General features: G+C 40.1%; 2 protein-coding genes across 5 annotated transcripts in view; both read left to right on the top strand.

The window, feature by feature from the left end:
* The window catches only part of atp6v0e1 (ATPase H+ transporting V0 subunit e1), a 68,653-nt gene extending 17,597 nt beyond the window's left edge, over positions 1 to 51,056 (top strand). Inside the window, exons 3-4 of the mRNA XM_072263706.1 lie at positions 46,996 to 47,123; positions 50,612 to 51,056. Coding sequence (XP_072119807.1) covers positions 46,996 to 47,089 — 94 coding nt within the window. The 3' untranslated portion in view covers positions 47,090 to 47,123; positions 50,612 to 51,056. The remainder of the gene's footprint in view (positions 1 to 46,995; positions 47,124 to 50,611) is intronic.
* Positions 51,057 to 62,735: 11,679 nt separating this feature from the next.
* crebrf (creb3 regulatory factor) lies at positions 62,736 to 142,002 on the top strand. Of its 4 annotated transcripts, none has more exons than XR_011886619.1 (9): positions 62,736 to 63,501; positions 92,899 to 93,075; positions 94,022 to 94,147; positions 112,228 to 113,290; positions 114,854 to 115,051; positions 116,842 to 117,031; positions 120,451 to 120,521; positions 125,005 to 125,078; positions 130,186 to 130,198. XR_011886619.1 is itself a non-coding variant. In XM_072263705.1 (9 exons), the coding sequence occupies exons 2-9, from the start codon at positions 93,067 to 93,069 to the stop codon at positions 135,737 to 135,739; spliced, it is 1,899 nt and encodes a 632-aa protein (XP_072119806.1). In that variant the 5' UTR covers positions 62,737 to 63,501; positions 92,996 to 93,066; the 3' UTR covers positions 135,740 to 142,002. The 4 variants fall into 4 exon arrangements, 3 of the variants coding, with proteins under 3 accessions (XP_072119806.1, XP_072119804.1, XP_072119805.1); XM_072263705.1 differs by lacking the exon at positions 120,451 to 120,521 and adding an exon at positions 135,624 to 142,002 and having other exon boundaries at positions 62,737 to 63,501; positions 92,996 to 93,075; positions 130,186 to 130,308; XM_072263703.1 differs by lacking the exon at positions 120,451 to 120,521 and adding an exon at positions 135,624 to 142,002 and having other exon boundaries at positions 62,737 to 63,501; positions 130,186 to 130,308.
* Positions 142,003 to 144,179: the final 2,177 nt, after the last annotated feature.

Raw genomic sequence — 144,179 nt, 5'->3', positions numbered from 1 at the left:
TAGAGATTAACCAAAATCAATTCAATGAATGGAACAAGATGCTATCAAGATATATATGGCAGGGTAAAAGGCCTAGAGTTCGTCTCAAGACTTTGCAGTTAGCCAAGGAACAGCGGGGTATGGGGCCTACCTTCTCTTAGAGATTACTATTTTGCAGCACAGCTCAGAGCTGTGATATGCTGGTGCAACCTATCATATGACGCTCAGTGGAAAAACATTGAGGTGTGGATACTTTATATCCCCATACAGGCAATTTGGCTGATAACCTACGAAGTTACATAAATACTATTGATGACCCATGGGTGAAATGGACTCTTAAAATATGGAAAATTATTATAAAAGAATATAAACTAGAGAGAGACATTACAATTCTTATATGGTGTGCATATGACTTTGATTTTACGCTGAACAAACTGGATGCTAGATTTAAAGACTGGACAGCTAAAGGACTAACAGCTATTTGCAATATAATGAAAGAAGGAACACTGTTCAGTTTTGAAATACTCAAAGAGAAACACTTATTAGGAAACAAGACTTTTATTGATATTTACAGATGCAACAGTATGTTAATAGGACGGTTAAAAATGTAACCAAGGCAAGTACATGTTTAATAGAGCGATTTAGAAAAGCATATAATTCAGGCAATGGTAGTAGGATAATTTCAGGCATGTATAAGGGTTTGTCAAATCTTAAAACACATTCGACTTCATACATTAAAACAAAATGGGAGAAGGAAGGAGGGATAATATCTGAGGAAGAATTGACAATAATATGGAGGTATCAATGGAAGTGTACCAGTTCACAGAAGTGGGGGGAGTTCGGATGGAAAAACTTGATAATATATTTTATTACACCCTCTCAGAAATCCCATTATGATTGTAACCTCCCTGTTTGCTGGAGAAATTGTAGAAATCAAAATGCAAATCATTATCATATTTTCTGGGAATGCCCCGTTATCAAAGACTACTGGAGTGGGATACACAATGCCCTACAAGACATCTTTAAATGTGAAATACTCTTAGAAAGTAAGACCATATATTTTGGGTATATACCTCAAGAATGGCTGAAAAGAGATAAATATTTAATGAATATACTGCTGGTGGCTGGTAAAAAGACCCTTACCAGGAAATGGTTATCACAGGAGAGCCCAACTTTAAATGTATGGATGGAAATTACAATGGACATTTACAAAATGGAGAAGATAACAGCATCTGTTAATCATAAGTTGGAACAATTTGATTCATACTGGGAAAAATGATTTAACTATATAACACCTCATAGGCCTAATTTTATTCCCACAAGTCAATGAATATGTTGTAAAAAAAAGATCACTCCCTACTTTGTACATAGTTTTCTTCTTTTGATTGTTCTTTTTTTCCTTTCCTTTTCTATAAGTGTATACCTCAGGTAGATATTATGTGGAGATTTGTGACAAATATGACTATATGATATATATGTATAGTACCTGAAATACATCTTATGGAAATGTTTGTTTGATGATGAACTTCAATAAAAATAAGTTACAAAAAAATTAGAGAAATTGTAATGTTGGCAATTCTTTGTTATGTTTATATTAGGGGCATAAGTTGCGTGCTATGGATAAAGTGAACTGAATCACTCAATTTCAGTGACAATTTCAATGCAGGTCCTGGACGAGAAGTACATATGCAGTGGTAGTTAATAGTGTTATTTGCATGCCACTCAGCTACACCCATATGGGAGGAGTTCACATACTGTACTAGCTGGGTTATCAGTGAAGTTGAGTTGAATATCCTGCGTGCTGGTGTCAGTGTGTGCTCTCACTATCCCTCAATAACAAACACAACATTGCCCTTTGACTGTAGTTTTGTTAGGGTTCCTTGAGATTGGAGTTGGTCAAATGTGGCCTTGATGTCAAGGGTCCTCTATCTCACTCCACCTGGAATTTAGCTCTTTGGTCTGTTTTGATTTTCAAAGTCAAAGTATGTATATGTCACAATGTGTTACCTTGTGATTAATTTTCTTGAAGTCATTTGAAGGCAAACAAACTTACGCAAACTATGTGTAAACAACCAATGTGCAAAAAACTTGTGTAAATTTAAAAAAATGGAGAACATGAATTGTAGAATCCTTGAAAGTGAGCCTACTGTAAATCTGTTTAGAGTTGAGGTGAGTGAAGTTATCTGCAATGGTTCAGGAGCTTGATGGTTGAAGGGAATTATCTGTTCCCGAACCTGGTGATGTGGGACATAGTCTCCTATACTTTCTGCCTGATACAGTAGTGAGAAAAGAGCATGGACTGGATGGCGGGGTTTCTTGATGGGTGTTATTTTCTTGTGGCAGCACCCTTTGTAAATGTTTTCAATGGAGCGGAGGGCTTTTCCTTGTGATAAACTGGGCTGTATCCACCACTTTCTGTAGACTTTGTTCAAAAGAAGACAAATTGCAAATACAAAAATAAATAATGAATAAGTGATAAATAATACTGAAAACATGAGTTGTAGAGTTATTAAAAATGGTTGTGGAATCAGCTCAATGTTGAGGTGAGTGAAATAATTGATGCTGTTTCAGGAACCTAGTGGTGTGCATTAAGACCACCTTTGTCACCACCTTTGATTTGGCCAATGATACGGTATCAGCAAATGTAAATATGGTGTTAAAACTGTACTTAGTTACATAGTCAAAAGTATAAAGTCAGTAGAGCTGGGGCTAAACACACTTGTGGTGAACTTGTGTCGATGGTGATTGTGGAGGGGATGTTGCTAGTTCCTACCGACTGGGGTCTGCAAGTGAAGAAATGAAGTATCCAGTTGCACAGAGATATCAAGGCCCAGGTCTTTTGTGGTCTGTACTGTTACTACTGCAGTTTAGTTCTTCACAGTCCTTTTCTTTGTTTAGATACAGTAGTTATATTTTCTCAAGGTTTAGCAATTATCTGATGCTTATTGGTAAAGACTGCTTCTGAATTACATAATTTAATTTTTTTAGGAATACCTGAATTGATTACTTAACATGATAACTTGTGCCCTTGTTTCAGTGACAGTTTCTGGCTTATTCCTAGAAAGGTAACCTTACTGAAATACTGAACCTTTTTAGCCTTTTCAGGGATTTTCCTTTCAAACATGTATATATGCATTAATAGGCTGGTAACAAAATTTGGCTTGTTATAAATCAGATTTGTGTCCCTTGTTGTATAAACTCCCATTCCATAAAACTATTTTGAAGCTACTTGATTTGTTACATTATCACATTAACATTTCTTTTGTGGCCACTAAGCTGCTGCTTTTTCACTGTGTTACAGTTTGGTATAATGAATTCGCGGTTCTGATTATCTGTATTTGCTGTATTTGCTCCTGCAATGCATCCATTTGTTTATTACGTTTCATGTATTTGCATGAAGTATAAATTTATGGGTACAACTATAATCTGTGCTTCACTGTGACTAAATAAACTGGAGAATATGAAAACAACAGGAATTCTGCAGATGCTGGAAATTCAAGCAACACACATCAAAGTTGCTGGTGAACGCAGCAGGCCAAGCAGCATCTGTAGGAAGAGGTGCAGTCGACGTTTCAGGCCGAGACCCTTCGTCAGGACTAATTGAAGGAAGAGTGAGTAAGGGATTTGAAAGTTGGAGGGGGAGATCCAAAATGATAGGAGAAGACAGGAGGGGGAGGGATAGAGCCAAGAGCTGGACAGGTGATAGGCAAAAGGGGATACGAGAGGATCATGGGACAGGAGGTCCGGGAAGAAAGACGGGGGGGGGGGACCCAGAGGATGGGCAAGAGGTATATTCGGAGGGACAGAGGGAGAAAAAGGAGAGTGAGAGAAAGAATGTGTGCATAAAAATGAGTAACAGATGGGGTACGAGGGGGAGGTGGGGCCTTAGGGGAAGTTAGAGAAGTCGATGTTCATGCCATCAGGTTGGAGGCTACCCAGACGGAATATAAGGTGTTGTTCCTCCAACCTGAGTGTGGCTTCATCTTTACAGTAGAGGAGGCCGTGGATAGACATGTCAGAATGGGAATGGGATGTGGAATTAAAATGTGTGGCCACTGGGAGATCCTGCTTTCTCTGGCGGACAGAGCGTAGATGTTCAGCAAAGCGGTCTCCCAGTCTGCGTCGGGTCTCGCCAATATATAAAAGGCCACATCGGGAGTACCGGACGCAGTATATCACCCCAGTCGACTCACAGGTGAAATCAGGTGAGGCAACACTTCACCTGTGAGTCGACTGGGGTGATATACTGCGTCCGGTACTCCCGATGTGGCCTTTTATATATTGGCGAGACCCGACGCAGACTGGGAGACCGCTTTGCTGAACATCTACGCTCTGTCCGCCAGAGAAAGCAGGATCTCCCAGTGGCCACACATTTTAATTCCACATCCCATTCCCATTCTGACATGTCTATCCACGGCCTCCTCTACTGTAAAGATGAAGCCACACTCAGGTTGGAGGAACAACACCTTATATTCCGTCTGGGTAGCCTCCAACCTGATGGCATGAACATCGACTTTTCTAACTTCCGCTAAGGCCCCACCTCCCCCTCGTACCCCATCTGTTACTCATTTTTATGCACACATTCTTTCTCTCACTCTCCTTTTTCTCCCTCTGTCCCTCTGAATATACCTCTTGCCCATCCTCTGGGTCCCCCCCCCTTGTCTTTCTTCCCGGACCTCCTGTCCCATGATCCTCTCGTATCCCCTTTTGCCTATCACCTGTCCAGCTCTTGGCTCTATCCCTCCCCCTCCTGCCTTCTCCTATCATTTTGGATCTCCCCCTCCCCCTCCAACTTTCAAATCCCTTAGTCACTCTTCCTTCAATTAGTCCTGACGAAGGGTCTCGGCCTGAAACGTCGACTGCACCTCTTCCTACAGATGCTGCTTGGCCTGCTGCATTCACCAGCAACTTTGATGTGTGTTGGAGAATATGAACAGGCCTTTAGCTCCACCAAATCTATACTAACACTCTGGAGCACCTGGTCAACAAAGATACATACATCAGGATGCTCTTTATTGACTATAGTTCACCATTCAATACTATCATCCCCTCAAAACTAATTGAAACACTAATGCCTTTGAACAGAAAATCCTACAAAAAGTAGTGGATACAGCCCAGTCCATGGGTAAGACCCTCCGTGCCGGTGAGCACATACATACAAAACATTGTTGCAGGGAAGCAGCATCCACCATCAGGAACCCCACCACCGAGACATGCTCTCGTCTCGCTGATGCCATCAGAGAGAAGGTACAAGAGCCTCGGGGCTCATGCCCAAATGTTCAGGAACAGTTATTACCCTTCAACCATCAGGCTCTTAAACCAGAGGGGATAACTTCATTTGCCCCATTGCTGAACTATCCTGCAAACTGTGGACTCACTCACAAGGACTCATCTCATGTTCTTGACATTTATTGCTTGCTTTTTTTTAATTGTGTTTGTATTTGTACCCTTTGTTTTCTTTACCACATTGGTTGTCTGCCTTGTCGGTCTTCCATTGATTATTCAATGGTTATTGGATCTATTGAGTATGTCCATAAGAAAATGAATATCAGGGATGTATATGGTGACATGTATGTACCTTGATAATAAATTTACTTTGAACTTTTAACCCCAAACATTTTGCCCATTTGCAGTATTCCTTTTGCTTCATTCCTTGGCTATTTAAATGTCTATCTGAATTCCTCTTAAATAGAGTAATTGTATCAGCTTCCACCAGTACTTTTGACAGTGCATACCAGATATGGGGGGAGGGTGTGGAGGAGTAAAAAAACTGCCTTTCAGATTCCCTTTAAAACTTCCTCCTCTCATTCATGCCCTCTTGTCATTGAACAGTGAAGAATGGATTTTAGCTAGTCTATCTGTGCCTGTCACATTCTTTCTTGCATCTATCAGATTCCCCCTCCCACACTACTTTGCTCCACTGCCAACAAGCCAGTCAATTCAATCTACTTCCCTTAATTAAAGTCCTCCAATACAAGCAATATCCTAGTGGCTGTCCTCTGTACTCTCAGCACTGCATCTATCTACTTCCTGATGAGGCAGCCAGAACTCCACACAATGCTCTGTGTAGGCTATCCAGCATCTCTACTTGTATTCTGTGCCCTGACTATGAAGGCAAGCACACCATATACCACCTTCACCACCGTATCTACCCGTGTTGTGATTTTCAAGGGAGTATGGATTTGGACTGCAAAGTCATTCTGTTCATTCCATAAGACCATAGGACATAGGAGCAGAATTAGGTCATTTGGCCCATGAAATCTACACTGCCATTCAATCATGGCTGATACTTTCCCCCCCTCATCTTTCTAAATTCCAGCGAGTACAGACCCAGAGCCATCAAATGTTCCCCATATGATAACCCTTTCATTTCCGGAATCATCCTTGTGAATTGCCTTTTGAGCCTTGTCTAATGCCAGCGCATCTTTTCACGTGTTCCACCAGCATTTTGTGTGTGTTACATCTTTTCTTAGATGAGGAGGCCCAAAGCTGTTCACAATACTCAGGTGAAGCTTCACCAGTGCCTTACAAAGCCTCACCATCTCATCCCTGCTCTTGAAATGAACGCTAGCATTGCATTTGCCTTCCTCACCACAGACTCAAACTGCAAGCTAACCTTAGGGTGTTCTGCACAAGAACTTCCAAATTCCTTTGCATCTCAAATTTTTGGATTTTCTCCACATTTAGAAAATAGTCTGCACATTTATTTCTACTTCCAAGTGCATGGTCATGCATTTTCCAACATTGTATTTCATTTGCCACTTTCTTGCCCATTCCCCTAATCTGTCTAAGTCCTTCTGCATCGTACATGTTTCCTCAACACTACCTGCCCCTCCACCAATCACTTGTATCATCTGCAATCTTGGCAACAAAGCCATCTATTCCATCATTTAAATCATTGATATATAGCATAAAAAGCAGCATTGACTCCTGCAGAACACCACTAGGCCCTGGCAACCAACCAGACCAAGGATCCTTTTATTCCCACTTGCTGCCTCCTACCAGTCAGCCAATGCTCTAGCCATGTTAGAAACTTTCCTTTAATACCATAGTCTCTTAACTCGGTAAGCAATCTCATGTGTGGCACCTTGTCAATGGTCTTCTGAAGTCCAAATATACAACATTCACTGCACCTCATTTATTTATCCTATATGTAATCTCAAAGAATTCCAATAGGTTCGTCAGGCAAGATTTTCCCTTAAGGAAACCATGCTGACTTTGTCCTATCTTGTCCTGTGTCACCAAGTACTCGATAACCTCATCCTTAACAATTGACTCCAACATCTTCCCAACCACTGAGGTCAGGCTAACTGGTCTATAATTTCCTTTCTGCTGCCTTCCACCTTTCTTAAAGGGTGGGGTGACATTTGCAATTTTCCAGTCCTCTGGCACCTTGCCAGAGTCCAATGTTTTTTACTAATGCCTCCACAATCTCTACCGCTACCTCTTTCAGAACCCTAAGGTGCAGTTCAGCTGGTCCGTGTGAGTTGTGTACCCTTGCATCTTTCAGCTTTTTAAGCATCTTCTCTCTTGAAATAGTAACTGCATTTGGGATGGCTGGTGGCGCAATGACATCGGCGCCGGACCTGGGAGCGGAGGTTCCCGGGTTCGAAACTAGTCAGGTCCGGTCCCGAGTACACTTTCCGTCCGTGCCGGGTTGAGTGTTGAGATCACAACTCGACCTTGTAAAATAAAGGGAAAATACCGCGAAAATGTCTGTGTGAGGAGTGGCGCACCACACAGTCTCTCTCTTGCTCCACGCCTTGTATAAACCATGAAAAAGACATAATCACAGACGCACGCAAGGACACGCAGACGCACACGCACAGACTCGCACGCAGGCACACGCCAAAAAAAAATAGTAACTGCACTCACTTCTCTTCCTTCACACACTACAACATCTGGCACATTGCTAGTGTCTTCCACAGTGAAGACTGATGCAAAAATACTCATCTAGTTCATCTGCTATCTCCTTGTGCCCCATTATTATTTCTCTGGTCTCATTTTCGAGTGGTCCTATATCCACTGTCATTTCTCTTATTTTTTTTACATACTTGAAAAAGCTTTTACTGTCCACTCTGATATAATTTGCTAGCTTGCTTTCATATTTCATCTTTTCCCTTCTAATGATTCTTTTAGTTGCTCTCTGTAGGTTTTTTTAAAGCTCATCATTCCTCTATTTTCCTGCTAATTTTTGCTTTCTGTGCCCTCTCTGTGACTCTCCTTGTCAGTCACGGTTGCACTATTTTGCCATTTGAGTATTTTTGTTTTGAGAATACATCTGTCCTGCACCTTCCTCATTTTTCCCAGAAACTCTCACCATTGCTGCTCTGCTGTCAACACTGCCAGCAGCTCCTTCCAATTTACTTCGGCCAACTCCTCTTGTACCACTGTAATTTCCTTTACTCCACTGAAATACTGCTATGTCAGACTTTATTTTCTCCCTATCAGATTTCAAGTTGAACTCAATCATTTTGTGATCACTTGCTCCAAAGGGCTCTTTTATCGTAAGATCTCTAATTGCCTGTCGTTCATTACACAGCACCCAATCCAGGAAAGCTGATCCCCTAGTAGGCTTAACAACAAACTGCTCTAAAAAGCCATCTCGTGGGTATTCAACAAACTCACTCTCTTGAGATCCATTGCCAACCTGATTTTCACAATCAACCTGCATGTTAAAATCTCCCATGACTATCATAACATTACCCTCTTGACAAGCCTTTTCCTTTTCCTGTTGTAATGTGTGGTCCATATTCCGGCTACTGTAGGGAGGCCTCTATATTACTGCTATCAGGCTGTTTTTACCCTTGCAGTTTCTTAACTCAACCCACAAGGATTCAACATCTTCCAATCTCATGTCACATCTTGCTACTGATTTGATGCCACTTTTCACCAGCAGAGCCACGCCACCCCTCTGCCTACCTTCTTATCCCTTTGGTGCAATGTGTAACCTTGGACATTCAGCTCCCAACTACAAGCATCCTACTGCCACAACATCATACCTGACAGTGTAATAGATCATCCACTTTATTTCTTGTATTCTGTGCATTAAGATATAACACTTTGAGTGCTGCATTTGCTACCCTTTTTGATTTTGTATCCTTAATGCACTGATACTCACCCTGTTGGCTGCAATTTTGCCCTATCATTTGTCTGCCCTTCCTGACAGTCTGACTGCACGCTATCTTTGCTTTTTTACCATCCATCCTATCCTGAGTCCCTTCATTTCAGTTCCCACCCCCCCCTGCCAAATTAGTTTAAACCCTCCCCAACACCTCTAACAAACCAGCCTGTGAGAATATTGGTCCCCTTTGGGTTCAGGTGCAACTCGTCCCTTTTGTTCAGGTCATACCTCTGCCCGAAGAGATCCCAGTGATCCAAGAACCTGAAGCCCTTCCCCCTGCACCAACTTCTCAGCCATGTATTTATCAGCCAAATCATCTTGTTTCTACCCTCACCAGAACGTGGCACAGATAGAAATCCAGAAGTTACTATCCTAGAGGTCCTGATTCACAGCTTTCTGCCTAGCTTTCTAAATTCTCTCTCAGGACCTCATTGCTTTTCCTTCCTATCTCATTGGTACCAATTTGTACTCCCTCCTTGTTTTGTTAAACACGTTTTCTTAGTAATTCCATTAAGGTGCGTGCCCTTTTTGTTGAGTCAACTGTGCTACCACCTTAGCAGCTCCCTCTCCTCAACTGGTCTTACCCCTCTTCATCTTTATAATTTATCCTAACTTACCAGTGTTCCTCCAATTTTCCCACTTGAGCATGCATTTTCAATTGTTCCATTGTTGGTTATGCCTTCATTTACTAAGTCGCTAAACTTCAGAATTCTCTCCTATAACAGCCACTTTGAACTTTAGTCATCTGCTGTAATATCTCTGTAGTTTAGAAGTGCATCAAAAATTAACACTGAAGTGCTTTGGGACACTGAACTGCATTAAACATGAGCTGTTGCTTTTGGAAGGGAATCACAGCTTCTGTAAAAGGTGTAATTGCAGGTAGATTTTTCAAATAGTCCTGCAGACGTCCTGCATGCATGTCTGTTGAATGCTCTGATATATTCATCTGAGAAATCAGTACTACTAAAGAAAATACATTCAAAGTTAGAATTAAAGCTGCTTTGTAGATATTTGTCATATTGCTCCCAAAGTGACAAATTTTTGGAATATAAAAATTGGGAATAAAAATGGTGCAGGAAAGAGACTGTATCTAGTGTTCTACTATGAAATTATTCGTAGATATTTCCATCTAGCTAAAACAGTTAAGGAAAATATTTTAAGTGTGGTTTGTGATGAAATTTTGCAGAGTTGATGTTGATTGAAAAGTCTTTTTATGGTAGCCTTGAATCTGGCACATTGTATGAAATGTTAAGCTTATGAAGGTTTGCTGTCTAAACTGGATTTTTGAAACATATTTCTGTTGGTAGTCAGGTCAACATTACTGATCTTGCTGCTTTATGATACTAATAATTTCCAACAGATTGGTCTGTTAAACTGAAGGGTATAATTTGGTTCTGTCTTAATGTTGGGATAGGTTGGATTGTGAAAGCATGCTCTGCTGCACTAGCAAAAGTGTTTCATTTTATTACACCTTGAAACTGATGGCAATGCCTGTTGATATGGAGAAATTGTCAGTGATTCTCCCACAGGTTCTGTCATTTCTGCAGATTTTCTCATGTTCTCTTAAACTTAAAGAACTTGTTGTTCTCATTTTGAATTGCCTGAAAAATTGCATTGGAGGTGAGTTTTTAGTACAATTTTAATAGAATTTTGTGTAATTTCCAGTCGTGTTCTCCGGAAATATTTAAAACTTCAGTTGTTTTTATTTGCTGTTGAAAATTTGTAAACACAATAAATTGAGCTGAGTATTCTATCACTTTTGCTGGAAGCCAATGCTTCTCTGGATTTTCCTCCCAAAAACAGAGTTATGGAGAAGGAATGCTAGATCTACAAAAAAAATACTTGAAGGTCAATAGTAACAGGTTTGGTTTCACAACTTACTGAAATTCAAGATTTTATCAATCTGCTTAAACATTGCATTGATGACTCAGTACATTTAGATTTTATTTTATTTTTCCTCCATCATCCACAAAACAGCCAGAGAGGAGAAATGTTCTTTGCCACTAAGTTTCTGTTACGGTGGATTTTAATGTACATGCTATGGAATTAGATGCAACTTGGTATTCTAGTATTTGGCATATTCTTCCCAACAAATTAAATACCAGTACTTGCAAAGTAGTCTCTACACATTGAACCACAGGTAATTTCATTACTTTGAGAGCTCCAGCAGAGGGCAGTGACATGCGGCAGGTTTTCTGCACAGAAGCAGAGACCAGGAATTCTCACTGGATTCCAAGCATAGCATTGTGTGGGCTGAATAGGCGTTTCCCTTAAATTACAGCGGGTACATGCTGTGAGTATATAGGCTGGAGAACCAAAATTGGTATAATGAGATGGTAGTCTGCAGGGTAGCATAAATTGGGATTCTGTTTTGCTTAAACTTGTTCAGCATTTTGGACAAATTGGGTAACAGCATCATTTCCCTGCAATTTTAATCAAATTTACAACAGTGACCTCAACAATCCATTTGATGTCACCACAGCCGGCTGGTGGCGCAATGACATCAGTGCCAGACTCGAGCGCAGGCTCTCGAGTTCGAATCCAAGTCGGGCCACCCCGTGAGCACGTTTTCCATCCGTGCCGGGTTGAGCGTTGAGCTAGCCACTTGGCCTCGTAAAAGCGTCAAGTCAGGAACGTTCATATCGTGACCTGGTTAATCCAAAAGGAGACCAATCCTGACACCACGCGCCAGGCAAGAATGGCTGACTGGTGTGGCATTCTAAAAAAAAATCTCACCATTGTGCTATGGAAACACGAAGAAATCTGCAGATGCTAGAAATTCAAGCAACGCACAAAATGCTGGTGGAATGCAGCAGGCCAGGCAGCATCTATAGGAAGAGGTACAGTTGACGTTTCCGGCTGGGACCCTTCATCAGGACTAACTAAAAGAAGAGATAGTAAGAGATTTGAGAGAGGGAGGGGGAGATCCGAAATGATAGCAGAAGACAGGAGGGGGAGGGATGGAACTAAGAGCTCACCAATATATAGAAGGCCCGACACAGGCTGGGAGACCGTTTCGCTGAACACCTATGCTCTGGTGAGAAAGCAGGATCTCCCAGTGGCCGCACATTATAATTCCACGACCCATTCCCATTCTGATATGTCTATCCACGGCCTCCTCTACTGTAAAGATGAGGCCACACTCAGGTTGGAGGAACAACGCCTTGTGTTCCGTCTGGGTAGCCTCCAACCTGATGAGCACTGACTTCTCTAACTTCCGTTAATGCCCCACCTCCCCTTTGTACACCATCCCTTATTTATTTATTATTATTATTTTTTTTCTTTTACTTTTTTTTCTCCCTCTGTTACCCTCACTCCTTGCCCATCCTCTGGGTTTCCCCCCTCCCCCTTTCTTTCTCTCTAGGCCTCCCATCCCATGATCCTCTCCCTTCTCCAGCCTCATATCCCTTTTGCCAATCAACTTTCCAGCTCTTAGCTCCATTCCCCCCCCCCACCCCAACCGCCTTCTCCTATCATTTTGGATCTCCCCCTCCCCCTCCCACTTTCAAATCTCTTACTATCTCTTCTTTCAGTTAGTCCTGACGAAGGGTCTCGGCCCGAAACGTGGACTGTATCTCTTTCTATAGATGCTGCCTGGCCTGCTGCGTTCACCAGCATTTTGTGTGTGTTGATTGTGCTATGGAGAGTTTTTTCCATTGCTGGGAATGATCGAGCACTCAATGAATGTATTAGTTAAGAGATTGGCCACACAAATTTTTTTTTACAAAAGTGGCATGACACAAACAGAATTTATAGTCTGGACTTTAGTCTTATAAATTCTTCCGGTTTATTTAAATGGTTTGTCTTATTGGCTGCTAGTGACACATAGTTTCACTTCTTTAAAGAATGAGGATTGACTGGGTGGGGTTTCATCATTTCTCAATTTTTCTAGTTTTGCTCTTTATAATCCACTTTCCTGTTGGCATTAGTTAAATTTTATTATAATGTATCTTGGATTTTGTTCCTTTGCTAGCCAGTCAATTGTTTTTAGAAAATGTGGAGTATTTATAAGTTTGCTTTCAATTTTGAAATTTGGCTGACTTTTTTTTAATTCCATTTTGTGATGGGAAATCTTACGCATTGAAATAAAACAGCAGGTGGCACTATGAAATATAAATAGCAAGTCAAAACATTTGAGGCCTGTGCAGGCAGTGATTAAGTGTGCGCAGGGTGAATTTACTTGTTTCAAAAGCAAAATTCATTATATCATTCTTGCCTCTGCAGTCTGAATTGAATCAGGTTTATTATTGGCAAGTGTTGTGTAATCTGTTGTTTTGCAGCAGACGTACTGTGCAATACATTTTAAAAAGTTACTGTAAGTTAATAAATAAAAATTAAGTAGTGCGAAAGAGAGCAAAAATGTGTGGTGGTGTTCATGGGTTCATGATCTGTTCAGAAATCTGGTGGAGGGAAGAAAACTGTTTCTAAAACAGAGTGAGAGTCTTCAGGCTCCTGTACCACCTCGATGTAGTAGCGGGTGTGTCCTGAATAGTGAGGTCCTTAATATTGGGTGCTGCCTTCTTGGCAGCTCAGTGTTGAGGAGGCTAGTTTTCATGATAGTGCTGGCTGAGTTTACAATCCTCTGCAGCTTTTTTGGATCCTGTGCGTTGGTGCCTCCATACTCCAGGCTGTGATGCAGCCGGTCAGAGTGCTGTCCAGGGCACTTCTGTAGAAATTTGCTAAGGTTTTGGTGACATACCAAATCCCCTCAAGCTCCTTGTGAAATATCGCCACTGTCTTGCCTTCTTCGTATTTGCATCAATACGTTGAGCCCAGGATAGACCTTTAGAGATGTAGACACTGAGGACCTTCAAGCTGCTCACCCTTTCACAGCTGACCCCTTGATGACGACAGGTATGTGTTCTCCCAACTTCCTCTTCCTGAAGTCCACGATCTTAGTGAGGCTAAGTGCAAGGTTGTTTTGTGGCACTACTCTAACAGCTGATCTATCTCACTGCTGTAAGCCTCCATATCATCATCTCAGATTCTACCAACAACAGTTGTCACTGGTGAATTTATAGATGTGCTTGAGCTGTGCCTGGCCGCAGTCATGAGTACAGGGAGAGTAGAGCAGTGGGTTAAGCATGCATTCCTGAGGTGCACCTGTATTGGTTGTCAGTTAGGAGGAGATATTATTACCGATTCACACTCACTGTGGTTTCCTGATGAGGAAGTTGAGGATCAAGTTACATGGGCCCAGTTTTTGAAGTTTGTGATTGGTACTGAGGAAGTTGTAGTGCTGAGATGTAATCATTAAACAGTAGCCTTGACGTAGGTATTGCTGTTGTCCAGGTGATCCAAAGTTAAGTGGAGAGCCAGTGTGATTGCATCTGCTGCGGATCTATTGAGGGGGTAGGCAAACTGCAGCAGGTCCAGGTCTTTATGCAGGAGTTAATTCCTGCCGTGACCAACCTTTCAAACTCTTCATCACAGTAGATGTGAGTGCTATGGATGATAATTGTTAAGGCAGCTCATCCTGCTTTTCTTGAGAACCAGTATGATCGATGCCCTTTTGAAACAGTTGGAAAACTCTGGCGGCAGCAGTGAGAAATTGATTGTCTTTGAATACTCCAGTCAGTTGGCACAGGTTTTCAGTGTCCTGCTGCAGGGGTCTCCAACAGTTTTTGCACCACAGACCAGTTTAATATTGACAATATTCTTGTGGACCAGCCGATGGGATCAGAGGTGGGGGGGTGTTAATCACGACTGGAATATAGGTGCTAAGTCAACTATAAGTCACTTTTCCTCGTATGAACATATAAAATCACTGCAACACACCAATATCGCTGAGTCAGTGGCAGCCCTGGACTTGTTTCCCTGCAACAAGACAGTCCCATTGAGGGGTGGTGGGAGACAGCGATACTCGAAGGGGTTTTCTTATGTCCAGTCTATTCCGCAATTTAGTTTTCATTGCATTCATTGCAGAAAACCCCGCTTCGCAGAGATATGATGTTGGAAATGGAAGCAACATTTTCAGTGCTTTCATGGCTATCTCAGGATATTCAGCCTTGACTTTGATCCAGAATGCCGGCAGAGATGTTATGTCAAACATACTTTTCAGCCCACTGTCATTTGCAAGCTCGAGGAGTTGATCTTCTTCCCACGCTGACATGGATGATTCACCGGGGACATTCACAAATGGGTCATGGACCCATTCCTTTGCACGTCTTGTGTCATTTGCAGTAGGGAAGTAATGCTCGAATTCTGTCGACAGCGAAGATAGGTGATCGCGCACCAGCTGTGAGAAGGACGGTGCAGCTTCAATCTCTCCCAAAATCCCAGCTAATGTTGGGAGCATGTCAAATATGCCCTTGTCCACTCGCTGTCCCCGCAGTTCCAGTTTGGCTTTGAAAGCAGACACTTTATCTGCAACTTGAAGACAGTTGTCATTCTCCCCTGAAGTGACAAATTGAGTTCAGTGAGCAGGTTGAAGATGTCACACAGATAAGTGAGTTTTGCTATCCACTACTCGTCACTGAAGTGTGCTGCCAGTGGTGACTTTTTTTCTGAAAGAGATCTCTGTAGCTGCTCCCTTAACTCAAAAACCCTGGCCAGGGCTCTCCCCCTTGATAGCCACTTGACTTCGGTGTGTAAGAGAAGGCATTTGTGCTCTGCATCCATTTCCTCCCAATGCTGCTCAAACAGATGTGAGTTAAGGGCTTTTGCTTTGATGTGATTGATAACTTCAACAATGTCACTCAATATGCTGTTAAGATCAGGTGACATTTTTCGGCCAGCCAGCATTTCCCTGTGTATGACACAGTGTGTAGACTGGCATTCAGGAGCAACCTCTTTGACTCGGGTAGTGAAATCAGACAGCCGTCCAGTCATAGCTGCAGCCCCATCTGTGCATATTCCAACACAGAATCACCAGTCCAGTTTGCCTGATATGTAGTCATTCAAAGACTTGAATCGTTCTGCCCCAGTTGTGTTAGTTGGCAGTGGCAGTGCACACATTTTCTCGTGCACGTCGTCTTGAAATATATATCGCACATAAACTAGCAGTATTGCCTTACTTTCTTTCTTTTTGCCGTCTCGGCCTCCGCTGCCTCTGCGTTATCATCATTGTTAGGCCTTTTATGTCCCCTACCAACTCTTCCAAAGAAACTCTCAAGTGACGTTTATTTTTTATTCATCGAGTAGTTGTAGGTTAATGACCGACTGATGACCTTGCTTGCGTAATGACCTCGCGTGCGTTCAAGTTCAACAGTGGGCGTGACAGGGAATGAGGAAGGGTGCAGCTGACTCATATCGTTTCATATCGCCAAATCATATTGTTTCCTTGCGGCCCGGTACCAGTCCGTGGCCCAGTGGCTGGGGACCACTGTCCTGCTGGATACACAATCAGGACCCGACACTTTGAAAGATATTCTGAGGTTGGCTTCTGAGGTAAATATCACAGGGTTACCAGATCAGAATCAGAATAAGGTTTAATATCACTGGCATATGTCACGAAATTTGTTAACTTTGCGGCAGCAATACAATGTGTACATGATAATTTAGAAAACAAAGTAAATCAATTACTGTAAGTATATACTTATATTAGATATAGTGCAAAAACAAATATATTAAAAAGCATGGATTTGCACAGGTGTAGGTTTATTCTCCTTTTCAAAGTGTACATAAAAGATGTTCAGCTCATCGGGTAGAGAATACAGATTGTATGTGTCTTCTATACTTTTAAGGAAGACATTTAGGTGACCTACAGAGCTGTGTTTAGAGTTCTTTGAGAATTCCTGGTATCTCTGCTGCTGTGACAGGAAACTGCTGCAAATCTCTGTGAACTCTGTTAGTGTTCTTGCAGGAATGGATCAGTCTAAAGCCTGCAGGTGTTGATGTTGGATCGTATTCCAAATATCAGATCATCAGTTTGTATCTAATTCCATATTGTGTCCACTGAAGTCCACCTCAAAATGGGAACTTGTATTGGCAAGGAACAGTTCTCCTACTTTAAACTTGGGGCCTGAGGAGAAAAAAAGTACAAAATATCCCATTGATAAGTAGGCTAAATTATTAGAAGTCATTTCATTCCTTAGCTGGAGCTTTATTACTAATTACAATCAATGCAAATTGAAATGGGCCAGCAAAAAATGAAGAAAATGTTCAGTCTTTTTAAAATGGAGAAATATTTTATTTTTTCCACTGATAGAGCAGTCAAAATCCTCATCTGCTATTGTTCAGAACATCTAACTTTCTCCCAGATTGTTAACAGTTGTTTATATAGCTCCAAAGGAATAGCCAATTAATTGTCAACATTGAGCATTTGCCTACCATTTCACTACATTTTTCTGTTCAGTTTTAATAGGTAACATTTATTGGATGAACACATCATCAGAGGTGGAGTGGGTCAGCAACTTCAAATTTCTTGGTGTTTTAGGAACAGCTTCTTTCCCTCCAGATTTGTCTTCCTGTTGGGCTGAATATTTTTAATGCTTGGTTTGATGCATGGAATGATGTGCTGGCAAAGAAGGATCCTTTCCTTCCCCACCCCCAAATCCCCACTCCCTGTGTGGCAGAGCTGATGTGAGGAACACCGAACCAAATTGGTAAAGGTGCTGAAGAAGAGGATTTCTTGGAATGTATGCGGGATGGTTTTTTGAACCAACATGTCGAGGAACCAACTAGAGAGCAGGCTATTCTAGATTGGGTATTGAGCAATGAGGAAGGGTTAATTAGCAATCTTGTCGTGAGAGGCCCCTTGGGTAAGAGTGACCATAATATGGTGAAATTCTTCATTAAGATGGAGAGTGACATAGTTAATTCAGAAACAAAGGTTCTGAACTTAAAGCAGGGTAACTTTGAAGGTATGAGACGTAAATTAGCTAAGATAGACTGGCAAATGACACTTAAAGGATTGACGGTGGATATGCAATGGCAAGCATTTAAAGATTGCATGGATGAACTACAACAATTGTTCATCCCAATTTGGCAAAAGAATAAATCAAGGAAGGTAGTGCACCCGTGGCTGACAAGGGAGATTAGGGATAGTATCAATTCCAAAGAAGAAGCATACAAATTAGCCAGAAAAAGTGGCTTACCTGAGGACTGGGAGAAATTCAGAGTTCAGCAGAGGAGGACAAAGGGCTTAATCAGGAAGGAGAAAAAAGATTATGAGAGAAAACTGGCAGGGAACATAAAAACTGACTGTAAAAGCTTTTATAGATATGTGAAAAGAAAAAGATTGGTTAAGACAAATGTAGGTCCCCTACAGACAGAAACAGGTGAATTGATTATTGGGAGCAAGGACATGGCAGACCAATTGAATAATTACTTTGGTTCTGTCTTCACTACGGAGGACATAAATAATCTTCCAGAAATAGTAGGGGACAGAGGGTCCAGTGAGATGGAGGAACTGAGGGAAATACATGTTAGTAAGGAAGTGGTGTTAGGTAAATTGAAGGGATTAAAGGCAGATAAATCCCCAGGGCCAGATGGTCTGCATCCCAGAGTGCTTAAGGAAGTAGCCCAAGAAATAGTGGATGCATTAGTGATAATTTTTCAAAACTCTTTAGATTCTGGACTAGTTCCTGAGGATTGGAGGGTGGCTAATGTAACCCCACTTTTTAAAAAAGGAGGGAGAGAGAAGCCAGGGAATTATAGACCGGTTAGCCTAACATCGGTGGTGGGGAAACTGCTAGAGTCAGTTATCAAAGATGTGATAACAGCACATTTGGAAAGCGGTGAAATCATTGGACAAAGTCAGCATGGATTTGTGAAAGGAAAATCATGTCTGACGAATCTCATAGAATTTTTTGAGGATGTAACTAGTAGAGTGGATAGGGGAGAACCAGTGGATGTGGTAGATTTGGATTTTCAAAAGGCTTTTGACAAGGTCCCACACAGGAGATTAGTGTGCAAACTTAAAGCACACGGTATTGGGGGTAAGGTATTGATGTGGATAGAGAATTCGTTAGCAGACAGGAAGCAAAGAGTGGGAATAAACGGGACCTTTTCAGAATGGCAGGCAGTGACTAGTGGGGTACCGCGAGACTTGGTGCTGGGACCCCAGTTGTTTACAATATATATTAATGACTTGGATGAGGGAATTAAATGCATCATCTCCAAGTTTGCGGATGACACGAAGCTGGGTGGCAGTGTTAGCTGTGAGGAGGATGCTAAGAGGATGCAGGGTGACTTGGATAGGTTAGGTGAGTGGGCAAATTCATGGCAGATGCAATTTAATGTGGAAAAATGTGAGGTTATCTACTTTGGTGGCAAAAACAGGAAAACAGATTATTATCTGAATGGTGGCTGATTAGGAAAAGGGGAGGTGCAACGAGACCTGGGTGTCATTATACACCAGTCATTGAAAGTGGACATGTAGGTACAGCAGGCGGTGAAAAAGGCGATTGGTATGCTAGCATTTATAGCAAGAGGATTCGAGTACAGGAGCAGGAAGGTACTACTGCAGTTGTACAAGGCCTTGGTGAGACCACACCTGGAGTATTGTGTGCAGTTTTGGTCCCCTACTCTGAGGAAAGACATCCTTGCCATAGAGGGAATACAAAGAAGGTTCACCAGATTGATTCCTGGGATGGCAGGACTTTCATATGATGAAAGACTGGATGAACTAGGCTTATACTTGTTGGAATTTAGAAGATTGAGGAGGGATCTGATTGAAACGTATAAAATCCTAAAGGAATTGGACAGGCTAGATGCAGGAAGATTGTTCCCAATGTTGGGGAAGTCCAGAACGAGGGGTCACAGATTGAGGATAAAGGAGAAGCCTTTTAGGACCGAGATGAGGAAAAACTTCTTCACACAGAGAGTGGTGAATCTGTGGAATTCTCTGCCACAGGAAACAGTTAAGGCCAGTTCATTGGCTATATTTAAGAGGGAGTTAGATATGGCCCTTGTGGCTAAAGGGATCAGGGGGTATGGAGGGAAGGCTGGTACAGGGTTCTGAGTTGGATGATCAACCATGATCATACTGGATGGCGGTGCAGGCTCGAAGGGCTGAATGGCCTACTCCTGCACCTGTTTTCTGTGTTTCTATGTAATGCTCTGGGGCCTCATTACATACCTGGTTGACTGCTGATGGACTGCAGCCTGGTTAACTGAGGTTCTAACAGAAATCTTCTCTCTAACAGTCCACTGCCCCCTTGGTTGGCTGCTGATGGACTGTACAGCCCAGTTCACTGAGGTTCTAACAGAAATCTTCAACATTTCTCTCTAACAGTCCACTGCCCCCTTGGGCTTCAAGGTGGCTACTATACTCCCTGTGTCCAAGAAGGCAATAGTAACCTGCCTCAATGACTACCTTCAATGACACTGAACTCAACAATAATGAAGTTCTTTGAGCATCTGGTTATGGATCACATTAAATCCCAACTTCATGGGAAAGGACCCTTTCCAGTTTGCTCATTGCTCAAATCAGTCCACTGATGGTCCTGTAATCTCTGCACTCCACTCTGTCCTGTCACACCTGGAAAATAATGCCTTATGGGCCAGGATGCTGTTTATTGACTTCATCTTGGTGTTTAATAAGATCATCCTTCAGAAGCTTGTGGGACATTGTCCTCTTTGGGTCTCATCACCTTTCTCTGTTCCTGGATCCTCGACTTCTTGACAGGAAGGCCTCAGTCAGTCTTTGTTGGCAGAAACATCTTTAACTCCACCATACTGAGCACCAGTGCTCCTCAGGGCTGTGTGCTCAGCTCACTGCTGTTCACGTTGCTGACACATAACAGCACTGCTAGATCCATTGCAAACCGAATCAGCAAGTTTGCTGATGACACGCTAGTGGTTGGCTTCCTTAGCAACAACAAGACAGCATACATAGAGAAAGTAGAGTAGCTGGTAGAATGCTGTGAGCACAACAACTTGAGTCACAATGTGGACAAGATCATAGAGATGATTATGAACTTTAGGAAGGTGTAGGTTGACCACTCCTCACTGCACACACATGGCTCCTCTGTGGAGTGTTAGGAGCACCAAGTTTCTGGGAGTACACGTAACAGATGATCTCACCTGGTCTCTTAACACACCTCTTCGGTGCAGCAGCATCTCCACTCTGAGGTGAGTGAGATTTACCCCCTCCCGGCTGCTCCATCATTTTAACCAATTTTTTTAAATATAGGAACACGATCGCGAGTAGCCTGACCAACTCATCACTGTCTGGTATGGGGATTGCAAGACGTAGAGCCTCAAATCCAAACAAAGGATTGCAAGGATTGCTGAGAGCATCGTCAGGGCCTCTGTTCCACCCATGGGAGATATTTAACAGGAGCGCTGCTTATGCAGGGTCGTTAGCATTATCAGTGCTCCCCCCCCCGCCCCCCCAATCTGCCCAGCGATCTCTTTAATACCTACCAACAGGCAGGAGGTACTGTAGCATTAGGACAAGAACTGTTTGGGTGGGAAATAGATTCTTCCCCCAAGCTGTAAGACTACTGAACTCCCTGCCACCACCCAGGTCTCATCAAGTATGAAGTGTCAGTAGCTTTATATTGTTTACTTTTTAACTTGTATATGCATTTTCTTAGTTAATTTATTTGTGTTAATATTACTTGGTGTTAGGTGTGTGAGTTGTATGTACTGTGTTGTGTACCTTGGTCCGGAGAAACATAGTTTCGTTTGGCAGTATACATGTGTATGGTTGAATGACAATAAATGGAACTTGAACCTGATATTAAGATTATTCTAAATGAATCACTCAAATATTCTATTTCCTCAGTCTACAATCCTTTCATCCCCAAGCTAACACCATTGTCAATGCATTTTTTTTGTTATAGAAATTAATCATTAAAGGCAGTAGAAAGGTTTGTAATATGTGAATTCATTTCAGTTTCTAGTTTCCATTTGGTTGGTTGATTTTTTTTTTTGGTTGGGTATGCAGTAACTGAAGTTGAACATTTTTCCTGCCTGAATCTGACTGAAAAAGATGAAGGCCTCTTGGATTTAAAATCCATTTTTTATAAAAGCTCTTCTCATTTGTAAAGGAAATATTTGAGTAATCCAAGGTAGGTGAAAACATGAGTATGCATATTTAAAGAAAACTCCAATTACAGAAATTCTTGTTTGGTCATAATAAAAACAAATTCTGGATTGATGCAAAGTATTCATCAGGGTAATAAATTAACCCTTTAGTTTTCAGCTTTCTTCCAAAAACAATAACCTTTTTAATCGGTTTCTGTCATTTAATGGCTTTTAACAAAATGACTAGATCCCAAAGTCACACTCTTAAAGCATTTGTGAAAATGCAGGATAAACTAGCTTAAATTTAACGTGGTATTTATTTTAAGAAAAAAAATCTATCTTTAAAATCCAGTCAACTGACTTGCATCTTTAGGGTGCCACAGTAGTAAAGCGTTTAGCGCAACACTGTTACAGGCTAGGGTGTCGAAGTTTGGACTTAAATTCCGATATTATCTGTATGTCCTCCTGGTGGAATGCTTAAGTTTTCTCTATGTCCTCCAGTTTCCTTGCAAAGTCCAAAGACATACCGGTCAGTAGGATAATTGGTCATTGTAAATTGTCCCGTGATTAGGCTCGATGTAAGCTGGGCAGTGCGCTCAAAGGGCCGGAATGGTCTATTCTATCCGATATTTCAATTAAATAAATAAATTTAAATGTTATTCTTGTCCTAAAGCAAAATTGGCAAAGCAAAATACGAGTGACCCGTGTTAGAGGTGTTACATTAACAGGAAGCCTTTAAATGGAGATGATCTCAACAGGATTGTTTCTCCTCTCAACAATAATGGTACATACAATTGTTGCTGGTGTGCAGAAGGTTCCTCTAGAGAGGTTTGCTCTTGGAAACTGGCAAGGCTAGCAACTGTGCTTGGAGATGCAAACAATGAATAAATGCTCTGCCAAGCCTTAGTGTTAGCTGTTGCACAAGATTTTTCTTCAGAATCAGAACTTTGTAAAGTATTAAGTTTTGTAGCCAGCGAACTTAATGTGTTTAAGTATACAACTTGCACTTAAAATTGCTGGTTATGTTTTGGACATCTTGGTTAAATAATATCCAAGATACTTAAAACTGCTAGATGGCAAAATGAGCCTACCAAACTAAAAGAAAGCCATGTTATCTGCACCTCTATCAAGAAATGAGTCAATAAAAGACAAATTTATTAAATATTTTTAAAAATTTCTTTTCCCATATAAATTCTGTAAGAGCAAATTTTATTCCTTATTTTAGGTAATGATTTGTGAATTCCGTTAGGACAAATTTCTGTAAGCTGGCTGTAACAGGACTGTCAGTATTGCAAATGTTGGAAAACTGAAATAAAAGCACAATTTGGTGGTATCCAGGTCAGGCAGTATGTGCTGGCTGTTGATATTTTAGCTCTGAATTTGCTGCTTACAGTATATTTAGAAATTGATTTCTGTACAAGAGTTCATGGAAGTATTGATATGTTGTGTGGCACTTTACTCCTATTTACATCAGGACTGATGTGTGCATTCCATACCATGATTAGCTGTATTCCAGTTCTGGATGAGTTTTTAAATTTCGGAGCAAAGTGGAGTAAATTCAATGGATGCTTTGGCAATCATTTGCAAACTGAGCCTGATTTTATTCAAAATCATTGACTAGAGAAAGTGTAAGTCATTTGAATTGAAATAATTTTTCGTTCCACGAAGGATTCCAATCCAGTTTATGATCATATCCAAGCCTTGCTCCCAGTAATCTTCTGATAGGATCAAACGTATGGTTTAATTTATTTACAAACGTGTATTTTGAAAAAACTCAGTTCATTTCTTTGTTGGTTAAAAGAGCAGGATAATTTTCAAAATGTAATTTGTCATTTGCAATTGCATTTCCCAGATCATTTAGAACTCCTGAACATTCAAAAACCAAAGCTTTAAATGGAAGTAACTTTGGAAAAATGAAAATTGTTGAGGTGCTCTAGGCTTTTTAAAATTGAATTTTAGGCATTCCTTGATTGCGATATGGAAAGTTGATCTGAGGGCATAAGGTGGAATACAAAGTTTTCCCTTTTTACTTAGCATCTTTTTTGCTCTTTATTATTCAATTCTTTTCCCAACCAAAATCTTTGACAATTGTTGACAATCTTTTGCCTATTTCCACCTGACTTTTACTTTCACTTGCCTATTTATGATTCTTCTCTTTCTGGATTTTTTTTGCCTCCATCATGATAGGTTAGGAACCAAAATCCATTGCAAAAACCTGTTATGCCCAACTGGCAGCTTGTCTAGTTCCTCCATTTTTGCTCTATCTTTCTTTCTTTCTGGCCCAGGCTAGGATGGGGTTCTTGGGTTTTAGTTTCAACCCCACTAGGTTCCATATTCAATAAATTATCTTTTACAGTTTCCACTACCAGACTCATCGCCCACTTCCCATTCAACTTCCTGAAAGCACTGTTCCCTTCATTTCCTGGGTTGCTCTTCCAACTCAACCAATCAATCCCCTTGTGATGCTTTTGCATACAATGAAGGAAATGAACCACTTGTTCTTTTACCTTATCCCTTCTTACCATCCAGTGATTCCGTCTTGGGTGAACCAGCAATTTAATTCTAGTCTAGTTATGTGGTTTCCTCTACATTGAAGGATCATTATGCAGACTGGGAGACTACTTTTGTAGAATGTCCCTTCGATGTCCATTCTCCTAATCTATCTAAGTCCTTCTGTAGACTCCCTGCTTCCTCAACACTACTAGCCCCTCCACCTATCTTTGTATTCTCTACAGACTTGGCCACAAAGCCATCAATTCAGCCACAAGACATAAGAGCAGAATTAGGCCATTTAGCCCATCAAATTTGCTCTGCCATTCTATCATGGCTGATCCTGGATCCCACTCAACTCAATACCCCGCCTTTTTGCCATATCCTTTGATGCCCTGACCGATCAGCAAACGATTAATTTACACATGGACTTAGCCTCCACTGCAGTTTGTGGCAGAGCATTCCATAGATCTGCTACTCTCTGGCTAAAAGAATTGCTCCTTACCTCTCTTCTAAAGGGTTGTCCCTTAATTTTAAGGGCTGTGCTCTCTAGTTCTGGATACCCCCACCATAGGAAACATCCTTTCCACATCCACCCTATCTAGTCCTTTCAATGTTTGGTAGATTTCAATGGGATTCTTCTCTCCCCCCCCCCCCCCAAACATTCTTCTAATTTCCAGTGAGTACAGGCCCAAAGCTGCCAAAAGTTCCTCATATGTTAACCCCTTCATTCCTGGAATCATCCTTGTGAACCACCTCTGGACTCTCTCCAATGACAACACATCCTTTCTGAGATATGGGGCCTAAAACTGTTGACCATCCAAGTGCAGCTTGACTAGTGTCTTTTAAAGGCTCAGCATTATCTCCTTGCTTTTATATTCTATTCCCCTTGAAATAAATGCCAACATTGCATTTGCCACCTTTACCACAGACTCAACCTGTAAATTAACCTTCTGGGAGAATCTTGCACGAGGATGCCCAAGTCCCTTTGCACCTCTGATGTTTGAACCTTCTTCCCGTTTAGATAATAGTCTGCGCTATTGTTCCTTTTACCAAAATGCATTATCATACATTTCCCAACACTGTATTCCATCTGCTACTTTATTGCCCACTCTTCCAATTTGCCTAAGTCCTGCTGCAATTGCGTTGCTTCCTCAGCACTATCTACCCCTCCACCTAACTTCATATCATTTGCAAACTTTGCCACAAAACCATCAATTCCATTATCTAAATCATTGACAAACAATGTGAGAAGTAGTGGTCCCAATACCGATCCCTGAGGAACACCACTACACAGGCAGCCAACCAGAAAAGGCTCCCTTTCTTTCCAGTCTTTGCTTCGCCAGAGGGCAGATCTTCTATCCGTATGAGTATCTCTACTGTCATACCATGGGCTCTTGTTTAGCGGTGTCATGTGTGGCACCTTGTCAAAGGCCTTCTGAAAATCCAGGTAAACATTATCCACCCTGGTTCAGATGAAATATCTCATTTCTATATACATTATATGGGTATATACATTTTATACATGTATATAGTTAAATGATAATAAACTTGACTGTACATCTTGTCTGTTATTTTTAAAAAGAATTCCAACTAATTTGTTTGACAAGATTTCCCCTTAAGGAAACCATGCTGACTTCAGCCTATTTTATCATGTGCCTGCAAGTACCCCAAAACCTCATCCCTAATAATGGATTTTAACATCTTCCCAGCCACTGAAGTCAGACTAACTGGCCTGTAATTTCCTGTTGTTTGTCTCCCATCCTTAAAGAATGGAGTGACACTTCTGACTTTTCAATACTCTGGAACCATTTTAGAATCTAGTGATTCCTGAAAGATCACTACTAATGTTTCCATAATCTCTTCGGCTACCTCTTTCAGAACCCTGGGGTGTAGTCCATCTGGATGGCTCATCTACCTTCAGACCTTTCAGCTTCCTAATTACCATCTTTTAAGTGATAGCAATAACTCTGCATTTATAGAAGATTGTCATAGTTTTAGATGACTTCTAAGAAGGCGGAGACGCTGTTGTGCTGCCTTTGTGATGGCATTTGCATGCTGGTCCCAAGACCAAATGATAAAGCCATGGAATTTAAAGGTACTGACCCTCTCCTCATCCAATCCCATAATGCGAACTTAGCTTATGGACCACTGTTTCCCACCTTCTGTAGTCAATAATCATCTCTTCGGTTTTTATTGACATTGAGTGAGAAGTTGTTGTTGTTGTTGTGGCACCATTCAACCAGATTTTCAATTTCTTTCCTATCTACCAATTTGTCATCATTTTTGATTTGACCAACAACAGTGGTGGTGTCGGCAAATTTAAATACAGCACTGGACCAGTATTTAGCCCCATTTATAGGTATAAAGCGAGTAGAGCAGGGGCTAGGCACACAGCCTTGTGGTGCACCTCTACTGATGGTGATTGTGGAGGAGATGTTGTCGCCATTCCAAACTGGCTGGGGTCTGCAAGTGAGGAAATCGAGGATCCAGTTTGCAGAAGGAGGTATTGAGGCCTAGATCCTGAAGCTTATTAGTTTTGAGGGAATGATATTGTTGAATGCTAAGCTGTGTCAGTGAAGAGTACCCTAGAATATGCTGTCCAAATGTTCCAGGCCAATGAAGTAGAGTGTGCTCTTGAATTGTTGTGACAGTAGACATGTCCTGTATTTCATAGCTTTAATGTATTTGTTTGAGTTCTTCTACCTTTTATCATGTTTCCATTAACACAATTCCTCCATAAAGTTTAAGCCCAAGTTTATCCTTCGGAATTTCTTACATTCCCAATTCTGATGCTGGGTCTTTAATATGAAACATTAATTTTCTGTTATTCCACGGAAGTTCTTGACCTCATTACTTCCAGAATTTCTTATTTTATGTCAAAGTTGATGTTAATAGTGGTTGACATGTTCAGATTAAAAGTGTACTTCTATTTATTTTGAAAAGTAATACCTTCACTAGAATGTGCTGGTTTAGATGGTTTTGAGATTCTTGCTGCATTGTCAGAGTTCCTTTGCCAGAGTTGTTGACCAATTAAGTTTTAATCGGACTTCTGGTTCATCTTTGCTTTATAGTGGACAAAGGCTTACTTGTAAACTTGCCGAGTACTATTGTGTTTATCTTGAGAACGTAGACACAGTGGTCAAATTTAACTAAAAAGTGCACTGGGTCAACTTAAGAAATTCAAGAGCAGAATGAATAAGCATTTAGTTATTCATTGTATTGCTTTGATTCTGCTGATTGGAACAATATGAAAACCAATACCAACAGCATTAATAAATACACTGACAGTTACCTCCTATATTAGCTTTTGTGAAGATGCCTGCCTCCCCACTAAAATAATCATCAGCTTAAGCAATAGTAAACCCTTATTCAACACAGAGCTCAGACAGCTGTATCTGAAGGAGAAGCAGGCCTTCAGGAGTGGACATAAAGGGGAGTTCAGAAGAGGCCTGTTAAAGCTGAATAAGGCAATCAAAGCTGCCAAATAATATTTAATCAAACTAGGAAGCCAGTTTCCTGCAAATGACTGTTCTTCTGTCTGTAAAGGTCTTCAGTTTACTACCAACTACAAAGAGAAGGCAGCTCCTTTCGAAACCAGCTAAATGAGTTCAACTGTAAATTTGACACGCACTTCAAAGACCCCCTGTAGTGCCTATTCAACCAGACGATCACCAAAGGCCTACACTGTCCCGTGTCGAGGAGGAGGTGAGGAGAGGAAGCTGTTCAGGAAACAAAATATCACGAAGGCTGCTGGCCCTGACTCTGTCTCCCTTGCTGTGCGTCAGCACTGCAGCTTTACAGACATTTTCAATCAGTCTCTTAAACTATGGACTGTTCAGCATGTTTCAGAAAATGTTGTTATTCCAGTCTCCCCAGAAAAATCAGGAGTCCTGAATTAAATTAGTACAAGCCAGTAGTATTTGCACCAGTCATAATGAAGACCTGTGGAAGGCTGGTGATGTTATTTCTCAAATCCATAACTCAATTTTTTTAGAACCATTGCAATTGCCTACAGAGCCAACTGATCTGTAGATAATACAGTTAACCTTGGTTTTATCTTCATACTACCTTGACTCCCCTAATACATATGTCAAGATTCTTTTTGTTGATTTCAGTTCATCCTTGAGCATCTGCAAGGGAAGCTCTCCAGACTTAATGTACCAGGTCCCATTGGCAGGTGGATCACTAACTTCCTCTCTGACAGGAGGGACAATGAGACTAAATGAGATTAAGTTAGCACACCTCTACATAGCAGTCAGTCAGTGCTGGTGCACCACAGGAGTGTGTTCTCTCCCCTCTTATTTTCTCTATAAACTAATTACTGTCTCTAGGGTTTGATCAGTTCAATGGTTCCATTTAATATCAGAAAGTATATGGTATGCTACAGGGGTCCCCAACCATTTTTGCAATGCAGACTGGTTTCTTATTGACAATATTCTTGTGGACCTGCAGACCCGGTGGGCGGGGGTCGGGGGGGGGGGGAGTAGGGTTGCCGACGGACAAGAGTAGCAGTCGATTACTTTGGGTTTACCCTGAGAAAGACTACAATAACCATGAAGCCTTGTGCGGGCACCAGTGCGCATGTGCGACTTGCGTATGTGTGTATGCGCACATTTTTTTTCTACAAATCGTTTTTGGCGATTCTGTTCGGGGGGCGGGGTGTTAATCACGACTGGAATATAGGTGATAAGTGGCTAACACACTCAATTTCGTTTCTAAAAGGGTTTATCTAACGAATTTAATATTAAACACAGGGCATATTTTCCTCCCATGAATATGGTGATAAGTCAATTATCAGGGGAGCTTGAAGTAAGTGTTGAACGAACTTCCAGTACAAGTGGCAGAAGCAGGTTCGATATTATCATTTAAAGAAAAATTAGGTATATAGACAGGAAAGGAATGGAGGGTTATAGGCTGAATGCAGGTCGGTGGGTCTAGGTGAGAGCAGCGTTTGGCACAGACTAGAAGGGCTGCGATTGTCTGTTTCCGTGCTGCAATTGTTATATGTTTATATAAGTCACTTATAAGTCAATAGCATCATAATAATTTAAGTAACGTTTGGATATTAAACACACAGCACATATTTTCCCCGTATGAACATATAGAATCATTGCAACACACTAATATCGCTGAATCAGTGGGAGCCCTGGGCTTGTTTTCCTGCAACAAGATGGAGCCATCGAGGGGTGATGGGAGACAGCGATACTTGAAGGGGTTCCTTATGTCCAGTCTATTCCGCAATTTAGTTTTCATTGCATTCATCGCACAAAACTCCGCTTTGCAGCGATCTGATGTTGGAAACGGAAGCAACGTTTTCAGTGCTTTTGTGGCTGTCTCAGGATATTTAACCTTGACTTTGATCCAAAATGCCGGCAGAGATGTTATGTCAAACATACTTTTAGCCCGCCGTCATTTGCAAGCTCAAGGAGTTGATATTCTTCCAGCGCTGACATGGGTGATGCGCGGGTAATGACCTCGCATGCGTAATGGCTCAACAGTGCGTGACAGGGAATGAGGAAAGGTGCAGGTGACCAATATCGCCAAATCATATCGTTTCCTCGCGGCCCGGTACCGGTCCGCGGCCCAGTAGTTGGGGACCGCTGGTATACAACCTTAAATTCTTATCCTCTGCAGGCATCCACGAAACAAGAACTCAAATGAATGACAGAAAAATGTTAGAACCCCAAAGCTGCCCTCCGCTTGCCTCCGCACAAGCAGCAGCAAAGCATCAACCCTTCCCCCCCCCCCACCTGCCCCACCAAAAGCATCAGCCCTCCCATCACCTGGCATGTAAGCAATAACAATAAAAAGATTGATAGTTTGCAGATGACATGGACTGTCGTTGGACTAGTCACCAGAGGCAACAAATCCAAGTCCCACCAAGAAGTAAACAAGCTGGTGTCCTGGTGCAATCGCACCAGCTTGCAACTGAATGTCCTCAAAACTGTGGAGATCCATATCAACCTCAGAAGAAATGTGCCTCCTCTCCACCCACTCATCATTAATAACTCTACAGTTAGCTCCTTTTCAATATCAGGTTTCTGAGCGTCACTATTTTGCAGAACCTTGTGGGAGAACCATATCTCCTTCAGTAACAAAAAGGTTTGGCATAGGATATTCTTGCAGCATTTGGTAAAACTCTATCTTCCCCAAAACATTCTGATGCAGTTCTATACTGCCATCATAGACAGCATCTTCACAGCAACAGTTTGATTTGGTGCAACACCATTTCACAATATACGAAAACTGCAGTGAATTGTCAAATCAGCAGAAAAAGTCATTGGGTATAGTCTACCATCACTGCAGGACTTGTTTGTGTCCAGGACAAATAAGCAGGCAAGAAAAGTATTTCTGGATGCTACACACTTTGTCAACTGCCTTTTCCAAAAACTCCCTTATAGAAAGTGCTGCAGGGCCAATAAGACAAAAAAAAAATACACACACATGCTATCTGAAAAATTCTTCCACCCCCGGCTGAAGGAATTTCTCTGCATCTCTGTTTTAAATGGATACCACTCTATCCTGAGGCCGTGCCTTTATCCTAGACTCCCCCACCTTGGGAAATATCCTTTCAACATCTAATCTGTCTAGGCCTTTCAACATTTGAAAGGTTTCAATGAGATTCCCCCCTCATCCTTCTAAATTCAAGCGAGTACAGACACAGCCATCAAACGTTCCTCATATGATAGCCCTTTCATTCCTGGAATCACCATTGTGAAATTCCTCTGAACCCTCTCCAATACCAGCACATCTTTTAGATGAGGAGCCCAAAACTGTTTACAATACTCTGGGTGAGGCCACACTAGTGCCTTATAAAGCCTCAGCATCACATCCCTGCTCTTATATTCTAGACCTTTTGAAATGAATGCAAACCTTGCATTTGCCTTCCTCACCACCACCTCAACCTGTAAGCTAATCTTTAGGGTGTTCTGCACAAGGACTCCCAAGTCTCTCTGCATCTCAGATTTTTGAATTTTCCCCCATTTAGAAAATTGCACATTTATTTCTTTTACCAAAGTGCACGACCATGCATTTTCCAACATTGTACTTCATTTGCCATTTTCTTGCCTATTATCCTAATCTGTCAAAGTCTTCCTTCATCTTATCTGTTTCCTCAACACTACCTGCCCCTCCACCAATTTCATATCAACTGCAAACTTGGCAACAAAGCCATCTATTCCATCATCTAAATCATTGAAACACAGCATAAAACGAATGGTCCCAACACTGACCCCCTGCGGAACACCACTAGTCACTGGTAACCAACCAGACAAGGATCCTTTTATTCCCATTCGCTGCCTCCTACCAATCAGACAATGCTGTAACCATGTCAGTAACTTTTCTGTAATACCATGGGCTCCTAACTTCATAGGCAGTCTCATGTGTGGTACTTTGTTAAAGGTCTTCTGAAAGCCCAAATATACAATATCCACTGCATCCCCTTTATCTATGCTACATGTAATCTCCTCAAAGAATTCCAACAGGTTCGTCAGGCAAGATGAAGGAAACCATGCTGACTTTGTCCTATCTTGTCCTGTGTTGCCAAGTACTCCATAGCCTTATCCTTAACAATTGACTCCAATATCCTTCCCAACTACTGAGGTCAGGCTGTCTGGGCTATAATTCCCTTTCTGCTGCTTTCCTCCTTTCTTAAAGAGTGGAGTGATATTTGCAATTTTCTAGTCCTCTGGTGCCATGCCAGAGTCCAGTGATTTTTGAAAGATCATTGCTAATGCCTCCACAATCTGTACTGCTATCTCTTTAAGAACCCTCATCTAGTCTGGGTGACTTATTTACCCTTGGGTCTTTCAGCTTTTTGAGCACCTTCTCCCTTATAATAGTAACTGCACTCACTTCTCTTCCCTCACACCCTTGAACATCTGGCACACTGCTAGTGTCTTCCACAGTGAAGACTGATGCAAAATACTCATTTGGTCCATCTGCCATCTCCTTGTCCCCTATTGTTTCTCCAGGTCATTTTCTAGCAGTCCTCATTCCACTCTGATCTCTCATTTATTTTTTTTACATACTTGAAAAAGCTTTTACTATCCACTTTGATACTGTTTGATAGCTTGCTTTCAGATTTAATCTTTACCCTCCCTATTGATTCTTTTTGTGCTCTCTGTAGGTTTTTAAAAAGTGGCCCAATCCTCTATCTTCCTGCTAATTTTCTTGCAGACAGTCACAGTAGAAGAAAGAAATACAATATAATCAATGAAAAACCACACACAGACTGACAAGCAACCAATGTGCAAAAGAAGGCAAACCATGCAAATACTAAAACAACCATAATAATTAACACTGAGGACATGAGTTGTAGAGTCCTTCAAAGTTCTGGAATCAGTTCAGAGTTGAAGTGAGTGAAGTTATTTATGCTGGTTCAGGAGCTTGATGTTTGAAGGGTAATAACTGTTCCTGAACCTGGTGGTGTGAGAGCTTAGGCTCCTGTCCCTGCTTCCTGATGGCTGCAGCAAGAAGACATCATGGCCTGGATGGCAGGGGTTCTTGATAGATGCTGCTTTCTCATAGCAACACTTCTTGATGTGCTTGTTGCTTTTCCTGTGATGGACTGGGCTGTATCCACCATTCTTTGTACACTTTTCCATTCTTGGGCATGTCTGTTTCTATTCAGGCTGTGATGCAACCAGTTAGGGTACTCTCCATTGTGCATCTATAGAATCTTGTCAAAGCTTTAGAAGACATGCTGAAGCGGCACAAACTAAGTAAGTAGGGGTGCTATCGTGCTGCCTTTATGATGGTACAAGCATGCTGGTCCCAGGACTAAATGATAACACCAAGGAATTTAAATTTACTCCACCTCCAATCTAATGAGGATTTGGTACATGGACCTAGGCTTTCCACCTCCTGTGGGCACATCTACTTGAAATGTTTTCATAGCAAAGTAGCATCTATCATCAGGGATCCTCATCACCTTGGTTATGCTCTCTTCTCACTGCTGCCATCACAGACATCCCACCCTGCAAAAACTCATTTCAAGGCAGTCTCAACCAGAAGTCTCAACCTCATAGCAGTTTGTGTCAATTAATTTGTTAACTTTACAAGACATCAGATTCAGAAGTGTTTTGTGAGAAGCTGACTTCTGAATTCTGTCTTGATGTGCCGTGTTCACAAAAGCTGCTGTCTTGGTTGATGAGCAGGCATAGTTTTTTGCTATTTCTGAATCAGGAAATATTTTCCTGAATAGCTTGCCTGTGTGCTTACACACCTGGAATGGCAGGTTTTGTTCAACGATGAAAGATGTAAAGTACGCCTCAGCTCTAGTGACCTTCTCTGTCAGACTTTGGTTTTCTGCTGAAAGGAACTGTGAAATACTTGAGCAGCCTTCCCTGTGCTTAGCCTCCCTGATATGTTGTGGTCCCTAAAAGAAATAAAAGCATAAGGTGTATCCTTATTACAGGTGTGTGCCGCTTAACGTCCATTGGCATATACAATGTCCGATGGCATATACATCCGTAGTCACATGCACACGCACAAAGACACACACCCCTTGCAATAGTCAGGACCAGAACTTACTTTTTAACATCGAAATGGGGGATTTTAAATGATTGATTTAGAAGTTCTGTATCTTCAAGTTCAAGTTTATTCTCATCTGGCTGATTGTCCACAAACGAAACCACCTCTGTCTGGACCACAGTGTAGCCACAATACATATATCACGCACACCACATAAAGCAATATATTACCATGCTATTTAATAAAGTGTAATTCAAAATGGATATAAAGTGCACAGCACAGGTAAACAGTTCACTGTCGTAATGACGAGACCTTGGTGGGGGCCGGGTATTTATTAAAATAGGTTTTTCTGAAAACAGCTGTGCTTAAACCCAGCCCATCGCAGGCTTCGATGTACCTGTAGGTGGAAGTGTTTCAGGAAAAATCCCCGAAGAATTTGCTTGGTGCAAGTGCGTTTTTAAAGATGTCTTAGCGGACTATTTTGGAATTTTGCTCCAATTTAAACCCCGCTGTAATCCCCTTTAAGACGCCAACGAGTCCTGCCCGTATAGGACAGCCTCACGTAGTCAGGTTGTCACCGCCAGCCTTGGGAATTTCTTCACCAGGCTTTTGTACTTCATGACTGACAGTTGTCCGGATGATTTCAGCGTCATTACAGAAGGCAGTAACTGAACTGATGGAATATGGGAGAGAGATTGATCGACTGTAAAGCCCGCCCACAGAGAAAACTGATAGGTCTACTTGGCACAAAGAGAGATCAAGCAGGATTCATTCATTTTCTTTCTTTTTTTCCCCTCTCCCCCTCTAAAAAATCAATTTCCAGGATATTGTATGTAGTTTGCGGGCATCAGGGAGCTGCTGTCGATATGCGGGAGACTCCCGGAACTCCCGGGAGGGGTGGACTGTCTGCCATCAGGTAGAAGGTACAAGAGCCACAGGACTCGCTCTAAGTTGAAGAACAGTTGCAACCTCTCAACTATCAGGCTCTTGAACAAAAAAGGATAACTTCACTCAACCTAACTTGCCCTATCGTTGAAATGTTCCCACAACCAATGGACTGACTCTCAAAGACTCATCTCATGTTCTCAGTAATCTTTGCTATGTATTTATATTTGCATTTGCACAGTATGTTTGCTTACACACTCTGTTTGAACACCCTAGTTGGGTGGTTTTTCATTGTTCCTGTTGTAGTTACTATTCTATAAATTTCAGTATGCCCACAAGAAAATGAATCTCATGGTTGTATATGTGAACATATTTGTACTTTGATAATAAAATTTACTTTGAACATTGCCATTTGGGTTGGGACGGCAGCTATTTATGAAGTGGGGCTAAGCAGGGTTCTGCTTGAAAGGATAATAGGTTGTCTTTCAATTGCCATCAGCTACAGATTAATAACTGATCTATGTTGGAATCTAGATCTCAGTATAACACAATAAGCAATTTTCAACAAGAAAGTCAGCGACCTTGAGATCAGACTATTTTTTTCCAGGTCTGAAGGTCTAGCTAAATTGGTTGTAAGCTAGGATTTCTTTATGATGTAGTACAGAACACTTAACATTATCTTGTCTGCTTCTTGTAAGGACACTTCTTTTTGCAGAGTGGGAAATCAGCTTACACAAGTGTTTTGGCTGCTGCTGTAAATCTGAGATTATTGTTATTGCAGTTGGGGTTTTCCCACACAGCCTTTCTCTCCTAGCTGCTGTTTAGTTGTCTCTCCCTTATGCCAATCATAGCACCTTTCATTTCTTTGCACTTATTTCTAATTGCCAAGGAACCTCTGAGCCAACAATCTCTATCCTAGACCAGCAACTGTTGCAAAAACGAATTCAAGGGCTAACAAAATTGAGGAATGTGAAATTGTATTATAGAAGAAGGAAATGTTAGCGATATTAATCAAATTATAACTTTTGAAGAAGGAAACAAATGCTTCTTGAAAAAGTAGAGAACGAATGAATAGGATCCAAAAAGAAAATTGTATGAAAATGGCCTTGGTGAAATTAGTGGCACTGAATTTTGATAATTCCTCTGGACTTGCATTCCAAGCTTTAAAAGATGTGGCTGTGCTGACTATGGGTGCACTTGTTATCTTCCAAAAATTCCATAGGTTCTACTGTAGTTGCCATTGACATAAAGTACAAATGTGCCACCACTGTTTTGGAATGGAATGAAGAGTGAGAGTAAGAAACACAAGCCAATTAGTCTGACATCAATAGGAGGGAAATTACTGATATCTCTTATTAATAAAGTGGTATTAGAGCACTTCGAATATAATGGAGGTAATATGGATTTAATCATTTTTGACAAATGGAATATTTTGAAATTTAAAGCAGTAAAATAGATGAGAGAGACAGGTGGATTTGATGTATTTGTGCACTCAGAAGGCATAGTAAAGTGAAATAAAGTTAAAACACAAGGGTTGGGGGCTGGTAATGTACTGGTGTCAATTGAGAATTGGTTAATGGGCAGAAAATTGGAATGAATGGGCCATTGGGGCCTTTGAGGTATAGGTCACTTATAAATGTCTGACTCATGGACACTCAAACACAAGGTAGCATATTAAATTCAAGTTCTTCATCTTTAAACATGTCTGTTCCTACAAACAGCAGAACTAGCTGTTTTATCTTAATCAGTCTTGTGTGCACTTGTTGCTAGTCATTACAATTCTCTTGGGGTATAGTTACCATTGAATGATTCCGATTTATAGATGTCTGTAAATATGGAACCTGTTCATTAACTAGGGACAGTCTGTATTCTGCATGTCAATGCTATCATTTCCCCATGTCCAAATTGTTATGGCACTTCTGCATGACCTGTAGGTCAAGTTTTACTCAAGTGAAATCTTAATCTATATGCTATGATTTATATTATTTAATATAAAAGTAGTATCTAGTTTTTAAATAATGCTGCTGGTGAAGCACCTAATATCTAATGGAACTTAATACATTAAAGTACTCAGCCGTTTTCTTACTAACCAGAGCAAATAAACTAACATCTCAAAAATTTAAATCTCTTTTTATATTGAAGTAATATCATATTCAAAGTAATTAACAAATTTACTTTACACAGCACTCTCCGCAAGCATATCAATATTTTCAGGTGAGAAAATCAGGTGTATAGACATGTGCATGCACACATTAAGGGAACCAGGTTAGAAGACGGTAAAACAAAGTGCTAAAAATCCAAAGAACTTCAGGTCTTCACCAGAAACTGACAGATTAATTAAACATTATGGATGACTAAAATTTTGGTTAGGACTACAAAAGACTTTCATGAGGATGTTAGGAAAATGGATAGTCAATGGAACTGTAGACAATGGAAGAAAACAACAAAGTGCTAAGGTATCAATTGAAGTACATGCTGCCAATAGTAAAGGTACATAACATAGGCTGAAGTTAGACGAAAGAAAAGTATGTGAGGAGCTGTAACAGATGGTTATGCAAGTTGAGATCCTTAATGAATACTTTTAGGTGTGTCCAGGAAGGATTTCTGCTGCAAAATTTAGGCAGGCTGACTAGAAGAAAGGCCATACTGGATCTAGTGTTGGACAATCAATCAGGTCAGGTGTCAGATTTCTCGGTGGGTGAGCATTTTGGAGACAACTGTTTCATAACCGGCAACAATGAATATTAATTGAGACAGGTTTTATGAAAACAACCAAACATTTATTAAACACATATAAACGATAAGGGGGAAAAAAAAACACAAAGGAAAACTTTAACCGAAGGTTAAACAGGTACGCAGCCGTTCATCAACTCCACTCAGCTCTGGTTCTTAAAGCGTTAAATGCAAAAACAGTTCTTAAAGTGATACAGTCAGATATAGTTCTTAAAGCGATAACTTTGAAAGTCCAACAGTTTTACACATTCAATTGGGAGAGACTTCTCTGGAGAAAGATTTCTTCACCGATGCACCTTTACTGCTGGTTCCGTCCACAGGATTCCTGATGCCGAAAATAAACAGTTTAAATCAACTGATCTTAAATTCCTTTAGAGAGAGAGAGAGAGCCTTGTTGCATGAACTCATTGTGCTATTGCAAGAGTTATCTCAATGCAGGTTCTCTTCGATGAAGACTCAATAAGGTGGATCCTTTATTAATCTGCCAAACAATGCCGATTTCTCTCGATCCTTCACCTCGATGAATTCTTCACTCTCCCTTCAAAACTGTCGGAATTGAGTAAATTGGCACTTCCAGCCACAAATTTCCAGTCCAAAGGCAATATCTTGTAAGAGAATGCACCTTCCGTTTTAAAAATGAAACTGTGTCACAAAAAAACAAACACGCAACAGAAACGGAGGCACAACACGTTCTACCTAGAAATCTACAAACTCAAAAATCTACTGCGTCACCTGAGTCGAACCTTTTATAGTCACGGGGGGCAAAATCACATCAGGTGACCTCCAAAAGACCATTACATCATTCTCACAAAAAAAAAACAGATCTCGTTGAGCATGTAACACAATGCCCTGAGCTTCACCTTAGCCTTGGAGAGGAGTAGGGGCAGATGGGATGGGAAAGTAATTAATTGGGGAAGGGGGAATTATGCTATTAGGCATAACTTGGAAACAGATGTACTGTTTATTAGTCTGATTGGGGATACTCAGCATAGCTTTGTGAAGGGCAGGTCAGGCCTCACGAGCCTGATTGAATTCTTTCAGGATGAGACAAAACACATTGATGGTAGAGCAGTGAATGTGGTGTATATACATCTTGGTAGGGCATTTGATAAAGGTTCCACATGGTAGGCTCATTCAGAAAGTTGGGGGTCACGGAATCCAGATAAACTTGGTTTGTGGATTCAGAATTGGCTTGCCTCTCGAAGGCAGAAGGCGGTTGTAGATGTTGTGTTTTCTGCCTACTCATTGCTGACCAATGGTGTTTCACAGGGATCTGTTCTGGGACTCCTGCTCTTTGTAGTTTTTGTAAATGACTTGGATGAGGAAATGAAGGATTGATTAGTATATTTCTAGAGGACATCGAAGTTGGTGGGGTTGTGGATAGCATAGGTTATTCTAGATTTCAGTATATTGTGTTCAGTTCTGGTTGTCTCTTTATAGAAAGGATGTGGAAGCTTTAGAGAGGTGTGGAGGAGATTTACCAGGATGCTGCCTGGATTAGAGAGCATGTTTTATGAGCTTAGGTTGAGGGAGCTATAGATTTTCCCTTTAGAGCGAAGGAGGATTGCAGACGACATGATGGAAATAGAAAGGATAGAGAGATTGCAGATGACATGATAGACAAGATGAGAAGAGAAATAAATCGAGTGGATAACCAGAGACTTTTTTCCAGAGTGTAAATGGCTAATATGGGGGAGGGGTGTATTTTAAAGTGATTGGAGGAAAGCAGAGGGTAGGTGTCAGCGGTACGTGTTTTTATTACACAGTGGTGGTTGTAGAGACAGATACATTAGGGACATTTAAGAAACTCTTAGATAGGCATATGGATGATAGTAAAATAGAGGCCTATAAAGGAGAGAAAGGTTAGATTGATCTTGAAGTAGGTTAAGGGGTTAGCATAATACCATGAGCCAAAGAGCCTGTACTATGGTGCAGTGTTCTAAGAGCAAGAATAACTAAGAATGTCATATTCTGTATCGTAACAAAAAATAGAGGTATTCCTTAAACTTTAAGAAAACAGTTCAAATTCTTGGTTATTGAAATAAAGTTGCTTTATAATGCCTGGAGTCTGTGTTGGCAGTGATGTTGGAGGATGGATTAGGGCTGGACTGAGCAAAATTGCAACAGCAAAGCTTCCTTAATATCCATGAGCAACTTAAAACTGATTTTCTTTGTACAGTTCTTCTGTAAAATGTTAACAGGTGCTTTTTGGGGGGGAATAAGAAATAGTGTGACTTGTAGAGGGGAATGTATGGTAAAATGGGAAAGTAGGGAAAACAATTGGTTATTTGAGATGCACACAGAGGCTGTTGTGAAACAAAAATGAAAGGCACTGTTGTTGGACAGTCTGTGATATGCAATTTAGGAAATAGCCTAGATTCTGGGCAGACTTCCTCTTGATGCATCAATGAATTCTTAACATTTTGTTCCCTCATTTGGATTCTGGTGTTGCTGTTGCAGCCAGCCACCTATAAGCTGGTTGTGCTGGGTTCACAAGAAGCCAGGCATACCATTGCACTTACTTCTCCAATCTTTTATAAAAGAATGGTCTTTTGTTTTATGTACTGCTAGATTTAAACTAAATGAAAAATAATTCTTTTGGTTTTTTTTAATCTGAAATATAAAAATGTAGCACAGATATTTTGATTATTTTGTGATGTGTGAGAGTGCCAGTCATGCCTTTGTTCCGAGGTTTTTGTGAAATATACAGGGTACCTGGGCTAATCACATTTTGGCTAGGATGCATGGCACTTGCTGTTTTTCCTGTGCCTGTTAACTTTTGCTTCACAAGTTGAACACTCATCTCTTCAGTCAGAAGTCAAGTTTTGAGTCTTGAACGTATTCTCAGGCAAACAATTCAGTACAATATTGCAAAAACTTTGGAATTTTTAGAACTATTAATAATTTATGTGAAAAATGAATCATTAATGCAAAGTTATTGAGTAGTGAGTTCCCCTGATCTTTTGTCTTTGTGTTTGTTGGCCATTCCAGTGTGCAAATTATTTTCTTTTCATGATTACTTCAACTGCACTTAGTTTCTCCTGCTGTAGAAATACTTTGGGATATCCTGAATTATTGGAAGACCCTATATGAGAATCCTGGCATCCTTTTCCTTTTCTGAAAGAGTTGACCCTGCTGGAATACATCCCATAAGCACCAGTTCCTCCTGTGCTCCAAATGAGTGAATTTGGATTGTTTAACTCGAAATTACATAATAAATTAAGTTGATTATGACCTAAGTTGGAGGTTATGCTATTTATCATACCTATTACAGGCATACTGGAATAACTTAACCCAACACAAATGTGGTAAACCATGTATATATGTTGTAACTCGGTTATCTGTCTGGACACACACCTCTGCTGACTGCCCCTGTGGCTCCTCTGACTGCCCCTGTGGCTCCTCCCACAGAGTCCTGTATAAAGGTGTTCGCCTTGCCCCTCCCCCTCAGTCCGGGGGCAGACACTCACTGTGGAGGCCGTATTGTACAGCGAATAAAAGCCTTTCAGTATTTTACCAAACCTCAGTCTTTTGGAGTAATTGAAGGTGCTTCAATTTTATTCGCTGTACATTTTAAAACATGGAACAGGCCCTCAGACCAGACAAATTAGACCTCGATCCGCAAATGCCTGATGCTGGAAACGCTTTTGAACTCTGGCTGGCCTGCTTCGAAGTGTACCTAGAGGAGATTAAAGCGACCGACCCCGTAGCGAAGTGCAGAGTTCTACTCTCCAGGGTCAGTCCACGGGTTTATTCGCTGATCAGAGACCAGCCGAACTACGACGACGCGATGAACACACTCAAAAGACAATACCTGTGGCCGATAAACAGCGTCTATGCTCGGCATCGCTTAGCGACATGGCAACAACGGTCCGGGGAATCGAGTGCTGAGTTTGTCCGGGCCCTACAGACACTCGTGCGGGCCTGCAATTGCCAGGAGCTGACGGCGGCGCAGCATGTAGAACTCCTAGTGAGAGATGCCTTCGTCACAGGGACCAGGTCAGTGTACGTGCGCCAGCGGCTGCTGGAAAAAGCCAATCTTACCCTAAGTTCGGCGATTGAGCTGGCTGCTACGTTGGAGGCCACTCTGCATAACTCCGAGGCTCTCCAGGCACGCAATCCCCCGATGGCCTCGTGGGCGCCACAGAACCCGCAACCCGCTGGCGGATTGACCTCGGCTGCAGCCAGTCGTGAGTCCGCGAAGTGCTACTTCTGCGGACTGGAGAAGCACCCCTGGAAACGCTGTGCGGCCCGACAAGCTACCTGTTCCAGCTGCGGAAGGAAGGGCCACTTCGCCGAGGTCTGTAAGTCAAAACCGCGAGCGGGATCGAGTAGCGCTGCGTGCGAGACGTGGGGGTCGCCATCTTCCCTGCACACTGCCACCACGTGCGAGACATGGGGGCGGCCATCTTGGTCGGCGCCACCTTCCACCGCCGACGACCAACGGGTGCTCACGGGCCACCCCACCACGCCGGACCAAGACAGCGACCCCACCCTGGCTTCTGTGACCCTCGACCAAAGCACTCCCCACCAGCTTGCAAGGTGAATGATGGACATCCTGGTGGAGGGGTGCAGGACAAGCTGCCTGTTTGACACAGGCAGCACGGAGAGTTTTATCCACCCGGCCACGGTGCAGCATTGTGGACTCATGATATGGCCGGTAAGTCAGAGGGTCACCATGGCCTCCGGGTCGCATACAACAGACATCCGGGGGGGTTGTGTAGCGACGCTAGTGGGGCAGGGCACAGAATATCGGGACTTTAAGTTACTGGTCTTGCCTCAACTGTGTGCCCCTGTGCTGTTGGGGTTGGACTTCCAGAGCCACCTGAAAAGCGTGACAATGAAGTATGATGGGCCTCTCCCGCCAATTACTGTCATAAATCCCCTGTTTTGTAGAGATATGTCACGTACCCCGCTACTGACCACACACACACATCGACCCGCGCATCCCACCCAACATCATGCCAACTGCCACACTACCGACACCACTTGCGGCCTCTCCACCCTCAGGATCCCTCCTCCACCGCTGTTCGCCAACCTGACCCCCGACTGTAAACCTGTGGCAACTAGAAGCAGGAGGTACAGCGCGGGGGACAGAGCTTTCATTAAGTCGGAGGTGCAGCGGCTGCTCAGGGAGGGGGTCATTGAGGCAAGCACAAGTCCTTGGAGGGCGCAGGTGGTGGTTGTTCGGAACGGGGAGAAGAATAGGATGGTCGTGGACTATAGCCAGACCATCAATAGGTTCACGCAGCTCGACGCGTACCCTGTACCCCGCATTGCGGATATGGTCAATCAGATAGCACAGTACAAGGTGTACTCGACCATAGACCTAAAATCTGCTTACCATCAGCTCCCCATCCGCCAGCAGGACCGCCCTTACACTGCCTTTGAGGTGGACGGCAGGCTTTATCAATTCCTGCACGTCCCCTTTGGTGTCACGAATGGTGTATCTGTCTTCCAGAGGGCAATGGACCAGATGGTGGACCGGTGCCAACTGAAGGCCACGTTCCCATATCTGGATAACATCACCATCTGCGGTCATGATCAGCAGGATCACGACAACAACCTCCAAAAATTTCTCCAAGCGGCCAAATCTTTCAACCTCACCTATAACAAGGACAAGTGTGTATTTGGGACCACCCGACTTGCTATCCTTGGGTGTGTCGTGGAGAATGGAGTCATTGGCCCTGACCCCGACCGTATGCGCCCCTTGTTGGAACTCCCTCTTCCCAATACCCTCAGAGCCCTCAAAAGGTGCCTGGGCTTCTTTTCATATTACGCCCAATGGGTCTCTAACTATGCAGACAAGGCCCGCCCCCTGGTCAAGTCCACCACATTCCCCCTCTCTGCCGAGGCCCACACGGCCTTCAACCGCATAAAAGGGGACATTGCCAAAGCAGCAATGCATGCGGTGGATGAGGCCATTCCCTTCCAAGTAGAGAGTGACGCCTCCGACTTTGCGCTGGCTGCTACCCTCAACCAGGCAGGAAGACCAGCGGTGTTCTTCTCCCGTACCCTTCAGGGCCCTGAAATTCGGCACTCTGCGGTAGAGAAAGAGGCCCAGGCCATAGTGGAAGCTATAAGGCACTGGAGGCACTATCTTGCCGGCAAAAGGTTCACCCTGCTAACTGACCAGCGCTCAGTCGCGTTCATGTTTAATAATCAGCAGCGGAGCAAAATCAAAAATGATAAAATTCTGAGGTGGAGAATCGAACTCTCCACCTACAACTATGACATCATGTACAGGCCTGGGAAGCTCAACGAGCCCTCCGATGCCCTATCCCGGGGAACGTGTGCCAGCGCGCAGATCGACCGTCTATACGCCCTACATGTAGACCTTTGCCACCCGGGAGTCACCCGGCTTTTCCACTTCATGAAAGCCCGGAACCTGCCTTACTCCCTTGAGGAGATCAGGATGATGACCAGGGACTGCCAAGTCTGCGCAGAGTGCAAACCGCACTTCTACCGACCCGAAAAGGCACCACTCATCAAGGCCACCCGCCCCTTTGAGCGACTGAGTGTTGACTTTAAGGGCCCCCTTCCCTCCACCGACCACAATGTGTACTTTCTTAACGTAATTGACGAGTACACGCGGTTCCCCTTCGCCATCCCCTGCCCCGACACCACTACCACGTCAGTTATAAAAGCCCTGTGCAAGCTCTTCACTCTGTTCGGATACCCATGCTATATCCACAGCGACAGAGGGTCCTCGTTTATGAGTGACGAGCTGCGCCAATATCTACTGGCTAGGGGAATTGCAACCAGTAGGACCACGAGCTATAATCCCCGGGGGAATGGACAGGTAGAGAAGAAGAATGGCACAGTGTGGAAAGCCACACTCTTAGCCCTCAGGTCAAAGGGACTGCCGGTCTCCCGCTGGCAGGAGGTCCTTCCCGAGGCACTCCGCTCCATCCGCTCCCTGTTATGTACAGCCACCAATGCCACCCCTCATGAGCAGCTCTTTTCTTTTCCCAGAAAGTCGACCACTGGAACCACCCTACCAACTTGGCTGACGTCCCCGGGGCCAGTGCTGCTCCGGAAACATGCGAGGAGCAATAAATACTCCCCGATGGTCGAGAGGGTTCACTTACTTCATGTGAACCCCCAGTATGCCTACGTGGTTTTACCTGATGGGCGGGAGGACACGGTCTCCATCTGCGACCTGGCGCCCGCAGGAGCTCCGGGCCCCTACCCTGAACCCTCCGTGGTGACTATTGACCCCGTACCCACCAATGTATGTACCTACGAGACACCGTGCACCCCAAACCCTATACAGACACCACACGACACTCCCATACCGGGCGTGACGCTCACGCACGAGGGATTACCGACGCCTAATGTGCTGGCACCTGAAGTCAGGCCGGAGCCAGCACAACTGCCATCGCCGGTGCTACGTAGATCACAGCGACGGACTCGACCACCTGATAGACTTAACCTGTAAATATACTTCTTGTAAATATTGTCAGTCACTTCACCCCGCGGGACTCTTCTTAAAAAAAGGAGGGGTGAATGTGTATATGTTGTAACTCGGTTGCCTGTCTGGACACACCCCTCTGCTGACTGCCCCTGTGGCTCCTCCCACAGAGTCCTGTATAAAGGTGTTCGCCTTGCCCCTCCCCCTCAGTCCGGGGGCAGACACTCACTGTGGAGGTCGAATTGTACAGCGAATAAAAGCCTTTCAGTATTTTACCAAACCTCAGTCTTTTGGAGTAATTGAAGGTGCTTCAACAAGCTAAATTGAAACCTTAACTGAACTACATGTCCTGATTATTGTGGGCCGTAGGCCCTGTACTATACTGTACTATTCTGTTCCATTATTTTCATTCTTTCCCTCTTTCAACTCGAACTGGTGAAATTTAATCAAATATTATGCATTACTACACTTTTACTTCCGTACCTAAGTTACTTACCTCCCATTGAAATTCTTATCCTTACATATGTCTCAACTCAATGCACCATTTAAATTACTGATTTTTTATATGTAAGGAATATAATCTATTTGGTAGTTCACTGATTAAGTTGCTGGATAAGCCATCAAAGGTCTACCTTAAATTCTACCGTAACGAGTTGTGAGATTGTCATCAAGAAATCTGATAAATCTGTTTGTCAGCAAGCATCTAGCACATATAGACTGAAAACGAATGAATCGTTGTGAAAACTTTAGCTGTCAATTGCAAAATGGAAGAGCAGCCTTTTTTTTTTACGTGGGCTGTATGTGCCTCAGAGATGTTCTTTTGGAAACAGTAAATGCAGCCTTGCAGGAGTGAAGTGACTTTATTTACAGATAAGATTGCACTGACTTAAAACAATTTAGCTTCCTGGTTGATATAAAAATAGCGTTGCTATGAAAGCTTTGTTGCTAATGCTACAGCAAAAATTAACAACTTTCTGCCTCTTCCTATCTGATTCAGGATCAAACATCCTAGATTAGCTCAAGCCACATCCTATTATTTTAGCCTGCCTGGGAGTGTCTACACCAATGTCTTTTTTTGGAAATCAAGTAAAACAGACTGACTTAAATTTGTAGTTAATAGTAACTACACATAATTTGACCTTGGTTGATTATTCTTTGGTTTCAAGCACTAATTAATGTGCTGTATTCGTTCACTGTATATTGTAGTAACATTCTGAATTGTGCAAATTTCTGAGTGGTAACTACAAATCAAAGATCTAATGGAAGCATAAACCACATCCTGCCATCAGTTAACTGCTATGTGATCTGTCTGTTGCCTTGAACTGGTTCCATGTTACCGATGCAAACTAATGTCATGGTGCAGGTGTTCTATCCTTTTTGACATTTTATTTGCAAAGTGGTAATGAACTTGATACCCTTCAGTGGGACTACTGATGATTCAAAGCTGCCTTCATTCTCATGAGCTTATAAACATTGCATCTAAAACCCTTCACTTGTAATTCACTTTATATCTTGTCTTTTAACAGCAGTATTGCATAATGTCTATTTTGATCATGTTATCTGGGCACTGAGCCAAAGGTAATCGGCAATAAGCCATATCATTGAGGCATTTAGACAGGCATATGAGCATGCAGGTAATGGAGGGACATGGATCACATGCAGACAGCTGGGATTAATTTAATTTGACATCATAGGCCAGAGGGCCTGTCTTTGTGCAGTACTATTCTGTGTTGTTTTGCATATGTAAGCTGATATCTGAAGAGTAAATGATCAATATTTTGGTATTGCTGTAGTGATTTTTTTTAAAGCCAATGTTCTAACTTCTACAATTTACTAGGGCTTATAATCTGTGGTATTTCATAGTGATTACTGGACATAAATCATGAATGTTACCTTTTTTGTTACCAGAAAATAGATGTAATTAAAATTTGGAATAAAATGGTTTTTTTCAGTAAGGTTTTCTTTTACCTTGCAGCTGGCTAATTGCAATCCTGTCCCAGTTGAATCCTCTGTTTGGTCCACAGTTAAAAAATGAAACAGTCTGGTACTTGTTCTACCATTGGCCCTGAATTCATCACCTAAAAAAACTTCTATGAAGTAGAGGTAAGCGCTTTTTTTTTTGAGGAATTGTTTTACACAATATAAATTCTGTTTGTTTTAGGTTAGCTTACTCAGTGTGTACAGTACTAATATATCTGAGCTGTTTAATGACCTTGGTATTTGTCTTAAGAACTGGCATTTTGCCCAGATCTTGCTTAGGTAAAGCTTGCCAGATGTTAAGTACTTAAAATAACCATATTTAGACCATAAGGCATCAGAGGAGAATTAAGCTACTCGGCCCATCAAGTCTGCTTCACCACTCCATAGTGGTTGATTCATTACCCCTCTCAACCCCATTCTCCTGCCTTTACCCTATAACCCTTGACAGACACCTTGACTAACCAAGAACCTATCAACCTCTGCTTTAAATATGCTCAACGACTTGACCTCCATAGCTGCCCCTGGTAATTAATTCCAGATTCACCATCCTCTGATTAAAGAAATTCCTTCTTATCTCTGTAATAAATGGACATTCCTCTGTTTTGGGAGTTCCCAACCTTTTTAATGCCATGGAACAAAACCATTAACTAACGGGTCAGTGGATCCCAGATTGGTAACCCCTGATCTATTTTTAGGCGGTGGTCCACCACTAGTCACTGGCAGCCAACCCCTTATTATGACTCTTTGTATCTTGCTGGTCAGCCAATCTTCTATCCATGCTAGTATTTTTCCTGTAATACCATGGGCTCTTATTTTATTACGCAGCCTCATGTGCGACAACTTGTCAAAGTCTTCTGAAAATCCAAGCCAACAACATCCAGTGACTCTCCTTTCGTCCATCTTGTCTGTTATTTCTTCAAAGAATTCCAACCAATTTGTCAGGCAAGATTTCCCCTTAAGTTTCCCCTGACTTCGGCCTATTTTATTATAGACCTCCAGGTACCCAGAAATCTCATCCTTAATAATGGATTCCAACATCTTCCAACCACTGAAGTCAGGCTATCTAGCCTATAATTTCCTGGAGTGACATTTCCAATTATTTAGTCCTCCAAAATCATTCCAGAATCTACTAATGTTCCCACTATCTTTTCAATACCTCTTTCAGAACCCTGGGGTGTAGTCCCATCTGGTCCAGGTGACTTATCTGTGTTCAAAAAAAAGTCATTTTTTAACAAGGGATTGTGAAAAGGTGCAGGTTTATGCTGAATAACACAAATAAATGAAATTGGGAGTGTGAAAATGAAACCTGATTTTGATTGTGTAATGCATTCAGACTGGTTCTAGCTATTGCATGAATTCAAGGTTAAATGTGGGGAGGAGGACAGCAGTGCAGTGACTAGAGCTTGGTGGTTGGGGAAATGGGTTGGAGGGGTGTTGCAGGGTTGGGGGATACATGAATTGTAGCAAAGAGCATGTGGGATGAGCTTATATATATAAAAAAAATCTTAACTGCTCACGATCAATTTACAGAAATGCCTACTATCAAAGCAGTCTGTTCTAATTTGTTCAAGAGTTTCTGTGTCTGCCGTCTTGACCCATCACAGTCACTTGTTCAATCCTGTAACATTTTTCAAATAACTATCCAAATCTTGGTGGTGGGAGGAATCCACATCACCTTGTCCTTCATAGCTGCACCTTCCTCTCCAGTAGTACCTTTGTGAATCAAAACTACAATCTCTTTTTACTCATTTTCAGTGGGTTGCCAAAAATATATGCAATGTCATGTCTTGACAGTTTCAGCTTTGCTTTCTTTGTGTTTTGTGCCTCTGGATTTCCGACTCTTAACATTTTTGTGCTTTTGAGTTATGTGCGGAAGAGTAAATTAACATACTAGAACTAAAATGGATTAAATAATCCACTAGATAGCTGTATTTCATTTTTTGGTATTACAGTGGATTCTGGATAATGGGGACACATTGGGACCCGTACATTTTGGTCCCATTAAATAGCTGCCCCATTTAGTCAAAATTTCATGGAAGTAGTTAAAAAGGTATAAAAAAGACAAACTACCGTTTAACTGAGTAACAAATTATGTATTTAAGTGAAACACAGAACAAATTAGAACATTACCAATACTGACTGGTTGTCCATCGTATCCTACAATGACAGAAACCTGTGCGGGAGAGTTTCTATAATTAAAAATCTGACTATCAGTGACAGAAATCACTGCTTTTTGAACACAAACATTTACAAGTAATGCTATTTCAAAAACTTTACTCTAAGCACGGTGTAGTGTCTTAACGGCCACATAGTGCACGTGACTATTGCTAGTTAGAAATTGCTCGGCAATAGTGTCCTGTCCCAATTAAGTGGCCTAGTGTCCCAAATCAGTGGCTGCCCCAATTAACCAATGACCCAATTAAATGGAATCCACTGTATTTCTAAATCAAAGCTTGTCAGCTAACTTATGCTGTTTACAACACATAATTTAACTATTTTTCTGCTGCATCAATTTTTCAACATAGTTCAGAATTAGGTTTAATATCACTGGCATGTGTTGTGAAATTTGTTGTGCGGCAGCAGTACATTGCAATACATGATAAACTAAATTATAGTAAGTATATATATTTAAAACTAAATAGTGCTAAAAGAGAAAAAATGTAATGTTGTAGTGTTCATGGGTTCATTGTTCCATCAAAAATCGGATGGCTGAGGGGAAGAAGCTATTCCTGAATCATTCAGTGTGTGCCTTCAGGTTCCTGTACCACCTCTTTGGTTGTAATCAGAAGAGGTCCTCAGTGATGTTGATGCCCAGGAACCTGAAATTGCTCGCCCTTTGTGATGACTGTTGTGTGTTCCCTCATCTTACTCTTTCTGAAGCTCACAATCAGTTCTTTAGTCTTATTGACGTTGAGTTTAAAGTTGATGCTGTGACACCACTCAACCAGCTGATCTATCTGGCTCCTGTACATGTCTTTGCCGTCTCCAATTCTGCCAACAGTACTTGTGTCGTCAACAAATTAATAGCTTATTAAACGGCAAGAAGTTGCACCATTTTAAAATTCCCAAATTTTATGCTGAGTAATGTTGAGAATCGGCTTAATTATTGTTATTATCCAAATATTAGTAAAAAGTTCCTACAGATTGCAAGACTACACGGTCTATCATGTATCACTAACATATCATTTACATGTATACTTGTAAATTTGACTCAAAAAAGCAGTGAAAATTGGACCATATTTTTAACTGAGTTGTGCTTACATAATTGGATTTTTCAGGCTGTTGGGCGAAATGGTATTGCCAGGCAGCAATAGATGCATAATTCATTGTATTATATTTAAAACGAAGCTAGTTGTGGAATTTTGACATCCTTCATGTTAAAATCTACTCATTAATATTGCTCAACTCATGAGCCAACAAATGAGAGTCAGACATTTGAGACTTGTCATTGTTGCTCTTCTGGAAGCAGCAGTGCCAATTCGTGGTTTGCTTTAGATTATCACACCACTTTTTTAGGACACAAATTAAAAAATTTATTTAATGTTAATGTATGAAAGTTGATGTCTTGTGGATAATCATTTACATTCTATGCATTGTTTTTCTTTTTACAGAGAATGAAAATATCTTAAACTACAATTGATTATTTCTTCTGCACCTGAGTAACTTTACCAAGCAACATTCAACAGCATGGATCAATTTGAATTCTGCATTGTGATTTATAATGTGTTAACTAGAATAGGTGATGGTTGGCAGTTGAAGCAATAAAACTAACAAGTGTGAATATTTAGCAGCAACATAGTGGAAATCTAATTGTGTTTAGTGGCCGAGAATTTTTAACATTTTTTTTACAACATTTATACCAAAGACTTAAAACAGTTTAAAACTGAGGGGAAATGATGTGTATCAAATAGGTGATTATTTTGTAATCATATTTTTGTACTAACATTCCATAATGCCTAATGAAATGTGGAAATAGCTAATATCTTGCAGGTTTTGATTTCACTAAAGAACATAATTTAAATCTTGGGAAAATAATTTAATAAATTCTAAAAAATACACTGCATAGCCTTTTCTCTTTATCAAATGGTTATACATTATTACTTTGACATTTTGTAAATCCCAATGTCTGCCATCAAGAAATTAATTTGGCTTAAGAAAATGTAGTAATATATTCATTGCATGATTCCTGAATTTTTGGCAAAAGCCCATGGTTTTTATTGCCTCTTCAGATGAGGCATTTAAAAGTAAACTTGTGTCGTTTCTAAACACACACCAAGTAGTTTTTCTGTGAAGTGAAAATTAACTAGCAATTTGCCTGCATAAAGCGATCGCATTGCTGACTTAACTTGCTTCTGGCAGTCATGATTAGAATTGCTATTAGCGTAGAATAGATTCTGTGTTTTGAATAATATTTGACATTTGTAGCCATGTTTGGGTTTGAGTAATAAAATAGTTAAGCTTGTTCAGTTGCAGTGGAATATAGAGCTAACAAGACAGCTAGAAAGTGATAATAGGATAGTGACCTTGTACCAGATCACACTCACCTCATCATTTCCTGCCCTCTCCTGGCATACTCTGGCCATGCTAAACCTTTTGGTCTGAATGAACTGGAGGCCTCACTGCTAAGGCTGTCCTGTGAAGCAAAATGGTCTGCAAATAACATTTCTGTATGTTAATTTTTAATATTGTCATGCCAGTTGTTAGTATCTTTGAAGGATTAATGATCAACTATGAATAGCAATAACTTCAAAACCTGTTATGCAAGGTGTAAGCATTTTGGGTTGTCTATTGTATACATTCTCTATATTAAATTGAACCTACACTTATTAGCAAATTGTTTTTGTACTGTAGGGTTCAATTGAATTAGTTTGAACTTAGTTTTCCATAATTATTAAATCTTTTGCTAGAAATGTAAAGTTTTATGATGCTACTCTCAACAAAATTTGAAATAGAGAACATCAAGCATGTTCCTTAAGGTAACTAACTTGTATACTTAGTTACCAAAACAACCCAGCAAAGAAGAAGAAAAATCAAAATAGTCCTTGAGTCATTCCACTGTAAAACTTATTTTCATTGTTATTTCAAGGGAATGATTAAGAAAAGATCTGAAAATTCATTTGTGTATCTATTCAAAAAGACTGGGCTCTGCTTGATTAAACTCGAATTTTGAGGAATCTCATGTATAGTAAAGAATGCTGTATGTTACTAAGTGCTCTAGCAATGTAGTATAATTTCCCTCATGCAAGGACAAATGGATTTTCAGATCATTCGGGTTAGCTTGGTGAATCTAGACATGAATGAGGGGAATTATTCCAAAATTTAAAATTAGTAGACGTAAGTACACTGAGAAAAGGAAAGATGACAGCAAAAAAACAAATATTTTAATGATGTGGTTGAAAAGGAAGTATTTCCTAAATTATAGGTTTCTTGCACGTGGTCAAACAGGTCTAAGATTACAGCTGAGAATGTGTTGGCCGATGAACAAGTTAAAATCAGCACACTCCATAAATGGAAAAATGGTATATAAAAGTGGAAAGTTGTTTTGTGCATGTTATTAAAAAGATTTCTGGTTGGAAATAATGTCTGAAATTTTGGACATATAGTTAAAGCACATTTAAGCCACTAAAATCTTTGGAAGTTACTGGCAGGTCTGTGCATGTATTTTCTAAGTGTTGCTGGGTTTGGGATTTGTAAAAATTATGAACTTGGCTACTGCTCTTTAATTCCCTCTGTCATAGCAATCTCATAAGTCTCACTCCTCTCATATCCTGTGCTCCTGCAACTTATTCTGTCATACATGATCTTGGTTTCCTTTTTCTGTTAACCATTTTTAATATGAGCCTATAGTAAGGGCCATACACTAGTTAATTAACTTACCAACACACTGCAGTCTGCAGAAGAAAACTGGAACACTCTGTGGAAACTTAATGCCATGGGGTGGATGTCCAAACTTCACGCAGGCAGGACCTATCATGTCTCTGGAGCTGAGACAGCAGCATTAATTGTTGTGTAATGGTGAATTGTGTCGAAGTACACAGTAAAGTGGAATTTGTGAGCTTGCAGTGGTAGTGTGAACCTGCTGTAAATTTCAAAATGTGTTCAGGAATCTCTTTGATAAGTCTGTGGCAACTAAGAGCTGATACTGAGTCATTTGAATGGAGAAATGCTACAATGTAATTGAGTTAAATGTTTTCCTACGGTTGTAATTGGGGGAGGAGGTGTGGAAATCATTGATGCATCTAATAATTTTGAACGCTTGAGTGTCAAAGATGTTCAAAATCTTCAAATTCTTCAAGTCTGACAAGTCTAAGGATTAGCCAACTGTCAGGCTTTTCCCCTGAGTTGTTCATGGGCAAAGGGTTCTGCACAGGTCCTTGTTGTGGACTGGAATGGCTTTGTTACAGCAACTCTGGAAAAGTTGGATTGGATCTGGAAAAGTTGGACTTGGATCTGGAAAAATTGCTTTCAAACTTATTAGGGTCAGAGGTAAGCTCAAGTAGCGTTGGCAGCATTTATTGGCAAGCTATGGTTATAAGGAAAGGCTGTTTCATGAGAATGATTAAGGAGAATCTAGTATTTCAAAATTGAAAAATATTTTAAATGGTAAGCAGTGAACAATTTCCATGGAGTACCCAAGAATTGTGGAGATGAGCTGGGTATGTCTTAAAGTGGAAGTTGAAGATCAATAATTATGTGAATGGATTAGAACCAGATTGTTTCAGAAGTTGGAAGCAATATATGTTAACCTAAAAAACAAAAAATGAAACTTGCTGGAACTATATAAAAAAAATGGAAATACAAGTAGAAAGCCTCTGGTCTGGCATTCAGCTGTCACCAGCATACTTTGAAACTGTAGTATCATAGTATAATAATTAATCCTGACTAAGATCTAAAATTAACTAAGATCTGTACTAATCTGTAACTAATTAACCTAACTTTTGCAATTCCATCTCACAGGATTTTTGACTCAAACTTCCAGCTTTGCACTGTGCGCTGAACCCTTGCATGTCTTGGGGAGTGTCCGGCTCAGAGGAAGATTGGGGGCAATTTCTTTTGTCTGTATTTTCTGTGAGTTTGGGTCTAGTCAGGCCTTAAGGGTGCCAGTCTGGAGCATTTCAACCTGTTAACTGTTTAAACCTGTAAACCATTTCAACAGCATTTGTGTAAGAGAAGGAGTCAGTTCCAGGTTGATGACCTTTGATCTGAAGTTCTCAAAGGTTGATCTAAAATGTAAATTTTCTATCTCAAATCTGGTTATTGCTGTGGAAGTTGAGCTATGGCCCATCGGTAAAATTAATCTCTATTGCACCTTTTCAATAAAATAATTCTATGGTGCTTTAGGCAGAAGTCTTGGGAGTGAAGGTCATATTTTAAGAAGAATAGAAGTGGAGGGAATTGTGAAGGGAATTCCTGAAAGTAGTTGGTGTGAATCATGAAAGAGCAGTAATGCAAATAAAGTCAGAATTTTCACAACAAAGTGATTAAAATTTATTTGGCTTCCATGATATCAATATGTATATGTCTACTGAAGCAGATTTTGTCTGAGACAAGTCACTGTAGTTGGACTGGAAAAACTGCAGAAAAGCCAATGGAGAGATTCCAATTGATCCTCAGTAAGATCTCCAAACAGCAGTGATCATGTTCTAGTTTATGTGTTCAAAGAAAACCCGTATTTTCGGCATTTTGTCTGAAGTTCAATGATAGTCATAGTCAAAGAATACTACAGCACAGAACTGGGCCATTTAGCCCTTCTAGTCCATGCTGAATCATTAATCTGCCTAGTCTTATCGACCTACACCCGGACCATAGCCCTCCATCTTGCTCCCATCCGTGTTCCTATCGAAATTTCACTTCAATGTTGAAATCTACCCAGCATGCACCACTTCACTGGTAGTTTGTTCACATTCTCACTACCCTCTGAGTGAAGGAGATACCCCTCATGTTCCCCTTAAACATTTCACCTTTCACCCTTGTGACATCGAGTTCTAGTTTAACCGAACCTCAGTGGAAAAGCCTGCTTGTGTTTACCCTATTTATATTTCTCATAATTTTGTATACCTCTATTAAATCTCTCCTCTATCTTCTATGTTCTAAAGAAAAAAGTGCTAACCTATTCAACCTTTCCCTATAACTCAGGTCCTCAAGTCCTGGCAACACCCTTGTAAATTTTCTCTGTACTCTTTCAACCTTATTGACATCTTTCCTCTGGGTAGGTGACCAAAAGTACTGTGTGTATCTCACATCAGGCCTCACCAACATTTTATACAACTTCAATATAACATCCCATCTCCTGTTCTCAATACTTGGATTTATGAAGCCCAATGCACCGAAAGCCTTCTTTATGACCCTACCTACCTGTGCTGCCACTCCTAATGAATTGTGGGCCTGTAATCCCAGATCTTTGTTCCACTACACTCTTCAGTGCCCTACCATTCACTGTGTAACATTTATGTGGTTGGTCCTACTGAAGTGCAACACTTCTCACTTGTCTGCATTAAATTCCATCTACCAATTTTCAGCCCATTTTTCCAGTTGCTCCAGATCCCACTGCAAGCTCTGATATTCTTCCTCACTGTACTACACCCCTGATCTTAGTGTCATCTGCAAATTTGCTAATCTAGTTAACCAGATTATCACCCAGATCATTCATATAGAGGACAAACAACAACGGACCAGCACATATCCCTGCAATGCTCCACTAGTCACAGGCCTCCAGTCAAAGAAGCAGCCATCTATTACTACTTTCTGGCTTCTCCCACAAAGCCAATATCTAATCCGATTTACTACCTCGTCTTGAATGCCAAGCGACTGAACCTTGACTAACCTCCCATGTGGGACCTTGTCTTAGGCCTTGCTAAAGTTGATGTAGACAACATACACTGCCATGCCTTCATCAACTCTCCTCGAAAAACTCAGATCGGTTAGACGTGACTTACGCACAAACCCTTGTTGACTATCCCTGTCAGTCATTGTTTATCCAAATATTTGTATATCCGGTCCATTAGAGTACCTTCCAGTAAGGTTCTCACTACAGATGTCGGCTTTTCTGGCCTATAATTTCCTGGCTTGTTCTTTGAGCCTTTCTTAAAGCAACAATGTTGGTTATCCTCTAATCCTCTGGCACCTCACCTATGGCTAAGGAAGTTTTAAATATCAGTGCTTCAGCATTTGAAACCATTATATAAACCATATGGTGAATCTTAATGCTTTAAATAAAACTCTGTTAAAGGGAGCAATCAAGATTAGTTAAGATTCAAGTTTCTTATCATAATGCATATTTTGCTTTTTGTTAAATCTGAATGTATTTGACTCCTGTCTGAATTTAATGTTATACATTAACAATGTGCTGTTTTAATTTTGGGTAGCTTAGAGATCCCTCCACTTCCATTCTTAAAACCTGACCTTCACTTCCTAGACTTTTGCCAGGAGCACTATGGGATTATGTTACTGAAAAGGCACAATACAGATTCACTTTACTGAGGGGCCATGGCTCAACTAACTAATGGATAATTACAGTATTTGAGATAGAAAATTAATGTTTCTAATCAACCTTTCAGAACTTCAGAGCAAAGGTAATCAATATGAAACTGATTTATTTATTTCCCATACATGTTGATTCATGTTGATTCAAAGGGAGGGGAGGAGAAGATGGCGTGACGCAGCGCGCGCGGCCGCTCCAAAATGATATCAGTATTTCTTAAGTAGGTACCATGCGCAATCCTGATTTGATGGAGACAGACATGAGAAGCATGGAGGAACATCTGGAGAAACTTCTGAAATGCCTGCTTTGCTGCCGCTACTACTGTGCGATTGAGAATCTCCGGAGGGGAAGGCCCCAAATCCTGGGCTTTGCCTATTGCCTGTTGTCGGGGCCGGGGTCGAAGCGCTCGGCAGAAATGGTGCTCAGTGTCGGAGGCTTGAAGTTTTTGGATGGACTCAAGAGTCGGCTGTGGTTGGGTGCTTCCAGGGTGCTGCATCGGCAAGTTTGCGGCACTGGAGGTTCATGGCAGGGAGAGTTTTACTCCCTTCTACCGTCTGTGTGAAATGATGGGACTTTGGAGAGACTTTGAGACTTTTTTTTACCGTGCCCATGGTCTCTTCTTTATCAAATTACGGTATTGCTTTGCACTGTTGTAACTATATGTTATAATTATGTGGTTTTTGTCAGTTTTTCAATCTTGGTCTGTCTTGTGTTTCTGTGATATACTGGAGGAACATTGTATCATTTCTTAATGCATGCATTACTAAATGACAATAAAAGAGGACTGCGTGTCCTCATAATCTAATCTAATCTAATAGGGCATAATTATTGAATTGTCCTTGGTGCACTAATTCTTCAGGCCTTTATGCTGCTGGTGAGTATGGGTATTTGATCCTCCACGATATTCCGCGTGGGAATTTAAACTGGAGATGGCAGTGTTTTTTTTACAAGGTCAAGTTGTGAGCTTGACATCAACCGGGCACGGATGGAGAGTGCGCTCGGGAGCGGTCTGTCACTGGATCGAACTCGGGAACCTCCGTTCTCAAGCCCGGCGCTAATCTCACAGTGCCAGCCGACCTGTTAGTTAGTCAAAGGCTACTGAGCTTTAACAAAATACAGGAGAGAAAATCCATTTCTATCCAAAAATAACTACTGCAGCTAGAAGATCTGGTGAGAGGAAATTGTTTTTCTCATTAATGGTGCAATACCAGTACTGAAAAATAAATCCAAAATGGGTTCACTAAGTTAATTCCTGAATTAAGAGGGTTTTCTTATGAGTGGCTAAAGAAGTTGGATGTATATTTTTTGGAGTTTGAAAGAATGGAGATGGGGAAGTGATCTTATTGGAAAAATAGAGGGCATGACATTAGTTAGTGGTTTCACTAGTGGGAGAATCCCTAGCGAGGGGGCGTGGTTACAAGATTAGTGGGCAGTCATTTAAAGCTGAGGTGTGAGGATCTTCTCAGGATGGCGAATCTCCAGAATTCTCTACCCTAGAGGGTTGTAGGGGTTAGAGTTTTGGGCATATTTAAAGAGGAAGTAAATACATGTATGAAGGATAAAGGAATTGATGGCTGTGATGAACTGGCAGGGAAGATAGGAGTTAGACAGGGCAATACAGCACCGAAGTGGAAATAAAACTAAAAAGGAATTCCACAGAATTGTAAACCTGAGGAAGGATGGTGGTGAAAAGGAAGCTGCCCAAAAGATTTTGATTTCAATAAAGCCAATATAGGGAAGAAGGAGTACATGTATTTTTTTCTTTCTGTAGCTCAGAAGAACTGAGACATCCCTTACTAAGCTAAAATAGATAAAAGTAGAAAATATAGTGATATCCAGAATGGTTAGAACATGAGAAAGTTTTTGACAAGAACAGGTCATTTGGCCCAACAAAGTTTGCCCAACTCCTATTCACATAGTGTGTTGAAATAACTATTGAGTTTAGATTTGAAAGTCTCTAAGGGACTACTCTCAACTACACAATTAGGGAGTTTGTTCCATTTGTCCACAGCTTGCTGTGTAAAGAAATGCTTCCTAATGTTGGTCTGAAATCTCCCCTTAACCAGTCTCCACCTATGGCCCCGTGTACCCTGATGATGGATTAATTTTGAAGTAGCAGCTGGCATCCACTTACTTATACCCGTAATGATTTTGAACACGTCTATCAGGTCTCCCCTCATTCTAGTCTACCTTGGCTAAAATGATTTAATTCTTTCAATCTTTCTTCAAGCTCACACCCTGCAGACCTGGAATGAGCCTAGTCGCCTTTCTCTGGACTTTCTCCATTGCCTTCACATATGGTATTCAAGGTTACACGACTTACACGTCGAGGCATTCTCCTTAAGTGCATTATATAGCCCAACAGTCTATTAGCCTTCCTAATCGCTTCTGTGCAATGTCTAAATGTTGACAGTGATGAGTCTAGCAGGACGCTCAAATCCTTCTCATGCGGTGCACTTTCTAACGCAAGATCATTGTCTATTTATATCCAATATTTCTCCTTCTACGTAATACTTTACATTTACTTACATTAAATTTTAACTGACTTTTATCTGCTTGTGTCTGGATTTCGTGTAGATCTAATTGATTCTGCTGCCTGAATGTTATTTGCGTCATCAACAAATTTTACTAGTTTATTTGTTATCTGTTTATCCAAATCGTAATTAAAACCAGCAGTGGGCCCAAATCCATTCCCTGCAGAACCCCACTTTTAGGATCTTCTAAAAGTACTTCAAGAGGATGATAGTGGCATGGATTAACTCCAGACTCTCAGACAACCTCTATTCACTGCAATTTGCCTGCCAATGAAAAAGGATTATGACAGTCATCACCTCCCTGGCCGTAAACATCTATGGAGCATTTGGACAATAAAGGCACTTGCAGTAGATTATTGTTTTTAATACAGTTCATGGACTTGTAAGAGGACTTGAATGAATATGCTATGATTGTCCTGGACTTGATAAAGAGTCATGGCAGTGTGTCTCCACAAAATCATTCAAAGTCTTCCCCAATCAGAGTACTCAAGAACTGTGCTAATCAACTGGCTGGAGTGTTTATGGACAAATTCAATCTCTTGCTTCAGCAATCTGTGGTACCCACTTGCTTCAAGCAAGTTTCAGTCATGCCAGTGCTCAAGAAAAATGTAGCAACTTGCCTTGGTGACTATTGCCTAGTAGCATTTACATCCACTATGATGAAGTGCTTTGAGAGGTTGGTCATAAAAACATTTCCCTGAGAAGCAACCTGGATCTGTTGCAATCACAACAAATCATTTGCCATTTTATTGGGCCTTCACTCTGCTCTAGAATACCTGGATAATGAAGATGCTTACATCAGGATGCTCTTCATTGACTACATTCATTGCCTCCCACTCATCATGAAGCTCCAAGATTTGATTCTCTACATCCTGTGCAACTGTATCATTGATTTCCTCACTGGCAGACTTCAGTCAGCACAGGCAAAACCCTCTCCACCACTGAGCATATTTAAATGGAGTGCTGTCAAAAGAAAGCAGCATCCATTATCAGAGCCCCCCACCATCTAGTCTAGACAATGCACTCCTCTCACTACCACCACCAGTTATTACCCTACAATCATCAGCAAGGATAACTTCACTCACCATGACTCTGAACTTACTCTGTAAACTGACTTTGAAGGGTTCTTAGCCCAGGTTCTCTATATTTCTATTTGCACCATTTTCCTTTTACACATACAGTAGCTTGTTTTGTTAGAGTCCATGTATATATTTTTGTAAATTCTATTGTATTTCTTTACGGAGAAATACAAGGCCTGTAAATAAATTTACTTAGGACTAGATGCACCACAGATTAGTATGGTAACTGTTCTACCCATGACCTCTAGAAACAGCACAGAATTGTGGACACAGATTGGCACAGGTCAGAAACCAGCCTCCCCTCCATGGTCCCTGGCTGCACTTCTCACTGCCTTGGTAAACAACAATCATAGTCAAAGGCTCCACCCGCCACAAATATCCTGTTCTCACCCACCCATTGTGCAGAAATAATAAAATCTATCACCATTCAGGTCAGCTTCTATCCCGATATTATAAGATACTTCCCTAATATAAAAAGAAATACTCTTGCCTAGCCCAGTCTACCTCATTAAGAAGAGGTGCAGTTGACGTTTCAGGCCGAGACCCTTCGTCAGGACTAACTGAAGGAAGAGTGATTAAGGGATTTGAAAGTTGGAGGGGGAGGGGGAGATCCAAAATGATAGGAGAAGACAGGAGGGGGAGGGATGGAGCCAAGAGCTGGACAGGTGATTGGCAAAAGGGGATACGAGAGGATCATGGGACAGGAGGTCTGGGAAGAAAGACAAGGGGGGGGACCCAGAGGATGGGCAAGAGGTATATTCAGAGGGACAGAGGGAGAAAAAGGAGAGTGAGAGAAAGAACGTGTGCATAAAAATAAGTAACAGATGGAGTACGAGGGGGAGGTGGGGCCTTAGCGGAAGTTAGAGAAGTCGATGTTCATGCCATCAGGTTGGAGGCTACCCAGACGGAATATAAGGTGTTCCTCCAACCTGAGTGTGGCTTCATCTTTACAATAGAGGAGGCCGTGGATAGACATGTCAGAATGGGAATGGGATGTGGAATTAAAATGTGTGGCCACTGGGAGATCCTGCTTTCTCTGGTGGACAGAGCGTAGATGTTCAGCAAAGCGGTCTCCCAGTCTGCGTCGGGTCTCGCCAATATATAAAAAGCCACATCGGGAGCACCGGACGCAGTATATCACCCCAGTCGACTCACAGGTGAAGTGTTGCCTCACCTGGAAGGACTGTTTGGGGCCCTGAATGGTGGTAAGGGAGGAAGTGTAAGGGCATGTGTTGCACTTGTTCCGCTTACACGGATAAGTGCCAGGAGGGAGATCAGTGGGGAGGGATGGGGGGGACGAATGGACAAGGGAGTTGTGTAGGGAGCGATCCCTGTGGAATGCAGAGAGAGGGGGGGAGGGAAAGATGTGCTCAGTGGTGGGATCCCGTTGGAGATGGCGGAAGTTACGGAGAATAATATGTTGGACCCGGAGGCTGGTGGGGTGGTAGGTGAGGACCAGGGGAACCCTATTCCTAGTTGGGTGGCGGGAGGATGGAGTGAGAGCAGATGTACGTGAAATGGCGGAGATGCATTTAAGAGCAGAGTTGATAGGGGAGGAAGGGAAGCCCCTTTCTTTAAAAAAGGAAGACATCTCCCTCGTCCTAGAATGAAAAGCCTCATCCTGAGAGCAGATGCGGCGGAGACGGAGGAATTGTGAGAAAGGGATGGCTTTGCTGAACATCTACGCTCTGTCCCCCAGAGAAAGCAGGATCTCCCAGTGGCCACACATTTTAATTCCACATCCCATTCCCATTCTGACATGTCTATCCACGGCCTCCTCTACTGTAAAGATGAAGCCACACTCAGGTTGGAGGAACAACACCTTATATTCCGTCTGGGTAGCCTCCAACCTGATGGCATGAACATCGACTTCTCTAACTTCCGCTAGGCCCCACCTCCCCCTCGTACCCCATCTGTTACTTATTTTTATGCACACATTCTTTCTCTCACTCTCCTTTTTCTCCCTCTGTCCCTCTGAATATACCTCTTGCCCAACCTCTGGGTTCCCCCCCCACCCCTTGTCTTTCTTCCCGGACCTCCTGTCCCATGAGCCTCTCGTATCCCCTTTTGTCAATCACCTGTCCAGCTCTTGGCTCTATCCCTCCCCCTCCTGTCTTCTCCTATCATTTTGGATCTCCCCCTCCCCCTCCAATTTTCAAATCCCTTACTCACTCTTCCTTCAGCTAGTCCTGACGAAGGGTCTCGGCCTGAAACGTCGACTGCACCTCTTCCTAGAGATGCTGCCTGGCCTGCTGCGTTCACCAGCAACTTTGATGTGTGTTGCTTGAATTTCCAGCATCTGCAGAATTCCTGTTGTTTACCTCATTAAGACCTTGCACTTTATCTACCTGCACTGCACTTCCTCTGTAACTAACACTTTATTCTGCACTGTTATGTAATAGCTTCTGCTGTAGTTATGCACTGTCTTAATAAATTGATCTGTATGAATGGTATGCAGAGCAAGTTCTCCAACTGTATCTTGATAGGTAAGAATACTACATCAATTTACTAACATGACTTCCTGACTGGTTAAACTACGTGTGATTTGAGTTTTTTTTTTGAGAATTATTTGGATCATTTTGATTTTCAACAACTCTTAAAGATAGTTTGACATCATTTGAAGTAATTACAATGTGTACATTAACTTGATATTGTAATAAACCATTATCAAAAAGAAGTATTATTTAGGGTTTCATTTCATGAAAATCCCAGATAATTAAAATGTGTAGCTAAGCTATCTGAATGATTTCAAATCGTCATGTTTGTCACATAACATTTCCATTATTTTTCTTTGAACATTACAAAAGATATAATGTATGCAAAATAAAGACAACTGTTGAGTATTTATACTTACAAGAACAGTACTTTAGGCGGCAGTATCTGTGGTTTATGATCGAGAAAAATAATCTCAGTGTTTTATATCGTGACATATGTATATATACTTTGATAATAAATTTACTTCGAACTTTGAGTCACAGGCAGCCTTATTTGAATAAGGAGCTATGAATATAAATGTATAGGAAGGACAGAATCTCTCCGGAAAGTGCTTGTAATGATTTATTCAACAGGGGTCACGCGTAAATTTAAAAACGCATGAAACCCATTCCTTCCCCACGCCCGGTAATCGACTCGCAGGACACCTAGGCAATGAACATTCTGGTCTCTGGTACAGTACTGGAGACCTTGAGCTGGCTCTAGGTGGGGAGGGAAGAAGCATGCCTGCGATTGGCTAGTGCGCGGGCGGCGCAGCCATTGGTTACGTCGCGACCCCTCCCCCACCCCTACGACGTAGTCACGCGCTTTCCAGGAACCCGTCAGGAAGATATCAACAAAACAAACGCGCGCCTGGCTGTCCCCTGAACGCTCCGGTCACATCTGGCCTGACAACACGCCCTGCGTCTCCAGAGGTAGGTGTGGCAGCCTTTCCGTGTTGGTCGGTGCCATTTGGAACGGTCTTGGCTGAAGTAGAGGTGCTGACATGAAATTAGGGGTCTTTTAATTAAAGATCTTTCACTGAGGTAGAAAGTAGCTTGAGAGAGATGGAGGAAAGAGGGTGGAAAAACCCTCGAGCTCCTGTGACGTCAACCGATTGACACGCAAGCCGCCAATGGTAAGTAGCTGGCCGAGAAAGTTTCCGTCAACACAGAACGGCGAGCCAATGGGCGAGGTGGGTGGGTGGGATCGGCAGGGCTCTGAAGTTACTGTGTTCCCGCCCACGGCGGGTTTGTTTGTGTTGGTCGCCATGTTAGAAACAGGGCTGAGAAACATAATATGAGGCCAGGCCCGTGGCTGGGAACCAGCGGAGATTCACTGGCAGCTGCCCTAAACAGGTCGCTGTGTTTGTAGCAGAAAAGGAGTAATAGGTCCTGCCTGCCTTTTTGTATGCGATATAGGATGGAGGAGGGAACCCGCCCATCCACCGTTATGTAAACACATGGCAGTGTTTTGTTTATCTCTGCAGCTGATGTTTGAAAGGGTCAGTTTGGGGAAAACCTACTCGTTTTGTGCTTTCAAAGGATAGTCAAGTAAAATAATAATTTCACTATTGCCGTCAGTTTCCATCTTGGGTAAATATCCAATTTATATTTACACGTGGTATCTGTTTACAAGGAAGTTGGTAATGCACCAACTGAGGATTGTCTTGTAAATTTGTATAATGTAGTATCCTTGGCACTGATTATTAATATGGACCCACGGCGAACGTATTACTTATGATCAGAAGTTTTAAGAGAATAATCGTAATCCGTGTTTTTTTAAACACAAAGCAAAGAAACCATCTCCTGAAGGTTTTCATTGGGACCACGCCCCCTTAGTAGGAAAGCGCGTATGCGTGCCGGTTATCCTGTGGCCTCCTATTCTACAGAAATACCTACAAACTTGGAAGTTGGTAATTTTTGTCTGTCTTAAAGAAACTATATTGAAACACAATTAAAAACATACACTTTCAGCGTTTAAGACGATCTGGAAAGGAGAATGTTCTGATAAACCCTTTTCTGCTCCAAACCATTAAATCGTTCATTTGTTCGAAGTAGAATAACGGACTGATGTTTTCCAGTTTACCTTCTGATGTATTTGTAATGGCTGAACCTAGATTTTAACTGTTTGATGCAGGTAGCAAATTATTTCACCTTATTAATATTGTAGACAGATTTCTATTTCATAGTCCTAACTCGATAAGTATCTTTAGCAAGTCTCCAAATCCGAAGTTTAGTTTATTGACAGCAAATCAAGCGACTGTTGCATTGGCTGGTTTACAAGCCTGGAATTTTATATATATTTTTACTTTTCAGTGAACTGTAGTGGATGAATCTACTAGTATGTGGGAAGACTTCGCTTCATTAAGAAATACTTTGAAGTGTTTTAACCTAAAATTTAGTTTCTAATATTTAGCGTCAAAATATTATTATACTGAAATATATGTGGCTCGGGGAGAGAAAGGGGTCAAAATATTGCAAGCATCTTGTTTCAATGAAATGACAAACAGTTAAGCATTTATCTAATCTATGAATGTTGACTGTTGCAAGCAGCAATGGGTTTATGTGATTTTGAATTTGATATATTTAGCTGAAATAACATCTCAGAATCTTCCCCTAAAGATCTTGTGTGAACATGAAAGATTTTTAATGTGCACATTTTAAAAATGTTTCCATATTTTCTTGTAATAAGGGAGTCAATTTTTGTCCATCAAATCTGTGCTGACTCACAGAGCAGTCCCCATTCCCAATCTAATAAACTGTTCATCTGCACACTAGTGACCAATTAATCCATCAGCCTGCCTGCTGCAATGAGACAGGAAACCTATGTGAGATCAGAGAGAATGTATAAACTGCACACAGACAGCATTGGAAAGTCGGGATACAACCCAATTAACTGGAGCTGTGTGGCATCAGCCCTACGATAGTCATAGCATTGTGCCGTCTAATGATGTTAAAAATCCTATCGTTTAAGAAAGTAAATTTTCCCTTTAGTAAGTCATATGGTTTCTGTCTGTGAGCTTAAATCAGCATGCGTTACTAAGTTATATACATTATACGTTCCTGGTGTCAAACAGATGTAAAATTAGCTGATCTTTAAGGGAATTCCAGTACCCCTTGAGAGGTAAAGTATATCCTTTAATGATTGCTGTTATTTATATACTCATTAGGTGGACGTAGGAAAGAGAGACCATTGAGCCTGAATGTTTGTTTTTTCTATAACCTCTTTCCCAGGTCTAAATTCATGCCCAAAGAGAAAGCACAGACAGTTTAATGTTTTTACCAACAGTAGAATATTGTGTTCAGATCTAGCTTCTCAGTTAAGGAAGAATCTATTTGCAGTGAGGGAGTTAACCAAGTGAACTCCAGATACTGGGTTTGTCATGTGAAGTAGAGTTAAGTATATTGAGCCAATGCTGTCTTCAGTTTAGAGTAGTGAGAGGTGATCTCATTAAAAACAGATTTGGTATTGATATTTTCTGTGATAGAAGTACCTTGTAACAGGGTTACAGTTATCACCATATTAGTCAGTGATGAGAAGAAATTTCTTCATTCAGTGGGCAGGGAAACTTTCAATTGTCATCACTGTTGTCTCACCAATGTAGAACTTAGGGCTAGGATGATTAGAGGCTGTTGGCAAACAAATTTCACTGGTATTTTACTTGCATGTGGTAGAATAGTGAATGGATTTGATTTTCTGACTGGAAAAGGAACTTGGATAACAGGATAGGTGTGTATTGAGAAGCTTTGCCACTTCTCTTGCACCAATTTTATTTTTACCCATGTATTCGTTTGGAGCTGTGTAGTCTTGGGCTTGTTTTGTCGAGACTTGCATGATTCTAATTGATTATTGTAGCTTTCACTTCAGCTTATTTCTATCACATATATCAAGTGATAAGCAAAATATAATTATGCTTGACAAAGGTGAGGTAATAATAAAATAAAATGATAAAATAATAAAATGAGGTAATAAGTGCAACATAATAAAGTAAATAGATATCATTTCAATTGGTCTCTGATTAAGTTTTTTCAAGTGAGACCGAATACAGCTTTATTTTACAGTGGCGATGTTGGGATTGACAATTACAAAAGGTAATAACTTGTCCATTTCTTTTCTGAAAAAAAATCTTAACTTTGGTTTCATCAATTTATTGAATATACTGTGTGTTATATTCTCAGAAATAAACTTGCACTACTGCTGAATAACTGTTTCAATGAGATTCTGAAAATATCACTCCTTAAGCAATTGAAATTTGTGCTTGCTTCTATTTCCTGGTATTTAACTGAGCAGAATTGTTATATATTTCAGTGTATAGCATTTTATCTTGCTTTGAAGATTAAAATAAACAATGTTTCAGCTGCAACAGATTGTCACATCTATGACTCAATGCTTTCAATGTCAGAAATTCCGAATAAGCTCTCATAAGGAAAACTACTCTGGTTGTATAATTATAAGTTGAGTTTATTGATATAAATATTTTATAATATGAGCATTAACATTTATAGGATTCTGAGAGAATGAAAAAATGTAAAGAGCCTGTTTCCATTAACGGGTGCTTTGAGCTAGCAAGCATCGTTCAAGTTAGGAGGTCAAGCATTTAGGACTCAAAAAGGAATTTCTTCACACTGAGTGAACTCTTCAGAACTCTGCTTCTGATGGTTGTGCATCCCCAGTTGTGTATGTTTGGACAATTCTCGGGAGAAAGGTGAAAATTAGCTTGGAGATTAGAAGCGAAGGATAATGGTTGAAGTTGTTGTTCTGACCAAAAGGCTGGTTGGCTGCACAGATGCTTTTTTATTATATTTATTAATGATTTAGACTTAAATGTAGAGAACAAAATAAGGATATTTGAAGTTGCAAAAATTCTCCATGCATTTGAAAGGGGAAAAGATTTATACTGCAATATGTAAATACATGCCGGAACAGTTGCACAGTAAAGTTGCAAATAAACGTTAAATCAGAAAAGTGTGAGTTACAGATGCAACAAGCAAGGGATTATGATAATACATCCTAAAGTCCTTCACACCTTTGTGTGTACGCATATCCTTGAAAGTAGCAGAATAATTTGAGGTGCATGAGAAAGCACAGGGAATAGTTATTAGATAAGGTACAGAACATAAGAGCAGAATGGTTATGCTGTAGATAATTACATCCTACTTGTTCTGCCACAGTTTGCTATTAAGGACAATTTTGGCTACCATATGCATGATTTCATGAGAAAAGGTGTAGATGAGACTTGAGGATGCTGCCAAGTGTGCAAAATTTTAGCCTTGAGGAGAGTTTGGGCAGAGGAGACTGAGCAGGGACTTAATTGCAGTATTTAATATTCGGCAGACCTACATGGAGAAAGCTTAAAAAAAATACTTTATTAACTTGGCTGAGAGGAATAAAGCATAAAGCAGACTTGCAGATCCTGTGAATCTGCGAGTTTGCTGGGAAGGTAAGAGGCCCAGTGACTGTGAATCCACGAGTCCGCTGGAGGCCAAAAAGGACAGCCTGTCCTGGAGTTAGAGGACTGTGTATTGGCTGGGAGGGATGAATGGGGCGTGTTTTTCTGTCGTTATTTTGTTCTTTGTTATGTTCTGTTCCGCTGTGTTGTGTTTTGGTCTGCCAAACATTGTGGACACACTGTGTTGGCATGGGAATGTGTGGTGATACTTGTGGGCTGCCCCTAACACATCTTTGGGTGTGTTGGTTGTTAAGGCAAAAAATACATTTCACTGTATGCTTTGAACATGTGATAAATATATCTAAATTTGAAGTTAAAGTAACTAGTAGAAAGATGAAAGGGAAGATCACCTTTCAAATGGTGGATCTGGAATACATTACCTGTAAAGGTGGTAGGAGCTAAAATCCCCATTACATCAAAAAAAATCACTTTTAAGAACTTGAAGGACTGTGGTCTGCGTAACTATGGACTCAGTGCTGGTAGTTGGAATTAGGAGTTGGGTAACTACTTTTTGGTTAGGGCAGACTAGATGGACTGAATGGCATCCTGTGTCATAAATTTTCTATGATTCTGTGTAGAATTTATTTGACCATTCTGCATTTCACCAGCAAATTTTGAGACAATATCAATCCTGGATTGCAGTTTCCTTTGTTTCTGATTTCTAGTTCAGTTTGCTTTTCATTGAGGATAAGTTTTGCTATTACACTATGCAACAACAATCCAAATAAAATGCTTAAATTTTCTTGATTGGAAACTTAAGCCAGTAATAGAGTAACCATTCTTGAACTGGTTTACAGTATTTAATCATTTATGGAACAGACTGGATAAATAACAATTTTTTCCTATTATCAAATACTGTTGTGTTTGGAAACTAAGTTAGAACTTTGAGAGTGTTTCACTGATCGCCATTGTTAATTAAGAATCTGTTCACTTCAGAGCAAAGAAAGAATGTCTAATAATATACTTTTTAAAAGAGAACTTGGAAGAGGAATTGATTACGTGTGAGAAGTTCACAAAAGGCAATATACTTTTAAAAAATCTTAAGTCAAATTGGATTGAAATCCAGTATTGTAGATACTGGAATTCCGAAGAATATTACAAAATGAAATAATAATCCTGTTCTCCTAATTCCCATTGACATTGCCTGATGTGCTGTTTTCCTAATTTTATGTTGATGTCAAAGGGAACTGTTGAAAGAATTCTTCCATTTTGTATAACATTTAATGTGTCAATTTCAATTGATATATTTAATATGATTTAAAGAGAAATAATTCTTTTTTTTATTGATGTCCAATCTGAATTATTTTAACTTCCCTTCTGCATATGTGGATATATAAGTACAGAACGTGATGTGGAAGGACACAGCTTAGAAATTTCAGCACGTGCTTTTCACCCAAGAGCTTGAGGTGTGATGCTCAATAACAAGTGAATCTTAATTACTTGAAAAGTCAAAATAAAACTGCAGATACTGAAAATCTGCAATGAAATCAAAATGTTGTAAGCAATCAGCAAGTTTGGCTGTATATGTGAAAAGAGAAACAGAGTTATGTGAAAAGAGAAACAGTTATTGTTTCAGAAATCTGACAAAGGGCCATTAAGATAAAATGCTGTGCAACTGCTAAATGTTTGCAGCATTTTCTGTTTCTATGTATAATACAGGCAACTGAAATCACTGTGGGGTTTATATTTGGTATTAATAGAGAGAGTGGCTATAATGGACCAGAAAGTGCCACGTACGCTTCTGTCACTCAGCTGCCTATCTTAACTTCACAGATTTAAAAATGGTTTATGTTAAAAATCAAACTTAAAGCTGATATTTAAATGTCATGTTTTAAATGACAAGACTTTTCTGTGTGACTACAATTTAGAAGTGCTATTTTAAGACTTTAGTTATACACAACAGCCAATATCCTCCCCCTCCCCTCAAAATAACGCTAAAAGACTTCTGAGAAAAGGCTGAATTTGGGTTTTGAATTTCAACCGTGGTTAAGTCTACCCTTAGTATAAAATGGCAGCCTGATGAAAGAGTTAAAGGCCATGCCAGGTGATTGTATTCTAAGGATCATAAAAATTTTGATTTGTGATTGCAATAGCTGCTAAACTTCAAGAAGGTAGCTTCAAGCCATTTTCTTGAGTAGTTCTGTAACCAATGGCATGTCTATACTGCAACAGCTAAATAGCTATTGAATTATTTGAAAGTTTTGTGGTGATTTGCAGCCATGTTTGCTTGAATCTGGGAATTCAATGGGAAGGTATGCAATGCTGTACTCTTGTTAACATTTTTCCCCTTGGGATTCTGAGGATTTCTGCTAAAGAATGCTGTGACGATGTATGTTACTGAAAGTTATTGGAACCAACAGGAGAAATTGAGTAGCTGCCTTGGGGATCCCCCTTGATATGAATGCAGAATGGGAGGAGATAAGATCAAGTGGAGGGACATTAGCTGTTGGTGGAATGACCATGAGGAGAGCTTTGCGTGGAAAGCCCTTTCAATCCACAGGTTTTATCCTTTATTATCATAACCCACGATCAGTGGATGTTGAGACTCTTTATGGAAAAGGTCATGGTAGAGTTCTGTGGCCAATATGAAGAAGAGTCACGTTTTCACAGTACACATAGTACTGTAATCTCTGTGACAACACTGATCAGAGAAACATTTTCATTTTATGCAGTTGGAAACTTCCATGCTATCACAAGTTTTATTAGTCACACAGCATCTCCATCTGATTCTCCCTGAGCGTGGATCTCAGTGCTTGTATTCTCTGATGATGAATAGGAAAGATCAGCAGCAAAAATTTTTAGATATTACTAAGTTTGTGGGGTTCTACATGGTTGACAGAGCCATTGACTACATGCTTGTGCCCATCTGAGTCCTTCATGTAAATTCTGAGGTATAGTGAAGCAGGAAGGGATTCCATTTCTTTCAACATGAAAAAAATAGAGTTTAAATGTACTCAGCTGCTTATCTTTTAATAACGTAGATTCTGAGGCCATTAATCACAATTTCCCTCTTCTATTTTTTCACCCTCCGCCACTCTCCAGAAAATTCCACATATAGTACATTTACAGTCACATCAGCTATCAGATTATCTTCATCTTGTTTATGCTTCTTTTTGCCTTTCTAAATGTAATTTTTCTTTATTGCAGTGGTTTTGGTTGACTGTGCCTTTTTACTTTCACAGACTCATTCAATATGTCCCTTTTTGCCACAGCTTTGGCAATCTATATTGTTATACCGGTATTCTTTTGCTGAATGCTGAGTTTTGCCACAACGGTAACATTGATTGCCAATAGATGTCTTATTCTTAAAGTCAGTAGAAACTTCATGAACTTGGGAAGATGTGCTTAGTATCTGCTTCTTTAGCTGCCATCTCCATATATGTACTAATATCAGTTGCCTTCTGTAATGTTAGTCTGTCATCTGTAAGCAAACATTTCTGAATTGTCTCACTACACAGATAACATGAGTCTATCATGTGACATGCTATTCAACGACTGCCAAAAATCAGTGTTTAGACAATTGCTTCAGCACCACCGCAAACTACAATAGACTCGCCTTTCTCTTGATTAGTTTGATGAAATCTAAACCTCTCAGCAGTGGTCAAAGGTTTAGGTGAATGGTGGTCCTTTAAAACTTTAGTTGTCCTCATAAGGCTTATCATCAGGGTTTGCAGGTTGTACTAGACTACATAATAAATTAAATGTTTTTGGACCCACCATGGTGAGATAAGTTGGAATATGAATATCATCTCAAATCTGATTTGCTAGTGCAAAATATTCAAATCTTTCAGTTTATGAACTCCATTGCTCTGCCCTTTTTCATATGGCCTTATACTTTCAAACATTTTTGCCAATTTCAAACACAATCATGTTCCAGCAATGTCAATTAGTCTTATCCAGCCTTTTCCAACCTATTTGCCCTGGAAAAACCCTTGAAGTAATTTTCAGGTCTCAGAGAATCCCTGCATAAAAATTATTATATCTACAATTCATGGTATGTTTGCGTGATCAGTAGGTTGTAGTTATAATAATCCTAAAATAATTGTCAATGCTCTTTTGAGTAGAGAATGATTTTTATCTTTCTTGAAAAGAACAGATAGTTAAACTTAGCTTATCTTTCTTGAATTAATCTCTTTCTTTTCCCTCAAATTTTAAAAACTGATAAAGGCAAACAATAAATTTCTTAATTCTGAATCAAACTTGAGATAAGCACACAAGGATTTCACCTTTAGCTGAAATGAGACAATTTCTATCCTTGCTCTTGATGCTTGTTAAACAAGAAAAAGCTTTTTCACACATGTAAGAAGTTGAAAACTACTGCAGCAAAATGTTCATTGCTTTCCTATGAAAGACAGGATACTCTTTCATAGAAGTCCAGAACTTATCCAGGGGGAGGTCAGTAACACTCATCTTGATTGCATGATCAGAGTGCTGCTCACAAAGTTCTTCCTCTTCTCTCAAAGTCAAGTTCTCAGGCTGAATGGAAGATTCAGAGAATGGGTCCCTCACCTAGTTGTACACTTGTGCTGAAAAGGAGGAGAATTAATGTTCAATTTTGTTCTGCAGTTTTTCCAGTTGTTTTTCAATAAGACTCGAGACTTTCTGATATCCTTCCTCACTCTCAAGCCCAAGCAACAGTGGAAACATTTCAAGATTTCCTTTTGCAGCATGATTTTTCCAAAGATTCAGTTTCCTTTTAAATCTAAGAATCTTTTCACTTGAAGTCAAAACATTTTCTCCAGGGCCTTACAGAGACTTATTCGACTGGTTCACGTGATGAAAAATGTCTGATATGTAAGCTAGTTTCTGCAGCCATGCTTCATCTTTAAAGCACTTAGCAAAATCTGGCCTACTATTTTCTTGTAAGTACTCCTGCGATTCAGCTCAAACACCCTGTTGAGAACTCTTCTTTTGTGAAGCCACTGGATTTCTGTATGTAGCAAGAAGTTGCTGCTCTTTTTCCAGGTTTTCACACAGTCTTTTAAACATTCTTGAGTAAACTACTAAATAACTTGCTTCCCAAGTCCTTTTACTAACTGTGCTTTATTTTCAAAAGCTTTAATCTGTTTTGAGATTCCAATCATTGTTTAAAATAATCATTTTTGCGTGTCATATGGCTGTGATTTGTAATTGTGTCTTTTCAGTTTTGCTGGAGCCGTTACTACATTTGTAAGTTGTTTGCTATAGATTAGGCACCATGGAATAGGACAACTTGGATCACCAGTTCATGTGAAACCCAGTGATAAGCAGCTTTCATTGTAAGGATAGACTTTTTTTTTGTGTCAGTTGTTGCACTACTACAGTGAAATGATTCAGAAGGTTGTAACTCTTCATCATTAACCTTATCAGAATTGTCTGTAGACCTAGGCCTGTCCATTTCATAAGAACGTAAGAACATAAGAAATAGGAGCAGGAGTAGACCATCTGGCCCATCGAGCCTGCTCCGCCATTCAATAAGATCATGGCTGATCTGTCTGTAAACTCAGCTCCATCTAACTGCCTTTTTCCCCATAAACCTTAATTCCCTTACTATGTAAAAACCTATCTGTTTCTTGAATATATTTAGTGAGGAAGCCTCAACTGCTTCCCTGGACAGAGAATTCCACAGATTCACCACTCTCTGGGAAAAACAGTTTCTCATCTTCGTTCTAAATCTTCTCCCCTGAATCTTGAGGCAGTGTCCCCTAGTTCTAGTCTCACCTATCTAGGAAACACCTTTCCTACTTCCATCTTATCTATCCCTTTCGAAATTTTGTATGTTTCTATAAGATCCCCTCTCATTCTTCTGAACTCCAGAGAGTATAGTCCCAGGTGACTCAATCTTTCCTCATAGGTTAATCCCTTCATTCCTGGAATCAACCTGGTGAACCTCCTCTGTACTGCCTCCAATGCCAGTATATCCTTCCTCAAGTATGGAGACCAGAACTGCACACGGTTCTCCAGGTGCAGCCTCACCAGTACCCTGTATAGTTGCAGCATGACCTCCCTGCTCTTGAATTCAGTCCCTCTAGCAATGAAGGCCAACATTCTGTTTGCCTTCTTAATAACCTGTTGCACCTGCAAGCCAACTTTTTGCTATTCATGCACAAGCACTCCCAGGTCCTTCTGCACAACAGCATGCTGCAATCTTTCACCATTTAAATAATAATCTGCTCTGCTATTATTCCCTCCAGAGTGCATGATCTTGCATTTACCAACATTGTATTCCATCTGCCAGACCTTGGCCCACTCACTTAACCTATCTATATCCCTCTGCAGACTCTCTACATCCTCTGCTCAATTTGCTTTTCCACTCGGTTTAGTGTCATCAGCAAATTTTGCTATGCTACTCTCAGTCCCCTCTTCCAAATCATCAATGTAAATGGTAAACGGCTGCGGGCCCAGCACTGACCCCTGCAGCACCCCACTCACCACTGACTGCCAACTGGAGAAACACCCATTTTTTACCAATTCTCTGGCTTCTGTTGGTTAACCAGTCCAGTATCCATGCCAATACACTTCCTCTGACTCCATGCACCCGTATCTTATTTATAAGTCTCTTGTGCGGCACCTTATCGAACGCCTTCTGGAAATCCAAGTAGACAACACCCACCTGTTCCCCTCTATCCACTGGATTCATCATGTTCTCAAAGAACTCCAGTAAGTTTGTCAAACAGGACCTGCCCTTTCTGAATCCATGCTGCGTCTGTCTAATGGAACCACTCCTTTCTAAATGTTTCGCTATTTCTTCCTTAATGACAGCTTCAAGCATTTTCCTGACTACAGATGTTAAGCTAACTGGCCTATAGTTGCCTGTCTTCTCTCACACCTCCTCTTCAAAAATTGCCACGCTGGACCATCTTTAGAATGAAAATCTCCCTCTAATTTTCTACTACACTGGTAGTTTGTTCACTCCAATAAGTCAGTCAGCAGCACATAAGGGAAAGTAGGGGGAGGTAATTCGGGAAGGAGAGGCTGATGTCACAACCCAAGTTAAGTGAGTCCAATCAATGCTTGAAAACCATCCACTGCGAGTGCTAGCATCGTGTATTGTGCAAATTCAAAAAACAATGTTTTTTTAAAATCTCCATCTCTTGTGGAACGCCTAGCAACATCTCACGGAACCCTAGGGTTCTCTGTAATCGTGGTCTTAACTGTCTTTTTATCCCTCTTAATTTGTTTTATTTAACCATCCCATTCTCATTCTCTCCCCTTGGATTCTTCACTCACCAAGCTTCCTATGGCATGCAGCGTTGTCTTTTTGCTACCCCACATTACACAGTGGTACACCACCAACGTTGCTCACGGACTTCCTTTGCGGAAGGGTACAAAACAATAAATACCTTGTGAGGACTTGTCACCTCTGCACCAGTGGTTATGCTTGTGGTACTGTGAAGCCAGGTGGCTGTGAATAACACACATGAGAGATGGAGAGATGAGGAACAAATGTGCAGCTTTTTAATTTGCTTGTAAGTCATCTACCTTGAATGCCCTCTCTCATTACATTCAGTACATAACGTACGAGGAAGCTTGATAGCAACCCATAAGGGTCGAAATACACGTAACACCAGCATTAATTGTTTCACAGGATCAAAAACAGGACTAACAGTAAGATTTTTGAGCAGTAAGAGAATGCTTGTACTCAGAATCAATGCTTGTTGTCAACTAATTCAAGAGCTGTTGTGTTCTCCAGCAGAATTTGGGTCTGTATTGTGAAATGTCATTCCTTCCATTATGGAGGATCCATCAAAAAGGACACTAATGACAATATTTCAGCTGATTCATCATTAAGCTCACAGATAAAATGGCTATCAATTTCTTTACTATTCAGTCACTTTCATCATTCTTATCTGCCTTGGTTCATAACCATGGTGATCATCCAGTGCTGGTCTTGTCTACTTTGATGCTTCTGTATAGTTAGGTAAGTGGCTGCTATAGTACTTAACAGTATATATCTCCTACAATGCCCTCAAGGCTTTGAGTCATACTAGTCCTGTCTCTGACTGCTCTCTATCAGTAGCTTGATCTGCTTAACTCAACAGCAATTGTAATGGCAATGTGGAGTGGTGTGCCCAGTTCAAGGAATGTTATAATTTCCCGTAATACCATTTTATTAGTGTGGCGAGCTTGTATCCAAAGACTAAAAGAAGTCACTTAAGAGTTAGTAGATGCATTAATACAATGTTTCACAGTTTTGTAGATTATGGAAAAGTCTCAGTAGATCAGAAGATAAGTTTTATTTAAAAACAGGTGGGAAATAGAAAGACAGGGATGGTGCACTAATTAACCTGATAATTGTTGTCAGTAAAATTCTAGAATCCATTCTTAAGGTAGTAGTAATATGATACTTAGAAAAACATCCAAAAGTAAAATGGTGCAGGTGCTGGAAATCTGAAATTAAAACAATGGTGAATATTGGAATTTAGCAGATCAAGGGATCGAAGTAGAGTTGAAGTTTCACATTAATGAAGTGTCATCAACTAGCTAACTGTGATTTTCTCTGTACAGATGTTACTTGACTTGTGTATTTCCACTATTTGGTTTTTACTTAAATCATAAGCTCTTGTGCAGAGTCAGCATGCTTATTGTGCAAGGGATATCATGTTTGTTATACCTTTCTTTTGGCATTCTTCCTATATGCAGGCTGTAATTGCATTTTTATACTTACGAGTAATTTTTTTTATCATTCTGTAGAGTGGAAACAGGATAGTGTAATCATGGTGTTAATTCAGTGACAATATACTGTAGATGCAGGTGCTTCCTTTGTCAATAAACGTACATAAAACTTTCTACCAGTAGATGGCACTGCAATGCTTCCCATTTCATAAGTGAATTTCAATGCCCGTAGTAATTTCCATATACAGGTTAAGTACCCTTAGCCAAAATTCCGAAATATGAAATATTATTGAGACCTGACATCGCAAATGGAAAATTCCACAAGGCACTGGGAAGATTCCCAGGTGATGCGCAGACAGTTCAGAAAAGTGACCTCGCATATATAATGAACAGAAGTTTAAAAAATTTTTTCAATTAATTAATTTTTTCATGCATTTCTATAAGAAACTACAGAAAGAGAACCCAACAACAAAATGGAGGTTTATACAGTGTGAAACAAACAATTACAATATGTAATTCATAACAATTAAGGAAAAAAAGCCACCCGAAAAAGAATTATGTAAAATTAGTATCCACCCCAAACTCCCACTGAAAAAAAAATCCAGGCCAACCATTGTGCATATAAAAGAAAAAAAAATCAATCAGAGCATTCAACCCCAGAGAACTGTAAATCTATATTGAAGAAAAGAAAGTATAATGCCGACTACCAAAAGTATAATGTAATTCACAACAAAAAAAAGTATAACTTACAAAACAAAGCTGGAAGGAATTGTAGCATACAAAAATAAGGATAAACTTGCCCTAAAGAAGAATTGTGAAAATATTCAAGAAAAGGTCTCCACACCTTATGAAACTTTATGTCCAAATTGAGAAGTGAATAATTAAAAATCTTTTCAAGGTCTAAACAGGCCATAATATCGCTAAGCCTTTGAGCATGAGTGGGTGGGGCAGCATCTTTCCACCTAAGGAGGACCAACCGTCTAGCCAAGGGAGAGGCAAAAGATAATGTTCGGCACTTAGTTGGACTCAAGTGCAAATTTACATCACCAAAAAGGTGCCAAAAAGAGCAACCAGAGGGTTAGGTTCTAACTGGCAATTAAGAATATGAGATAGAGTTGAAAAAACTTCTCTCCAAACTTTCTCTGGACTAGGACAGTCCAATACATATGAATAAGGGAAGCCTCAGCCCCTTTACACTTATCACAGACAGGACTAATGTCAGGGTAAAACCGCGATAATTTAGTTTTAGACATGTGAGCCCTGTGTAAACCTTAAACTGCAAAAGGCAGTGGCGAGCATATGGAGAGGTTGAGTTGACTGACTTAAGAATTAAATCCCAAACCGCATCAGATAAGGAAATATTTAGATCTTGTTCCCAGGCAGTTCTAATTTTATCGAAAGGGGCACGCCTCAAAATCACTAACTTATCCTGAATAGCAGAAATTAAACTTTTACCCAATGGATTGATACAAAAAAACAAATCCAGAACATTTTTCTCAATCATCTCAGGAAAGTTTGATATCAAAGGGTTAATGAAATGTCTAATTTGAAGATATCTAAATAAATGAGTATTAGGTAGATTAAACTTTACAGACAATTGTTGGAAAGTTGCAAAACGGTTATCAATGAAAAAATCTTCAAAGCGCCTAATAACCTTTTTATGCCAGTTGTAAAATGTTGAATCCTGCATAGAAGGTAGGAAAAGATATGTAAAATAGGGCTAGAGAGAGAAAAGCCATGAAGACCATTAAATTTTCTGAACTGAGCCCATATTCTTAAAGAATGTCTGATAAGAGGATTAACAATTAGTCTAGGCAAATGACAAGGAAGTGCGGAACCGAGAAGTGCAGAAATTGAAAGATCCTTAGTAGAGTGCAACTCCATTGCCACCCATTTTGGGCAGTCAGACTTATTATGGAAGAAAGATCAAAAAATAAGACAACAAACACTGGCTGCCCAGTAATATAAACGAAAATTAGGCAAGGCCATACCACCTTCCTTTTTAGATTTTTGAAGATGAGCTTTGTTAAGTCTAGGGCGTTTACCCTTCCATAGATAAGATGAAATAATAGAATCTAACCCATCAAAAAAAGCTTTAGAAATAAAAATTGGTAAAGACTGAAATAGATACAAAAATTTAGGAAGGATATACATTTTAATAACATTAATACGACCTACAAGAGACATAGACAAGGGTGACCACTGCGTCAAACTCTGTTTTGGAGAGTTTAGAAGATAGGTAAAATTTTCTCGAAAAAGATTCTTAAAGTTCTTTGTTACTGTAATACCAAGATAAGTGATTTGATTGTTAACTACTTTAAAAGGGAGGTTGTGGAATACTAACAATTGTGCTTCTCCATTGATTGGAAAGAGTTCACTCTTATGTAAATTAAGTTTATAACCAGAAAGTTGGCTATATTTATTAAGAAGTGAAAACATTGAGGGTAAAGAGGTAGTTGGGTTTGATATAAAAAGTAAAAGATCGTCAGCATAAAGGGAAACTTTATGCTGAACACCTCCCCTCCAAATCCCCTTCACTTCAGCACAGCTACGAAACGCAATGGCAAGTGGTTCTCTGGCCAAATCGAAGCGTAAAGGACTTAAAGGGCAACCTTGATGAGTGCTGCGTTTAAGACTAAAAGACTGGGATAGCAGAGAATTGGTCAAAACAGAAGCGGTGGGACATGAATATAGCAATTTAATCCATGTAGTAAAACTTTGTCCAAAATCAAATTTTTCTAAAACCGCAAAAAGGTAATTCCACTCGACACGATTGAATGCTTTCTCTGCATCAAGAAAAATAACACATTCAGGAATCCCAGTTGAGGGTGAATATAAAATATTAAATAAGCGCCGTATATTAAAAAAAGGAAAACGATTTTTGATAAAACCAGTTTGATCTTCAGAAATAATAGAGGGTATAATGTTTTCTAATCTACGAACCAAAATTTTAACATCGACATTTAATAAAGAAATCGGCCTATACGAAGAACACTCTGTTGGATCTTTACCTTTTTTGGCTAAAAGAATGATACCTGCCTCGTTAAATGATGCAGGCAATTTACCATGCTTAAACGAATTGGATAGAACTAAAAATAATTGAGACAAAAGCAGTGAAGAAAATGACTTATAAAATTCTGCTGAAAAGCCATCAGGTCCAGGAGATTTACCTGACTATAATACAGAGACGGCAGAATGATATTTCCTCTAATGATAATGGTTCATTGAGTTTTGCTTTAAAGTCAGAAGAGAGTGAAGGAATACAGGTGTCCCCCGCTTTTCGAACGTTCGCTTTACGAAACCTCACTGTCACGAAAGACCTACATTAGTACCCTATTTTCGCTTTCAGAAGGTGTTTTCACTGTTACGAAAAAAAATCAGTGCGCGATAAAAGGCAGCGTGCCCCGAGCAGCCGCTCTCCTCCGGATTCTCGCTGGCGTTGCTTAAACACGAGCCTGTGAGCAGCCGTTTGCAAGGTGAGTTTTATGGTATCGGAAAAGCCTGAAAGAGCTCGTAAGGGTGTTACACTTACGGTAAAACTAGACATAATTAAAGCGTTTGGATCGTGGTGAACGAAGTAAGGACAACGTGAGTTTGGCTTGTGGAAGTTGACGAAGATGATGTTGAAGAGGTTTTGGCATCCCATCACCAGGAACTGACAGATGAAGAGCTGATGCAATTGGAAGAAAAAAGGATAACAATCGAAACCAAATGAGTAATGATAAAGTACGACTTTTATTTCGAAAGGGTACGTCGGTTTAGGGGATATTTGCAGGATGGTTTGAGTCCTTATTAAAGAACTGTGTGATAGAAAAATACACGAGGCTCAGCAGTCAAGCAAGCCTTCCACATCAGCCACAGCAGACGACGAACTTCGACCTTCGACATCGAGGTGGGCAGTCATAGGAGAAGATGAGCTGCCTGCTCTAATGGAAACAGGCGACGAGATGACTCCCCAGTGTCCCACCATCCCACCCCAGGCTATGGACAGATACCGATTCGAGAAGAATGCAAATGTAGCCAGGAGGCATACAGCACATCTTTAAGAAAAAAGCTGAAATAAACATGCTAATTAATTAGGTGCCGCCGACACGTAATTGTCAGCCCAGATCAGAGACGACGCAATGGGAAATCGGCACTGATCTGGGCCGACAATTACGGGCGGCACCTAATTAATTAGCATGTTTGTTTTGGCTCTTTTCTTAAAGATGTGCTGTGTACCTCCCAGCTACCGCTGGACCCCTGTGTTCTTCACGGCAATGTATCGCTCAGTGGCTTGGAGGGTGGGGGGGCCACCCAAACTCCGACGACTCAGTCTAACATACCATCATCAGTGTGCTCGGCGCTGTCCCAATTCCCGTAAGTGATACTACAGTGTACGTACATTATTTCTACTTTATGTCAGCTGGGTATTTTTTACATGTTATTTGGTATGATTTGGCAGCTTCATAGTTTAAAGGTTACTGGAGAGCGCTTGCACCGTGTTTTTGCCAACAGTGCTTGCGTGAGATTTTCTGCTGACGGCGCTTGCGTGAGATTTTCGTTCCGGAGAAGCTGTGCAGGCAATCGTTGTAGAGAAGTATTTCTACTTTATATAGGCTGTGTATTTATCATATCATTCCTGCTTTTACTATATGTTACTGTTATTTTAGGTTTTATGTGTTACTTGGCATGATTTGGTAGGTTATTTTTGGGTCTGTGAACGCTCACAAAATTTTCCCATATAAATAAACGGTTTATGACATAAATCGCTTTATGACATTTTGGCTTACGAACCGTTTCATAGGCACGCTCTACCTTCGGATGGCGGGAGAAACCTGTATTTAAACTATTTAAAAAATGCTCAACCAAGATATTCTCATTTAAAGATTCATAAGTATAAAGTCGAGAATAATAGTCCTTAAATGTGTCATTGATATCAGAATGATTCGAAGTAATGTTCCCATTTCCCATTCGAATTTTTGTGATATGTTGTTTAGCTTTAGAGCGTCTTAGTTGGTGGACTAAAAACTTACTGGACTTATCCCCATGAATATAAAATCGGCTCTTACTTTCAAGAAGTTGGCATTCAACTGGCCGAGTGGAGATGAGGTCAAACTTAGTTTGAAGTTCTACTCTCTTCTTGTATAATTCAGGATTTTTGGCCTGGGCGTATAATTGGTCTGTTGCTTTAATTTGACCAATCAAGTCTAAACGCTCTAAATAGGTCTTTCTTTTCAGATTCACAGTATATGAAATTATTTGACCCCTCAAATATGCTTTCATGGCATCCCAGATGACCTGGGATGAGATTTCAGATGACATGTTAGTACTTTTTAAAAAAAAAGTTATCTGGTCCTTCATAAATTTTTCAAACTCATTATCCGACAACAAGGTTGGATTAAAACATCAATGTTTGTTCCTTTGAGGAAGACCAGGGAAATTTATGGACAGGGTAACTGGGGCATGATCTGAAATCACTATACTCTGATAGTCACAAGAGCGAACAGATGGAATCAGCTGATTATCCATTAAGAAATGATCAATTCTAGTGAAAGTATGATGGACATGTGAAAAAAAGGAATAATCTCTCTTCGTAGGATGGAAAAAACACCACACATCAGAAGTACCATAATTAGAAAGGGAAAGAGTGAATAGGTAAAGCAGATTTACTAGGGAGTCTAGGAACAGAAGAGGATTGATCCAATACCGGATCTAACCAACAATTAAAATCACCACCCAATATGAGGGAATATGAACTGAAGTCAGGCAGTAAAGAAAAAAAAACGGTCAAAAAATCCACATCATCTATATTGGGAGCATAGAGGTTAGCGAAGACTACCCTATTATTATACAATTTCCCAGAGACAATAATAAAATGACCATTTGTATCCGAAATTTTGTTGTGAAGCTCAAAGGGAACATTCTGGTTAATAAGAATTGAAACCCCCTGGCTTTAGCCGGAAAGGCAGAATGGAAGTGTTGTCCCACCCACCTAGACATAAGGCAAGAGTTATCAAAACTATGAATATGTGTTTCTTGCAAAAAAACAGTATCAGCTTTGAGCTGCTTGAGATGTGAAAACACCTTCCTTCTTTTAACAGGATGGTTCAATCCCTTAACATTCCAGTTTATAAGGTTCAACGGGCTAACCATTGTCATATAAAAAAACATATAGGGTAGTAGGCATACATATGGACAAACATTCTAATAACAGCTCTGGGGCAAAAGTAAGAAACAAAAAAATCAGGACAAAAAGAAGTCCTGAATAACAAAGGGTAACTAAGAATTGTTTAAATAATGTTGGCACTAGGAAACCGCCCCCCCCCGAACCCAAAGCAAGAAAGCTACCAAAGAACAGCAGCAAGCTCTTTAGAAAAAAAACTATCCCTAACCCCAACTTCCAGTATCTGTAAAGCTTCATGAGCTCTGTTTAATTAACAGTTTTAAAAAAGAAACAGAGAGCTTATGCACTTGGAATTAAAATTGTACATAAAGGGAAAAAAAAAGAAAACAGTACTATCAAAAAGTATTAGACTTAACTTGAAATAATAATCCAGACGACCATACCGGCGAAGAAAAGAAAATATTGTAATCAAAAAAAATAAAATTTAGGAAGAAAACGGAAAAAAAAAACAGAGGGGAAAAAAGTACCAATCGGCCATTTTAACTAATCAAATCGAGTATGAAGGAGACACCGTAGCAAGGAGACTTCTGAAAAATTTCTGAACTACTTATAGCAGAGTTAAACCATTTTCAGTAATTTAAAAAATAATTAGAAGGTGTCCCCATAGCAAGAGGACTTCCAGTAAATTTCTGAACAACTTATAGCAGAGTTAAACCATTTTCAGTAATTTAAAAATTAAATTTAAAAGGACAAGAAATATATTAAAAAAAAGAAAAAACAAAGAGGGAAAGAAATAGCAATCGGCCATTTTAAGTAATCAAAGTGGGTCTGAAATAGACACCATGGCAAGGAGACCTTTGATAAAGTTCTGAACTCTTATAGCAGAATTAAACCATTTTCAGTAATTTAAAAATTAAGGAGGAGTCACCATAGCAAGGAGACTTCCACTAAATTTCTGAATTACTTAATAGCAGAGTTAAACCATTTTCAGTAATATTAAAAATTAAATTTAGGAGGAAAACAAAAAAATATAACAGAGAGAAAAAAAACAATCGGCCATTTTAAATAATCAAATCGAGTCTGAAGAAATCACAATGACAAGGAGACTTTTGATAAATTTCTGAACTTCTTATACCAAAACTAAACCATTATCAGTAATTTAAAATATTTAATTTAAAAGGAAAACCAAAGAGAGAAAAAAAGTAATCAGCCACTTTAAATACAGGTGTCCCCCGTTTTCTGAACGTTCACTTTACGAAACCTCACTGTTATGAAAGACCTACATTAGTTACCTGTTTTCACTAACAGAAGGTAATTTCACTGTTACGAAAAAAGGCAACGCGCGAGAAAAAGCAGCACACGCCCCGAGCAGCCGCTCTTCCCTGGAACTGTATTCTCGTCGGCATTGCTTAAACACGTGCCTGTGAGCAGCCGTTAGCAAGATGAGTTCTAATGTATCGGAAAAGCCTGAGAGAGCTCGTAAGGGTGTTACACTAAGCATAAAACTAGACATAATTAAGTGTTTCGATCGTGGTGAACGAAGTAAGGACCATGTACATGCACCTGGCATGTAAATGTCGGCCCAGATGAGAGGCAATTGCTGATTGCGTTGCCTCTGATCTGGGCCGACATTTACACGTTGGGTGGCACCTAATTAGCTTGTTTGTTTGGGTTTTTTTCTTAAAAGATGTGCTGGGTGTGTCCGGGCTACCACTGTACCCCTGCATGCTTCGCGGATCAGTATTGGTTCGCTGCCGGAGAGTGGGGGCCACTGCACCACCCCAACCTCCGACGACTCACCATCATCAGTGTGCTCAGTGCTGTCTTCCCGATTCTGCTAAGTGATAGTACACTGTACACACATTATTTCTACTTTATATTGGCTGTGTATTTTTACGTGTTATTTGGTATGATTTGGCAGCTTCATAGCTTAAAGGTTACTGGAGAGCGCTTGCGCTGTGTTTTTGCCGACGGCGCTTGCCCGGTGTTTCTGCCGAGAGCGCTTGCGTGAGATTTTCACTATGGAGAGCAGTGCGGCAATGATTGTGGAAAAGTATTTCTACTTTATATAGGCTGTGTATTCATCATATCATTCCTGCTTTTACTATATGTTATTGTTACGTTTTATGTGTTATTTGGCATGATTTGGTAGGTTATTTTTGGGTCTGCGAACACTCACAAATTTTTCTCATATAAATTAATGGCAATTACTTCTTCGCTTTACGACATCCTGGCTTACGAACCGTTTCATAGGATCGCTCTACCTTCGGATGGTGGGGGAAACCTGTAATCAGATCGAGTCTGAAGAAGTCATAACAGCAGGGAGACTTTGGATGAACTTCTAAGCTTCTGTAACAGAGTTAAACCATTTTTTGTCCCCAGTACTAAGAGTTATTCGAAGATGGGCGGCGTAATGTAGCGAGGGCCTAAGTCCACGATTGTAAAACTCTTCCATTACGCCTTTGGATTTGGCGTGCAGCCTCAAAACTTGAGGAGCATAATCTTCAACAATATGAATAGGATGGCCCTGATAATGCAATTTTCCTCTTCGACGTGCTTCCATAATCAAAAAGTTTTTCACCTGATAGTAATGAAAACAAAGCATAACTGGGCGTGGCTGGGAGCCCAGTTTGGGCTTAGAACGAAATACCTATATATGGTAGGCTCCCTGTAACTCACGTAAATTCGGAAGAGTATCTTTCCCAAAAACCTCACAAAGTAAGGAGGAAAAAAATTCAACAGGAGCTCCGCTTTCAATAGCCTCTGGCAGGCCGAGGATATGTAGATTGTGCCTTCTGCTCCGACCTACGAGATCAGCTATTTTGGATGATAACTTGGTGGTGGTCTCACTCAAGTTAGAACAAACTGCTTCCAGCTGCTGAACACGACATTTTAAATCTCCGGTTTCTGAGTCAAGATGAGAAAGACGAACGGCATGTTGCTCCATTTTGGAATTAATTTGATGCAATTTTGACTCCAACGAACTGAAGGAAGACTTAAATTCAGATATAATCTCTTGGTGGTGCTGGTCCAGAATGGCGATAATGTCGGCAGATGAGCTGGAGGCAGTCGCAGAAACTTCTATTTTCCCAGCTTTGGAGGGCTCGAAGGCCATTGTAGGACAGACGTATTCGCAGGCAGGTAGGAGAACAAAAAAAAATTAGCAGTCTAGAATAGAAAAAGGAAGATAAGAAGTGTAGAGGTAAGAAATAAAACGGAGCGACAGTTTTAAGCGATTAACCGCCACCTTACCAGAAGTCATGAACAGAAGTTAAATAGAAAAACACCACATAAAGCAAAAGATGAAGATGGCAATCATGTATTGAAAAGTGGATTTGTTAACGTCGGAGTGAACATACGCCATTTAATGATATAAAATGAGCAAAGATCTATCATGACAAACTGAAAATTGTAGGTAATTGTGAATATTCAGCAAGCTGGTTGCAGAAATTTAAGAAAAGGCATGGCATGAAATTTTTAAAGATTTGTGGTGATAAAGTGTCTGCTGATCACAAAGTAGCAGAGAAGTTCATTGATGAAAGCAGCACTTTCAGTGCGCTGGATGAACTCAGCAGGTCGGGCAGCATCAGTTAGGAACGATGAGTCGACGTTTTGGGCTGGAATCCTTCGTCAGGACTGAAGAATGAAAGGTAGGGAAGGATTTGAAGAATGCTTGTAGCTTCAGTTGAAAGACCAGTAATTTGAAAGGCAAAGGGGTGGGGGAGGGGAAGCATTGATGTCATAACCCTTGAAAACAATGGGTAGTAGAAGAAGGAAGCGGAACCATGAGGGAGCTGGGGGAGGGGGTAGAGTGAAATAGGGATAGAGGAAGGGGGCGGGAGGGAATTACTGGAAGTTGGAGAATTCTATGTTCATACCAATGGGCTGGAGACTACCTGGACGGTATATGAGATGTTGCTCCTCCAACCTGAGTTTAGCCTCATCATGGCAGTAGAGGAGGCCATGTATGGACGTATCTGAATGGGAGTGGGAAGCAGAGTTGAAGTGGGTGGCTACCGGGAGATACTGTCTGTTGTAGCGGACGGAGTGGAGGTGCTCAACGAAGCGGTCCCCCAGTCTGCGTCGGGTTTCACTGATGTAAAGGAGACCGCACCGGATGCAATAGATGACCCCAACGGACTCACAAGTGAAGTGTTGTCTCACCTGGAAGGACTGTTTGGGGCCCTGAATGGTTGCAAGAGATGAGGTGTAGGGACAGGTGTAGCACTTACCTTACAGGGGTAAGTGCCGGGTGGGAGATCAGTGGGGATGGACGTGCGGGTACGGGAGTTGCGGAGGGACCGATCCTTGCGGAAAGTGGAGAGGGGTGGAGAGGGAAAGATGTGCTTAGTGGTGGGGTCCTGTTGAAGGTGACGGAAGATGCGGAGGATAATGTGCTGGATCCGGAGGCTGGTGGGGTGGTAGGTAAGGACAAGGAGAACTCTTGTGAAGTAACATTTTACTTGCGAGTCTGTTGGGGTCACCTATTGCATCCGGTGCTCCCGGTGCGGCCTCCTTTACATTGGTGAAACCCGATGCAGATTGGGGGAGCGCTTCGTCGAGCACCTCCGCTCCGTCCAGTACAACAGAAAGTATTTCCCGGTAGCCACCCACTTCAACTCTGCTTCCCACTCCCATTCGGATATGTCCATACATGGTCTCCTCTACTGCCATGATGAGGCTAAATTCAGGTTGGAGGAGCAACACCTCATATACCGTCTAGGTAGTCTCCAGCCCATTGGTATGAACATAGAATTCTCCAACTTCCGGTAATTCCCTCCCCCTCCCTTCCTCTATCCTTATTTCACTCTACCCCCTCCCCCAGCTCCCTCATGGTTCCGCCTCTTTCTTCTACTACCCATTATTTTCAGGGCTATGATGTCAATGCTTCCCCTCCCCCACCCCTTTGTCTTTCAAAGTACTGGTCTTTCAACTGAAGCTACAAGCGTTCTTCAAATCCTTCCCTATCTTTCATTCCTCAGTCCTGACGAAGGGTTCCAGCCCGAAACGTCGACTCATCGTTTCTAACTGATGCTGCCTGACCTGCTGAGTTCATCCAGTGTACTGAAAGTGTTGCTTTGATCACAGCATCTGCAGTTTATTTTGTGTTTAAAATTCATTGATGAATTTGCCAAGATGGTTGCTAAAGATGTGGCCTGCAACTAATGGGTTCCTGGATCGGCTGCATTGATAACTGACTTCGTGGCTATGGAGTTGCTTTTGTGAATTTCAGTTGTGAATGTTATTTGCTTACTTTTATTGTTTGCATAAGTTGTTTTTCTGCACGTTGGATGTTTGATAGTCTTTTTTGAATGGGTTTGATTCGGTTTCTTTGTAGCTGCCTGTAAGGAGACAAATCTCAGATTGTACTGTGTATAGGGTACATACTTTAATAATGTACTTTGAACTTTGAACATAGATGAAAATCTGACACTTTGAATGGCTGCATCAGTACATATGTGTGATGAACAAGTGTAAGACAAAGACAGCTTACTAGCACATAAATTCAGAGTCAGAAATCATGGTGATCCCAAGCTTTCTCTTTATATATTCCAAAATCCAAAAATACAGTATCCAAAATCCAAAACACTTTTGACCCCAAGCGTTTTGAATATGGGGTACTCAAACTGAATTTGCTCAACTTGTTTACATTTCTTAAATTAAAATCATTTTATTCTTTGCAAATACAGCGGATTCCAGTTAATTGGACACATCGAGACTAGTACATTTTGGCCCAATTAAACGGTTGTCCCAATTAGCTAAGTTTTATGGAAATAGTTAAAAAGGTATTAAAAATACAAACTGAGTAACAAATTATGCATTTAAGTGAAATACAGAACAAATTAGGACATTACCAATAGTACTACAGTACTATAACTGTATTAGTTCCCTATAGTGATTGATGGGGGAATTAATCCAGTGTCCACAATGAACAAAATCAGTGCAGGCACCTTGTGCAGATAATGGACTGCCTTAATATAATAGATTCAATGATTACATCCTCCAAAGCTTCATTTTCATTGTAACATTCAAAATGAGCTTCAAATTGTTTGTAGTCCTTAACTTGTTGAAGTAGTGAAGTAATTCCATTTTCACTCCTGGCCAAATCTGGCATCTTTAAGCCTGAATGCTTGAAACCGCAGTGAGCAAAATAGTTAAGAATTGTCTTACTGCTTATTTCTCGCCAACTATCAGTAATAAAAATCACTGTTTCTGTACACAAACACGCAACTGATGCTATGATAACTAAAACTGTTTACTATAAGGACAGCATTATGTAACAGCCATACAAGAGCAGATGACTGGCACTAGTTATAACCTGTTCGGCAAGTCTTCTGCCCCATTTAAGTAGTATAGTGTCCCAAATAAACGGAGAAAATCATGGAATTTGTCTTGATTTGTTTTTGATCTTAAGCGTTGTACCAAATAAGTGGCTGCCCTGATTAGCTGATGGCGAAATTAACTGGAAGCCACTGTGTTGTCTTTCTATCTAGTCCATTTGCCTCAGGAGGAGGAGAAGATGGCGACGCAGCCACTCTGGTGAATGATATCTGTTATCTGTCAAGTAGGGTGCCATGCACAATCCTGATCTGATGGAGACAGATGTGAAAGCACGGAGGAACAGCTGGAGAAACTTCTGAAATGCCTGCTTCGCTGCCGCTGCGCGATCCAGAATCTCTGGAGGAGAAGACCCCAAGTCTTCGGCTTTGCTTGTTGCTCGGTGGCCGGGGCGAGGTCAAAGTGCTCGGCAGAGGATGGTGCTCGGTAGGCTGTATAGGAGGGGCTGGTCGGAGGCTCGAAGTTTTCGGACGGACTCGGAGTCCACTGTGGTCAGGTGCTTCCAATGCATCGGCAAGTTGTTGGCGCCTGCAGGTTTATGGCAGGGAGAGTTTCTCCCTTTGCCGCCTACTATCGGGAGTCGATCGGAACTATGAAACTTTTTTTTTTACCATGCCCATGGTCTGCTCTTTATCAAATTATGGTATTGTTTTGCACTGCTGTAACTATATGTTATAATTATGTGGTTTTGTCAGTGTTAGTCTTTGGTTTGTCCTGTTTTTTTGTGATATCACTTTGGAGGAACATTGTACCATTTCTTGATGCATGCATTTCTAAATGACAATAAACGAGTACTGAGTGTCCTCATAATCTAATCTAATGCTGTAGTCCTGTGTATTTTGATCTTAAATTGTCGTACAGGATTATTGACCTACCAGTTATGACTTTCCTGCTCCAAATTGTTAATATAAAATTTAGCTCTGAACCTGATTTTGATCTTTGGTGATTAGTTTTACGAAGTTTGTTTTCACTCAATGTCTTCAGATATTCCTCTGAATGAACTGCTTTTAATTGGTGTAGTGTCTAGTTGATTCCTTCACAGATATAGATTAGATCTGTATATTTGCAATCTACTCTGTTGGCAGCCTGCGTCTCCAACTGTATTTCCCTTAATTGAATTCACAATCTGTTAATTTTCCCAGTTATCCCATCTGGCTGAAGGGACCAATGTACATTTACAAGTTTACCAATGACCAGAATTTGGAGGAATAAGTAGTGATGAGGATGCGAAGGGACTTCAAAAGGATATAGGCGTATTAACCAAGTGGACAGTGATGTGACAGCTGGAGTACAATGTGTAAAATGTGATTTATCCACTTCACTGGAAAAAATGCCTTGTGTTTTTTAAATGTCAAGAAACTGGAAATTATTGATGTTCAAAGGGACCTGAATGTCCAATGTAATAGTCACTTAAAGCTAACACACAAGCAGTTAGGAAAGAAAATAGTATATTGTCCTTTACTGCAAGATAATTTGAGTATAAAAGGAAGATATCTTACTATAATTATATAAGACTTCAATGAGAATAAACCTAGAGTATTGTGTACAGTTTTAGTCCTAAAGAATGCATATGCTACAGAGGAAGTGCAACAAAGACCAATTTCTAGAATGGTGATATGTCATATGAGAAGATTTTGTAAGTTAAACCTCTAATGTTTAGAAAACAAACGAGGTGGCTTTTCAAAATATGCAAACTTCCTGGAACCTCTTGACAGGGTAGCTATTTGAGAGAATGTTTCCTAGACTATTGAATGTGGAATTAAGAGACAAGCTCAAAATATTGGGTGGACCATTTGGGACTAAACCAAAGATAATTTTTCTTTTGGCCAGGGTTTTGGAATTCTGTGCAGTGGCAGTCACTCATTGCATAGGCATTGCTTATATTCAAAACTGAGATTAATAGATTTTTGGATATTAGAGGATCCAAAGGATATGGGATTAGGAAAGGAAAATAATGTTGAAGTGCATCATTCTTAATTTTGTTAAATGGTGAAGCAGGCCTGAGGGACTGAATAGTCTATTGCTGCTCTTCCTCCTTTGTTTGCATTTTCCTTCTAAAGCTGAAGAAATAGGCCAAATCTTCCCCCTCCCCCTCTTTCCATAGAGATCCCTCTTCATATGGCTTCCTTTTCCATTTGTCCCTCCCTACTGATCACCTTCATGGCCCTTATCCCAAGTATGACCAGGGCTACACCTGCCCCTGCACCACCTCCCTCACCACCATTGAGGGCTCAAAACAGTTCTTCCAGGTGAGCTGACACTTCACATGTAAGTCTGTTGTATCAGGTGCTCCCTACATGGGTGAAGCCCAACGCAAATTGGGGACAAGGAAGAGAAAATCTGCAGATGCTGGAAATCCAAGCAACACACACAAAATGCTGGAGGAACTCAGCAGGCCAGGCAGCATCTATGGAAAAAAGTACAGTCGACGTTTCGGGCTGAAACCCTTCGGCAGGACTGCTTCGTCGAGCTCTATTTTTTGTAAAAGGCAGGATCTCCCGGTGGCTACTATTTCAATTCAACTTCCCATTCACATTCTGACATATCTGTCCATGGCCTGTTCTACTGCCATGATGAGGCCAGATTCAGTTTATTAGAACAATACCTCATATTCTGTCTGGGTAACCTCAAACCTGATGGCATAAACATCAATTTCTCTAACTACTGGTAATTAAGAGAGGTGAGCTTGGATATCGGACCGCTGAAAATCGTCTCTGGAGATGTAGTAATGGGGGCAAAGACTTGGCAGATGACCTCAATAAGTATTTTGTGTCTGTCTTCACTGGGAAGACATCAGCAGTATGTCAGAAATTTGACTGTGTCAAGGGGCAGAAATAAGATTATTTGCTACTACCAAGAAGAAGGTGCTTGGGAAGCTGAAATGTGTGAAGGTAGCTAAGTTACCTGGACCAGATGATCATACCCCATGGTTTTGAAACAGGCAGCTGAAGAAATTATGGAGACATTATTAGTGATCTTTTAAGAATCACTAGATTCTGAGATGGTTCCAGAGGATTGGAAGATCATAAATGTCACAGCATTATTTAAGAAGGGAGTGGGGAGGCAAAAGACAGAAAATTATAAGCCAGTTAGCTTAACTTCAGTAGTTCGAAAGATAAAAGGTGAGGTTCTGGGGCAAATGATAAAATAGGCCATAGTCATAGTTTCCATGTAGTGACCATTGTTACCTGAGTATACATATCACTAAATATTTGCAGACCTCTCATTGGTTTATTAGAAAGTAGTGTTTTGGTTATTTTAACCAGTGCAAGACATATGAATCTTAAAAATTGTTTGTACTTTAGTTAGTTATTTGTTCATTAAATATTTCCAAGACAATATATTATGAAATTATTATTAACATGTTTGATTTCAATTCATTGAAGAAAGGAGTTTTATTAGTCTATCATATCCATTATAAAATAGCTTAATAAAGGGAACTTCTATAAAACAACTTCACTGAAGATTCAAAATTAGAATCAGGTTTATTATGGCTGAGATATGTCGTTAAATTTATTGTTTTGCAGCAGCAGCTTTCTTTTTACTTATAGATACTGTATTCCATTTAATTGGGCCATTGGTTAATCGGGGCAGCGGCTTATTTGGGACAACTCACAAAGAACAAAAACTAATCAAGAAAATTGCCGTTTGCTGTTCGTTGACTGTTGTGTTATGAAAAATTATGGGATAGTAGTTTAATTCTGGAGAGGAGATAAGTAAAGATAACTAAAGAAATAAAAACTATATGTTTCATTCATCTTGTTTATGATGATCTAACGGAGCAGTGCAGTAGATTTGGGGGATATTTTTCTAATTACAGTTTGGCTTTATTTCTCCTAGGCTTGAGAGTTTAAAAAAATTATCCTGGGAGAGACTTCATGATAGTGAATTTTGTGTACTAAAGTTGACACGTTTGTTCATCACTTCAACTATTTAGTAAAACTGGAAGCGACTCGATCAAAACAACAGGAAAAAATTCTCTTGGATAAAGCAGATGTGGGCGTGGGAATGCCGCAGGTGGGTTTGTAATCATATAGCTCTCGGGTCTAAAGTGATTCTGTTGCAGGATGTTTCATGCTTGCTCTGCAGTCTTGATGTTAAGATAACAATTTCGGCAATTTTGGATCTTTTTCCTTTACAATAAAGTTTTAGCTTTGTCATCATTTTTATAATTTGAATAAACAGCGAGAATACAGTATGTAATTCTTTGGTTATAGTGATTAGTTGTGCACAGATAAGATTAGTATTTTTCAGTGTTGCTTTGTAGATGAAGCTGGAAAGTAGTTTATAATTCAGAAGTTAAAGCGATTAATGTGCTGTAGTTCCCAACACAATTATTGCTACTTGGTTTCGTGTCTTGGGACATATTGATGGTTCAAGAGTTAGGGATAATATGTATTCCCAACAGTATATATATATTTTTAAAATACATGATATTGATTTGGTAAATAGAACATAATACTGTAATTAAATTCATAATTAAGTGCCTGGAGTGAAGAACAAACATGTTTTTAAATGGAAATTATTTTCAGAAATCTAAATAGAAGATTTATTGAATTTCTTTTGACCCTAAAGGTGCCAACCATTGAGTTGAGGGAAGGACTGGGTTATATGAATGCCCCATCATTAACCATTTAAACATAGGCAATTTATTCAGAAAACAGAGTAGATGGTACAGATTTTTTTTCCAATAAATAAGTGCATGGATAGGAGAGGTTAGAGAGATAACAGAGTAGAGTGGAAATAGATGGAACATCTTGGTTGGCAGGTGAAATAATTTGTTGCTATGCTGTATGACGTTCTAAATCTAAGAAAAGTACAGTAATTTATTTAGAAAAATGCCGCATAGGGGTTAATTTTACAACAGTAGCATCCATGTTATTATTAGAAATAACTCTCAGTTTTGTGCTTCTTAAATGAACTATGATTCTATTAATGACTTATATATCAATTTTCTTTATAGCCCAATGTTAGTGGAATGGATCCTCCATTTGGGGATGCCTTTCGTAGCCGCACATTTTCAGATCAGGCCTTAACCAGCACGGATTTGTTGGGGAATAACTCTGATCCTGATTTCATATATGAACTGGTAAGAGTCATATTTTAGATGTCATTTAAAACTAGTTTACTCTCTTTGATCTTCTTATTACCTGCTATTTTCACCATGTACCATTATCCATAACTTTTTGACATTGTTTCTCTTCTCTGGATAGCACACCTTCTGGATGGTATGGCTGTATCACTGTCAACTATATTTCAGCTGACCATTCTTAAAACTAAATTCTAGAGATGGATTGTTTGCAGGGTATTCAGTCGTGATAGTTAGGTAACAAACCAAATTTTGCCTGTTTGAAAATATGCACCCCTATTAGGAGGATTGAATAGCATTGAAACTAGGGGAAAAGATATGTTTGTGGTTCCAAGAGAAAACATGATATATTATCTAATGCCCCAATTGAGAGGAGCCAAGTGTAGGAGCAGGAGTAGTCTATATGTTACTTTGAGCCTGAGTTACAGTTTGTCATAATTGTGGCAGATCCTCTTCAGGTCTGTTCTTCTACACTACTGCAATACCATTTATTCTCTTAATATCCAGAAAACTATCAATGCCTGTTTTCAATTAACTCAACAACTGAGCTTCCACAGCCCTCCATGATAGTGGATTTCATGATTCACCACTTTCTTGGTTAAGAAATTTCTGTTTTATCTTAATTCCAAGGCACTCACATAAACTGTGATGAAGAGCATTGAGAGGTTGGTCATGGCTACAATTGACTCCTCATGGAACGAGGACCTGGACCCACTGCAATTTGCCTAGTTTCACAGCAGGTTTATAGCAGATGCAGCCTCACTAGATCAACACTCCATTTTGGAACATCTAGACAACAGTAGAACAGTATTAACCAACAAGCTTCAAAACCTCCCTCTATAATTGGATGCTTGACTTTCTTATCGGGAGACCACAGTTAGTGCGGATTGGAAATAACATTACTTCTTCACTGACAATTAACATAGGTGCACCTCAAGGATGCGTGCTGAGCTGGTTGCTCTATTATCTTTACATCATGACTGTGTGGCTAGCACAGCACAAATGCCATCTATAAATTCGCGCTGATGACACAACTGTTGTTGCAGAACCTTAGGTGGAGATGAGGAGTACAGGAGTGAGGTAGATCAGCTGGTTGAGTGGTGTCACAACAACAAACTTGCTCTCAATGTAATTAAGACCAAAGAATTGATTTTGGACTTCAGGAAGGGGAAGTCATGGGAACTCACACTAATCAGCAGTGGATGGGGTGAGCAGTTTCATACTCCTGAGCATCAACATCTCTGAAGATCTATCTTGGGCCCAACGTATTGATGCAATTTGGAAGAAGGAATGACAGTGCCTATATTTCATTAGAAGTTTGAGGAGATTTGGTATGTCACCAAAGACTAGCAAAATTCTACAGATATACCATGGAGAGCATTCTAGTTGGTTGCATCACTGCCCGGTATGGAGTGGCCAATGCACAGGGTTGTAAAAAGCTGCAGAGGGCTGTAAACTCAATGGGTTCCATAATGGGCACTAGCCTCCCCACCAGAGGGCTTTTACAAAAGGTGATGCCTCAAAAGGCATCCATCATTAAGGACCCCCACCACTCAAAGTATGCCTTCTTCTCATTACTGCTATCAAGGAGGAAGTACAGTAATCTGAAGACACACACTCAACAGCTTCTTCCCTTCTGCCATCAGATATCTGAACGATCCACGAATCCATGAACATTACCTCACTATTTTGCTCTCTTTTTGTACCACTTATTTATATGTATATTTCTCATTGTAACTTAGAGCAAGTTTTTATATATTGCACTGTACTACTGTATTGTTATATATTGTGCTGCCACAAAACAACAAATTGGTGACGTGACAGTGATGATAAATGATCTGATTGGGATTCTGATGTCAGGCTGCTGTTTACCAATTACACCTTGGATTTCAACATCATCATCCTCACCAGACTAGCCAATAAGCTTAAAAACCTGGGCCTCTGCAGCTGTATTCTCAACTTCCTTTCAGGAGACCACTGTCAATGTGGATCAGTAGTAACATCATCCTTGCTGATAATCAACACAGACATACCTCAAGGATGCGTGCTTAGCCCACTGCACTAATCTCCCTACACTTATGACAGTGTGGCTAGGTACAGCTCAGACACTGTCTATAAATTTGCCGATGTCATCACTGTTAATGGCAGAATTTCAAATGGCGATGAGGAGGCAGGTGTGCAGGAGTGAGTTAAGTTGGCTGGTTTAATAGTGTTCCAACAATAACCACACACACAACATCAGCAGACCAAGCAATTGCTTTTGGACTTCTGAAAGGGGTAATCTCAGGTGGACACACACCAGTCCTTGTTGAGGGGTCAACTGTGGAAAGGATGAGGAGTTTCTAGTTCCTAGGCATCAACATCTTAGAGTATCTGATTTGAGCCCAAAACGTGGATGCAGTCATGTACAAGACCGTTTTTTGAGCAATGGCTAATTGGAGATCCGAAGCATGAGAAGATGTAGGTTCGCTGATTGAGTAAATCAACTTGCGACAGTTTGGTGTTTTGACCAGCAGCCAATCAGTGATTGGGATTGATTGGCAAGAACAAATTAAAATAAGGTAGGAGCAAGCGGAGCGGGCATTGTTAGAGTGGACAGTGTTAGAGTGGAGATTTTAAGGCTTTAGCTCTTCGAGGCTTCAGTCAGAAAAAGCGAAAAGCTGTCGGTAAATTTTCCCCCCACAATTTATTTATTGTTCTTTCTTCTACATGAAACGCTGTCATAGGAATGCAACATCCATAATCAAAGATCCTCACAACCTAGACCATGCTCTTTTCTCGCTGCTGTCATCAGGTCGAAGGTACAAGGGCCTGGACTCACACCACCAGGTTCAAGAACAGGCGCTACCCCTCAACCATCAGGCTCTTCAACAAAAGAGGATAATTACACTCATCTATTGGGATGTTCCCACAACCCATGTTCTCACTTTAAGGACTTGTTATTTCATGCTCTGGTTATTTCCCTCTATTTATTGATATTTGCATTTGGACAGTTTGTTGTCTTCTCTGCTCTACTTGATCTTTCATTGATCTTGTTATAGTTACTATTCTATATATTTGCTGAGTATACCTGCAGTAGAAACAATCTCAGGGTTTTATGTGGTTTCATATATGTACTCTGATAATAAAATTTACTTAGAACTTTGAACTTTCTTTACACTTGCTCAGTAGTACAGTAGGGATGCCAGGTAGAATAGTTGAATTGCTTCTCTTGCAGGATGTGGGAAGTGTCTTTGATGGCTACACTTGCGAGAAGTGCATTCAGCTGCATCGTCTAACACTCCACGTTAAAGAGCTGGAACTGGATGAGGGGGTAAAAGATAGGAAGTATATAGAGGTACTTACACCTCAGGTGCAGGACAGAGGAAACTGGGTGACAGGAAGGGGAAAAGGGTTAAACGGCCAGTGCAGAGTAGCCCTGTGGCCATCTCCCTCAACTCTGAGGGGTGGGAGGAATGACCTAGCAGAGGAAAGTCACAGTGGTTAGGTCTCTGGCACTGAATCTGGCTTTGTGACTAAAGGAAAGGGAGGAAGAAGAGGTGAGCTATGGTGACAGCAGATTCATTAGTTAGGGGAACAGGATCAGAATCTGAATCAGATTTATTGTCACCGGCATGTGACGTGAAATTTGTTAACTTAGCAGCTGCAGTTCAATGCAATACATAATCTAGCAGAGACAAAAAAAAACAAAATCATAAATAAACAAGTAAATTAATTACATGTACTGAATAGATTTTTTTAAAATGTGCGAAAACAGAAGTACTGTATATTAAAAACTGTGAGGTAGTGTCCAAAGCTTCAATGTCCAATGGCAGAGAGGAAAAAGCTGTTCCTGAATCGCTGAGTGTGTGTCTTTTGGCTTCTGTATCTCCTACCTGATGGTAACAGTGAGAAAAGGGTATGCCCTGAGTGCTGGACGTCCTTAATAAAGGAGGTTCTGTGGATGAGATTGAGATGCCTCCGGAGTGCCAGGGTCTGGAACATCTCGGACCTAGTCCTCAGCATTCTTAAATGAGATGGTGAATAGCCAGAGGTCGTAGCCCATGTAGGTTAAAAATGACATAGGTAGGAAGAGCGATGAAGTTATGCAAAGTAAGTACAGGGAGTTAGGTGCTAAGTTAAAGGTCAGGACCTCCAAGGGTGTGATCTCAAGATTGCTACCCATTCCATTTGCTAGTGAGGCCATAAATAAAGAAGATGGTGCAGCTTAGCACATGGCTAAGCATTTTGTGTAGGAGGGAGGGTGTCAGATAATTTGGATTATTGGGCTCTCTTCCAGGGAAGGTGGGACCTGTACAAAAGAGACATTTTGCAGCTGAACTGGAGGGGGTTCTAATATCCTAGCAGGAAGGTTTGTAGTGCTGCATGGTGGGAGTGGAGTTAAAACTCGAGTTGCAGGGGGATAAAAACATAGAAAATAGGTGCAGGAGTAAGCCTTTCGGCCCTTCGAGCCTGCACCGCCATTCATTAGGATCATGGCTGATCATCCAACTCAGAACCCTATACCTGTCTTCCCTCCATACCCCCTGATCCCTTTAGCCACAAGGACCTTATCTAATTCCCTCTTAAATATAGCCAATGAACTGGCCTCAACTGTTTTCCTGTGGCAGAGAATTCCACAGATTCACCACTCTCTGTGTTAAGAAGTCTTTCTTCATCTCGGTCCTAAAAGGCTTCCCCTTTATCCTCATACTGTGACCCCTCGCCCTGGACTCCCCCAACATCGGGAACAATCTTCCTGCATCTAGCCTGTCCAATCCCTTTAGAATTTTATACGTTTCAATCAGATCCCCCCTCGATCTTCTAAATTCCAGAGAGTATAAGCCTAGTCAATCCAGTCTTTCATATGAAAGTCCTGCCACCCCAGGAATCAATCTGGTGAACCTTCTTTGTACCCCCTCTGTAGCAAGAATGTCTTTCCTCAGATTGGGGGACCAAAACTGCACACAATACTCCAGGTGTGGTCTCACCAAGGCCTTGTACAACTGCAGTAGAACCTCCCTGCTCCTGTACTCGAATCCTCTTGCTATGAATGCCAGCATAGCATACGCCTTTTGCACTGCCTGCTGTACATGCATGCCAACTTACAATGACTGGTGTACAGTGACACCCAGGTCTCGTTGCACCTCCCCTTTTCCTAATTGGCCACCATTCAGATAATAATCTGTTTTCCTGTTCTTGCCACCAAAGTGGATAACCTCACATTTTTCCCACATTAAATTGCATCTGCCATGAATTTGCCCACTCACCTAACCTATCCAAGTCACCCTGCATCCTCTTAGCATCCTCCTCACAGCTAACACTGCCGCCCAGCTTCGTGTCATCCGCAAACTTGGAGATGCTGCATTTAATTCCCTCGTCTAAGTCATTAATATATATTGTAAACAACTGGGGTCCCATCACTGAGCCTTGCGGTACCTCACTAGTCACTGCCTGCCATTCTGAAAAGGTCCCGTTTATTTCCACTCTTTGCTTCCTGTCTGCCAACCGATTCTCTATCCACATGAATACCATACCCCCAATACCGTGTGCTTTAAGTTTGCACACTAATTTCCTGTGTGGGACCTTGTCAAAAGCCTTTTGAAAATCCAAATATACCATATCCACTGGTTCTCCCCTATCCACTCTACTAGTTACATCCTCAAAAATTCTATGAGATTCGTCAGACGTGATTTTCCTTTCACAAATCCATGCTGACTTTGTCCGATGATTTCACCGCTTTCCAAATGTGCTGTTATCACATCTTTGATAACTGACTGTAGCATTTTCCCCACCATTGATGTCAGGCTCACTGGTCTATAATTCCCCAGTTTCTGTCTCCCTCCTTTTTTAAAAAGCGAGGTTATATTAGCCACCCTCCAATCCTCAGGAACTAATCCAGAACCTAAAGAGTTTTGAAAAATTATCACTAATGCATCCACTATTTCTTGGGCTACTTCCTTGAGCACTCTGGGATGCAGACCATCTGGCCCTGGGGATTTACCTGCCTTCAATCCCTTCCAATTTACCTAACACCACTTCCCTAATAACATGTATTTCCCTCAGTTCCTTCATCTCACTCGACCCTTGGTCCCCTACTATTTCCAGAAGATTATTTATGTCCTCCGTAGTGAAGACAGAACCAATGTAGTTATTCAGTTGGTCAGCCACGTCCTTGTTCCCCATGATCAATTCACCTGTTTCTGACTGTAAGGGACCTACATTTGTCTTAACCAATCTTTTTCTTTTCACATATCTATAGAAGCTTTTACAGTCAGTTTTTATGTTCCCTGCCAGCTTTCTCTCATAATCTTTTTTCTCTTTCCTAATTAAGCCCTTTGTCCTCCTCTGCTGGACTCTGAATTTCTCCCAGTCCTCAGGTGTGCTGCTTTTTCTGGCTAATTTATATGTTTCTTCTTTGGAATTGATACTATCCCTAATTTCCCTCGTCAGCCACGGGTGCACTACCTTCCCTGGTTTATTCTTTTGCCAAACTGGGATGAACAATTGTTGTAGTTCATCCATGCGATCTTTAAATGCTTGCCATTGCATATCCACTGTCAACCCTTTAAGTATCATTTGCCAGTCTATAGAAACCATAGAAAAACTACAGCACAGAAACAGGGCTTTTGGCCCTTCTTGGCTGTGCCGAACCATTTTCTGCCTAGTCCCACTGACCTGCACACGGACCATATCCCTCCATACACCTCCCATCCATGTATCTGTCCAATTTATTCTTAAATGTTAAAAAAGAACCCGCATTTACCACCTCGTCTGGCAGCTCATTCCATACTCCCACCACTCTCTGTGTGAAGAAGCCCCCCCTAATGTTCCCTTTAAACTTCTCTCCCCTCACCCTTAACCCATGTCCTCTGTTTTTTTTCTCCCCTTGCCTCAGTGGAAAAAGCCTGCTTGCATTCACTCTATCTATACCCATCATAATTTTATATACCTCTATCAAATCTCCCCTCATTCTTCTACGCTCTAGGGAATAAAGTCCTAACCTATTCAACCTTTCTCTGTAACTGAGTTTCCCAAGTCCCGGCAATATCTTTGTAAACCTTCTCTGCACTCTTTCAACCTTATTAATATCCTTCCTGTAACTGAACACAATACTCCAGATTCGGCCTTACCAATGCCTTATACAACCTCATCATAACATTCCAGCTCTTACACTCAATATTTTGATTAATAAAGGCCAATGTACCAAAAGCTCTCTTTATGACCCTATCTACCTGTGACGCCACTTTTAGGGAATTTTGTATCTGTATTCCCAGATCCCTCTGTTCTACTGCACTCCTCAGTGCCTTACCATTAACCCTGTATGTTCTACCTTGGTTTGTCCTTCCAACGTGCAATACCTCACACTTGTCAGTATTAAACTCCATCTGCCATTTTTCAGCCCATTTTTCCAGCTGGCCCAAGTCCCTCTGCAGGCTCTGAAAACCTTCCTCACTGTCTACTACACCTCCAATCTTTGTATCATCAGCAAATTTGTTGATCCAATTTACCACAATATCATCCAGATCATTGATATAGATGACAAATAACAATGGACCCAGCACTGATCCCCGTGGCACACCACGAGTCACAGGCTTCCACTCGGAGAAGCAATTCTCTACTACCACTCTTTGGCTTCTTCCATTGAGCCAATGTCTAATCCAATTTACCACCTCTCCATGTATACCTAGCGACTGAATTTTCCTAACTAACCTCCCATGTGGGACCTTGTCAAAGGCCTTACTGAAGTCCATATAGGCAATATCCACTGCTTTCCCTTCATCCACTTTCCTGGTAACCTCCTCAAAAAACTCCAATAGATTGGTCAGACATGACCTACCATGCACAAAGCCATGTTGACTCTCCCTAATAAGTTCCTGTCTATCCAAATGCTTGTAGATTCTGTCTCTTAGTACTCCCTGCAATAACTTACCTACTACTGATGCTAAATTTACTGGCCTATAATTTCCCAGATTATTTTTCGATCCTTTTTTAAACAACGGAACAACGTGAGCTACTCTCCAATCCTCCGGCACCTCACCTGTAGACAGCGACATTTTAAATATTTCTGCTAGGGCCCCTGCAATTTCAACACTAGTCTCCTTCAAGGTCCGAGGGAACACCCTGTCAGGTCCTGGGGATTTAGCCACTTTAATTTTCCTCAAGACAGCAAGCATCTCCTCTTCAATCTGAACAGTTTCCATGATCTCACTACTTGTTTCCCTTAATTCCATAGACTTCATGCCAGTTTCCTTAGTAAATGCAGACGCAAAAAACCTATTTAAGATCTCCCCCATTTCCTTTGGTTCCACACATAGCCGACCACTCTGATCTTCAAGAGGACTAATTTTATCCCTTACAATCCTTTTGCTCTTAATATACCAGTAAAAGCTCTTTGGATTATCCTTCACTTTGACTGCCAAGGCAGCCTCATGTCTTCTTTTAGCCCTCCTGATATCTTTCTTAAGTATTTTCTTGCACTTCTTATACTCCTCAAGCACCTGATTTACTCCGTTTCCTATACATGTCATACAACTCCCTTTTCTTCTTTATCAGAGTTGCAATATCCCTTGAGAACCAAGGTTCCTTATTCCTATTCACTTTGCCTTTAATCCTGACAGGATCATACAAACTCTGCACACTCAAAATTTCTCCTTTGAAGGCTTCCCACCTACTGATCACATCTTTGCCAGAGAACAACCTGTCCCAATCCACGCTTTTTAGATCCTTTCTCATTTCTTCAAATTTGGCCTTCTTCCAGTTCAGAACCTCAACCCTAGGACCAGATCTATCCTTGTCCATGATCAAGTTGAAACTAATGGTGTTATGATCACTGGAACCAAAGTGCTCCCCTACAGAGACTTCTGTCACTTGCCCTAACTCGTTTCCTAACGGGAGATCCAATATTGCATCCCCTCTAGTTGGTCCCTCTATATATTGATTTAGAAAACTTTCCTGAACACATTTTACAAACTCGAAACCATCTAGACCCCTAACAGTATGGGAGTCCCAATCAATATATATGGAAAATTAAAATCCCCTACCACCACAACTTTATGTTTCCTGCAGTTGCCTGCTATCTCTCTGCAGATTTGCTCTTCCAATTCTTGTTGACTATTGGGTGGTCTGTAATACAATCCCACTAATGTGGCCATACCTTTCCTGTTTCTCAGCTCCACCCATAAGGACTCAGTAGACAAGTCCTCTAACCTGTCCTGCCTGAGCACTGCTGTAATATTTTCCCTAACAAGCAATGCTACTTCCCCACCTTTCATTCCTCTGCCTCGATCACATCTGAAACATCGGAACCCTGGAAAATTAAGCTGCCTGTCTTGCCCCTCCTGTAGCCAAGTTTCACTAATTGCTATAACGTCATAATTCCATGTGTCAATCCACGCCCTCAGCTCATCTGCCTTCCCCGCAATACTCCTAGCATTGAAATATATACACCTCAGAAGATTTTTACCACCATTCACAACCTTTTTATTAGCGGATTTGCTTGAACTTTTAACATCATTTATTTTCACCCCAGCCATACTGTCAGCTCTGGCACTCTGGTTCCCATCCCCCTGCAAATCTAGTTTAAAGCCTCCCCAATAGCACTAACAAACCTCCCTGAAAGGATATTGGTCCCCCTGTAGTTCAAGTGTAACCTGTCTCTCTTGTACAGGTCCCACCTGCCCCAGAAGAGGTCCCAATGATCCTGAAGTCTGAAACCCTGCCCCATACACCATTTCCTCAGCCACTTGTTCATCCTCCAGAGCATCCTATTCTTACCCTCACTGGCACGTAGCACAGGTAGCAATCCTGAGATTACCACCCTTGAGGTCCTGCTTTTCAACTTCCTACCAAGCTCTCTATACTCACTCTCCAGGACCTCCTCACTCTTCCTTGCTATGTCATTGGTACCGATGTGCACCACGACATCTAGCTGATCACCCTCCCACTTCAGAATGTCATGCAAGCGATCAGAGACATCCTTGACCCTGGCACCCGGGAGGCAACAAACTATCCTGGATTCTCTGTCACGACCACAGAACCTCCTATCTGCACCTCTAACTATCGAGTCCCCTATCACTACTGCTCTCCTCTTTTTCCACCCTCCCTTCTGCACTGCAGAGCCAGACTCAGTGCCAGAGATCCGGCTACTGCAGCTTGTCCTGGTAAGTCATACCCCCCCAACAGTATCCAATGCAGTATACTTGTTGTTGAGGGGAATGGCCACAGGGGAACCCTGCTCTGCCTGCCCTTTCCGCTTCCCTCGCCTGACAGTGACCCAATTTTCTGTCCTCTGTTCCTTTGGCGTAACTACCTCCCTGTAGCTACTATCTATAATCTCCTCATTCTCCCGAATGATCCGCAGGTCATCCAGCTTCTGCTCCAGTTCCCTAACGCGGTTTGTTAGGAGCTGCAGCTGGATGTACTTCTTGCAGGTGTCGTTATCAGGGACACCGGAGGGCTCCCTGACTTCCACATCCTGCAAGAGGAGCATTCCAACATCCTGCCTGGCATTCTCTCTACTCTAAACAATCTGAACAAAAAACTTACTGGAACCTACCCTGTTCTCGCCAAAGCCTGTTGAGCCAAAGCCGTCCCACTCTGACTCAGTCCACTCCGACGATGGCCGCTACAACGATGGCCACTGTATATGGCGGTCTGTTTTTAAACCTTGGTGCACTACGTCATGCGCCTGCGCAGTGCAAACCCTTCTCCCCGAGCAGTGTTTTAAAAAAAAAGCAACTTTTTCTACCCAATTTCTTCACTCCCTTCTTCTCAGCTGCTTGCTTCGACTGAAACTATCTTAGCTAATTCATGTCTCATACCTTCAAAGTTACCTTTCTTTAAGTTCAGAACCTTTGTTTCTGAATTAACTATGTCACTCTCCATCTTAATGAAGAATTCCACCATATTATGGTCACTCTTACCCAAGGGGCCTCGCACGACAAGATTGCTAACTAACCCTTCCTCATTGCTCAGTACCCAGTCCAGAATGGCTTGCTCTCTAGTTGGTTCCTCGACATGTTGGTTCAGAAAATTATCCCGCATACATTCCAAGAAATCCTCATCCTCAGCACCCTTACCAATTTGGTTCACCCAATCTATATGTAGATTGAAGTCACCCATTATAACTGCTGTTCCTTTATTGCACGCGTTTCTAATTTCCTGTTTAATGCCATCCCCAACCTCACTACTACTGTTAGGGGCCTGTACACAACTCCCACCAGCGCTTTCTGCCCCTTAGTGTTATGCAGCTCTATCCATATCGATTCCACATCCTCCCGGCTAATGTCCTTCCTTTCTATTGCATTAATCTCCTCTCTAACCAACAATGCCACCTCACCTTGTTTTCTTTCATGTCTATCCCTCCTGAATATTGAATATCCCTGAATATTGAGCTCCCATCCTTAGTCACCCTGGAGCCATGTCTCTGTGATCCCAACTATATCATATTCATTAATAACTATCTGCACATTCAATTCATCCACCTTGTTACGAATACTCCTTGCATTGACACACAAAGCCTTGAGGCTTGCTTTTACAACACTCTTAGCCTTTATACAATTATGTTGAAAAGTGGACCTTTTTGATTTTTGCCCTGGATTTGCCAGCCTGCCACTTTTACTTTTCGCTTCTACCCTCATTTTACACTCCTCTGTCTCTGTGCACTTGTTCCCAGCCCCCTGCCACATTAGTTTAAATCCTCCTGAACAACAGTGGAAAATGCTCCCCCTCGGACATTGGTTCCAGTCCAGCCCAGGTGCAGACCGTCCTGTTTGTACCGGTCCCACCTCCTCCAGAACTCCTCCCCCTTGCACCATTTTTGATGGGTGGTAACCTGGATGGGAACCAGAGTGCCAGAACAGATAGTAGAGAGGTTCTAGAGACAGATGTTGTTAAAATCTCAGACAAAGTCAGGAATCAAAAGGTTGAACGTGGTATGATTACTGGCCTGAGTTATATTTCAATGCAAGAAGTATTATAGGAAAGGCAAGTGAGCTGAGGGCATGAATCAACACATGGAATTATGATATTGTAGTTATTAGTGAAACTTGGTTGCTGGAGGGGCAGGACTGGCAGCTCCATATTCTGGGGTTCTGGTGTTTTACATGCAACAGAGGGGGAGGGATTCAAGGAGGAGGTGTGGCATTACTAGTCAGGGAAAATGTCATGGCATGCTTTGTTAGGACAGACTGGAGAACTCATCTAGTGAGACATGATGGGTGGAACTGAGGAATAGGAAACCTATGACCATGTTAATTGGGCTATATTACAGACTACCCAACAGTCTGTGGGATTTAGAGGAATAAATCTGTAGAGAGATCACAGACTGCTGCAAGAAACCTAACGTTGTTATAGTGGGTGATTTTAACTTTCCACATATTGTGGCTCCCATACTGTAAAAAAAGACTAGATGGGATAGAGTTTGGCAAATATGTTCAGGAAAGTTTCCTTAATCACTACATAGAAGTTCCAAGGAGAGAGTGTGCGATACTTATTTTGCTATTAGAGAATGAGACTGGGCAGATGGCAGAAGTTTGTGTAGGGGTACACTTTGCATCGAGTGATCATAATGCCAATAGTTTCAAAGTAAGTATGGAGAAACATAGGTCTGGTCCATGGATTGAGATTCTAAATTGGAGAAAGGCCAATTTTGATGGTGTCAGAAAGGGTTGGCAATTGTGTATTGGGGCAGGCTGTTTTCTGGAAAAGGTGTACTTGGTACGTGGGGTACCTTCAAAAATTCAATTTTGAGAGTACCAAGCTTGTATGGACAGTGGCATGCAAAAATGTGGGCACCCCTGGTCAAAATTTGCACACCTTTTCTCATTGTGGTCGTAAAGTTCTATTCAAAAGGTCAAAGGAACATCTAAACAAGCCTGCTGCATTTTGGAAATAAGTCCTGTGGACTGATGAAGTTAAAATAGAACTTCTTAGCCGCAATGAGCAAAGGTATGTTTGGAGAAAAAAGGGTGCAGAATTTAATGAAAAGAACCCCTCTCCAACTGCTAAGCACGGGGGTGGATCGATCATGCTTTGGGCTTGTGTTGCAGCCAGTGGCACGGGGAATATTTACTGGTAGAGGGAAGAATGAATTCAATTAAATACCAGCAAATTCTGGAAGCAAACATCACACCGTCTGTAAAAAAAAAAGCCGAAGATGAAAAGAGGATGGCTTCTACAACAGAATAATGAACCTAAACACACCTCAAAATCCACAATGGACTACCTCAAGAGGCGCAAGCTGAAGGTTTTGCCATGGCCCTCACAGTCCCCTGACCTAAACATCATCCAGAATCTGTGGATAGACCTCAAAAGAGCAGTGCATGAAAGACAGCCCAAGAATCTCACAGAACCAGAAGCCTTTTGCAAGGACGAATGGGCAAAATCCCCCAAACAAGAATTGAAAGACTCTTAGCTGGCTACAAAAAGTGTTTACAAGCTGTGGTACTTGCCAAAGGGGGTGGTACAAAGTACTGCCATGCAGGGTGCCCAAACTTTTGCTTTGGGCCCTTTTCCTTTTTTGTTATTTTGAAACTGTAAAAGATAGAAATAAAAAAGTTTTCTTGCTTAAAATATTAAAGAAATGTGTCATCTTTAACTTAATGCCTTTTGGAAATCAGTTCATCTTTTACTCGCTTAGCTATTCACAATAACAGAAATTTTGACCGGGGTGCCCAAACTTTTGCATGCCATTGTACCTGTCAGAATAAAATGTAAAGATGACAGATTTAGGGAACCTTGGTTTTCAAGAGATACTGAGGCTCTGGTTAAGAAAAAGAAAGAGGCGCATAGCAAGTGTAAGCAGGTAGGAACAAATGGTGTACTCATGGATTATAAGAAATGCAAGAGAACAAACACTTAAGAAGGAAAACAGAAGTCATAAGGTTGCCCTTGCAGACAAGGTGAAGGAGAATCCTAAGGGATTCTCTAGATATGTTAAGAGCAAAAGGATTGCAAGAGACAAAATTGGTTCTCTGGAAAATCAGAATGGTAATCTGTCCGTGGAGCCAAAAGAGATGGGAGATCTTAAGTGGATTTTTTTTTGCATCTGTATTTACTCAGGAGATGGACACAGAGTCTATCTATAGAAGTGAGGGATTGATTTCACGGACCCTATACAGATTACAGAGGAGGAGATGTTTGCTGTCTTGATGGAAATTAGAGTGGACCAATCCCCAGGGTGTGACAAGATGTGCCCTTAGAGGTGTAGAAATTGCAGAGGCCCTAGCAGAGATATCTAAATAATTCTTAGCAACAGATGAGGTACTGGAGGATTGCAGGATAGCTAATGTTGTTTTGCTGTTTAAGATGGGTTGTAAAACTAAACCAGGAAATTATAGGCAGGTGAGCCTCATGTCAGAAGTGGGAAAATTATTGGAAGTCTTCTAAGGGATCAGATATATGAATATTTGGATAGACATGGACTGATTAGGGATAGTCAGCATGGTTTTGTGCATGGTAGGTTGTGTTTAAATAGCTTCTAGAGTTCCTCGAGGAGGTTACAATGAAATTTGATGAAGGCAAGGTGGTGGATATTGTCTGCAAAGAGTTTAGCAGAACATTTGACATGAGAGATTGATCAAAGAAGGTTCAGTCACTTGGCATTCATGATGAGGTAGTAAATTGGATTAGATATTGGCTTTGTGGGAGAAGCCAGAAAGTAGTAATAGATGGTTGCCTCTTTGACTGGAGGCCTGTGACTACTGGAGCGTTGCAGGGATAGGTGCTGGTCCTATGTTTGTTCTCTATATCAATGAACTGGATGATAATATGGTTAACTGGGTCAGCAGATTTACGGATGACACCAAGATTAGGGGTGTAATGGACAGCGAGGAAGACTATCAGGACTTGCAGTGGGATCTAGACCAGTTGGAAAAATGGACTGAAAAATGATAAATGGAATTTAATGCAAATGAGTGTGAGGTGTTGCATTTTGGTAGGACCAACCAGGGTAGGTGTTACACAGTGAATGTTAGGGCACTGAGTAGTGCTGAAGAACAACGGGATCTTGGAATACAGATCTATAATTCATTGAAAGTGGCAGCACAGGTAGATGGGGTCATAAAGAAAGCTTTTGGCATATTTTCCTTCACAAATCATTGTGTTGGGTACAGGAGATTGGATGTTATGTTGAAGTTGTGTAAGACGTTGAGGCCTAATGTGTGCAATGTAAGTAAGGTTGAAAGATTACAGAGAAAATTTATAAGGTTGTTGCTGGTACTGGAGGACCTGAGTTATGAGGAAAGATTGAATAGGTTAGGACCTTAATCCTTGAAGTGTACAAGTTTGAGGGGAGATTTGACAAGTATACAAGATTATAAGGGATATAGATAGGGTAAACGGAAGCAGGCTTTTTCCACTGAGGTTGGACGGGACAACTAGAAGTTAAGGGTGAAAGGTGAAAAGTTTAAGGGGACTATGAGGAGAAGCTTCTTCACTCAGCATGTTGTGAGAGTGTGGAATGAGCTGCCAAAGAAGGTGTTGCATGTGAGCTGAATTTCAATGTTTAAGGGAAGTTTGGATAGATCCATGGATGGTATTGATATGGAAGGTTATGGTCCTAGTGCAGGTTGGTGGGAGTAGGTATGGACTAGATGGGCTGAATGACTTGTTTTTGTGCTGTACTTTTCCATGACTCTTAAGGCATACTATCAGTTCTGCTTCAGTAAGAATTTCTGGCATGTTACCAGAGTCTCTTGCTAATTTCTTCTGATGTACAGTAGGGAGCATTCTGAATAGTTACCTCACAGCCTGGTATGGAGCCTTCAATGTGCAGGATCATAAGAAGCTGCTGGAGGTTTGTAGACTCAGCCAGTTCCATCAAGGATCAATCCTCCTTGCCATGGTGGTATCCATCATTAAAAGACCCTCACCATATGGGACATGCTTCTTTAGGTTACAGCTATTGGGGAGGAACCTGAAGACTCACACTCAACATATCAGGAACAGCTTCCTTCAGATCCCTATGCCTTCAGATTCTGTGTGATCAATCAATCCATAAATGCAATTTCATTATTAATCTTTTCCACTATTTATTTTGTTGTAATTTTTACATCTTGTACTGTACTGCTGCTGCAAATCAAGAAATTTCATGACACATCCAATGATAATAAACTGGATTCTTATTGTAATGAGACTTGTTCAAAGATGCTGTTCTCTGCATTCACCTTTTTGAGGCGTGTAAGGGTTTTATAATTTTCTCTGCAGTTATGTCACTGTTTTTCCTAAATTCTTGAGGATATGGGTCTATCCTACTCATTCTCTCTTCATACAGCAAACTCTTCATCACAAAATTCAGCCGAATGAATCTTCATGACAAATATATATCTTACTATAAGGAGACCAAAACTGTATAAAATACTCTGGTGCAGTTACATCAAAGTCCTGTTAGTTACAGATAGATCTTTTCACTCTCATACTCAAATCCCCTTGCAATGAAAACTAACATATCATTTGCCCTTCTAATTGCAAGTTAAGTGTACTCATGACGTGAATGTAGTTGGCCGAATCAAAGGTGGTGACAAATTGGCATATAGGAGAGAGGTTGAAAATCTGGTTGATGCCACTACAACCTCTCACTTAACATCAGCAAAACCAAAAAGCTGTTTATTGACTTCAGAAGGAAGAAGCTACAGGTCCATGAGCTAGTCCTCATTAGGCAATCAGAGGTGGAGATGTCGTTGCTTTAAATTCCTTAGTGTTAACATATCAGAGGATCTGTCCTGAGTCTAGCACATAATTGTCATCACAAAGAAGGCATGACATCGCCTCCACTTTCTTAGAAGTTTGCATAGATTTGGCATGTCACCAAAAACTTTAACTACCTTCTATAGAGGCATGGTGGAGAGTATACTAACCAGTTGTATCATGGCCTGGTATAGAACTACCAATACCTAGGAATGAAAAGGGCTATAGATGGTGTGGATAGGCCCAGTTAATACAGGCAAAGCCCCTTCCACCAATAATTAAATGAAGTGTTGCCACAAAAAAGCATTGTGTAGTAGCGAAGATCCCCACCATCCATGTCCACTTTTCACAACTGCTATTCAGTAGGAAGTACAGAATCCTATCCTTCACCACCAGGTTCAGTAACAGTTATTACCCTACAACCATCAGGCTCTTCCCTGGAATGGGATAACTTCATTCACTACTACTTTGAACTGATTCTAAGACCTATAGTCTCACTTTCAAGGACTCTTTGCAACTCATGTTTTCAGCATTATTTTTATTTGCAGTTTATCTTTTGCACATTGATTGTTTGTCAGTCTTTGTTTCTATGTAGATTTTTTGTAAAATTCTACTGTATTTTTGCACTGTAAATGTCTACAAGAAAGTGAACCTCAAGGTAGTGCATGGTAACATGCAATATATGTACCTTGATAATAAACTTACTTTGCACTTTGAACTTATTACTTATCAGTGATTTAAGTACTAGATCACAGGATTTGTTTGAACAGCAACATTTCCCAAGCTGTTAACTACTGATCAACTATTGTACAGATATTTGTTCTGTGCTCCAAAATGGATTTTTCCTCTTAATATTCCATCTATCTTGTTTCTCCTAACTAACTTGTCTATATCCCGTCAAAAACTCTTTACGTTCTCCTCATGACTGACAATCCCACCTAATTTTGTATTATCAACAAACTTGGAGATATAACATTTGGTCCTTTCTCCCAAACCATTGTTATAGATTGCGAATAACTGTGGCCTGGCCTCCAATCCCTTCAACAAAATAATGGGTTTTGAAAACAAAAACTGCAGATACTGAAAATGTCAAAGGAAAATAGAGAAATATTTACTTGAGCAAGCAGCATCAGTGTTATGTGAAGTTAAGAGCTAATGTTTCAGGTAGATAAAGAGACAGCAACCTGAAATACCACCTCTGTTTCTTTTTAAACATGCTCTGTGAGCTGTTGATTATTTCCAGTATTTTCTATTTGTATTTCAGAATATGGTTGATTTGTTCTTTATGGAGTATATTTTTGATTAAAGATTCCTTATATAATTGATAATGAAACCAATATGTGATAAAATACCATTTTTGTGTTACTTGGTCTTTAATAATGACTTTAATAGAATGTTTTCATTTCTTCCAGGATAGAGAAATGACTTGCACTCACAACTCCAGAGATGATTCCGTTACTTTGGAAGAGTGTAAAGATTTGGACATTTTAGATCCTCTAAATGAGCTACTAGATTCAGATCCTTCCTATACTTCAAACTGGGAACAATGGGACGCATGCTGGGAAGATTTAACAAAGTACACAAAATTAACCAGCTATGATATTTGGGGAACCAAGGAAGTGGATTTTCTTGGGTTAGATGATTTTTCCAGTCCTTACCAAAATGAAGAAGTCATCAGCAGAACTCCTACGTTGGCCCAGCTAAATTGTGAAGATTCGCAACCTGTTTTAGATTCATTGTATCATCCTGATTTACTAAAAAGTTTAAATCAGAATTCATTAACCTCTTCTCTGGCTGGTAAAAAACTTGCAGCAAGTAGGGCAACGCCTCCAGTGTCATCTGCTAGAAGTCCCTGTATAGATGCCTGCTTGCCTGAAACAACTCAAAAAATAGCCAGATCTATTTCTTCAAGTGCATCCGTGGACAATGGCAACAAACTACAGACACTTAACAACAAAACAGGTTCAGTTCATGTGGATAACAAAGACTTTGTAAAGAAAGCTAAAGTCTGGATTAATCCAATTTCAATTGGTAAATCAACCTTGGGTGCGACGCAAGTTACGCACAGCAACATACCAGACAATTCCTGTTGTGGTGATATTGGAGCAGTACCCAAAAAAGTGGAAAAAAAGAATGCAGAAAGTTTACACTGTAATAAAATGCCCACCATATTCAAAGAAAACAATGACCTGTTTACTCCAACTGAAACAGTTGAAATATTGTCACAACCTGTTTCTGATCACACCCAGAAAAAGGAAGAGCATAATTATTCTTTGTTTGTTTCTGATGGTGTGAATGAACAGTCTCCTTGTATTGAACAGGAGGCAGAAGATGACGATGAGGATGAAGAAGACGATGAAGACCACGATGAAGGATTTGGTAGTGAACATGAGTATAGTGATAATGAGGAAGATGAAGATGATGAAGAGGAGGAAGACAAGGATGATGACGTCAGTGATACCTTCTCTGAACCAGGTACTAGATTGTTTCCAAACTAGAAAAGCTAACATTTAAATTGTCAGTAACAATGGTATGTGGAATATGCAACACTTGGTGATTAAACCATATAGAAGCTTACACATGTACACACAGAAATACTCAAGTTTATTTGTCCCTGTTAGTGTGCATGCATTATGTGCCTGTTTTGGTTCAGGCTGTCGCCAGCTTGTATTGTTTCCTTCAGAATTTGTCATGGCACCCTCGTTCACCAGCAACTTTGATGTGTGTTACCCTTTTGAGGAGCTTATTTTTTCAATAAAATTAATTGCAGGGAGGAAGTGATGTTTAAGTAATTCCAAGCGTGAATGCGAAACAAAACGTAGAGAAGAGTGCACATCTAAGCTCAGAATGATTTGAAGGTGATGGGAATAATATACGGAACACAACCAAAGGATAAAATATGCTATTTCAAAAAGAAATGCAGTATTAGTATAAGTATCGAGAAGTTATATTAACTAAGTTTGAAATTTTGTGCAGTGTTTACGCCAGCAAAGAGACAGGTAATTGTTAGCTTGATAACTTCTTACAATCTTACAATCCTTTCTTACAATCCTATCTTTTCTCCACTGTCATTAACATCCCAAGAAAGAAAGGGTTAACATACAAGGATCGTTTGATGGCTTTGGGCCTGTACTCATCGGAGTTTAGGAGAATAAGTGGGGATGTCATTCTAACCTATCGAATGTTGAAAGGCTTAGATAGAGTGGACATGGAGAGGACATTTCTTATAGGAGGGGTGATTGATAAATTTGTGGCCCAAGGTAGAAGGAGTCAATTTGAGAAAACCTAGCACATTTATTTTTCAACATAGTCCCCTCCTACATTTACGCACTTAGTCCAGCGGTCGTGGAGCATACGGATCTTGGACCTCCAGAGTGTGTCTACAGCAGGGGTGATTGATAAGTTTGTGGCCTAAGGTAGAAGGAGATGAGTTATTAACTCCAAACTTTCTGCATAATCACTCGGAGTTGAACTGCATGTTCATGTAATGAGAGCTGTGTAGCTCATCGCCTTCTACCTTAGGCCATGAACTTATCAATCACCCCTCATAATAGGGGAGTCTAGGGTGGAGGACACAGCCTCAGAATATAAGGACGTCCCTTTAGATCAGAGATGAAGAATTTCTTTAGCCAGAGGGTGGTGATTCTGTGGACTTGATTGCCAAGGACAGCTGCGGAAGCCAAGTCATGTGAAGTGGAGGTTGACAGGTTCTTGATTAATAAAGGCATCAAAAGTTAGAGTGGGGAAGGCAGGAGAATGGGGTTGAGAATGGTAATAAATTAGCCATGGTGGAATGGCAGAGCAGATTTGATGGGGCCCAATACCTAATTCTGCTCCTGTGGCTTATAGTCTTATGGTCTATTTAGATGATATTTCTGATCCTTTTTCTTCCTAAAAAAAATAGTAGTTTCATACTAAGCTCTTTTTAAACTCTCCTCTGTGTCTGTCTGTCCATTGACCTTAATATAATAATTTACTGTTTTATTGTAATAGTTTCAAAATGTCTTCAGTACTGTGAAGGTTTATTCTTGGCTGCAGGATATGAAAATGATGTGGCTGATGATGTGAAAGACACATTAACTGGCATTTCCAGAAAAAGGAGCAAAAGAAGATACTTCTGGGAGTACAGTGAACAACAGATACCACCACCTAAACAAGATCGAATGTTAAAGCCTTCCGAATGGGATAGAGATACATTGCCCAGTAATATGTATCAGAAAAATGGTTTACAACATGGTAAGCTGAAGGGTTAAAAGTTTTGTGACAGGTTATATTTATTAGAAGAAATTCCTTCAACCATTAGTGGAATGGAACTGATCAATAAGAGGTTTCAAGTTACTGGGCAAATAGCCAGAGACTGTGGCTATTGATCCAGCAACACAAGTTCAAATCCTGCATTGAAACCTGTAGAATTTAAGTTCAAATCATTTAATATATTTTGAATCCTCTCCACAAAATCCTAACACTGCCCTCTGACCTATGCCCCTGCCATCCCCACCTCCTGGCCAGCACCACTCCCCCCCCCCCCCCCAACCCCTACTACCACTGCTTTTGGCCTCAATTTCCAATCTTTGCTTCTCTTTACGATCTCTCTCTTTTCCCAGCCAGCTTCTCAAGCTTGCTCTGCCATCCAATAAAATTGTGTCTAGTCTTGGCCTCAACACAACTTCCTTGCTTTCTTTCACTCCCTCCCTCTCTTTTCCCCATTCAATTTGACCCTTGACCCTGTTGTATTTCAACTGTCTTGTCAGTATCTGCCTTGAATATATCTATACCTCTGCAGCTTGCTGAGGTGGGGAATTCTAATGTTTCATGATCTTATTGGAGAAGTAGTAATCCACCTATAATGGAAACCACAAATTCTGAAACTGCTATAGTTCTAGGTATCCCCACTGTAGATCCTTTCAGTATTCATCCTGTTATTCCTTATCAGAATCTTAGATGATTCAATAAGATCACTTCTCTTCTGAGCTCCAAACTATTTCCATTTTAGTAATACTTGAACCTAATGAAGTTTTCCTGCACAGACTCCTTCCTTAAATGTGAAGAGCAAACCTATACACAGTACTCTAGGGGTGGGCTCACCATCGGCCTATAATATTGCAGGAAAATTTCCCAGCTTCATTGCTCTTGCAATAAAGCCAGCAATTCATTAGTTTTCCTAATTATTAACTGTGCCTGCACATCAAACCTTTGGGCTTCATACTCTTGTAGCATTAGTATGCAGCATTTTTAAAATTTAATATTCAGTCTATCAGAATGTAATTTTAAGATTTTCCTTTATTCTTTCCCACTTGATATTCCATATGCATGCTTACTGAACCCACCTACAGTAAAATTCTGTTCATCTGGGATCTGTTTACTCTTGAAATCCCAATGATTCAGAATTGGGTTCACTCATTAGATCAGAATGTGTGCAAGAGATCTGGAGTGAGGTCCAGATGTGTAGATGAAGCTGGGATCAGGATCAGGAATATAGAGAGTCAAAAATCCTGGTTGCTTTGACAAGCTGAAACTTATTGCTATTTTACTTTATGCTTGCTTTAAACTCATTGGATTCATGCTACATATTATACTTTTCAGGATGTGAAGAAAGTGAAATCAATGTGTGAATGAGTATTTATAGGAGTAGCATCCAGTAGTTCAGATTTCCAGCATCAGCTGTATTTCCTTTTTAAATCATAAAATCATAATTTATAATACACTTCACTTAAACTTCAGTTAGTGAAAGAACAAAAGAATTTGTGGATGAAAGAAAAATTTTGAAGTGTTTTGTCCTGCATAATACATTGTGATGTATTGTTAATTAATCATGGTTGTCAGTCTTTATCATTAGGCAGAAATATTTACAGCAGAAGCTAAACTCAATTCATTAACAACTTCGGAATGCAAATTTGTGTTTCTCTGAAGCATGCTACACTTCAGTTGTCATGTCTTAAATTACTCGTGTTGTATTCATAGTCATTTAATTTCATAGCATTTTGGTCAACTGGATGAGCTAACGATTTGTGTTTTTGTCAAAATAGGAAAATATTTAGTGAAGAAATCTCGCAGAACTGATGTTGAAGATTTGACTCCAAATCCAAGAAAATTGCTACAGATTGGAAATGAGCTTAGAAAATTAAACAAGGTGATTAGTGATCTGACACCTGTAAGTGAACTACCATTAACTGCCAGACCAAGATCCAGAAAAGAGAAGAATAAACTGGCATCCAGGTAATAAAGAAGAATTCTTACCAACATTGTCAGTCTGGCGTGTAAACAGCTTTTTATAATTGGAAACAAAATTATTTCAACATTTTATTACTTGAGGGATTTTGATCTAATAAAAGTTTCTTGTACATTCTTGTTCCCTCAATTTAATTCTATTGAATTAATGGGTGAGTAGACCTCTAATTGATTCATATCCACCCATTACATACTTTATTTTTATGCAAAAAGTGATGAAATGCTGTAGTTTTTAGTAGAGCTTTGACACATTTTCACTCTGCCTAATGCTAAATGAATCTACCTTCTCATCTGAAGGTTTAACATTTTGGGAAAAAAATGATTTTATATTAATAAATGGGTTTTCAAACATAATGGAAAGATGAAACTCCATTGTTTTGTATTATCTTAATTGATTCCACTCCACATACGTATACCTAGGTGGCCTATCCAACTGGGAAATTTATTGGGACATGTGTCCCTTAGTAATTTAATATAGCCGTGTAATAATTGCACACTACAAGGGCACCTCCAGGTATCCATCTAGTTTTTTTTCCCTCTCCTGCCATTGACTCTTGTTTTATTATTGTTGCATCACAGAAGAAGTCTTCTCAATCAACATCTTGTTTTTATTGTCCCGATGCCCAAATTTCTTACCTTTGAAAGAATGTTCAATGTCTGCATTTTGTTTAGCTGAATTTAAAATTTTGTATCAGCTGAAGGAAGTTGCTTTCCATTGTCAACAAACCTACAGTATATGCTGTATCCATTGCTTTCCTCTTGACCCCACTGCAAACTCGTGTTTAGGTAGTAAGATATATTGAATCACAGTATCATCATTCATTCAAAAGGCAGACGTCTACCAAAGGAGCTCAGTCATTCATATTTATTACAGTCCAGATATTCTCTCTTGTCTTCTGAGAAGAAAAGCAGGAATATAATATTTAAAAATGTTTCGAGAGAGAAGGCTGCTCCTAGGTCATTTAATTGTTTTGTATTACTCCTCAGGCTGTCTTTCTTCATTAAGCGAGGAAAAGGCCTGAATTAATAGGATGGAATACAGGAAAAATAAAACTTGATGTACCTTCTTTTTTTATCCTCTCCTTGTGATAAGGTCCATTGATCTATGAGAATTGTCATTATGCGGCTACTTCTGATCTTAGCCCTTATTAGAAAGCCTGAGGTCGAAAGTGTAGTTTTTCATTGACTTGGAGTTTATTTACTTATGTGCTGACTTATACTAACACATAAAAGCTTTGGAAATGCTAAGAATTTTCAAAGCCTTTAAATTTGAAGACAAATCTGCAGATAGATGACTGTGAAACAAATGTTCCAAAGGTCTGTTTTTATTGAACTGCTAAGGTGTCATTACCCAAGGACATCTGCACCTTCATTTAGAAGAATGAAACCATAGTCTCCTGCAGTGTTTCTCATGAAATGATGCCAAAAACCTGACTCTTGTTTCTTGTAGTTTTGATTCAATCCAATTCAGAATGGGGAAAAGTGATTACAACAACAGCTGGAAACTCATTAGCTTGTTTTATCCTTTTATACTTAATAATGATCATAAAAATAGTCATCAACATGAAGATATTTTGTATGACAACATGTCATTTTATATTAAAATAAAGAAAATGAAAATTTTCTTACTTTTTCCTCATTTTTCATAACAGCAAATGTTCAAACTCATTGCTGATAACTGGAAATAGTTCCTACAAAAAGAAAGCTTGTGATTATTATTATGCTGTCCATTATTGAAGAAGTGTGCAGCAGTTTGCTGCAGAGATGCACTCTTTCAGAAAGTCCAATCGTAGATTACTACAGAAAGCACTTTTGGTTTTGATTAAGAAGCACTTGTGGTATTTATAAACCTTTGGATCATCGTTATACTTCCAGCTTGCTGCTTGCCAGGGCAAGCACTGTATTGAATTTTCTTGAGAGAACAAAATGGATGGGAAAGAGGTCCTTCTCCTGCCAATAACTTGGAATGATATTGATTTTCTTCATGCCAGAAAGATAAATTGTGAAGTTTGTTCCTTTTGTCATCCTCCTCCATTCTTCATTAAATAATAGGCATTGCACTAGACTTCTCTTGAAACTTTTCACACCCTGGGTTCTCCTGCCTGGGACTGAATCTTCTGGCTCCATATTAAAGTAGATTTCTTTTTACAGGAAAAAGTATATTCTAAAACCTGTTCCTCACCTGTTTATTGTTCAAACTGTAATCTGATGTGTCTGGACTTAAATCCCACCCAATCATGTAGAACATTTAGATCTTCTCATTACCTTACAAGGGCTTTATATAGGGATTTAACAAAAAGTGCTAATGCAACATCTTGAAATAAAGTAAAGTAGAAGGGGTTGGTTCTGTGTTTGGATGGAGTGCAGGACACAGCAGTTTATTTTGACATGAAACAACTTGTGGCAGGCTACATGTCATTGAAGCATGTAATTTAAAGGTGCACGTAGCTAGGTCTAACAAGGATTTTATGACAATGTGGTTGGTGACTACTGAAATAACTGATGGCAAATCTAGGGTTGTACAGCATTAATAATGGTAATGGTACTGATGCTGTTAACACTTGAACCATCTGGGAAGAATTGTTGAGACCAATCCGGGGTTGGAGATTTTAAAATATTTCAAAATGCTCTTACAGGCATATTCAAATTTATTCTTTCATGCTATCCTATAGGTGGCAATCAACTGAGCGTGGAAAAACTTTATGATTTCCTTAACATCATCCATTGACTGTCCCTACCACAAATCTTTGGTGAAAATGCACAAGAATACCATTGGATGATTTCAACATTTCAGAGTTAGCTTTGGCTCGCTGTTTTCTTTCTCAAGCACTTGATTATCTAGGATTAAGGTGAAATGACTGTTATATCAACTTTATTTCTTTTCTTTGCCATTAGTAAGTGAACCAAAACCTATTTTTGATGACTTCCAAGGGACTTAACTTTGTCAGTGACAATTTTGCACAACTTCTTTTAGCATTTGCAGTCTGAGTGGGCTGTTATATATTATTTTTGATTCTTAGATTTTTTTTTTCTCGTGATGAAGCCTGATGTTCATTTATATCCTGGAACTGCTGTATGCAAGACTTCAGCACAACTCCATGGAACTATCTGCATAGATTTCTCTATCTTTCATTACCAAGTGGAAAGTCATCCTTTGGAAAGCCGTTCCTTGAGTTTTGTACCAACATCAAGAGCCCAATCATTTGCTTGATCCAAACATGGAATCTTTGTGCTCTATAACCTGATGCAACCTAGCCCCTATTGAGCCAATGGCTATAGTAGATTAAAGCTTCTGTCAAAAGGACTTTGTTCCTAACTCTATTCTCTGCCAAGAGTGTTGGTGAACTTCACGCAGTAGTAGCGGAGGCACAGCCCTGTAATTTTTTTTATTATTTTTTTTCCCCCAGTTGAATAGGCTACCTACCCTTGGGATGTGGAGTGTACCTTTTCAGAAAATGATGACTACCTTATTCTAAAGGTGAGTAATGATCTTTATTCCGAGGAGATTTAGTTTTGAAGACAATATTTCTTAAACTACATTTCATTATGTTTTTGCATGAAATACCTGACTTGTATTAAATACATATTATTATAAACTTTTTTTTATTAAATAGTAACTGGTTTTGGTTGGCAGGACAGATGATCTGGAAGCTGCTTTATTGAGAAACCAATGAGGAGACAAATGTTCAATCAACACTTCAAAATTGTAGCTTTCCTTAATGAATCAGACATGATTTTGCTTGCAGTCTAATCTGGTTTTGGTAGTGTTTAAAATTAAATGTAAATTGCATTTTAAACTGAAGCAGCAATCTTCTTCTTGACTCTTCTGTGGGGTTCTATGGGTGTTTTTGTGTCATCCTCGTTATTGAAGAAGTGAGAAAGGGAAATTCCTTCTTACCTATGTCTTTGTACAATCATGCTAGATAATGAAAAAGTTTGAAAATCAATCCGATTTTCCACTTCCTGTAGAGAATATGGGAGAAAAAGATAGGTTAGTCAGCACCTTAAGTCCACTTGCCTTACAATTATGTGAATTTCATTTATCTACCTTGCCTTTTTGACCTTTTCTAGAAGGAGAATCTTGAGCTTAATTGTTAATTATCATAGTATAAGAGTGTAACTTCCACCACCCATTTCCTTAAAGAAATATTTTTAACTTCTCTTCTGGCTGCCCTTGAATAGCAGAAAATAGTTTTTTTTAATCAAATTGTATCAATTCCTTTCAAAGCAATGAAACAGTAAAAGAGGAACAAAGAAGTTAAATTATTTAAAAACGTAAATAGAAATAATGGAATATTTATCTTGCATTTCATAAAAGGAATGTTAGAACAGGAATATGGTCACAATGGAGTGGTCAGAAAAAGAAGTTCACAGGCATTAACAACAGTGTTCAGTAGTTATCTGGCTTCATTATTTACCTGAGACATTGACCTAGTGGACTTGAAACCATAAAATGAGATTAGAAATTGCACTTGAAATTAAATAGAGAGAAATAGTGAATGCAAGCTGTGTACAAATCTCCAGGACTGCTTGAAGTATATCTACATAGTCTAAGAATTTAGGTAAGAGACTGATATTATTATGCACATATAAAAAGTAAGGTGGTGGATAACCTCAGAGCTGTATGTTAGCAGGAATGTAGGATATGTCCAGAAAATAAGAGAACGTATCTTCACACTGATAGTATGATAGAAATAGAATTCTGCCGTAGAAGAGGAAACCTAGTACAAACCAGTACTTAATATTAAACAATCATTGTTTGACCAGTGTCAGTTGGATTATTTAAAAAGTAACATAAAATAGCCAAGAGTCAATGTTTTATGCCAAGACTCTTCATCGGGAATCAGGACTGGAAAGGAAGGTGTAGAAGCCAGAATAAAAAAGTATGTAGGGTGGGTTGGGGGGGGGGGGTTGTGGTAAAGAGAGGAAGGAGTACCTGCTAGCTTGTACTCCTTCCCCTGCCCGCACCACCTTTTTCTGGCTTCTGCTCCGTTCCATTCCAATACTGATGAAGGGTCTCAGCCCGAAATGTCAACTGTTTATTCCCCCCCCCCAATATAGATACTGCCTGTAATATTTTGGGTGTGTTGCTCAAGATTCTGAGCATCTGCAGAATCTCTTGTGTTTATAGATAATAGCAATGCAGCAGTTATGACATTTCTATGTAGATTTATAAAAGAACTTCTATAAAGTGTAGCATAATAGACCAAAGAATAGGGTACAATAATGTGTACAGAGGTGTCAATAAAAATAATGTATCCAGCTGGCTAAAAGATAGTGAGCAGAAAGTAAAGTGCAAAAGTGCAGGAAATGGGAGGTGTGAATCTAATAAGAATCAGCTCTTGATTGTTCAAAATTTATATTAATTATTTAGATCTTGGATTCAAAAGCATTTTTTAATTTGTTGAACATTCTCAATTGGGAGAACGTCACAGTGGTAAGGGCTGCAAAAAGAAGGCAATATCGAACTTCAAGAATGAGTATATAAATGACTAATTGAATTTAGTGTAATATGAAGAATGGCCTTTTGTTTTTTCTTAAATCACAGAGATTAAGTATTTTTTAGACAATAATGGGAAGATAAATGGAATAGGGGACCATGGGAGTTGGGAGTTGGAAGTAGAAATGCATAAAATCAAACCTTGAATATTTTACACTTAGCATCAGTGGAGAGTTCAAGTTGATATATTATCTAAGGCATTTAGAAGCATTAAGATTTAGAAGAAATTATACTTTCAGGAAATGAAGAGGATTGGCCTACACAATACGTAGCAGATAGTTCTATTTTGGTCTATTTATTTTTTTTTAAATGGTTTAAAGGCACTGGACAAGGTCCATACAAGGTTTATAAGAATACTGGAATGTGAAGTGAAGTTAAACCTTCCAGTCAATGAACAGATGGGCCCCCATATAAAACCAGGGTTAAAGAACGATTTATGAGAGAACTTTAAAATTCTGAGTGAATAGAGTAGGTAAATCAGTTTTTTTCATTAAAGATCTATCAGTAATATATTGATTCAAGTTAATTAATACAAAAAGAAATAGCATTAGAAATTCAGAAAAAATAATGTCTTCATATTGAAAGTGATGAAATGTGAATCTCATGAATTCAGAGATTATTTCAGGGGAATTTAGGTAAATTGATGTTGAAGAAAAGGTTAGAGGATTAAGTTATCAGAGCCTGAACAGTTAGGCTGAGCAGCCCATTTCTTTAGTGAATATGTTTATAAAGTGCTGACCTGATGATCTTTATAGCCTTTTGAAGCAATAAAAACATTGTGAGGGAGTTGGTAACTCTGTTTTACAGAGGCAGTTCATCTTTCCAAAAGCTGCTGCTAGAGTACTAGAGACCAGCTGTAGCGATATGTTCATTACATTCCAAGCTCTAGGTTCATGAGAGATTTGATTTTCTTTTTTATCTGACTACTTTTAAATAATATGATTGCATGGATAGGTAAATCTCAGAAAAAAATGCTTGGTTTTGTCCAAAAATGGTTAAATTTGGCCATGCAATTAATTGTTGCTTTATTTTTATTATCATTAAATGTAGTGAATAACTGAGATCCTAAAGCAGTTACTAGTTGGACACAGCTGGTCACTTTTCAAATTCTAGTACATACCCATTTTTCAAACTAAGTACTGTATCTCCTAACTAATCTACAAAAAGACCATTAATTTAGCTGTAATTACATTTTTTTTCCTGAATCTCTTGTGTGAAATCTCATCAAATTCCTTCTGAAAATCCATATAGGCTAAACCATAGAAAAATCCTACTTTTGTTACACTTTCTAAATAGTATTAAACATAAATGACATCTTAAAAATTAGCATTTCCTCCAAATATGGCAAAGAGAAAATAATTTAGCTGTGATCCTGGCCACGTGCCACTGCTATCATTGACTTAACTTGCAAAATCCTTAACAAATAAGTAGTTCAAAAATAAATATTCTCCCTCTCCCTCCCCCTCTCTCTCCCCCTCTCCCTCTCCCTCCCTCCCTCCACTTTAATAGATGCACCTGTACACCTCGTTAATGCAAGTATCTAGTCAGCCAATTATGTGGCAGCCACTCGCTGCATAAAAGCGTGCAGACGTGGTCAAGAGGCTCAGTTGTTCAGACCAAACACCAGAATGGATATTTGGTTAGAAATGTGATCTAAATTACTTTAACCGTGGAATGATCGTTGATGTCTGATGGGGTGGTTTCAGAAACTGCTGATCTCCTGGGATTTTCACATATATAGAGTTTACAAAGAATTGTATGATAAACAGAAAAACATTCAGTGAGCAGTGGATCTGTGGGCAGAACTGCTGATAATGAGAGAGATCAGAGGAGAATGGTCAGACTGGTTCAAGCTGACAGAAAGGCGACTAGCTCAAATAACCACATGTTACAACAGTGGTGTGCAGAAGAGCATCTCTGAATGCACAGTAGTGTAGATTTATTATTTTCTTTGTTTTCTGAAGAATAAAGTTTATATATTGTAATGTCACTGATTTATCCTTTAAAAAGGATTTGTGGAGTGCACAGACTTTTTTTTCCTGTGCTCAAGTTTTATACTGGGTTTTGTGTGAAAAGAGAAATCACAGTTTCCTTTCCAATGAGAGCAAACAACTTTCCTTACTTTTGAGCAATGATTTGGTTTCCTCTCCTGCATAATATATTTCACTGTTAAGAGTTATAGGACAAGTTAAGCATTGGGGAAGTGCAAGATTCTGACACACATTTATTCCAATATAGCAAACCTGGCATTGAAACAAGGTTTATTATACTTTTACAAAACATTTTGATTCTTGTTGAGTAACAAAACATTAATGAAAAAGAAAAATGTTAAATGAATTGCTAGTTGTTAGAATTTTTCTTTTCATTGCAGTAGGTTTATATTTAGCATAACTAATTTAGTAATAATAATAATAACTGTTTCAAAGTAAGCATTTCCTGATTTGTGTATTTTTATTTGCAGAGCTTGTCGTCTAAAGAAAAAGGCTCAATATGAAGCTAATAAAGTAAAGCTGTGGGGTCTCAACACAGAATATGGTAAGATACAACCTTATTTAATTTGGATAAATTGTTTAAGCTGTGATAGATCAATTTTTTTTCACCCTTTTAATGCTACAGTATTTAATAAACATTGATTTCATTATGCCTCTTTCTGGCTGAATAATTCTTTAATATATTAGTATTTGTTTTAGTTAATAGCATCAGATTTCCAGTGTACTGAAACTGGTGTCAATGCAGTAGGGATCTGTGTGGGCACGTGGCCAAGTGGTTGAAGCGTGCGTTTAGTGATTTGAAGGTCGTGAGTTCAAGCCCCAGCCGAGGCAGTGTGTTGTGTCCTTGAGCAAGGCACTTAACCAAACAGTGCTCTGTGATGACACTGGTGCCAAGCTGTATGGGCCCTAATGCAGTTCCCTTGGACAACATTGGTGTCATGGAGAGGGGAGAATTGCAGCATGGGCAACTGCCGGTCTTCCATGCAACCTTGCCCAGGCCTGCGCCCTGGAAACTTTCCAAGGCACAAATCCATGGTCTCATGAGACTAACGGATGCCTATAATTTCAGTATATAGTTAAGGAGCCTCATATTTGTGGAACTATGCAATACTTCAAATTCCAGCTTTAAACTGATAATATTTAAAACTGGACTTTGAAGTGTTGTAAAGTTTGAACATCTGTTCCTCCAGAAAAAAGAAAAAAAGTAAAGTTCTTGTTGGACCTTTCCCTGCAATATTAATGATTGCACTATCTCCTTCAAATGAAGGAGAATGGAGGTAACATTATAGAAACGTTTAAAATTATGAGAGACATAGATAAGGTGGATAACAGTCTTTTCCCCAGGGTACTACTACTACATCGACTCAGGACTAGGGGGCCAGTGTTGGGCAATAAGGTTTAAGGAAACATTAATGCATAACATTTCCCCAGGGTAGGGAATCCAAAACTAGGGGGTTATAGGTTTAGGTTAAGGGGAAAGATATAAAAAGAACTTAAGGGAAACTTTTACATACAGAAGGTGTTCAATATATAGAAGGATCTGCCAAAAGTAGTGGCAGGTACAGTGATGACATCTTAAGAAGCACTTGGAGAAGTACATGGAGGGCAGAGCGCAGATGGATATGTGCCGAATGTAGGAAAGTGGGTTGGCACCATGGTTGGCATAGACTCATGAGGTCGAAGAGCCTGTACCCATGCTGTATTACTCTATGACTCGAGTACCTAGGTTTACAGGGCTGATGGGTTCCTCTGCCAACCTGCTACCCCTGCTGCATCACACTGCTGTACGATAATAAAAGTTCATGGTGAGATGCTAGAAAACAAGGAATGCTTCCTGTAGCTTGGGATCAGGTGTGACATAATGAAATTCGCCACTGGCATCTGTGTGGCAGCATGGTAGTAGGTGCCTTCAGAAAAAGAGTATTTGATTAAGACTGCTGACCATGTGGTCTGCTGGACAATAGTGATCCCTGCCTTTCTATTTGCTTCTAATACATAGATCACCCACCCACAACAAGTATTTCAAGACAATGGAAAAATGCCACTAATTCTTAGTAAAACCTTCCAAATTGACTGAAACATCCAAACATTAACATCTCCTAGAACGACATCCTCATCATTGAAGTCCTTGTTACTCTGTCAGCTACATTGGGCCAACAAGCCTATTGCACGAGACTTCCAAAAGAGACATTCATTCTCCTCCCATGGACTAATTAATGGTCAGGAAAAAGTTTAAAGGATGTGTTCAGAGCTTCCATGAAAAAAATGCAATATTCCCAACTCCCAAGAATTGGGATGGTATTGAGAAGCTCAAGTCCATGCAATGGGAGCACTTGCAAGCCATGAATTAGCAAATGGAGGGATGCTACACTTTATAAGCTCCTGCCCATCCACTTTGGGCCTCCAACTCCATCTGTTGAAGAATACTATTCTCACATTGGCTTCATTAGCCTTATCGGATTTGGAGTCATGCTCAGTCTCATGGGATCACCTAAGAAGAAGGAGAAGATGATATTTAACAATCACGTTAGTGACCACGTACCTTCTGAAATGATGCTGGAATGTTTCTGGTGCAGAATGTGGAATCTATTTGAAATTTTGTTTCAACTGATAGCTTCAGCATTACATGTTTGACACATTTCTAAGATATATGTATTGCATATGCAAGAGCAACCATAATAAGTTAGCTTCATTCCTCAGTATGTTTTTCAACTTGTATGTTTTTGCAGTTGGAGGAATCAGTCATTCAGCATCTACCTTGTCAGTTTTGTCAATATACTTCATCTGAACTCCAGTATTATAGCCCAGTCTCACTCATTTACTAATAATTCCCAGAATCATTCCAATGAATAAATATAGAAAATGCTGAGGATACTCACTAGGTTTCTGTGAAAGAAGAAACAAAGTAAACATACCAGTTTGAATGATGTTCAACCTACAATTGCTATGGTTTTCAGTTCTATAAGTTAATTATTAGCTGGATTGGTACTTAGAAAAAGTGACCTAATATGAATAGGCTAAAATCAAAAAACAGGCTGTATATTTGCCAGTGACAATTTCAACCTAATTGCTTTGGGAAGTGGAAAACATGGTGAAGCAATAAGTAGATAAGATGGGAGCTTGAAACAAATGTTGAGTCAGAATATTAACTTTTATCTTGGATCCAGCAAGAAATAACATTCATTGAATAATGAATAAACTTTCATTGGGTGGTTTAATGGGATGAATACAGTACACAAAAATTTCCAGCAAAATGACCATAATCTTTGCCATGACAAGTGAAAGAAGATCTTGTCATTAATTCTGTATCTGGGAGCATGTTGCAACTTTCCATGTATGCAGCCAGAGCGAAGTAATACACTTTATTAATATACTTAACTAAGACTTCCACAATTTGGAGTCTGATTTAAAAGTTGCTAGTGGTGTTTGTATATACTGTATGTTCCCCAGAGCTCAGGAAATCCAGCAGTGAAATGGAGGTATAGGCTGCTGACTCAAAGAAGAAGGCTTTTACAGTATTTCTTGTGAGCCAGGAAAAGCAAGAGTGATTTCTGCTGATGCTTCACCTCAGTGAAGTGGTTATTTTCCAGCTGTTCTTTTCCATTCACGAACACCAAACCTCTGAAACTCATATTTTTAAAGTATTCACTCTATTGCAACGATCAACTTACCAAATCGTAAGCTTTGATACCACGATGGAACGGTGCACAAGCACTTCTTTGTGTTCTGAGCTTTGGACGACTTTCCTTACAATGTCCTTTACTCTTCCTGAGTAAATATCAGGATCTTTGATGTGAAAAAGTAGGCAACATCAGTAAAATTCCATTAACCTGTCATTTCCTTTCCATGATAATATTAAAACCATTATGACTGGACCAAATAGAAATGTAACTCTTTATTGAAAAGCAGAAAATATGGTTAAAGATCACTGGCCCAGAATGTTACCTGTTTCTCTACCCACAGACACTGACTACCTGTTGAAAATATACAATATTTTCTGTTTTCATTGAAGTTTTACTATGTGAACTAACTAAATGTACTGGTCATGAGATTTGCTCATATTTTCCATCACTAAAAGTCATTTTGACAAAGATTTGAACGTGCTTAAGATGGGGTACAATTTGTCAATGTTAAAAAATATATTGTTTTTGTTTCTGGTGCTCATTTACCAGTCCATTATTAAGGATGAGTTTTTGGGATACATAGAGACACACACGATAAAATAGGCAAAAGTTAGCTTGGTTTCCTTAAGGGTGAATCTTCCCGAACAAATTTGTTTGAATTCTTTGAGGAAGTAATAGGCAAGATAGACAAAGGAGAGTCAGTTGATGTTGTTTACTTGGATTTTCAGAAGTTCTTTGACAAAGTGATGTACATGAGACTGCTAAACAAGGTAAGAGCCCAAGGTATTACAGGAATGATACTAGCATGGATAAAAGATTGACTGGCTTGTAGGAGGCAGAGTAAGAATACAGGGGGTCTTTTGTGGTTGTCTGCCAGTGACTTGTGTTCCACAATGATCGGTGTTGGGACCGCTTCTTTTGACATTATATGTCAGCGATTTGGATGACAGAATTAATGCCTTTGTGGCCAGGTTTGTGTATGGTACAAAGAAAGGTAGGGAGGCAGGTAACATTGAGGAAGTCTGCAGAATGACTTGGACTGATTGGGAGAATGGGCAAAGAAGTGGCAGATAGACTACAGTATAGGGAAGTGTAAGGTCATGCACTGGGGCAGAAGGAATAAATATGTAGACTATTTTTTAAATGGGGAGAAATTCCAGAAATCAGAGGTGCAGAGAGACCTGGGAGTCCTTGTGCAGGATTCCCTAAAGGTTAACTTGCAGATTAAGTTGGCGGTAAGGAAGGCAAATGCAATATTAACATTAATTTCAAGAAGACTAGAATATAAAAGCAAGGATGTAATGCTAAGGCTTTATAAAGTATTGATCAGACCACACTTGGGGTATTGTGAGCAGCCTTTGTCACCATATCTGGCATTGAAGAGGATCCTGAGGAGGTTCACAAGAATGATCCAGGAAATGAAAGAGTTAATGTATGAGGATGTTTGATGGCTCTGGGCTTGTAGTCACTAGAGGTTAGAAGAACTGGGGGGAGTGGTGTGGAGGATCCCATTGAAACTATCAGATATTGAAAGGCTTAGATACAGTGCACATGGAGAGGATAATTCCTATTTGGGGGGGGGGGGCGCGAGTTCAGGTCCAGGGCGACAACCTCAGAATAGAGGATGTTCTTTTAGAACAGAGATGAAGAGGAATTTCTTTAGTCAGATGATTGTGATTATGTGGAATTCATTGCCACTTACAGCTGTGGAAGCCAGGTTATTGTGTATATTTAAAGCAGGGATTGATGGGCTCTTGATTAGTAAGGACGTCAAAGGTTACAGGGAAGAGATAGGAGACTGGGGTAGAGAGGGATAATAAATCAACCGTGATGGAATGGCAGAGAAGACTGGATGGGCTGAATGATCTAATTCTACTGCTCTGTCTTCTGGTCTTTCCCCTTATATTTACCAATTTTATTATTTTGATTTGCCCTATGTAGAAATGACGCCAGGCACTTTAAAACTATTGATATTTATTTTTATACACAATGGATTTTCTAACTTCCTGATAATCTTTTTCTTCGTAGATCATCTGCTTTATGTGATTAACTCAATCAAACAGGAAATTGTAAGTCGAGTACAGAGTCAGGGGGAAAAGGAAAGCACCGGCATGCTAGAAAAGCTTGAAAATCTCTTAAATAAAACACTTGGTAAGAAATTATATTAAATCCTGTTTTACTTTTCAATCTTTGCTGTATCAACCTCCATTTCCCCTGAGTAGCTTAATATGAATTGGTGACTTTGGTAGGATGCATTGCAATGATTTCAATGGTCTTTAAGTATCTTTTTTAAAGCTTGAAAAATGCTAATCAGAATTAAAACAACAGTAAGTTATGCTCACCTTAAAAATTTTTATGTGGTAGAATGTTCTGAAGGTTATGCAATACACTTTGAGGCAAATAATTCCTCTTTAGATATGTATATATTTGTAATTTTTATTGGAATATTTCTTAATTTTTGCAAAAGTGCTGGAATGAGTAACTATAGAGAAAGTGTAACAAGGAATTTTATGTCCTGAATTGTCAAATAGTTTTCTAATTTTAAATTTATTTACATAACTTGTTTGTTTATTTTATTTTTATTTTTTTATTTTCTTTATTTCCATTGAACTTTTCTGAACAGGTAGGTACCATACAGGAAAAAACTGCATTTTTAGCAATGGGTACCTGATATGGTTTTTTTTTTTTACTAACTTTTTCCTTATGTTGCCTAAGCTTTTCACGAACTGCAGGACTCAGTTTATGGTTTCTTGTTAGTGTTGATCTTGCTCCTAATGTCAAGAAGTGTATAAACTACCGACCTAATGGAAACTGAGTATCCTTTTGTTGTGAAGTATTTTTAAATATAGAAGTATTTTCTTGGTTGATGATGCCAAATTGTTATCTGGTAGCAGCTTTGCTTTCTACTCTGCTTAAAACAAAATTGAACTGAATTTTGGAAATGGAATGTGAGACAGCTGTAACATGTTCAGTACTGCTGGCTAGGGATGACTTTATGCAGACTAATCTACATTCATTTTTGTCTGCATTCAAATAACCAAAATCAGAGTGTGACAGATCACAATAATTGACTAACTAATATACAGTCATGAGTTCATTCTCAAATATGGTGTTAATCATCTTTTATGATTTTTGAGGTTCCACAAGGATCTAACTAGGTTAGAACATAGAATAGTACAGCACAGTACAGGCCCTTCGGCCCACCCTTAAACCCTGCCTCTCATATAACCCCCCACCTTAAATTCCTCCATATACCTGTTTAGTAGTTTCTTAAGCTTCACTAGTGTATCTGCCTCCACCACTAACTCAGGCAGTGCATTCCACGCACCAACCACTTTCTGAGTGAAAAACCTTCCTCTAATATCCCCCTTGAACTTCCCACCCCTTACCTTAAAGCCGTGTCCTCTTGTATTGGGCAGTGCTGCCCTGGGGAAGAGGCGCTGGCTGTCCACTCTATCTATTCCTCTTACTGACTTGTACACCTCTATCATGTCTCCTCTCATCCTCCTTCTCTCCAAAGAGTAAAGCCCTAGCTCCCTTAATCTCTGATCATAATATATACTTTGTAAACCAGGCAGCATCCTGCTAAATCTGCTCTGTACCCTTTCTAATGCTTCCACATCCTTCCTATAGTGAGGTGACCAGACTGGACACAGTACTCCAAGTGTGGCCTAACCAGAGTTTTATAGAGCTGCTTCATTACCTTGCCACTCTTAAACTCTGTCCCTCGACTTATAAAAGCTAACACCTCATAAGCTTTCTTAACTACCCTATCTACCTGTGAGGCAACTTTCAGGGATCTGTGGACACGTACCCCCAGATTCCTCTGCTCCTCCACACTACCAAGTATCCTGCCATTTACTTTGTACTCTGCCTTGGAGTTTGTCCTTCCAAAGTGTACCATCTCACACTTCTCCGGGTTGAACTCCATCTGCCACTTCTCAGCCCACTTCTGCATCCTATCAATGTCTCTCTGCAATCTTCGACAATCCCCTACACTATCTACAACACCACCAACCTTTGTGTTGTCTGCAAATTTGCCAACCCACCTTTCTACCCCAACATCCAGGTCGTTAATAAAAACCATGAAAATTAGAGGTCCCCGAACCAATCCTTGTGGGGCACCACTAGTCACAACCCTCCAATCTGAATGTACTCCCTCCACCACAACCCTCTGCTTTCTGCAGGCAAGCCAATTCTGAATCCACCTGGCCAAACTCCCCTGGATCCCATGCCTTCTAACCTTTTGACTAAGCCTACCGTGTGGAACCTTGTCAAATGCCTTACTAAAATCCATGTAGATCACATCCACTGCACTACCCTCATCTATATGCCTGGTCACCTCCTCAAAGAGCGCTATCAGGCTTGTTAGACATGATCTGCCCTGCACAAAGCCATGCTGACTGTCCCTGCTCAGACCATGATTCTCTAAATGCCCATAGATCCTATCTCTAAGAATCTCTTCCAACAGCTTTCCCACCACAGATGTAAAGCTCACTGGTTTATAATTACCCGGACTATCCCTACTACCTTTTTTGAACAAGGACACAACATTCGCCTCCCTCCAATCCTCTGGTACCATTCCCGTGGACAATGAGGACATAAAGATCCTAGCCAGAGGCTCAGCAATTTCTTCCCTCGCCTCGTGGAGCAGCCTGGGGAATATTCCGTCAGGCCCCGGGGACTTACCTATCCTAATGTATTTTAACAATTCCCAGCACCTCTCCCTTAATATCAACATGCTCCAGAACATCAGCCTCAGTCATATTGTCCTCACCGTCAACAAGTTCCCTCTCATTGGTGAATACCGAAGAGAAGTATTCATTGAGGACCTCGCTCACTTCCACAGCCTCCAGGCACATCTTCCCACCTTTATCTCTAATCGGTCCTACCTTCACTCCTATCATCCTTTTGTTCTTCACATAATTGAAGAATACCTTGGGGTTTTCCTTTACCCTACACGCTAAGGCCTTCTCATGCCCCCTTCTTGCTCTCCTCAGCCCCTTCTTAAGCTCCATTCTTGCTACCCTATATTCCTTAATAGACCCATCTGATCCTTGCTTCCTAAACCTCATGTATGCTGCCTTCTTCCACTTGACTAGATTTTCCACCTCACTTGTCACCCATAGTTCCTTCACCCTACCATTCTTTATCTTCCTCACCGGGACAAATTTATCCCTAACATCCTGCAAGAGATCCCTAAGCATCGACCACATGTCCATAGTACATTTCCCTGCAAAAACATCATCCCAATTCACACCTGCAAGTTCTAGCCTTATAGCCTCATAACTTACCCTTCCCCAATTAAAAATTGTCCTGTCCTCTCTGATTCTATCCTTTTCCATGATAATGCTAAAGGCCAGGGAGCAGTGGTCACTGTCCCCCAGATGCACACCCACTGAGAGGTCTGTGACCTGACCCGGGTCGTTACCTAATACTAGGTCTAGTATGGTATTCCCCCTAGTCGGCCTGTCAACATACTGTGACAGGAATCCGTCCTGGGCACACTTAACAAACTCTGCCCCGTCTAAACTATTGGAACTAATCAGGTGTCAATCAATATTAGGGCAGTTAAAGTCACCCACAATAACAACCCTGTTATTTTTGCACCTTTCCAAAATCTGCCTCCCGATCTGCTCCTCGGTATCTCTGCTGCTACCAGTGGGCCTATAGAATACTCCCAATGGAGTAACTGCTCCCTTTCTGTTCCTGACTTCCACCCATATTGACTCAAAAGAGGATCCTGCTACATTACCCGCCCTTTCTGTAGCTGTAATAGTACCCCTGACCAGTAATGCCACCCCTCCTCCCCTCCCCTCCCATCCCTTTTAAAGCGCGGAAATCCAGAAATATTGAGAATCCATTCCTGCCCTAGTACCAGCCAAGTCTCTGTAATGGCCACTACATCATAATTCCATGTATATATCCAAGCTCTCAGTTCATCACTTTTGTTCCTGATACTTTTTACATTGAAGTACATGCACCTTAGCCCTTCTACCTTACTACCTTTACACCGTTTATTCTGCTTCTCTTTCCTCAAAGCCTCGATATGTGTTAGATCTGGCTTTACTCCGTGGCACTATACTTTCAGTTCTCGCATGACCTTTATCCTTCTCCACCTCACTATCTGCTCTAACACTCTGGTTACCCTCCCCCTGCAGATCTAATTTAAACCCCCCGGAGCAGCACTAGTAAACCTTCCCGCAAGGATGTTAGTCCCCCTCCAGTTCAGGTGCAATCCGTCCCGTCGGAACAGGTCCCACCTTCCCTGGAACAAGGCCCAATTGTCAAGCAATATGAAGCCCTCCCTCCTGCACCAACTCCTTAGCCACGTATTTAGCTGCATTATCTTCCTATTTCTAGCCTCACTAGCATGTGGCATGGGTAGTAATCCTGAGATTGCAATCCTGGAGGTCCTGTCCATGAACTTTGCACCTAACTCCCTAAACTCTCTTTGCAGGACCTCCTCCTTCTTCCTATCCACATCATTGGTCCCTACATGGATCATGACATCTGGCTGTTCACCCTCCCTCTTGAGAATACTGAGAACCCGATCCGAGATACCGTGGACCCTGGCAGAAGGAGGCAACAGACCATCCGGGATTCTCGATCTCTCCCACAGAACCTCTTATCTGTCCCCCTAACTATCGAATCCCTTATCACTACTGCTCTCCTCTTTTCCCTCCTTCCCTTCTGAGCTGAGGGTCCAGTCTCGGTGCCAGAGATGTGACCACTGCAACTTGTCCCTGGTAGGTCGTCCCCACCAACAGTATCCAAAACGGTATATTTATTGTTGATGGGAATGGCCACAGGGGTGCTCTGCTCTTTCTGTCTATTCGCCTTCCCTCTCCTGACAGTCACCCAGCTACCTGTCTCCTGACCTTTAGGGGTGACTATCTCCCTGAAACTCCTGTTTATTTCTGCCTCTGCCTCCCAAATGATCCAAAGTTCATCCAGCTCCAGCTCCAGTTCCCTAACTCGGTTTGTCAGGAGCTGCAGCTGGATGCACCTTTTACAGGTGTAATCATCAGGGACAATTGTGCTCGCCCTGACTTCCCACACACTGCAAATGGAGCACTCGACTGCCCTAACTGCTGCCTCCATTACCTACTTCTAAGTTAATTAGATTAATTAAAGGAGCTTACCCGGCCTTACCTCACTGGGAGCAAGCTCGTCCTCAGCCTCTGCTTGCCGAAGCCTCTCGAACCAAAGCCTTCCTGCTCTGTCTCCCACTACTCCGTCGCCCGCTCTGTTAGGTTTAATTATAGTTGAGTCACTCTGATAAATGTCTTAATAAAGAGAGTTTGAAGGGAGGAAATAAACTGATTAACTTGTTTCGGCAACATAAGCACGCAGTGCTCTATCTACTGTAGCTGCTGAAATCATTTTTGACAAAGTTTATAAATATTTTCATTATTAATTAGCCAAATCTCATTTTTAATCAATTTTTGCCTTTTTTTTGATAGGGACAAAGGTAGCTGGACAAACATCTGACTTTGTCAACCAAGTGTTGGAAAAGACAGGAGAAGGGGACCCCACAGGTGGTCTTGAAGGTCTTCGAGTCCCTACGTCAAAAGTATAATGTGCCATCTTCTGCGAAAATCAGCTTCCGCCTATAATTACATGTCTGCCATTTCTGTGATAAGTGTTTGATTCATTATAAAAAGTGACAGTTTGTTAGTTATGTTAGGTCTGTTTTAAAACGAGAGAAGAAAACTCGTGTTGATACAGAGTTCTGGGAAAAAAGAATGCTATTATAGATAGGGTTATATGTGCTCAGGTACTAGAAGGTAAATTTTACTTACCTACTTTGATGTGTTCTAATATGTTGGTTGAAGCTTATGTTAAGTTTCATGAGAAACATTGATGCAGTGGTTGAATCGAGAAAACAACAAATTATTTGTAGTTCCTTTTAGCATTAACAGCTGTTGCTGATTATTTTTCCATTAACACCATTGCTATACTACTTGTAGATATTTCTGTATTAAGTATGTATGTGTTAAATAGTTCATAGAGTAAATTACATGGCCTTTTCAGACATTGCATAAGTATTTAAGTTTCAGAAAGGAGTAATATTCTTTGTGCCTTGTATTTAAAATGAAAGAAAAGATATAAGGTAATGGATGTATAGTGGGTAAATTTTATGGATTTAAAAAGTATTTGTTTATTTTCACTCTTTGGCTGTTTAAACCATTATGAATGTATATAGGGATATTTCAACGATATAGATATATGCCACAGAGTCTGTATTGTATAAAGATGGTTATTGAAACAAGGGTTTCGGTACTTTTCAGAAATATTTGCACACTATTTTGTACCAAAGACAAATGCAATTATTTGGCTTAATGCCAGTGAAGTAAAGTTTTGCACAGCTTACATTGATACAAAATTGAATGTAATCAGGGTGGGGTTAGGGTTTTACGAGAACTGTGAAATATGTTGTGTGGGTCCAAATATCCACAGAAAGAGGATGCAAGTACACTTTATAAGATTTTGATCCTATAAGCTTCTAGAAAGTCAGATACTGAGAGTTTATGGGCTCATATCTTCCTGCAGATGTAGATACATAAGAATGTAGAAATAATTTATAAGTAGTTTTGTGTTAACATTTCAGTGTAATGTAATGGCTTGCAGTTGTTACATTAAAAGAAAAAAAAGCATGTATGTGATACACTCTTGCAACAAAGGCAAATAACCAAAATTTAATTTTATCTATTTGTAAAATTGTATAAATGTATATTGCCTATCTATACTAAAATCCTTTAGTTGCCACCTTTTGCATTTAATGTAGTAATGTGCATGTCAGATTTCTAAATGTTACTTGATAGGATGTAAAAAGTACTTCTAAAGCTATATATTTTTGTATTTTCAATTAGGTAACCAAAATAGATATTGTTTAAGGTAAAAATACGAATACTGTTGATCTTATTTGGTCATTGCTGTAGCTTTTCAGTTAGAATATTACAAAAAGTCCAATTTTGGTTTCAGCTTTTATTTTGTATAGGCATTAGTTGTAACTGGATTGAAAGGTTATGTCACTTTGGTAGATCATAGGTCCAAAAAGAGCCTTCACAGTTATTGACTTCATTAATTGTGAAGTGTTGATAGCTGAGAGTTATTATCAGATTTCAGTTTAGTGTTAACATTCATACTGTGTACTACAGAAGTGCAGTTGATTTTGATTCTCAGTGTATCTCTGTAAATAAAGGTAGCTTGTTCATTGATGATATTTTACTTCATGGATATTAGAATCGCACTTTGTCACCATTGCATTTGTATTCCTGCCATTTGCTGCTACTTCTGACCTATAAGAATGCTACATTGATACTTGATTTATACCTGTTAGTAAAATGTATAGTTATGCTTGGGCAACAAGATGAAAGCAAGCTGTGCAGCTTTACATTTTACCAGGGGACTCTGTGGCACCAAACAGTCTAGAAATGGGTGTAATTTGATGCCAGTAATATCTTGCTTCCTTTTTCATTAAATATTTTAATGTATGCTAATATATAAAAATAACCTTATAAAAGGAGAAATGTATAATGTTCTATTTGGAAATTTTGATATATTGAGCATGCTCAGTGTTCTTAGAATGATTGGTTTATCCTTGTTTTAAGTTTTGGAACAACAGATCTGTGAAACTATCTCCAGTTGGAATGCCCCCAGTAGAACTGAATAGCATTTTTAATATGTTTAAATTTATTTAGTTCTATTTTCAGACCTGATATATTTTCAATATTCATTTTTTCTCGCACAATTGCAATAGTTTTACATTGCAGAACTGAGCTTGACTCAGTCAACCAAAACCAGCAGTTTGGATAAATCAAAATGATAACTTCTATTCTTTTAATATTTTAGTACTGTACACTGGAAAATAAAATCAGATTTTTTAAATATGTAGAAAGAGCTGTGTGTTCTAAATTTCACACAAAAAAGTAAAATGTTGGCAGCAAAGTCAGTTGAAAGATAAAGAAATTACAAGAAATTGTTAAGAAATTGCAGGAGTAGGTTGTTCAGCCCTTTATGCCTGTTCTGCTCTTTTACCTCAGTGCCATATTCCTGCACTAACCCAAAATCCTGTGATGCCCTTAGTGACCAAAAATCTATTTATTTCTGACTTGAATATACACAGCCTCTGCCACCCTTTGAGGTAGAGAACTCCAAAGATTCATTATCCTCTGGATAAACGAGTTTTCCTTATTTCAATCTTAAATGGCTGACCTCTTTGCATCTGTGACCCCTGCTTCCAGACATTTCAGCCAGGGGAAACATTTTCCTGATAAACCCCGAAGAAATTTCTGTGTTTCTGTGAGATCACCTCTCATTCTTCTGAATATGAGAATACGGGCCCAGTCTATTGTAAGTATATACATATTTAAGGAGACTAGACTTGCACAATATTATAGGTGCATTTTCACCCAGGCCACACATAATTAGATTGAAGCATTTACCCTATACACAAGTTCTTCTATGATAAATGCTGACTACTCTTTGCCTTCCTAGTTTCATGCTGCATTTAAATATTAGCTTGCAGTTATTTGTGTACTAGGACACCTAAGTCCCTTTGAGCACTATTTCTATAAATCTCTCTTAGAAGTATTCTGCCTTTCTATTTTCTCTACCAAAGCGAATAACCTTTTTTTTTACAGTTCTCGTTCCATTTGCCGGACATTTTCCTATTTTAGCATGTGCATATCTTATTGAGAGCCTTTATAATCTACACTGCCACCACAGTTTGAATCATTGGCAAACTTGAACAAATGACACTCAGTCCTCATCCAGTTTTTAAATATATATTGTAAAAAGGTGGGGCATCAGCACTGTTCCTTCCAACATCCCATTGGTCATAGCCTCCTAGCCTGAAAGTACCTTATTTACTCCTGCCCTATTTCTCTTAAAAACAATCCTCAAACCCAAGTAATTTAATTTTGTTTAATACCCTCCATATAGCATCTTGTCACAATCCTGAAAGTCCAACTAGATCATATCACTGCTTTCCCTTACCCAATACATTACAGCTTTACAAAAAGTCAACAGATTTGTCAAATATGATTTCCCTTTACACCTTCACAAAATGGGTCCTCAAATGCAAACTATTGCCTTGGATAAATTTTTGACTGTGTTTATAGCACAGTGTTGGAAATTTCCTGTGATAGTTGATACTGAATAAGATTAAAGGTAATTAATAACTGCCAGTATGACTCCACTGGTAAACAGTGTTTCTTCATTAAATTAGTTGCGTAATTAGATTATCTGCACCTTGAAGATTATGTTGTGCTACAAGTTAATGCTTTTCAAAATGTCACAATGAATGGTACATTTTATTACCAATGATAATATTACTTAGCCATATTTAGATTTTACTGAATTTCCTATCTATTATAAATTTGAAGTTGATAAAACCCATAGAATGCAACATTCTTAGAATGAGTTTTTTGAATGTACAGAGATTTTATTTGCACAATGTTAAGTGATTAATTAGATCATTCCTCTGAATCAGTTACATTTCTAGTTTTCCTTCTGAAAGAACATATCTTTTTAAAGGCATTCTCACCCAATTGATTTTATTAAAATATTCTAACAACTTATATAGTCATTTTAAGAAAATCTCTTCCCAAATGTAAACATTTTGCCAGATGTACAGGTTTGTTAAATATTACTGACATGGTTGTGGCAACTTTCTATATACCATTTAAATTGAAGCTGTTCCATGAATTCACCAAACAACTATACTCTTGCTCAAAGTTGACAGGTCTGTTGTTTCCAATATAAAATTACCTACTTTAAGAGAAAAATGTGTTTGATACACAATATATATTTAATAGTGGCACAATAGATTATACGTAAGTTTTAAATCCTGAACATCTATGCAGTTGTCTTCCATCCATGTATTAAGTGAAATAAGTGTTCACTTTGCAAGGCATTTTAAACTTCTGTCAGCTTTTTAAAAATTCTATTATTCACCTTGAGTAAAGAAAATTAAAATGAACTGCTGGCTGATTTACTACTGTCATTTTCTTTTGTTTCATTCCTACCCTTTCCATTTCTGTAGCACCATTATCTGGTGTCATATTGAAAGTGGATAAAGGATGTGGAAAGTGGCATTATTGTTAATAAGTTAAAATTATTTATAATGCCATTACTTATACCAAATTTATACTGAAGCATAATTTTATTCATTGTACATTCGGACATCCATGGGACCCTATGTTTAAGAATAAATATGTGTAAAGTTATGTAGATCTTTATTGCTATTATGTACTGAAGAAAGATGGCAACAAATTATTTGTAAAGTGCTTATTGCCTTTTTAAGAGAATAATTTCAGGGGGATATTTGAATTTGATTGTTACTGCTGTTGTATCCTGCCACAACAAAATATGTCTATATTGCACTTGGAATTTACATCGATTTAAATAAGTGAAATGTACAGTATAATATGTACATAAGTATTTTTTGCATTTGGGAGACTCTGTTTAATTAGGCCTGTTTGGTACCAGCATTGTGTGTGAGAAAGTTATGACACCAGTCACTTCACTAAGTATCTATTTCATATCCTAATGAAATTAAAGCACTTTTATTACATTCATAATATTTTAGTGGAAGAGAGACTAACCTAGGCCAACAGTTTTGAAGATACAGTATTATTCAAAGTACTGTACATATTGAAGATATAGTACTAAATACTTTGTGACATTGGAACACTAATATTTCCTCCAAAAAATTATTTAAGTAATGTCATATCCTTATTCAATTTAGAAGTTAATCATTTTTATATTATTTTGCTAATTATGTTTTTTAAATTTTCATGAGAAACAGTCCAAAATCACTTCTGCTTTTTCATTCCAGTTAACCTTTTTCTTATTGTTTGCTTAGAACAATACCAAAGCTAGATTTCTCCATCCTCTTCATGCATATTAATTCTGTTACTATTATAATATATGCCCTTGTTCCTGTCAAGCAATCCAGAGTTCCCTTCAGTTCATTGTTCAACTGAGCATTAACCATGAAAGCACAATATAGAGATATCTCAAGTGACGTGGTCAAGACTTCCAATTATATCAGTTTTTAATTTGAATAATTTTTGTAACTGATCACTATTTTAAAATAATTATTCAAGGCCACAATTAGTCACATGGAAATGTTAATACAACAGAAAAATTCTTTAATAAATTGGTTATGATAGTGTGTAAATTGTGTAGCTTGAGTGGGACTGATGCTGGTACACAGCAGAGCCTTGTATTACAATTAATTTTGTACTCATTAAAACCGTGGTTAACGGTCATGTGTTTATAGGTGTACTGTGCCATGAAATGGTAGAACAAGGATTTAAGTTTATTTTCTCCATATACTAATGGCCAGTCTTGTACAAGTGGATAATGACACCAATCAGAAGTCAGGGACTTTACCCACAAGAGGGAAAATTGGAGGACAACTCACTGTGAGTTTTGATTATTTAGCTAGCTCAAGAATGACATAGGCAGACTCCTAAAAATGGGCAAATTGTTAGCATTTTTTGACTAGCAGACATAAAAGGGAGTTTTTTTTTAAGTTGGCAACTAGTTACCAATGATACTATATATGTTTGCCTGTCAGTTTGGAGGCATTTTGTTTAAACCTCTGTGTAGGTTTGTTAGTGTAGGGATTTTAATTCTTATACAGTTGCTGACTGTACAGAAAATGGTGGAACATATTTTAATGAACAAGGTTGTGTTGTGTTTCGGTGATTGTACCCCATTAACAATTTTCTTAATTGCTTTGTATCAGCCAGGTGTTGGTACTATAGCTACTTGTAATCACAGTCTGAATTTCATATTGTTTTGCAGAGATTATAATAAAGCGACTAAACCTGGGAATGTTTACTGACTTTTTTTTAAAGAACAAAATATGCTTAACGGTTGATGCATGGATTGGGTTGTAATAAACTATTTTCTTTGCATTTTTTATTAAGTGACAATTTTTGATCTGATTGGCTCTTTATTTCAAGATTTATTGTATAAAACCATTAAGAACAACTTGTAATTTAATCAAAACTTCCATGATCATTTAAAAGAAATGTTTAGTAGTAAAAATGAAATCAAAGGATAATAAGACCATAAGATATAGGAGCAGAATTAGGCCATTTGGCCTATCGAGTCTGCTTCACCATTTCATCATGGCTGATCCATTGCATTCTTCCTGTATCCCTTCATGGCTTGAACAATCAAGAACCTATCAACCTCTGTCTTAAATATTCATACAGACTTGGCCTCCACAGCTGCTGTGACGAAGAATTCCACAGATTCACCACTCTCTGGCTAAAGAAATTGCTTCTCATCTCTGTTCTAAAAGGACGCCTCTCTATTCTGAGGCTGTGACCCTTGGTGCAAAACACCCCCACCATAGGAAACATCCTCTCCACATTCACTCTATCAAGGCCATTCAACATTCAATAGGTTTCAGTTAGGTCACCCCTCTTCTGAATTCTAGTGAATACAGGCCCAGAGCCAGCCATCAAACACTCTTCATCCATCAGGCTGTTCAATCCTGGCATAATTTTTGCAAACCTCCTTTGAAGCCTTTCCAGTGTCAGCACATCCTTTCTTAGATAAAGGGTCCAAAACTGCTCACAATACTCCAAGTGAGGCCTCACCAGTGCTTTATAAAGCCTCAACATTATATCCTTGTTTTCATATTCTAGCCTTCTTGAAATAAATGCTAACATCGCATTTGCCTTCTCACCACAGACTCAACCAGCAAATTAACCTTGAGGGAATTCTGCACAGACACTCAGAAGTTCCTCTGCGCCTCAGATTTTTGAATTTTCTCTCCATTTAGAAAATGTGCTACCCTTTTATTTCTTCTACAAAAGTGCATGACCATACACTTCCTGACACTGTATTCCCTTTGCCACTTTGCCCATTCTCCTAATCTAAGTCCTTTGGTAGCCTCTAATTCTTCTAAACTACCTGCTCCTCCACCTATCTTCGTAATGTTTGCAAATTTTGCAACATAGCCTTTAATTCTATCATCCAAATTGTTGACGTATAATGTAAAAGGAAGCGGTCCCTACACAGACCCTTGTGAAACACCACTAGTTATGACAGCCATCTAGAAAATACTGCTTTATTTGAACTCTTTGCCACCTGCCAATCAGCCACTGCTCTATCTATGCTCATATCTTTCCTGTGATACCATGGGCTCTTAAGTTGATAAGTAGCCTCATGTGTGGCACTTCCATCAAAGACCTGAAAATTCAAGTACACAACATCAACCATTTCTCCTTTGTATTTTCTTAAAATAATTCAAATAGATCTGTCAGACAAGATTTTCCCTTGAAACCATGCTGACTATGGCCTATTTTATCATAGGCCTCCAAGTACCCCAAAACCACATCCTTAACAATCGATTCCAACATCTTCCCAACCACTGAGATCAGACTAACTGCCTATAATTTCCTTTCTTCTGCTTCTCTCCCTTCTTGAAGAGTGGAGTGACATTTGTAATTTTCCAGTCTTCTGGAACCATTCCAGAATCTAGTGGTTTTTGAAAGTTTGTCACTAATGCCTCCACAATCTCTTCAGCCACCTCTTTCAGAATCCTGGGGTGTACACCATCTGATCCACGTGATTTATCTACCTTCAGACCTTTCAGTTTCCCAAAAACTTTCTCCCTAGTAATGGCAACTTCACACACTTATAACCCCTGACACTCTGGAACTCCCACCAATACCGCTAGTGTCCTCCACAGTGAAGACTGATGTAAAATACTTATTCAATTCATCTGCCATTTCCTTGTCCCCCGTTACTACCTCTCCAGCATCATTTTCCAGCGGTCCGCTATCCACTCTCATCTCTCTCTTCACTTTATGTATCTGAAGAAACTTTTGGTTATCATCTTTAATATTCAATCTTTAACTTTCTTAGTTGCCTTCTGTTGGTTTTTAAAAGCTTTCCAATTCTCTAACTTCCCACTATTTTTTTGCTCTATTATATGTCTTCTCTTTTGCTTTTATGTCAACTTTTGTTAAACATGGTTGTGTCAT

Source organism: Mobula birostris, chromosome 7 (assembly GCF_030028105.1).
Source record: "Mobula birostris isolate sMobBir1 chromosome 7, sMobBir1.hap1, whole genome shotgun sequence".
NCBI lineage: Eukaryota > Metazoa > Chordata > Chondrichthyes > Myliobatiformes > Myliobatidae > Mobula > Mobula birostris.
This window is presented reverse-complemented; position numbering and strand designations above follow the sequence as displayed.

Bases quoted from the DNA above. Each gene is read 5' to 3' on its own strand.
- crebrf (XM_072263705.1), top strand. The intron at 117,032-125,004 runs GTAATAAAGAAG...TTTTATTTGCAG, and splicing joins AAGAATAAACTGGCATCCAG to AGCTTGTCGTCTAAAGAAAA. The intron at 125,079-130,185 runs GTAAGATACAAC...TTTTCTTCGTAG, and splicing joins GGGTCTCAACACAGAATATG to ATCATCTGCTTTATGTGATT.